We start from the raw sequence: 144,179 nt of genomic DNA, 5'->3' as shown, positions 1-144,179 counted from the left end.
GTCTCTGTAACTGTCTCTGTAACTCTCTGTGGCACTGTAGTGCTCTGTACGGGACTGTTAGGCTCTGTTCTGGTCTGTTCTTCTGGTGGAAGATTAAACTTCACTGTTCTAGCAGGAGGGTTATTTTCTTTTTGGACAGGTGGTTCCTTCTGCTTTGCACGAGTGATGGCAGCAACTTCCAATTCCACTAAATTGGAGGTAGGCTCTTGAGCCTTGGCCGGACTATCAGTAGCACTGTTTTTCACTGGGGCTGGGCTTGGACAGTCTTTTGCAGTGTGGCCTTCTCCTTTGCATCGACTGCGTAAGGGCTTGTAATCCACTGACCTTCTAGGATTTGGACAATTTGGTGAAATGTGTCCCTTTTCTCCGCATCTGTAACACTCCACTTCTAATCTCTGACCACCGCCAGACTGTCTACCTCTGTAACTTTGAGAGGGAAATCTTCTGGGTCCGAAATTAGGACCAAACTCTCTAGGCTTGGATCCAATATCCTGTGTTGTCATTTTGGATTCCAGCAGGTTGAATCTTGCGTCTTCTTCCTTCCTTCTCCTATCATGCATCTCCTTTAGAGAGCAAATGTCCTCTGTATGGTTCTTCCGCAAACAGTAGGAATAGAAGGCTCTAGGGATGGTTGGTTTTCGTGTACATTCAGTGGCTAAATGGCCTGCTTGATGACACTTACCACACCAAGTATTTGACCGCATCACATCTCTTCCTGCTCCTGCAACGTTGGATATGCTCGCTGTGTTCACTTTCAACGTCTGTAGCTGCTCTGTAATCACATCCATCAACTCCTTTTTGATGTTTGCAACTGAATTGGATAAATAATCCTTCAAGCTTTCTCCTCCGGACGTACTGGCAGGAGGGTTTTGAGAAGTCTCTATAATCACTGCATAAACTGGTTGGGCTGGTACAAAGGGGTCTCTGTTCTGGTTCTGATTCAGAGCTCTTGTTTGAACTGTTGGCTGTTGACTCCAGTTGGTAGGATTCCACTGTTGCTGCTGATTTGGCATTGAGGAAATTGGTTGGGACCATTGTTGTTGTGGTTGAGCCATCATTTGAGGCATGGATTGTGGCCACTGTGGATTTGGTGCACTGTACTGTGATACCAGGGACATCTGTTGGTAGGGATAGGGAACAGTCCCTGGAATTGCATTTGGTGGGTACATCATTCCTGGCATCAGAGGAGGTAGGACTCCTCTTCCTGAATTCATCGCTAATCGAGCTTCCACTTCATCGTATAGTCTTGCACCTTCTGTTGCAGCTTGCAGTGTGGCTGGTCTTTGCAGCTCCACAAACTTACGGACTTCTGGTTGTAATCCTCTGAGAAACACTCTCTTCTGAATGCCATCATCTAGATTATGATTAGTCCATCTCTTCAGGATGGATTCCATTCGTGAGACATAGGCTTCTACTCTTTCTCCAGAGGATTGACTTAGGTTCATAAATTCCTCTCTCATCCGCTCTTCAAAACCTTCACGCCTGAATTTAGTGAGGAAGGCCAACTTCAGGTCGTCCCATGCGCCAAAAGTTCCTGCTACTTGTCTCTCATACCACTGAAACGCCCGCCCTTGAAAGTGGTGGGGAATATCGCTAACCAATGCTCAGGGGTTCTTGCATTGTTAGCCACACACGCTACCATAAACTCTGCTACATGAAGATCGGGGTCTTCATTGTACTCTCCCTTAAAAACTGGCAATGGGACTACATTCGCTGGCCTGTCATCAATATTTCCAGGACGGATCTGACTTGGAAGTGGACCTCCAGCAGGAGGAGGAAGGACTTGATGTGCCATTGGGACTTCTGTAAAGAGTTCCACAAGGGCGTCAAAGGCGGCTTCTGCTGCGAGCTCGCTCTCGGCTCTAATTTTTGCTTTCTCTCTTCTCACGTACCTCTGGACTCGTTCTAACACTTGCCTCTTTATTGCGTCATTCATCAGGGGGTTGGCTCCACTATGTTGTTAGTGCTCCACAGAGGGTTAACAGAAGGCTTCAGTCTCTGGAGGACTCTCTTGCCAAAATTTCTTCTACTTATTTCTTTTCAACGTCCCTGAATTCTGCTTTCATGCCACTGCACAGGGGAAGGTATTCGGTTCGGAAGGTGTCAAAATGCATGCGTCTGAGCATTGTGGTAGTGCCATCATCATAGTAATGCCAGCTTCTGATGGTTTCAACAGTGTATGTTGTAAAGAACACTCTGTCTACCAACTTCCAATGGGTTGCTAATTGAATAAACAGAAGATTATCAGTACACCAAGCATCCCATGTATCTTGCTGTTGAGCGTCCACGAACAAATTCCAACTCTTTTCCTTCTTGTCCCTGTGAACCTCTACAGACCAAGAATCCTGAAGCTTCTTCACAATCTCCCACTTGATGTTGTCTGGAAACTTCTCAATGAATGCCAAATCTTCCATGGATGGTCATTCTCTCTGTTTCTTCTCTTCAGTTTGTTCCCAAACAGTTTGCCACCAAGATGCAAGTTTCTGCTGCTTCAACAGGAAGAGGAAACTCTCCACCACATAAAGCATGCATCATGATGGTGATGTGTTTTCGCCATTGTGGGATGAACTTCTTGTGGAAATAGGCTTTGATTATGAGAAATTCCAACTCCTCAGTGGAAGAAGGAACTTTACAAACATCCATTGAATTCTTCTCTTCTTGGCAATGCCAATTCCTTCATTTTCAGCCTCTTCTGGTGCTTGTTGATGGCAAGTTTCCCCGGCTGCGCACCAAAAACATGGAGCCCCAAGAGGAACACCAAGGAAAAGGGAATTCTCTTGCAAGAAAATCTATCTTGTAACATCAACAAGCTTGTTTATCATGTTTTATATGATCACAATGAAGAAAAGAACACTAGGCACAACAAATCTTCATACAGCATCATGTAGATCTCCCACGGTTTTTAATAGAATCAACCATATTCTTCAATATCTTCACAAAGTCCATCAATAGAACAAAGAAAGCAAAGAAGTACACCATCTTTGAATGGAAAATACATCACATAGTATTCATCTTCAATATCTTCATAGTCTTCTCTCTCAATCTCTCATATACAATCACTCTGTTTGAGTAGAATTGGCTATCTCTGACTCTCTCTCTCTCTCTCCATCAATAATACATCATATCCTCACTACAATCTCTCAAAATCACTCTCAATAATCCTTCTTAGGTCGTGGATACCCCTCCCAAGAGGTATGTCTGATATGAAGAGTCACCAGAGCCACTAGAGTGTCCTTTCATAGCTCACTACTGTCACTTCACTCCAGTCTTCTCTTGAGTCTTCAGCAGCTACTTCTTCCACTTCTTTCAGCTCTTTTACACTTGTATTCACCTCTTTCCAAGGCTAGAAAACTTTCCCAAAGTCACACATACATTCCACAGAACACTTACAGAAGCATACAGAACAGTCTACAGAACAGTACCAGAACAGCTACAGTACAGAACAGAACAGAGACAAAACAGAAACAAAAGCTCTACAGAAGACCCACAGAAGGTTACAGAAGGTCATCAAAACCACATAACTCACTCTCAAACCATTCCAAACTCTCACAAACCATTCAATAAACTTTCACAATATCTCAATCTTCATCAATCAATACTCCATCCCTCCTTACAGAAGACAATCAGAACAAAACATAGCAAAACAGAAGGTATACAGAACCTATCAGAACCTATCAGAACATCACAGAACCACCAACAAACATCATGATCTTCCAAAACACAATCATTATCATCCAAAACACTCTCAAACCACTTCCAAATCAATCAATCATCTCATAAAATCAACCATTCAGCTCTCAAAAACAACAAAAATCAGCCAAAAAACAAATCATTTCAACACTCAACAGTACTTGCATCTTGAATATGCACAATCATAGAGTCTGAAATGCTGAGAGATAGCCAGTACATAACTTTCCTCGCTCTCTCATGCCATGCTTTAAATGCCTGCATTTGTTGTTGATAGGGAACATCAGGAAGAACTGGTTCTTCTTCATTTCTTGCAACGAATTCCTAATATCCTTTTCCCATAAGGAAATTCGTCATTCTAAACTTCCATGCCTAGAAGTTGTTCTTGTCAAGCTTTTCAGTGACAATCTGTGAGAGAGAATCAGACACCATTACAGAACACTGCAAAAAATTATGTCACTACAAAGAACACAGCTTCAGCCTCACAAAGGCAAATCTGCAAAACTGAGGAAAGTGGTATTTGACCACATAGTCAATTCCTAGTGACGATTTTGCATCAACAGGCAACAGGGATGATTCTGTAACTCCCAATGTCTCTGCGCACAAGCATACGATGCAATTTCTACAGTAACTTTTCACCGACCTGTAGAACAGTGGCTGCACAACATAAAACTGGGCCTTTTTCTGAGTGCGTGCAGAAAACTTCCGCCTCCAAAACAGGCCCCGAAATGGCCTCAAATCAAAAAAACAAGGTCGCCAAGGGCTAAAGCCCTTCTCCCGCAGCATATACTGCCCTCTTGCTTCACCGCGAAGGGCGTCTCAACCTGAGACAATGCACTCCTGCACTTTCCGGTTGTGCTACCTGCAGAGATCTGCTCCCAAAACAGAAAATGAAAGCAACACTGCTCCTCTTACCAGAACACCGCGAGCTTGGCTTGCTTTCTTGAGCTCCTTACCACGAACAAGGCTCTAATACCATGTCAAGATTGTGGGAGAGAAGGAAGGAGTCTCACTTGAAGCTTTCTTGCTTGCACAATGGGGGAATACACACAAGGGTGGAGGCTAAAAATAGTTTTCCTCTTCTTAGTTGTGTAAGCCAAAAGAACTCAAGTACAAAGAAACAGAAGAACCCTATATATGGGTCTCAAACCAAACTCAACTAACTAAGGTGGCATACTAACTGAGCCACGAACTAGAGTAGATAAGGATAGCTATCATGTAGCTATTATTCATGGGCGGTGTACCAACCGCGTCTGCAACTGACAAGTCGGTGACATAAATACACAACGGTCACCCTGGCGTATCACGAGTGGAGCTCAATATCTCAACAAGGACATGCCAAGCACAAGTGCTGCTATAGAAGAGGCAGGTGGTGGGGGCAAAGGCAAGGGAAAGGCTCCTCTGTATGCAATTCCCCCAATCATGGCCCTGGCACCCACTTCAATGCAAGGAACCACCAAGGAGACAGGTAATGAAAGAAATCACATGGCTTGGATACAGTACCTTGTGAGAAAACTACAAGAACTTGCACCTGCACCACAAGCAAAGGAGCCCCACTTACAGGACCTAAAAGGCCAGCAATAGTAGGCTGATGCTAAATCACGCCACGGGCCAAAGGTACCCTGCTTGAAAGTATCAACCACTTCAATGCCCTCAGCATGCGCAACATAGAAGAGTATGACAAGTTGGTAAAAGAACTACAGAGCCAACTTGACAAGATGTCTAAAGAGAAAGAGGCTGCACTCGCCAAGCTAGAAGAAGAAAAGAATGCCTTTGCAACTTACTGCCTACAAAAAACAAGGCAAATGACCATATTAACTAGGTATTGTTGAAAGATAGGCATGTGAACCCTATGTATACAAGGGTGGATAAGGATACCTAGGTGTAAATGAACTAGATAATAGGGGTACCAGGGGAAAAACCTAACCCTAACCTCTCTAGAGGCTATATAAACTGCCTAAAGGTAACTCTCACAGTTGAGGAGAGTGTCATAGTTGTATTTGTGAATAACTCACTATGCAAGATCTTCTTCTTGTAGTTCAGCTCTCTCTCTCCCTCTTGTGCACACTCTCATACTTCCACTTTAATATTTCAACATGGTATCAATGCCAATTCTGATTAAACAAGCTTCCTTTAGCCATATCCTAACCTAAATGCACAAGAAGATATTTTGCCTTCTCTTCTCCAACCATAGCTAGCTTGAACCCCTAACCTTGGAAGAGCTGGTGTGTGCAAATGAGGCAGTATTAGCTCATGATTCCTTCTAGAGACTTCATCCTCAGCTCAGGCACTCTAGCATGGTGCATCACACGCTAACATTGGGCAACAAGGAGGGCAACATTGCATTTTCTCCTAAAACTAGCATAGAATTTTAGGTGACACATCTCGGGATACTATACTTGTTGATGAAGAAGCAATTTTGGCATCTACTATAGAGCTTAGTTAGCCCCCCTAGTGGGCCATCTCCCTCTAAGAGGGTTTGAACTAATTCCTCTCCTATTGTCTACTGTGACCAAAACCCTAATTGTGGGTTTTCTAGTAGCCATAGCCAAGAATCTTCAAGCTTCCTATTTTCACTTTTTTCAATCTGGGAATCATTAACAATGATTCTAATCACTCTAAAGTGTAGTCTTGATTTTTGAGTAGCTCCAACACTCGGGGGACATCATAAGCTCACCGAGAAGCCGACTCTCAACAGAGGTCCTTAGTCAAGTATTTCACTAAGCTTGACAAGGTAAATACCTAAACATCTCAGGCGGTGTTAATCTTCAGATGAGTGCTTCTTAGCAGTGAAAAGGCATTTAATGACATTAGTTGCTACTGCTTATGATGAAACATGAACATGAATGCAATTGAAATCTCCTCGGACGCTTCAGCAAGTGTTGAAGTTATTAATCGACCTTACACAACCAAATATTCATCCACTAAACCACAAGGTGGGGGAGGAGCTAGAGATCCACATCTCATTGAATCCTAGGAAGACAATAAAACCTAAATCAAGGGTTGTTCGAAGGAAAGGACTGCCAAAATCCTACCTTGAGGTACTACGTATGTATGATTTCCAACCTTTTTCATCCTTATAGTTTTAAAGTTTACTCAGTTGTAAGGATATCATTTATGTCAGTTGGTTCGTACTTGGTCATTTATAAAGGACTAGACACTTCCTTTGCCTAGGGTAATCTGTAAGACCTTTCTATTATGGCCATGGCTTATGCAGATGTTAGGCCTCAAATTTGCAAGTTTAATGGAAAATATTTCCATCCTTGGCAAGTCTTTGTGAAATATAAAATGATGGAAAGAGACTACTGGCCCTTCATAAAAGGGACCAAGGTTATTCATCCATCAAATCCACTTGATGTAGAAGATGATGAACAAGCTCAAGCCATCATCATGCTTCTTTTGGATGAGTCCCTAATTCATCATATTGACCAACTCTCCACTTCCAAGGAGATCTGGGATGAGCCATAATAGTCCATCTCATGATGAGAGACACCCTCTTGCCAGCATTTTGTATGAGTCTATAGCAGGATATAAGTGATAGTAGGTTCACTGGGTGCAACCACCCATTTTCTTCATCTACGTCCCTAGAGCCCCAAGAGAAACACCAATAAAAAGGGAATTCTCTTGCAAGAAAATCTATCTTGTAACATCAACAAGCTTTTATTTCATTATTTTGATAACCAAAACAAAGAAAACAGTAATTCTTCATGCAACATCATAGTAGATATCTCCCACAGATTTGATAGAATCAACCATAATCTTCAACATATTCATAGAATCCATCAATAGAAAAATGAATAGAAAGGAATACACCATCTTTGAATGGAAATCAATCACATATTATTCATCTTCAATGTCTTTATAGTTCTCTCTCTCAATCTCTTATATACAATTACACTGTTTTGATAGAATTGACTATCTCTGACTCTCTCTCTCTCTATCAATAGTACATCATATCCTCACTACAATACTCTCATAATAACTCTCAATAATCCTTCTTAGATTGTGGATGCACCTCCCAAGAGGTATGTCTGATATGAAGAGTCACCAGAGCCACTACAGTGTCTTTTCATAGCTCACTACTATCACTGTCACTCAATCTTCTCTTTAGTCTTCAGCAACTGTTTTTTCCACTTGTTTTAGCTCTTTTGAACTTAGATTCATCCTTCACAAAAGTTAAAAAAATTTTCCAAAGTCACACATACATTCTACAGAACACTTACAGAAGGTCTACTGAACAGTTACAGTACAATACCAAAGCAACTACAATACAGTTACAGTACAGAGACAGAGCAGAGATAGAGGCTCTACACAAGGTCTACAGAGGGTTACAGAAGGTCATCAAAACCTCATAACTCATACTCAAACCATTCCATACTATCAAAAACTATTCAATAGACTTCCAAAAGATCTCAATCTTCATCAAGCATCAATCCATGCTTCATATAGAAGAAAATCAGAACAAAACAGAAGCTATACAGAACCAATCAGACCCTATCAGAACATCATAGAGCTTCATATCTCCACTGAGAATCATCATGAACTTCCAAAACATAATCAATATTATCCAAAACACTCTCAAATACTTCCTTTAACAACCATACATCACTCTGAATCCATCAAAAATTAACCATTCAATCCTCAAAAATAACAAAAATCAGTCAAAAATTCAATCTTTTTCCACTCTCAACATATCCCCACACTTAGAAAGGAAGCATCCTCGTGACCTAAGGAAAAGAAGAATATAAGTTCATTAAAGAGCTCAATTTTAATCTTCCGTAGGATCTTCAATAATCTCACCAAACCACGACCCCAACTTATTACCTATATCTGTTAGAAAAAACTACTAAAGGAAAACTTCGTTATTCACTAACTCAGTTGATTAATCATTTAAAAAGTCATAACCAATTTGTAAAGGATATAAGAGGTTCTCTTCAGCTTTCCACCATAGGCTTCCATCCACCATCAATAGTTTGAAAAGAGCTCTCGAACAAATTATTCTCAAGCAGCACGAACTCATCACATACAATTATTACAACACATACACAAACACTAACACAACCATCTGAATGACACCTCCAAAAAGAGATATATATATCATTAAGAATCATCCAAAATACATTGCAAAGGCATCAATGAAGGTGATTCCTTTTGAAGGCTTGGTGGTTTCAAAAACAATCCATGGAGGAGAAGGATTCATCTACAAATGTCTTTGGAGGATTTTGAAAGAACTGCAAGCAGCACATCCTTTCTAGCAAAACAAGGTATTTGCTAGGTAGACATAGGGCATGAAAATATAGGACATCCAACTGGTGGGAGTCAATGTTCACATTGACATTCATACAAATCTTTGGAATGGCCTTTTAATCATTATGGGAATGCCTATGCATGTATGCTAGATACCAAGCAAAATGAGCTGTCAATCTCACTAAAGGATCTAGAGATTGTGAATATTGGTGAGCGAAATGAAGGTAGTTTTGGTATGCTGAAAAAAGATATGCCTGAAGTATTTATCACTTTCTTGACATCTAGAATTTCCTTGGTCTGCTTCTGTAACAACTTGAAAATCTCATTGTTAGAGAATAATTGTCTAACTGTAACAAAGGGCTCTCCTTTGTAGGGAAGAGACAAAGCCTTCCCTAATCCTTGGGGTGTCAATATCATGGAAGCACCATGAACCAGGCCCGACATCTTGCTGTATGATGCAAGGATTTCATCACACAAAGATGGATCATTTGAAATTAATCAGAATGAAGCAGCCACGAAAGTTGCAAGTCTTGCTTTCACTATAGGCTTAAAAGCCAGTAGGGAAGAATCCCTACTGACCAACAGAACATACTAGATAGGAGGAGGAGCGTGAGGCGCCATTCAGATGGAAAACACACACACTAGAACAGAGACAATCACAAAGAATGCCTGCAAAATAACCAAAGGGCTATCAAAAAGAAATTAATCAAAAGAAGGACACATACACAGACGTAATTAACCCATTTACCACCCCAAACAACCCACATCCTAGAAAAAATTTGGCATGACCTCTACACATATGTGACCGAAAACTTCATGCGATGCAACAAACAAGCTCCCAAAACCCTGTATCAGGCAAGAAAGAAAGAAAAACTACAAATTATACCCGTAATCGTAGCACATAAACAAACCATAGTACCATAAAAATGTACATCATGACCTAACCATAACCTTGACCATCAATTTTAACTAAGAGGACTTTACACGCCCATCCCACGAAGCGTGATTATTAAAAGAGGGAACAAGTGTAATGAGGGAGAAATTATTTTAATGAAGGATTCATTTTAAGAAATTATTAACAATGGGTGACATTTTATTAGGTTATAAACCTTAATAAGAAAACAGCGGTTCCTTCTTTAAATTTAAATTACAATTTATTAGGGCGAAACTGTGCTTTATCAAAACTTGGCCTACGATTCCCAGAATGGGTTTCTAAATGAAAATTCATTAATTAAAAATTAATGGTGATGTGAAGCGTATTTTTGCTAGCGCGTGTTTTTTTGCGGCTGGTTCGTTTTTATTAAAAATTAAGGTGCCTCTTAAGCACACGTAGCGTGTGCAAAGTGAACAACTGGTTGATTTTTAAATTAAAAATTGTGTGTTTAGTGCAAATGCGCGTGAAAAAGTAGGTAAATATAGTCCATTTTAACAATTAATTGTGGTTAAGGGATAATGAAAATAAACAAAGCTCACAAAATAAATACCTGGTAGGGATGTGTATGCAATAAACTGAAGGCACACGGAGTAGTCTCCCTAAATGCAAGGAATCTAGTCAAACAAAAACAAACATCACTGACTGAAAAAAATACAGCACCTTAGTGTTTTTGTTTTATTTAGATTTTATTTTTATTTTTATTTTTTTAAAAAATTATTGTTTATAGTTTTTTTACTTTTTATTTTAGGTATGTTTGTCTTGTATATTATTTGGTTTGGTTTATTTGATTTGTTATTTTTATTTGTTTGTTGTTGTTTTTTTCCTAAGAATTAATAAATTAGGATATATGACACACGAATATGTTATGAAGTGTAAGAGTAAAACTTCAGCAATCTAGCAAGTGTCTACAATGTGTGTTAATTCATCCATGACTTTCCAAGTGACTTTTAGGATTGAAAATGAATTTTTATAAAGTGAAGTATTAAAAATTAGGATTTTTGGCTTCAAATAACATTTTTTTCCTTTTATGGATGTATTTTTAATTGACAAATTAGTGCCAAAAGGGGCAAGGGGTTTGTGAAATTTTTTGGAATTTTTTTTGAATTTATTTTTGAATTTTAACTAGTTTTTAATGAATTTTACTCATTTTTCATGTAATTTTGAAGGAAATTTCAGATTTTAAATTTTTTACATTTTTAAAACATTTCCAATTTAAAGATATTTCAAATAATTTCAACAATATTGGTTTTTTTTTGGGAATTTTTAATGAATTTTTGGATTTTTTATGGATTTTATGTTTATTTTTATGTATTTTTATATATTTGCAGGTTGGAAAATAAGAGGCGGTACCCGAGCTGCGTGTGAATGGCTGATTGCAATACTCCACCACATGGACAAGTCGAAAGCGTGTCCTCGCGCGTGAACGCCTGCTAGCACACCCATTCTCAGTGGAAAAATAACGGAAGAGAAAAGGCAGGAACAGGGGCTAATTAAGTAAATTAAGTGAATTAAGTTAGCTTAGTCTGAGAAAGTTGATTAAGTTAATTTAGTTGAGTAAATCAATTAAGTTAGGTAGGTTAGTCTGGTTAGTCAGATTAAGTATGTTAAATTAGGTTAGTAGGGTTAGTGAGGTTAACTCTGGTAAATTAGGTTAGTAGGGTTAGTCAGGTTAACTAGGTTAGTCTAGTTGGGGAGGTTAAGTATGGTTAGGTCTGGTTAGGTTCAATAAGTCTAACTAGGGTTAAGAGTCTAACTAAAGGTTGGTTAATGTAACTAGGGTTAGAGAGGCTAATTGTGGTTATGTTAGTTGTAACTAGTGTTAACTGTAGGTGAGTTAAGTTAACTACAGTAAGGTTAATTTACTGGAAGTAAGTTAAGTTAACTGGGGGTGAGGGTAGGCTAACTCTAGGTGAGTTAATCTAACTAGGGGTTACTTTAGACTAACTAAGTGTTAGTTAGACTAATTAGGGTTAGGGGTCAATTAACTAGGGTTAGTTAGCTAGGGTTAGTGGTAACTAACTAGGGTTAGTTAGCTACTAACTAGTGTTAGGTTAGTTACTTTAACTAGGGTTAGAAACTAACCAAAGGGGGTAGGGTGGTTGGAGGAGGAGGAGGAGGAGGAGGAGGAAGTTGGTGGTGGTGGTGGTGGTAGAGGAGGAGGTGGAGGTGGTGGAGGTTGGTGTTGAGGCGGCGTTCCAAGGTGTGGGCGGCGTTGACTGGAGGTGACGGGGCCGGCACAGGTGCTAGGGCAGCGACGACTGGAGGTGGAGGTGGAGGAGGTTGGTGTCGAGGCGGCATTCTAGGGTGTGGGCAGCGTCGACTGGAGGTGACGGGGGCGGCACATGCGCTGGGGCAGCGACGACTGGAGGTGACGGGGGCGGCACAGGTGCTGAGCAACGACAACTGGAGGTGACGACAGCAGGGCGGCCAAGGGGGGGAGAGAAGAAGGAGGAGAAGGAGAAGAAGAAGAAGGGGAAGGAGAGGAGAAGAAGGGAAAGAAAGAAGAAGGGGAGGAGGAAGAGGTAGGCGAAAGGGAGGAGGAAGGAGGAAGGAACGGGGGGACGTGGGCACAATGGGACAATAGGTATGTGTTTTTTTTTTCTTTTCTTTCCTTTTTTCTTTTTGTCTTTCGTTTTTTTTCTTTGTTTTTTAAAATGTTGTTTGCTTTCTCTTTTTTTTCTCTCTTTCTTTTTTTTTTTTCTTTCTTTGTTTTGTGTTCTTTGTTGTCTCTTTTTTTTTCACGTTTGGTATTGCTTTGTGGGTTCTTTTTTAATTAATAATAATAATAATATTATTATTATTATTATTATGTATTCAGTTTTTTTTCCTTCGTTTTGTGTCCTTGTTGTTAGTTTTTTCTTTCTCGTATCATTTTTTTTCTCTTGGTGTTTTTTATTTTTTTGTTTTTTAATGGAAAAAGAAAAATTAAATTAAAAAATAGAAAATGGAGGGGCAAGAAACACACCCCCATCCTGTGCGCATACATGGGCAGGGGTTAAAAAAAGTTTTGCAATGACGGGGTCAAATGGGGCAAGGACGACGGCGTGCAAGCCACGGACACCACAGGGGCGTCCCGAGGCGCGTAAAACCAAAAACATGCACGTTCACGCGTGTCACACAAGAAACGTGGTCACACGGGAAAAATGAAGAAAATTTAATAAAATCCAAACCGTTCATCCGATCGAAAAACCATAAGAAGGAAAATGTGCCGGGAGATGAGGAGAAAATGATGGAAACATGCCACATCGAGTCTAGGGCAAAATCAGGGTGTTCACATGGGAAAAACGCAAAAAAAAAACCCGAAGACACATATGGGTATTAATATCAAAAAATCCACATATCAAAATGAAGTGCAGAAAGAAAGAAAATTGTGCAGAACAATGTGTCCTACAACTCTATCAAAACAAAATACAGTTTCGATCAAGATAGGATGCGTTCACATGGGAAAACCCCCAAAAATGGGTCTGAAAATGGACTCGAAAATTAATACAAGAAGAACCGTGCGCCGAAATAGAGGACAGTAAAAAGGAAAAATGTTCGAAAGAAAGGGATTCACTGGACTGGTGCATCAAAACTCAGTTTGGGGGAATTTAGGAGGGGTTCATGTGGGAAAAACACAAAAAATACCAAAAAACACTTGGAAAAATTAATAACTAAAAATCCGGCAGTCGGAAGAGGTTGGAGAAAAAAGAAAAAAGTGGAAAAAAGGTTGGCAAGACATGGATGTCAAATTAAATTGGAATTCCAGTGAAAATAGGGTAGGTTCACATGGAAAAATGTAAAAAATAGGCATGAAAAGGTCTAAATCTCGAAAAATTTAATAACGGATGAACCGTGTATCGGAATGGCAGGAACTAAAAAGGAAAAATGTCAGGAGGAATGGGTAGGATAGGGCTAGCACATCAAATCAAGGTTCTAAAGCAATAGAGACGCATTCACATGGAAAACCGTCCATTTTACAGGAATTGCTTCAAAAATTAATAACTTTAGAACCGTCTGTCGAAACAGGGCTTGGTAAAAAGAAAAAATAGGTAGTTCATTTGCATGGATAAATCACAAAACAAATGATAAAGAAAAACGGTCAAGAAACAACCCCGGGGACAGGGTGAAATAGAACGAAAGGGTGGGGAAGGGACCCCATCAGGGTAAAATGAATTCACGGCATGGATGCATGATCAGATAGGGTATATACATGGAGATATGCATCATAGACGCATAAGGACGCGACACTTAAAACCTTAGCAGGAAGGGTAAACCAAACATCAAGGACCTGGTACCTCACATTAGACCAACCACGACGTCCCCACGCTTAAGACATAACCATCACTAAGAAGCAAAAGGTGTAGGGTTAGAAAAACTTGGCCCATATTGCCTAGGAGGAATGTCGACTATCGAGGTTGCGTCTTGTATCATTGTCGGCTGCAGGAGGTAACAAGGTGTCATCACAGCACATGTCCTTCGTCCTTCGTGGTAGGGACCACGCGACAACACCCAGGGAGGTAGCTAGTTGAAGGAATCACAGGAAATTCGTTGATGACGAGGGATATTGCACTCAACTCACGATCACTCAAATGAATTGAAAGAGCAGTCACTCACCCCATGACTAACATCACTTGAGGAAATAATGATGAAAACCCAGAGCTCACACCCAGTTTAGAAATCGATAAGGGGTTAGTGTAGAAAGAGTATGTTAGGGTGCACAATTGATGGTGCATCAGTACGTCCAACCCCGTCTGGCATAGGTGCAAGGAGAAATGCCAAGGAGCCTTGTAGTGCAGTGTACAGAACAGAGTGACGTGTCCTGTGCTGATGGCAGAGACCCAACCCATGGGTGCATAGGGGAATGAGGGAACGTACCGAACTCCAAGGGTCGTAACGTCCCTCAATCCTCACCTCTTGATAATCGATTGAAGAAACACCAGTCACACTCAGTCCATCCTCTGTCTCACGCTCTGTTGATAGATACAAAGGGCAGCCCATTCCTGAAACCCGTTGATGTAATCTTCACGGTCACTTGTGCAGAGGCTATATACCTTGTGCGCAATTGATAATGCAACTGTGCATCCCACCCTGTGCCAACATACAGTGCAAGAAGGAAGGCCAGGGAGCCTTATGGTGTAGTGCACAAGAACAGATCATGCTTTGTGCATTGAGAGGCCCATCCCGTGCGTACAACACTCCATTTACACATCTCACCTCTCATTTGATTTGAAGGGAAAAACTGGTCACTCAGCCCACCCTCTGTCTCACGCTTTGATAGATACAAAGGGAAGCCCATACTCACGTCCCCATCCTGTTAGGATGAAAGCTCACATCACTCAAGGGGATGGTAATGAAGATAATGTCGAATGTTGTTGTCATCAGGATCTTGAAGATGAGGTGTACCTAGGGAGGCAAGCAACAAGTCTCATACTTCAATGACTTGTAGGAAAGATCATCTGTTAAGAAGGGTAGACACACTGATATTACAGAGACAGCGCACCAAGGGAGGTGGCTTCAAATTACTTGCTGGAAAGGTTCCACTGATGATGAGTCAGCTATCCTGAACTATGGGGTGTTACCACCTTTTTCACAGTCAGCTTCTCGCCCAAGGGTGTTTCCACCTTTTCTTGGAACAAGGCCTGTTATGACAGGGAATTTCTTCATTTTCTCCCATAACAGTTTCGTTTGTTTTTTTTTTCTCACTCTTTTTTTTTCTTTTTTTTTCATTAAGAAAGAGAATGATAGAAATACCATGTATCAGGACCAACCTCGCCACCGTTGTTGGATCACACGAGAAGAAAACAAGGTCGGGTTGAGATGTTTCTGCGAGGGGTTAGCAGAACGAGACTGCCTCATGAGAAGAATCATAAGGGCTATCAGAAGCATGATGAGAAGGACAATGCGTCGCCCAAAAGGGAAAGGGTAGGTTGACTGTGATTGTCATGATCCCCAGGGAGGGAAGTACATCTTCAGGCGATAGCCATTGATTAGGAAAAGATCATTAGAGGCATCAATGGTCTGCACCTGAACAAAACCATTAGGATTGACCGCAAGTACCTTATACGGGCCCATCCACCATTGTTGAAGCTTGCTAGGAAACTTGCCAAATCTCGAATCATAGGCGAGGACAAGGTCACCTTCTTTGAACTCCTTGTGCTTGATGAAACTGTCATGATACGCCTTGCATCACGCTTGAGTGGTTTCCATGCATTGTAGGGCCATCTGCCGTATCTCATCCAAGCATTCCAAGTGCAGGAAGCGGCGTTGAAGTGACTCATCATCTCCCAAGTGTTCTTTAACTGCCACTCGCAAAGAGGGAAATTCCAGCTCAATAGGGAAGACGGCTTCTGTACCATACACTAGCTAGGAAGGGGTCTGTCCTGTAACTGCCTTATGAGAGGTTCTGTATGCCCAGAGAGCCTTTGTAAGTCGATCGTCTCAGTCCCAACGATGTGCGGAAATCGTTCTTGTCAAGATCAAGCAGAGGATGCAATTGGTGACTTCAACTTGGCCGTTGGATCTGGGGTAATAGGAAGTAGACTTATGATGGCGGATCTTATACAGCTCAGTCAGCTCCTCCATGATTTTGTTAAGGAAATGAGTACCTCTATCACTTACCAACTTAAGGGGACTGCTAAAATGGGTGATAATATTCTCATACATAAACAGGGCTATGCTGTTACCATCATCTCGCTTTAAGGCTTTAGCTTCACACCACTTTGTGGCATAATCCGTACACACTAAGATGTATCTGTTCTGCTTCCGTCTGGTGGGTGGATCAATGGGACCCACAAAATCAATCCCCCACTTCTCAAACGGCTTTAGGGGAAGAATGGGTTGCAATGGCATGGCACTTGTTTTGATGGGCTTCCCCATTCGTTGACAAGCATCACATCTCTTACAATAATCATATGCATCCTTGTGGAGGGTCGGCCACTAGTATCCTGCTAACAAAGCCTTCCCAGCTGTCTCTTCTCCTGCGAAGTGTGTACCACAGGGTTCATCATGGCTTGCTTTCAATACTATGCCGATTTCATCCCTTGCAATACATCTTTGTAATACTTCATATTTGCCTTTCTTGTACAGTGCACCGCCTAACAAAGTGTAGGGGGATGATTGTAATAAAAGCTTCTTTTTCTCATGGCTTGAGATGCTAGGAGGATACTGTTGAGTTGCCAGGAGGTTGGCTATATCTGCATACTAGGGAGTAACTGTTTCAACTAGAAATAAGGAAGCATTAGGAAGGTCTAGATCATCATGTTCCTCTTCTTCTGGTTGAGGGATCCATGATAGATGATCAGCTAGGACATGGGAACGACCAGGCTTAGTGACCACTTCAAAATCATTCTTGGAAGATGAGTAACCATCTCATCAGTCATCCTTTAACATCTGCTTTGTTCATCAGGAAGAGCAAGGCTTTATGATCCACATAGAACTTGAAATGCGTTGACAGTAGATAGTGTCGAAACTTTTCCAGTGCAAACACCATTGCCAAGCATTCAAGCTCTGTCACTATGTAGTTCCATTCCCTATCAGTGACCTTTTGGCTTGCATAATATATTGGTTGATCTAATTTAGAGGGGTCCTTTTAACATAGGACAGCACCTAGCCCTTCAACCGATGCATCTGTGTGCACATGGAACTCCTTTGTCCAATCAGGAGGTTGTAAGATAGGTGCTTGGATAAGGCACTATTTTAGGGTATGAAAGGCTTCTTCACAATCATCAGTCCAAAGGAAATCCACATATTTCCTTAGGAGCTTGTGCAGAGGGGCTGCCTTGGTTGCAAAATGTGCAATAAATCTTCTGTAGTAGCCCACATGGCCAAGAAATCCTCTCAATTGCTTGAGGTTTGTTGGTGCTGTTAAAGCGGCAATCTTCTTGATCTTCACCAGGTCTGTTGCAATCCCTTGTGCAAAGACAATATGGCCCAAAAGAACTCCTGATGAGACACCAAAGACACATTTGTCGGGGTTGAGAGAAATCCTATACTCTCGGCATCTGTCAAAGCATTGCTCTAGGTGTCCCCAATGCTCACAAATTAAGCTATAGACACAGAAGTCATCAAGACACACCTCAATGAAATCATGAAAATGATTCTGGAAGGCAGCCATCATTACTCATTGGAAGGTGGCAGGAGCATTATAGAGCCCAAATAGCATCACTCTATAGGCATAGGTCCCCCATTCTGTGGTGAAGGTTGTTTTGGATTGGTCCTCCTTCGCGATTTGGACTTGGTTATATCTGTTGAATCCATCCAAGAGGGAATATAGCTCATGGCCTGCCACTGTGTCCAATAGTTGGTCTGTAAAAGGGATAGGGAAATGATCCTTCTTTGTCTTCGAATTCAGCTTTTAGAAGTCCATACATATGCAAAGTTTCCCCTTCTTCTTGGGTACTACCACAATGGGCGAAACCCATTCACTATTAGCCATGAGATAAATTCAATAATTCGGCCTTCACCAGAGTAGAGTAATTAGGATTCATACGTCTTTGTCTTTGCCTTACAGGTTTGGCATCAAGCTCTAGGTCAATGTGATGATGGCATACTGTGGGATCAATCCCCTTTAGGTCTTTGTATGACCAAGCAAGCACATCTAAGTTCTCCTTTAATAAGTCTCGCAGGACCACTAGTTCTTCTTCTGGAAGATTAAGGCCCACTTTCAGGTGATGTTCGATACCGTTAGTATCCAAGAATGTTACTTGTCTTTCACATTCCACTTTGCGGATGAATGTCCCATGGATTGCTTTTGGATAGAGGTCTGACTCTTTCAAGAGAGTAGTATCCTTGTTTGATGTTCCACTAGAACCAGTGTCCTCCTTCTGAACAGATGACTCATTCATCTGCTGAGGTTGTCCGAAGGGTATCAGGTGTTTGCTTCTGTGTGAGTGGTAATTTCTTTTGGACTTAGGGATTCATCTTCCGAAGATGCGTCCAGGAATGTCACATAGCACGGACCTTCTAGAGGCCGAGGCTTTGAGGGCTTTAGCTTTTGTTGACAAGAAGAATCATCATCATCTTTTCTCTGGACTGAATGGTTAGGGCGACATGAGCCATTGGTGAACTTAATTTTTATGCTTCTATTCCATTGCTTATACAGATTCTACATACTTTGTGGTCCATTGATCAACCCAAATGGAACCATAGTCATTCCATCCAGCACCCTGAGATCTTTGGCCTCTGAGGTCTCTATAGGGACATCGACAATATCATCCGCTATTAGAGTAAATTCTTCATCTGAACTTTCATAACTTGCTTCACTTTCTTCCTCATCATTTTCATCCTCTTCCTCTAGGGGCTCTGTCTTTGCTTCTGTAGAGACTCTGTAATAGAAGAACATATCTTCTGCCTCTACATTTACTTCTACTTCTATCACATCTTTTGACTCTGCTTCTGCCTCTGGCTTTGGCTCTGGCTCTATATCTGTTACTGTCTCTATGACTATCTCTGTATCCGCTCTGTCTCTATTCTGCATCCGCTCTGTAACTGTACTGTATCTGTATTATATCCGCTATGTCTCTGCTCTGTAACTGTTCTACCTATGTACTGTCTCTGCGACTGTCATGTAATAGGGAGAATAGTACATCCATGCTTTTATTTCACTGACAGAGGTGATTTTAGAAGTTAATTCTAGTTGAGGCATGAGGTATTCACCCATGGACAAGGATTTTGCTTCCCTTGGTAGTTGGCTTACAGTGCCCACTGTTAGGGACTGTGCCTCTGTTTTCTTAGGAAAGATCTGCTTAACAGCCTCTTCACCTCCTGATACACCATCTGTTACCTCGTTGGAGGAGTTAGTTATGACTTCGATGGATGTGGATTGCCTTTTTGCGATCCATACAGCCTTAACACCACTTTGTTGGGTCCTCTGCCTAGGGTTCCTTTGAACCAGTCCGTCCTAGCTCTTGCTTCAAAAAGCCAAGGTCTTCCCAATAGCAGAGGATATGAGGTCCCATAAGAATTTGGTTTGACCATCAGATATGTCAGTCAATAGTCTTTTCTTGCTAGGGTTGTTTTTACATATGGGAGGATGCCCAACGGTTTAATTTTGCTTTGGTCTGCCAATCTAATAAGCCACTGTGTAGGTTGAATTCCTTGCAACCCTAAGTCCTTCATTGTCACATCTGTCATTATGTTTACTGATGATCCTCCATCAATCAATGCATCTGAAATAAAGCATCCTTCTATCCATACACTAATCTCTGGGGTTCTAGGATCTAGGAAGGCATTAGCCACATCTACTTCCTTTACAGGCTCTGGGGCTTTATTGGTCTTGGTCGCTGTTGAAGGAGCGATCCTTAGTCCACGTCTTCTTGTCAAGATGCTTTTGAATTTCTTTTGGCAGCTGGGAGATAGCATCGAAATTTATCGAAATGTTAGGTTTGATTTAAAAGTATCTAAGTCTTTAACCAAGTCATAATCTTTGATAGGATCCACAGGTTTCTCCAGCCTGTTGGGGAATGGGGCTACACCCATTTTCATATTTCCCTTTTCTTCTAGTAATTGCAACATCGGCACTTCTTCTGTTTCTGGAGGTACTTCTGTATCATCCATCTCCTGGGCCTCTCGTCCTGTCTCTAGGACTGTCTTTGTAACTCTCTATGGCACTACAATGCTATGTACTGCACTATTCTGTTCTATACTACTCTGTCCCTCTGTGGGTAGGTTGAACTTCACAGTCTTGGTAGGAGAATTATTTTCGTTCTGAACAACTGGTTCCTTCTTCTTGATGCGCGTAACATCAGCAACTTCCAACTCTACTAAATTGGAGGCAGACTCTTGTACCTTTTGTTGGCTATCAGTGCCATTGTCCTTTACAAGGGCTAGACTTGGACAGTCCTTTGCAGTGTGGCCTTCACCTTTGCATCGGCTGCATAAGGTCTTATAATCCACAGATCGTCTAGGGTTTGGAAATTTTGGGAAGATATGTCCCTTTTCTCCACACCTATAACATTCCACCTCTGATCTCTGACCACCGCCAAGCTGTCGTCCTCTGAAACTTTGAGAGGGAAACCTCCTTGGACCAAAATTAGGACCAAATTCTCTAAGCTTTGGTCCAATATCCTGTGTTGTCATTTTGGATTCTAGCAAGTTGAATCTTGCATTTTCATCCTTCTATCTTTGTTCATGCATCTCTTTTAGAGAGCAAATATCCTCTGTATGGTTCTTCCACAAACAGTAATAATAGAAAGCCCCAGGAATGGTTGGTTTTCGGGTACATTTAATGGCTAAATGTCCCGCTTGATGACACTTTCTGCACCATGTATTAGAGCACATCACATCTCTTCGAGCTCCCATAGGAGTGGATATATTGGGGGTATTCACCTTCAGCGTCTGTAGCTGCTCTGTAATCACATCCAGAAGCTCTTTCTTGATACTTGCAACTGAGTTGGATAAGTAGTCCTTCAGATTTTCACCTCCTGAAGTGCTTGTAGTGGGATTTTGGGAAGCTTCGGTAATTACTGCATAAACTTGTTGGGTTGATCCTGAAGGTCCTTTGTTCTGGCTCAGATTCAGAGCTCTTGCTAAGACTTGGAATTGTTGATTCCACTTGGTAGAATTCCACTGTTGTTGAGTCACCATTGGAGGAACTGTTTGAGGCCACTATTGTTGTGGTTGGACCATCATTTGAGGCATTATCGTCTGCGGCGACCATAGTGGATTAGGTGCATTATACTGCGGCACTGTTTGAATCTAGGGATAGGGGTAGGGAACTGCCCTTGGGACTGCATTTGGTGGATATACCATTCCTGGCATGGGAAGAGGTAAAACTCCTCTTCCTGGAGTCATTGATAGCCTTGCTTCAACTTCATCATACAATCTTGCACCTTCCATTGCAGCGTGCATATTAACTAGTCTTCTCAATTTCACAAACTTGCGAACTTCTGGTTGTAGGTCTCTGGGAAACACTCATTTCTGAATGCCTTCGTCTAGATGATGGTTAGTCCATCTCTTCAGGATGGATTCCATTCGCAAGACATAAGCTTCTACTCTCTCTCCAGAGGTCTGACTTAGGTTCATGAACTCCTCTTGCATCCGCTCTTTAAAACCTTCACGCCTGAATTTAGTGAGAAAGGCCAACTTCAAGTCGTCCCATGTGCCAAAAGTTCTTGATGCTTGTCTCTCATACCACTGAAACGCCGTGCCCTTGAAAGTGGCAGGGAATATTGCTAACCAATGCTCCGGGGTTCTGGCATTGTTAGCCATACATGCTATCATAAATTCTGCTACATGAAGATCAGGGTATTCATTGTACTCTCCCTTAAAAACTAGCAATGTGTCTACATTTGCTGGCCTGTCATCAATATTTCTAGGACGAATTTGACTAGGAAGGGGACCTTGAGTCACCATGGGGACTTCTGTAAAGAGTGCTTTTAGGGCGTCAAAGGAGGCTTCTGCTACTACAAGCTCGTTCTCAGCTTTGATTTTTTCCTTCTCTCTTTTCTCGTTCTAACACTTGCCTCTTTATTGCATCATTCATCAAGGGGTTGGCTCCAACCAGTTCGTCTGTACTCAATAGGATAGTATCAGAGAGGGCTTTAGTCTCTGAGGGATTCTCTGGCCAACATCTCCTCTACTTCCTTCTTTTCAACATCTCTGAATTTAGCTTTCAAACCACTACAGAGGGGAATATATTCTATTCTAAAAGTATAAAAACTCATTCTTCTTAGGATCGTTGTTGTGTCATTATAATAATGCCAGCTTCTGAGGGTTTCAACAGTGTATGTTGTGAAAAACACTCTGTCTACCAACTTCCAGTGGGTTGCTAATTGGACAAATAGAAGATTGTCAATACACCAAGCATCCCACGTATCTTGCTGTTGAGCATCCACGAACAAATTCCAACTCTTTTCCTTCTTGTTTTCGTGAACCTCCACAGACCACAACTCCTGAAGCTTCTTCACAATCTCCCACTTGATGATGTCTGGCACTGAATGCCAAATCTTCCATGGATGGTCATTCTCTCTGTTTCTGCTCTTCAGTTTGTTCCCAAACAGTTTTCCACCAAGATGCAAGTTTCTGCTGCTTCAACAAGAAGAGGAAACATTCCACCACATAGAGCATGCATCATGATGGTGATATGTTTTTGCCATTGTGGGATGAACTTCTTGTGGAAAGTGGCTTTGATAATAATAATTTCCAACTCTTTAGTGGAAGAATGAAATTTGCAAACTTTCATTGAATTCTCCTCTTCTTGGCAATGCCATTTCCTTCATTTTCAACCTCTTTTGATGCTTGTTGATGGCAAGTTTCCCCGACTGTGCACCAAAAACATGGAGCCCCAAGAGGAACACCAAGGAAAAGGGAATTCTCTTACAAGAAAATATATATTGTAACATCAATAAGCTTTTATTTCATTCTTTTGATAACCAAAACAAAGAAAACAACAATTCTTCACGCAGCATCATAGTAGATATCTCCCATGGATTTGATAGAATCAACCATAATCTTCAACATCTTCATAGAATCCATCAATAGAACAATGAACACAAAGGAATACAGCATCTTTGAATGAAAATCAATCACATATTATTCATCTTCAATGTCTTCATAGTTCTCTCTCTCAATCTCTCATATACAATTACACTGTTTTGATAGAATTAACTATCTTTGGCTCTCTCTCTCTCTCTCTCTCTCTCTCTCTCTCTCTCTCTCAATGGTATATCATATCCTCACTACAATACTCTCATAATAACTCTCAATAATCCTTCTTAGGTCGTGGATGCACCTCCTAAGAGGTATGTATGATATGAAGAGTCACTAGAGCCACTACAGTGTCTTTTCACAGCTCACTATTGTCATGTCACTCAATCTTCTCTTTAGTCTTCAGCAGCTATTTTTTTCACTTGTTTGAGATCTTTTGAACTTAGATTCATCCTTCCTAAAAGTTAGAAAACTTTCCCGAAGTCACACATACATTCTACAGAACACTTACAGAAGGTCTACGGAACAGTTACAATGCAGTACCAGAGCAGCTATAGTACAGAGACAAAGCAGAGACAGAGGCTCTACACAAGGTCTACAAAGGGTTATAGAAGGTCATCAGAACCTCATAACTCATAATCAAACCATTCCATACTATCAAAAACTATTCAATAGGCTTCCAAAAGATCTCAATCTTCATCAAGCATCAATCCATACTTCATACAGAAGAAAATCATAACAAAATAAAAGCTATATAGAAGGTATCCAGAACCAATCAGACCCTATCAGAACATCATAGAGCTTCATATCTCCACTGAGAATCATCATGAACTTCCAAAAAATAATCAATATCATCCAAAACACTCACAAATACTTCCTTTAACAACCATACATCACTCTAAATCCATCAAAAATCAATCATTCAGTCCTCAAAAATAACAAAAATCAATAAAAAATTCAATCTTTTTCCACTCTCAACAGTCCCTCAATGTAAGAGTTAACTTGAAGGGCTATATGCAAAGTAGAGCCTTCCTAAGAAAATCCCTTAAGTCTCGCCGCTGCAACCTAGCCCCCCTGCCTGAATGCGATGCCACTTAATGTGCTCCCTTGTAATTTAAAAAAAAAAAGAGGAAAAAAAAGAGAAAGAAAAAAGAGAAGAGAAAGAATGGAAAAGAAAAGGAAACAAAAATAAAATCCATCCATTTGTACTTTATGAGCATCACAATCACTACACCTAAGGACCACCCTAGCCCTCTGCCACTTCACAACTTAGAATACATCAAGTGCATAACATTTGATAGACCTATCTTTCTAAGTCACTCACAACACCTTCCTTTACACAAACTAAGCCCTCAAGTGTGGGACAACACCTTAGGCCTGACCCATCTTCCAATTCCACCATCACTTGCATAATGCACTGCATGGTAAGGTAGACCCCCCCCTAAGAAGTATACTCTTCTTATTTTTAGGTACATTGTGTAGTGGCATGGCAAGCCAATAACTATGGAGGCCTTCTTCAATCAACCATCTAATTTTAAGATTGGCAACCTTCAAAACCTGCTTCATAGAGCATCCCCAATATGACCTACCTCTCTAAAGGCCCTAAGAACCATTCCACATCGACCCTCAACTTTTTGAGCCCATAACATCAAGTGCCATGGCACTACACTGAGCTAGGACGGGTAATGTTAACCCTCAGAAGACCAAGACAAAAAGATCTGAAAAATTGTAAGTGGAAAATTGCTGCCCCAAGGCAAGAGAAAGACAAAGGAAAAAGATGCACTTGAGAAAAATATGAAGACACAAAACACATGAAAATTTCTAAATGTAATAGGAAGTAAACAAGAATAAGCACACCTTAATATTTTAGCAAGAAGAGCACCGTGTGAATTGTAACTTATTTTGTAAAAGAGCATCAATCGTACAAGTTGTAACAAATGAGAGGCACAGGCTAAGGCTAATGGTAATGAAAAGGAGGAAAAAGAATGGAGGAATGGACAAAGAACGGATCAAAAAGGGAACGGCCACCCAAGGAGGAGATATGACATGTATAAAAGTCAAAAAGTGAATGGAGAAGCTCATTCTTAGTGTGCCAAACTTGCACTCTTCTTACTTCTTGCTCTTGCTTCATTCTTTTGTATAAGAGAGGGAGAGAGGGAGTGTGAAAGAGGGAGAGTGTGTATGTCAGAGAGTGAGAGCAGATTTTAAAGACCTGCAAAGTGCCAAAACGGAGTGGATTAGTGCAATTTTCAGGTAGAAATTTAAAGCCGATGGAAGCGAAACATGAACAACAATTTTAGAGACCAAGGAAGATGGAAATGTAAAACTTTGGCCATTGCGATGGGTGCGGTTTTTTAGTACTTTTTTTGATAGCTAGATTGAAGAGAGACAACTTCCCAACCATTCGTGATGTCGAGTCGATCGTCAAGCAGGATTTTTCGGATCAGAAATCGAGTGTTGTGGATGGACGAGAGACGAGAGGCCAGACAGTTCCAAAGTTAAAATGGCCAAGATTTTAAAAAATTTGGGCATGGTCCTTTGGGGGGAGCCAATGCCCCCAAAAAATTTGTGATTTTTGGGGGGGGGGGGGGGGGGGGGGCACCATTTTGAAATGGCGCCATTCAAAACGTGCCGCCCCCCCTCTAGGCGACATTTTTGGTGGAGATGGCCATGGAAGCCTACAAGCAACCCCTGTAACATATATTGGTAAGCACTTCCTCCAAATTTTCACTCTCCACTGCTGATTTCAGATCAAGGAATGGCTACTCAGTGATGAATCTAGAAATCTAGTCTTTCTCACTCCTCCCTCCTCTCTCCTCTTGATGGTTGTTCACATGCATGAATCTATGGAAGAAAGGGAATGAGTTGGATGCGAGATGCTAATGAAATAATTATATCAGAGCAGAGTAGATCATAGATCAAAGTTGGAGAGAGGGTTAGTGGCCATAAATGAGCATCAACGGTCTCCCAACCATTAAATATGCGCCTCCAAATCCATGTTTCTATGCATAAGCACTCATTTTATTCGTTTTATGAAAGATGTTTGATGAAATTGTTTATAAATGGATTCGTTTGATTGATAATGCTAAAATTTATCAAAAATATTGAAGAAAACTAGAAAATTTAGTTGTTTAATAATTTATATCAAAACATGCAAAACTTACAATTATGTGATTTTTATGAAAATGATAAATTTTGGAGATTTTGGGATTCATATGGAGTGGAAGTGAATATAAAATCAATGTTTAGAAATTGTGATCATTCCTAATCCATAAATCAAAAATATCAAAATTTTTATCTAGATAACTGAAGAAAAATAGTGAAAAAAATGAAAATTTTAGTTTTTTGCGCTAGAAAATCAAGAAATAATATGTTTATGTCCATGAATATACAGCATGCCTGTAGCATGAGGGATAAGCCTCAATTCAGTCATGTCTCTATATTAAAGTCCATTTTTACCACTTTTTACAAGAAAAACACATGAAAAAATCACTATTTACACCTATCAATGATGCACAACCTAAACAGTAGGGGGAAGAGGGGTTTTGATGCTGATTAATTGATGAGAACATTTGAAATTATGATCTATTTGTTTGTGCATACCATATAGGATGTTTATAAATTAACTTAAAAGGGGTCAAGCAGTACGAGGATGCTCGGGGCTAACCCTTAGTAAATGAAGCATGACGTGTAGGCTGAAATCATTAAAAGAAATGTTTGTTCTAGTTCACAACGTTGATTTATAAGTTATAAATTGTTGGAGCACAATGGCATTTATAATTGTATTGCGCATATCACATGGTAACTCTTGGATGCATTGCAATTGGTTTCCTATACTTATGACCCACGTTGAGATACCTAAGCTATAGGTTTAGGCATTCGGGTTCCTTGGGAAACTGTTAAGTAATGAAATATCTTATCTCTTGGATTGTTCTAAACTAAGAGTGGAGTTTGTGATGTTTGTGTTATTTGTGTTAGTGGTACATTGAGGGCCCAATCCCCCCGGTATAGGAGAGCTCCAATGGGGCCACAACATTCAGCTTGAGGGGTGCCTCCTTCTGTTTGTGATTATGATGTATTTTATACCGATCTATGTGTAGGGACTCCTTCTGAGGAGTGTGGGGCTTAATCGTTGGACTACAATTTAAAATAAACAGAAGATTTATGATAGCAGTCAGGGTAATGTGTCCCTATATGCTCCTGGCCATGAGGCCGAGGGGTTGGGTTCTTTAAGTATAGAGAGGCCCAACTAATGCTTATAGCCAGTGTCGAGCTCATTTTAGGTTACGAGAGGTGGTGCGTTTTTTGAGAGAGCTGCTAATAAGTGAAAATTTTGAATCTCGATCAATTGGGACTAATTCATTAGTGTATTCAAAAAATTAGTGAGATATGCTCACAAGACCATCAAGCCGAGCTTCAAAAGCAAGAAAGAGCTAAATGGGCTAGACGGCAAGCCGAAATAAATAGAAGATATTCTCCACAAAGGAGTGGTCCAATATTTGTACAAGGGTGGGATCTTAATAACCCTAGCTCGATGCATAGTCCATTAGGGGGAGAAAGCTCTAGTACTTTCCCCCTTTCCATTAGTCCGTCCACTTTAAGTGAAGTGATAGTTCCGATTGTTTGATCTCCTTTAACAAATCTAGTCATTACCATGGTGGCACATCCCGTTGCAATTCCTGCTGGGATGTAGGAAAGGAAAGGCGCAGTTTGAAAAGAAATGATTCAAGTATCTTTTGAATTTTGACGTTTGTGTCTATTTTCACGTGTATGTATGCGTCTAAGTTTACGTAAATGTGCGTATAGACGTGAAGTTAGACACACAAATAGACGCGGATTTAGACGCGTAGGTAAATGCATATATAGACGCACATTTAGCTTTTATCATGAATTTTTATTTTTAAGATAAGTTTTGATAGTAAGTTCTTATCATAAGTTTTTATGTATTTATGATAAGTTTTGTGTATTTAAAATTGAGATCTTAGAATAATTAATATGCTAGCTTGAAGTTTTTATGTAAACATATGAATAACAAATTTGATGTTGTCATGAATTAGGTTTAATCATGTCGTTGTCATAACCTAGTGCGGTGCATGCTGATGAGTCAACGAGTACATCCTCAAGTGAGGATGAAACATTGCGTCTTCATAATCCAGATGCATGACCAATGTTACATAAATCCACATGCATGGCATGTAAGGGAGGATTTACGTAACATTGGTCACATGAGACAAGCCTGGCCACACATTGGACCCAGAGGAAAGATTGAGCTACCCTATGCACCTTGGATGTTGTCAAAGAATGATGAAAAAATAGTGAAGGAACAAATATGTAGCTTTTAAACACCCACAAGATGTATGAAATGTCTCAAGGGAGCCGTCATAAAGAAAAAGAAAAGAGGTGTGGAGCAACTATCTGGTTTGAAGTTCCACAATTGGCACAAAATGATTCAAGTAAGGGTATCTCTAACCATGAATATAGTAATTAGTGGAGTAACTATGTGTAAACTTTGGGGTATGATGACTTTTTCCTCAACTAATCATTTGATCTATGAATATTTTTTACATTCAGTTCGTACTTCCTACTAGCATATCCCATTGTGTATCCAAAGATGTACGTGATATCATTTACAAGATGGGAGAGCTTGTGAGGTGTGTATACATTGTATTTTTTCATTATATATCTTTGAATTTCTACACAAAAATAAACAATTGTCAAATACATCCTGATAGATACGTGAGCTCGAAGGAAATTGATCCAAACACATTGCAAGATGTTCAAGTATTATTTGTTGAGGTGGTTTGTTTGGTGGAGAAAATTTTTCCTCAATCCATTTTGACTACTCAATTACATTTACTCGTACATTTGATTGATGAGATCGCACTTTGTCGGGCAATTCATGCAAGGTGGATGTTTTTTCTTGAGCGCTTCACGAAAACCTTGAAAGATTTTGTGAGGCAAAAAGCATGGCATGAGGGAAGCATGGCTGAGGGTTGGTTAATGCAATCATCCCTTGTTTATATCTCTGAATATCTTGCTGAAATGGACCCCTCTCAACCATGACTATGGAACGATGATGAAGACTTGAGGATGACCTCTATAATACCTCAAGGAAAAGAAATGAGTAAAGTGTTAACAAAAGAAGAACTTCGTAAGTTAAATAGTTTTTGTGTGCTCAATAGTGATATAATGAGCAAATGGGTGACACTATATAATGAAGCAAGGGGAAGAAGAAAAAGCGAAAGACAAGCATTTCGCACTAGATATGGACATAATGTCTCATTTCCAGATCATCTAAATGCGCTCCCATGTCATATTGATATCGATTGGTTACATGAGGAAATTGAGAGAATGGAAAAAGAGGAGGAAATTAATATATCTCAAGAAGAGTGGGAATACACACGAGGTTGCTTATCAAAGGTGAGACATACTATCAATTAATTTGTTTCTATAAGTTATATTTTATATTTAAAAAATTGACATGTTTGATCTTAATCTTTTACTACTAGTGCACATTATTCAATGCTATTTGGTGTGAGGGTAAACATCTTCGAACTCAACGTATAGATGAAAAGAAAAATACCCAAGATTGTGGTGTCCTTGCTCACTTCGAGGATGCCAATGGTACCATGGAAGATTATTGTGGCTTGGTCCAAGATATTCTAAAGCTTCGATTCTTTATATATGTACTGGATGTGAAGTGGTTTAAAGAAGTGGTAACAAATGGTGAGCATTGCACAATCAGGCGTCATCCAAGTGGTTTTGTAATCATTGACTCTACAAAATTTCACCAAAACAAGAATGACACATTAGTACTACCTCAACAATGCAAGCAGGTATATATACAAAATCTAATTTTTGTATATGTATACATGTGATACATATACACAATATAATAAGTATTTAAGTTTCTTGCTTTTTTTTTTCAAATACAGGTTGTGTATCATCCAATGGTAAACAATAACCGATGGTGGTATCTCATCCATATATCTAATCGTTCAAAACCAATATATGGTAATATTACCGACATAGAGATAGCAGATGACAATCCAACAATTAATGATGATGTACATGATGACACCATAATGGATGATATGCGTGATATAGTACAAGATGAACCTCACGAGGATGTTCAAGGAAACGCAGAAGAGAACAATAATGTGATTGATGATATTGATGAAGTTATTGAGCAATATAGCAACACATCTGATAGTGGGATAGACTTATTTGTTTCGTTGCCTCTTGGTAACATAGATCTAGAAGTAGATAGTTTAGCAAGGGCTCATCTCATTGAAGATGAGATGGATCATTCACTATAACATACTTAATTTGCTTAATGATTCAATGTGTATTCTTAATTCTATGGAAAATATCATGCACACACGTGCATACTCAAGAATCAATAGTCAAGTTTAAAGCTAAATTGAATTTTTCATAATAAAAAGGAACTATTTTTTATCATCTTCAAGTAGAGAAATTACGAGATACATGCAATGCTTGCTACTAATTGTATAATACGGTTTCTGTCGCTTGCCGCTAATTACTTATATCAGGCTTGTCAATTGGAGGATCTGCCATTCATTAGAGAGCAATGCAAAAATAATTTTTAACTCTAATTTTTTTATTATATTAAGTCCAATTTCAGGTGGTTAAATAATTACGCGTCTAAAGATGCGTCTATATTCGCGTCTATTTATGCGGATATATAGATGCAAAATTCGCATCTATTTACACACTCTTTTACACGCACATATAGACGCAATGATAGACGCGCCCGACTTTGTGCGTCTATGCCTCATTTCTATTGTGGTGCTTTGTGAATTAGATGGAGGCCGAGAGCTTTGTTGTAAGTTCATGAGGATATTTAAGCTTTTTAAGCTAAAAGCTTAAAGTTAATAAACTTCATGTATTAAAGAGTTTGGTTCACATGCCATTAAGAAGACATTCATAGTTTTTGAAGAGGAAGAGACTGTTATAGAAGAGGAAGCGATGTTCTGATGCTATTGGAATTTGAAGAGAGTCCGAAATTGCAGGATAGGAAATTGTGTTTGATGGAATTGTAATCATCTTGGGTTTTGCCCTATCACTATTCATTGTATTTGATGTAGTTGATTTTGAAATAAAATTATGGGTCCTTGGTCGATATTCATCTTGATTCTCATCTTCTTTCATCTTCCGCCCTCTCGTCTCACGATCTTAGAAAGGACCTCTACGGTCATGGCATTCACGAACCCTCAAATCCTATCACAACCATATTTATAAACCTTCGATAATACCCTATTGATGATGACAGAAAGCTATGCACCTCCTTTGGAGTATGTAGCGAACTCATGGTTACTATGACCTTGATCTTTTTAGGGTTAGTCGCAATTTCTACTGAACTAACCACATGACCTAACAATAGCCCATAAGGCACTCCAAAGATGCACTTCCATGGGTTAACAATAGCCCATAAGACACTCCGAAGATGCACTTCCATGGGTTAACAGCTATGCAAATTTCTTTGCAATGCTCAATTTTACACTTCCACAGAATAATCAACTACCTTTCTCTTATGGGGTGGCTACCCCTAGATCATTAATGAATACTTTCAACTCCTTTTGGGAGATGCCACCAAAGGTCTTGTCGGCTATTCTTTGCCATGAACTAGGTGCATTACTTAAACCAAATGCCATCACATGGTACGAAAGGTACCGAAGATAGTAGTAGATGTCATTTTCAGCTTGTCTTACTCAACAATCGCCATTTGGTTATACCCTGAAAAGCAATCCATGAATGAATATATTTCCCTACCCACTAGTTGATCCAAAATTTGGTCAATACATGGCAATGGGTAGTATTCTTTAACAGTCTGCTTATTCAGCTCTCTAAAGTCTACATAAAGCAGAATTTGATTATTCTTCATCTTTCTTATCACAATTGGTGACCACCATTTAGTATGCTGAATAGGGAAGATCGAACTCGCTTTCCGCAACTTCTGTAGATCCTCAAACAATTGGTCCCTTAGTTCAAAAGGCGTGTGCCTTACTTTTTTACATATAGGTCGACTTCGTTCCTTTAGAGGAATGGTATGCACAGCAAGGCTGGGAGGAATGCCCCTAAGTTCATCATAGCTACAAGAAAAGATGTCGTGAGACTCTTGAATTAAGGACACATAGTCCTCTCTCTCTTCTGAACTAAGCATGGGACCTAATTTGATTGGCCACGAATCATTTGGTGTACCAAGTTCTAGCTCAATTACATCTATGTCTCTTATTCTATCTTGAGGCTCTATCGGCTCATTCAATGTTATTTGATAAATGTCCTTTGTAGTGGACCCTTCTTTAGATCCATCGCTTGATGATGTCTCACTAACAAATACATCTTCTAATGTCTCTAACACTGTAGAGGATAGAGGAGCTCTCTTGCTTTGAGGAGACTCAGGATAAGCATCCACTATTACATGATTGTCACCTCTACCTAGAATCACTCAACCAACGGGTGTATCTGTTAGATTTCATGGAAGCAGGAAGGAGAGCAACACGGAGTGAAGCAAACATGCTTACACTCTCTATTCTTCTTCTTATTCATTTTGCACACTCATAGTGCATATACAACCTAAGGTCATAAAGACCATTCACACTAGAAGTAACACCGACTTATTTAATACACCTAACTGATCTAGCCAGACTAGCTATGTCCATCTCATGTCGGTCAAACACACATGTACGAGCTTGATATTCTAACACTCCCCCTCAACCTCAAGACAACATATGTACTCCAAGCAGCTGTCTAAAACCACAAAACTTATCTTTACCCAAGGACTTGGTAAAGATATCCGCTACCTGTTCATCAGTCTTCACATGCATAAGATCAACTTGTCTTGCAAGAACCATCTCTCTGATGAAATGGTAGTGATCCTCTATGTTGTCACTTTCTAGATCTTTGTGTTCTCTTAGGGTCCTACTGAGGGGGCTCTCGGGCACCCAACCATGTTTTGGGATCTTCTCCTAATAGTGGATTCCTTGATGTTATCATATCTCCTGATGAGTTCCTTGTTATTGAAAGCTGTTGTCAATCTTATTCACAAGTGCTTCGTGCTTTCGCTCAGTGCGAAAACATGCTTTTTTCAACCTTCACCAGAGTAGAATAATTGGGATTCATACACCTCTGTCTTTGCCTCACAGGTTTAGCATCAGGCTCTAAGTCGATGTGGTGTTGGGATACTGTGGGATCAATCCCCTTTAGATCTTTATACGACCATGCAAACGCGTCTAAGTTCTCCTTTAGTAGATCTCGCAAGACCACTAATTCTTCTTCTAGAAGATTTAGACCCACTTTCAAGTGACGTTCAGTACCATTAGCATCCAGAAATATTAATTGTGTTTCACCTTTCACTTCACGGATAAATGTCCCACGGATTGCTTCTGGATACGAATCTGACTCCTTCAACGGAGTAGTGTCATCTTCAGATGATGTAATTGAATTACTATTGTCTTTTAATGGAGGCTTAGCTTGCTCTTTGGGAGGTTGAAAGGGTATCATTGAGGTTTCGAGTTTGGGTTGGGGATGAGTTACTTCTTGGCTTGAGAATTCATCTTCTGAAGATACATCCAAGATCGTTACATAATAGGAACTTCATGCGTTCTATTTGAGCTGCAATGCTGAGGGTTGTTGGCAAGGTACATTGTCATCATGTTCTTTAAGGAAGGCTAACTTTGGACAACAAGAGCCATTGCCGAAGAAAGGATTATTCTTCTTAATCCATTTCTTATAAAGGCTTTGTGTATGACATGATTCATGGGTCGATCCAAAGGGTACCACAATCATTTTGTCAAACAAAAAGGAAACTTTTGCTTCTGAGGCTTCACGAACATTAGGAACGTCTTCCTTATCTCTGTCTTCTATGAGTAGGATAAATCCTTCTAGCTTGGTTTCATAATCTTTGTCTGCATTATCGCTTTCATCCTCTTCACTTTCTATTTCTACATTTGTGGGTGTTCTATAAGAGAAGAACAAGCTCTATGTTATGTCCTCTACTCCTGGTTTTGGTTTTGGTTCTATCTTTGTCTCTGCTTCTGTCGCTGCTTCTGTCTCTGCCTCTGCTTTTGTCATTGCTTCTATCTCTGCCTCTGACTCTGTCTCTGACTTTGCAATTGCCTATGTCCATGCTTCTATTTTTCTATTAGAGGTGATTTCAAAAGTCAATTCGACTTTAGACAGGAGATATTCTCCCATGGACAAAGACTCTGCTTCCTTCGGTAGTTGGCATACAGTGCCCACTGTTACGGACTGTGACTCTATTTTATTGGAAAATATCTGTTTGACAGCCTCTTTGTCTCCTAATGTACCATCTATTACTTCATTGGAGGAGTTTGTTATGACTTCGATGGATGTAGATCCATTGCCTTTTTGCAATCCATATAACTTCAACACCACTTTATTAGGTCATCTGCCAAGGGTTAGGGTTCCTTTGAACCAGTCCATCCTTGCTCTTGCTTTGAAAAGCCAAGGTCTTCCCAACAATACAGGGTATGAGGTCCTCTAAGAATTTGTTTTGACCATCAAATATGTCAGCCAATAGTCTCTTCTTGCAAGGGTTGTTTTTACGTATGGGAGGATGCCCAATGGTTTGATTCTGCTTTGATATGCCAATCTGATAAGCCACTGTGTAGGTTGCATTTCTTGCAAGCCTAGATCCTTCATTGTCACATCCATCATTATGTTTATTGATGAGCCTCCATCAATCAATGCATTTGCAATAAAGCACCCTTCCATCCATACACCAATCTTTGGGGTTCCAGGATCCAAGAAGGCATTAGCCACATCTACTTCCTTCACGGGTTTTGAGGTTCTGTTGGACTTTTTTGTTGTTGGGGGAGCAATACTTAGGCCACGTCTTCTTGTCAAGATAATTTTGAATCTTTTTTGGCAACTGGGAGATAGCATCAGCAACTGTCGAAATGTTAGGTTTGGTTTAAAGGTGTCTAGGTCTTTGACCAAATCATACTCTTTGATAGGATCCATAATCTTTTCCAATCTACTAAGAAATGGGGCCACACCCATTTTTATCTTTCATTTTTTTTCTTCATAAGGAGGTACTTCTGCATCCTCTATTTCCTGGACCTTTGGTCTTGTCTCTACAACTATCTCTGTAGCTCTCTCTGGCTCTGTAGTACTTTGTACTTCCTTATTTTGGATTGCATTGTTTTGCTTTTCCCAAGGAAGGTTGAAATTCACAGTCTTGGTAGAAGAAAAATTCTCTTTTGGAACTACGGGTTCTCCTTTCTTTGCTTGCGTTATTGTGGCCACTTCCAATTCCACCAAATTAGAAGCAGGTTCTTGGGGCTTCTGTTGGGTATTAGAACAAGTAGATTTCACAGAGACTGGATTTGGATAATCTTTTGCAGTGTGGCCTTCTCCTTTGCATCGATGGCATAAGGGCTTGTAATCCACAAATCTTCTAGGTTTTAGATAATTCAGTGAGATATGACCCTTTTCTTTGCATTTGTAACATTCCACTTCTGATCTCTCGCCACTGCTAGATTATCGTCCTTTGTAACTCTGAGAGGGAAACCTCCTTGGACAAAAATTAGGACCAAACTCCCTAGGCTAATTTGGTCCAATGTCCTGCATTGTCATTTTGGATTCCAGCAAGTTGAATCTTGCATCTTCATCTTTCTTTCTTCGTTCTGCATCTCTTTCAGAGAGTAGATATCCTCTGTATGGTTGTTCCTCAAACAATATGAACGTAAGGCTCTAAGAATGGTTGGTTTTCGGGTACATTTAATAGCAAAATGTCCTGCTTGATGGCACTTTTTGCACCATGTATTAGAATGCATCACAACTCTCCCATCTCCCACAGGAGTGGATATATTGACAATATTCACCTTCAGCGTCTATAATGTGTAGCTGCTCTATAATCACATCCATAAGCTCTTTCTTGATACTTGCCATTGAATTAAACAGGTAGTCCTTCAAATTTTCACCTCCTAAAGTACTTGTAGTAGGGTTTTAAGAAGCTTCTGTAATTACTGCATACACAGGTTGGGTTGATCCAGAAGGTCCTTTATTCTAGTTCTAATTCAAAGCTCTTGTTGAGACTTGGGTTTGTTGATTCCAGTGAGTAGGATTCCATTGTTGTTGAGCCGCCATTGGAGGATTTGTTAGAGACCATTGTTGTTGTGGTTGAACCATCATTTGAGGCATTATCGTCTACCCCCACTGTGGATTAGGTGCATTGTACTGTGACACTATTTGCATCTGGGGGTAGGGGTAGGGAACTTTCCTAGGACTACACCTGGTGGACATGCCATTCCTGGCATGGGAGGAGGTAAGACTTCTCTTTCTGAGGTCATTGACAACCTTGCTTCAACTTCGTCATACTATCTTGCACCTTCCGCTGTAGCTTGAAGATTGACTGGTCTTCTCAATTCCATGAACTTGCAAACTTCTAGTTGTATGCCTATGAGGAACACTACTTTCTAGTTGATGAATTGTTCCATCTCTTCAAGATGGATTTCATTTGCAAGACATAAGCTTCTACTCTTTCTCTAGAGGATTGATTCAGGTTCATAAACTCCTCTCACATCCTCTCTTCAAAACCTTCACGCCTAAATTTAGTGAGAGGAATGCCAACTTTAGGTCATCCCATGTGACAAAAATTCTTGTTGCTTGTCTTTCATACCACTGAAACACCACACCCTTAAAAGTGGGGAGGAGTATTGCTAACCAATGCTCAGGGGTTCTGGCATTGTTAGCCACACATGGTACCATAAACTCTACTACATGAAGATCAGGGTCTTCATTGTACTCTCCCTTAAAAATTGGCAATGGGACTACATTTGCTGGCATATCATCAATATTTCTTGGAAAATTTTGACTAGGAAGGTGACCTTGAGTCGCCATGGGAACTCTTGTAAAGAGTGCTTTTAAGTCGTCAAAGGAGGCTTTTGCTACAAGCTTGTTCTCGGCCTTGATTTTTACATTTTCTCTTCTCACGTACCTCAAGACTCATTCTAGTGCTAGCCTCTTGATTGCATCATTCATCAAGGGTTGGCTCCATCAAGTTAGTTTGTACTCAACAAAATAGAATTAGAGGGGGCTTCAATCTCTAGAGGACTCTCTGGCCAACATCTTTTCTACTTCCTTCTTCTCTATGTCTTCGAATTCGGATTTCAAACCACTACCGAGAGGAAGATATTCCATTCTGAAGGTATCAAAACTCATTATTCTAAGGATCGTTGTTGTGCCATCATCATAATAATGCCAGCTTCTGATGGTTTCAATAGTGTATATTGTGAAGAATACTCTCTCTACCAACTTCCAGTGGGTTGCTAAATTGAACAAACAGGAAATTGTTAGTGCATCATGCATCCCATGTTGTTGTGCCGCTATGCGTACATCGTGTGAAAAACTCTAGAGTGCGACTTCCTTATAGATCTAGAGAGCTAATGCCACTTTAGACATTAGTGTTAGTATCCATGGTTCAAAAATATTAGATTTTTGGACAAGTTGCTAATTTTTGATATTTTAGATATTATCTCTTATAAAAATCCATAAAAGTGTAGAAAACTTCTAGATTAGGATAACATGTAAAAAAAAGCATGTAGCTTTCAACTATCTTGAGAGGATTTTATGTAAAAAGAAACATTAGCAAAATCGCACGATGCGCGATTGCTATTTTTAGGTAGTGAAGAGCACTCTGAAGTGGGAGATGAAGAGGGATTGATCTAGCAAAATTCTGGTAAGGTGTGCTGGCATTTTACCCTCCTTTTGGAGCCAATGGAGGCATCAAATTGGCGATCCGAGCAACATAGAGGAAGAACATGTAGTTGGAATCTCTATTAGCATCTTCAAGAACTTGGCTTGAAACCTTCAACCCTTCTCTTATCTCTACCATCTCCGAAGTCTAAGCTCTTGAATCCCCATACATTCTTTTCTCTCAAACCGCTGTGATTGACCATGAAGTACCTCTTGAACCTTTAAACATTTTCTGTAATCTACTTATCTCTGGAAGGCACATCTCTATCTATCTTATCCAGTTTTCTTGCCAAACCCCTATGGTGACCTTCAACCCTACGTGTGTGATATTGGTGAACCCAACGTGAAGGTCGGTGTAAGAGAACTCCAAGATGGGGCATTCTTCAGGAGATACTCTACAACAATTGGTGCACATACTACAGCAAACTCAACAACAACAAATCCAAATGTTACAACAACAACAACAAAGGCAAGACGAAGAGAAGATTGATTCCATAGCTATCAAGACCTTAGAGAAAGTTGGGCAGGAATTAAAACAATTTCATAGTCAAAATGTCTCTATTTTCATTCACTTGTATGTTGAGAAAATGCTCTTCTTTGGTGTACCACAACATGCATGGAGTCACTTTTTTTTCCAGACTATGGTTTTCAAGAGAGAACTCATGGTATTTTTCAGTGAGATGTGGATTGGGCTATGCATTCAAAAAAGTCCTACATGAAGAATTCTTCTTAGAAGACTCTAGCCTAATGACGAATAAAAGTTTCACTGATTGGGTTGAGAAACCCAACAAAGGTTTAGCTACAATAGCTTTATACCATGAGTTTGAAAGTAAATTTGGGCAACTTGATGCTGAAGACCAACAAAGTATGGAAGGTCAAAAGATTGAATTATTCCTTAAGGCTGTAGATCCCATTCTGCAAGAGAAGCTTGTTGATCATCTATAAGATGCTACCTTCAAATTAGGAGTCAAGACTGCATGGACAAATGTTACTAATGCAGTTAACATGATTGCTTGGAGAGAGCGGATGCAACCAAGATTGGGCTCTACTTCAACTTCAACAACTCCATTGATGGAGCTTGTTCCACCTTCAAAATCCCCTATTCCTTTGACTAATCAACCAACTCTTTCTTCTTCTATTCCTTCTAAAAATGAATGAACTCATTAAAAGCATGTGTGACCTTCATCTGAATCTTATAGAAATTAGTTCCAAGGTGGAAAAGTTGGATGTCAAAGTTGTTGAACAAGGACGATCATCAACTCAAAGACCCATGAGAGAAGGCTATAAGAGGCGATGTATTTGGTATGAGAGCCAACAACATGACAAGAGGGAGTGTTCTACCTTCCGTGAGGCTGAAGCAGAAAAGCTCGTCTTTTTGAAAGATAGAAAATATCATGCAACTAAAACTGGTCTTCCACTAGTGGAGCCAAATTTAGGCAATGGTGGAATGAAGAAAAGATTAGAAGATTTAGTTGTAAAGAATGCCTATGCAGCAATTGATGCAGCTACCTATGGGCTACAAATTGAGTCAACTAAATCAAATTTGAAAGCATGTAAAGCTAATGTGCAATCTAAAGTATGGATGCATGCATTAGATCAAATGGAACACGGCAAAGTAGCCAAATATGATTTGACTAATGCCAGTCAGTGCATTTGAGGAATAATTGGTTGGAACAAATCGGTAGATTCATTTTTTTCCTTTACACATTTGGCTGACATCAATCATAAAGAAATCTTGATTGAATAAAAGAGAAGAATATAAGATGAACCAGGGCCTTCCTCTTCTGGCCCTCCAACACGGGTAACTAGAAGAATGGCTGAACAACCAAAGCTTGTTGAAAATATAACCCCAAATCAAGAAATGGAAGATGCTCCACAAACAAAGAAGACCAAAGAAAAGAAGAAAGGCAAGCAGCCAGGATGCTACAAATTATAGTCTGACATAGAATGAACAACAACTGATCTCAAACGAGTTCTAAAAGAACAAATTCTGGGAAGTAAAATTGAGTTAACCTTAGGTGAAATTCTTGGAATTTTCAAACATGAATTTCATGATGTAATTATTAATGTAATCAAAAGAAAAAGGCAATGATGCTGAAGAAACAATACTACTTTTTTGCAAGATCTTTGAGTCTTTGTGTAAGATGAAGAGAAGCTGACTGCATGAGGAATTTAACTTGAAGCAGTTAAAGAGTTAATTGCAACAATTGAAAATAAATATAAAGAAAGCATGGATGCAAAAATTAAAGAAGTGAAGGCTAAAAATGTAATGGTTGGCTGGTCCAAACCAATTGGGTAGCCCACCTCTCAAAAAGAAGGTCATCTACAGCACATGCATGGCCCGTACACATTGGGCAAGAGCAACAACAGAGAAAGTTGTCAAAATTGGAGAAAAAGAAACATCATGTATTGCACTCTTAGGCTATGATTCTAAGATAAACATCATGGCAAGGAGTATCTATGAAAGCGGCGGATGGACCATAGATGTTGATCTAGGTTGGTGAATGAGAGCTGCAAACAACTCTTCTAGAGAGTTATATGTTGCATGTCCTTATGTGCAAGTAACTATTGGAGATATAAAAGATAGCTTTTACTTTTTTGTTCAAGACTCCTGTAGTTACCCTATCATTCTTTGCCAACCATGCATTTTTTAAGCCCGCTTGGAAACAAAAGCTCTTGATGATGGTTCTTCCTATGCTCGAATCTAAAGCAAGGATAATGAACAAGTTGTCCAATTTCTTACTGTGTGTGTTAACCATCATCGAAATAGAGATCGACTGTGTGATTATCTTGTGCCTCCTAATGCCCAAGAATTCAAGGGTTTTCGGGTTGCACTGTTGTAAAAGGAGGTTGTGACAGTGCGTCATATAAAAAGATTAAACCTCCTTATACTACATAAATTGTGTCTCTAGCAAATTTGTATGTATGCTCAGCCAATAGTATGGATTGTTATAAGTCTCTTCCAGTCATGATTAAAGCTGAAAGAAAATATTTATGTCATGTAAAAAGGGTGCTCAAAACTTATGACCTAATGGCTGAAAATGAAGATATTTCAGGTTTTTTGGACTGATTACTACTGATACATTGGCTAAAATATATGCAGCTGCTCATACAAAAAATCACGCTAAAAATCTGTCCATAGAAGTATGTACATTAGATTTTTATCAAATAATTCAAGAATTTGTTGAGCAGGAAGGCATTGGTTTACTCAACAAGACTGAAGCACAAGTGGAGAAAAAATACAAGATGGTGGATAAGAAAGTCAAGCACGTGGCAATCTCACTGCCTCTTGTGGAGGGCTGGCTAATAGGGTAGCAAATCAGCAAAGTCTTCGTGATCCTCCCAACATTGGTCACGAGTTCACATGTGAAAGTATAAAAGAGCTCAAAATAGGTGAAAATTATTTCCTTTTGTTTATGGTACCCAATAAAAGTATAAATCAATGGTTTACGGTACCCAATAAAAATTGATCCTTACAATTCATGCAAGATCTACAGTAGTGTGTTAATCGTTTCACAATCTGAAATGTTGGTTCGGGTCCAATTGTTGACGAGGTTGATGAAGCTTTTGTAGGTAGAGAAATTTATTATATGGGCGACCTATATTCAAGATATAATCAATTTTAGCTTTCATTAGAAAGCCAAGACATTACCACAATGAAGACACCTCTTGGATTGGTCTGCATGTGCACTCTACCACAAGGTGCAACAAACTCCGTAGCCCATATGATGAATGCCATACATAAAGTCTTAAGGGACTTTATTCCACAACTTACTCTTCCATTTCTTTCTCGTATGGATACCACATTTTGCTCATGTAGCCGAAAATATCTATCAATTATTAAGAAAATGCCAAAGATTCTCTCGGGGGAAAGAGTATGCTCTCACTATACACAAACTAAAGAAGTTGTTAATTTCAGCCCCCACTCTCAAAAGGGCTGATTATTCAAATGGTCAACCCATCATCCTTACTGTGGATACAAGTCCCATTGGGATAGGATGGGCTGTTGGCCAAGAAGACCTTGAAGGTAACATGTATGCAATTTGTTTTGGAGCAAAGGTTCTCAATGAATGTCAAAGAAGGTATGCACAAGTAAAAAGGGAATTGTGAGGAGTTGTAATAGCATTAAAGTGTGATTGTGAATACTTTATAGGTGCTTCTATAGTGGTAGAAACTAATTGTCTTCCACTCTTGGGCATGATTGCCAACTTCTCTACACCCGACATTGCTATGTTAAGATGGATGGCATATATTAAATCTCTCAACCCTGAATTAAAGCATGTTGCAAGAAAGGTGAATCCAGTTGTTGACATGCTGTCACATGCAAGATATGACAATGAAGAAGAGCTAATGGAAGAAGATGAAGCTGAAGAATCTATACTTGCTGGATTTCATTCAATGGCTAAAAATAACTTTTCAGTTTGTTGCATATACAAACCCAAAGATGAATCTTGTAGGTGAAGATGATCTTTTTAATGGTATAGCATTAAGTACATCAAGAACAAGAAAATGTACTGCTGTAAATCAGCATACAACAACAAACATCAAAGATTTATCTATGGAAGAAGGGTGGTCAACTAGAAGCTAGCATGCTCATTGCATTGCTCAAGTTCTACTTCATTTCCATGAAGAAGATTATGAAGAAGATTCGACCAATATTTAAGCACAATGAAGAAGAAAGAGATTTGGACTGATGAAGAGTTCAAGCATATTAAGAGGAAAGCTTATGGCTTCTTTCTTAAAAATGGGCATCTATGGAAGCACGCAAAGAAGAAGAAAGGAGCGCCTGTCCGAGTTTCAGGTAATAAAAGGTTGCAACTATAGGTAATGAAGGAATCTCATGAAAGCTTGTGGGCTGGTCATAGAGGTATATGGGAAACCTTTATTAAAGTCAAAGAAAAATACTGGTGGTAGAACATGTATCGAGATACATAGCATTTTGTTGAAACCTGCTATGTGTATCAGATGTATTCTATGGTCCAGCATCAAGATGGGTTACAATCGACTTATCCCTTGTCTATACATTATAGATGCACTATAAGGATTGTAACGTATAACGATGGCGGGTAGCGATGCAGGTAGTGGTGTCACTATTTATGTTGCATTTATGATGCAAATAGCGACGCCCCACAGGGGAAAAAAACAGGCTGAAACCCAAGTGTGGGTTCATTTCGCGCATTTTCGTTGAACGTTTCGAGAGGGAGAGCGAGAGAGAGAGAGAGAGAGCGACCATCTTGCATAGGGTGAGAGAGGGAGAGGAAGAAGGCTTGCCGCCGCTGCCGCCGCCGCCATTCGCGAAGGAGAGGAGGATCCTTCATCGCAAAGAGGAGCCGCCAAACCCTTGCCATATGTCATCGGGGAGTCCATTCTCTCCTTCTTTTGCTTGTTTAGGGTTTAATTCTCTCCTTGTTTTACTTGTTTAGGAGAGAAAATGAGAGAGAAAGAGAGGGAAAGAGAAAGAGAAAGAGAAAGAGAAAGAGAAAGAGAAAGAGAGGCAGAGGGAAAGGGAGGGGGAGGAAATGAGAGAGGGAGAGAAAGAGAAAGAGAGGCAGAGGGAGAGGGAGAGGGATGGGGAGGAAATGAGAGAGGGAGAGGGAGAGAGAGTGCATTCTCTCTCTCTCTTTTACTTTTCCTTATATAATTTGTGTATATATATTGAGAGAGGGAGAGGAAATGAGAGAGAAAGAGAGGGAGAGGGAGGGGGAGGGGAAGGGAGGGAGAGGGAGAGGGAGGAAATGGAAGAGGGAGGGGGATGAAATGAGAGAACAAGAGGGAGGGAGAGTGTATTCTCTCTCTTTTTTATTTATTTTTTGTATAGTTTGTATATAATGAGAGAGGGAGAAGAAATGAGGGAGAGGGAGAAAGAGAAAGAGAGTGAAATTAAAGAGAGGGAGAGGGAGGAAATGGGAGAGGGAGAGGGAGAGGGAGGAAGCGAGAGAGGGAATGAGAGAGGGAGAGAGAAAGAGAGAGAAAGAGAGGGAGAGGGATGGGGGAGGAAATGAGAGAGGGAGAGAGAGAAAGAGAGGGAGAGGGAGAGGGAGAGGGAGAGGGAGGGAGAGTGCATTCTCTCTCTCTTTTACTTTTGCTTATATGATTTGTGTATATATATTGAGAGAGGGAGAGGAAATGAGAGAGAAAGAGAGGGAGAGGGAGATTGAGGAAATGGGAGAGGGAGAGGGAGGGATGGAGAGAGAGAGAAAGAGAGGGAGAGGGAGAGGGAGAGGGAGAGGGAGAGGGAGAGGGAGAGGGAGAGGGAGGAAATGGAAGGGGGAGGGGGATGAAATGAGAGAACAAGAGAAAGGGAGAGTGTATTCTCTCTCTTTTTTATTTATTTTTTGTATAATTTGTATATAATGAGAGAGGGAGAAAGAGAGGGAAATTAAAGAGAGGGAGAGGAAATGAGAGAGGGAGGGGGAGGAAGAGAGAGAGGGACAGGGACAGGGAGAGCGGGGAGAGACAAAAACATAATAGGGAAATGAGAGAGGGAGAGGGAGAGGGAGGGAGAAGTAATGAGAGAAGGAGAGGAAGAGAGCAAAAGGAAATGAGAGAGGGAGAGGAGAGAGAGAAAAAAGAGAGAATGAGAGGAGAGAGAAAAAGAGATAAGATGTTAAATATAATAGGCAAATAGAGAAAGAGAGGGTGTGGGTGAGGGTGAGGGTGAGGGAGGGAGAGGAAATGAGAGAGGGAGAGGAAGAGAGAAAACGAAATGAGAGAGGGATAGGAGAGAGAAAAAGAAATGAGAGAGAGAGAAGAGAGAAAAAGAGAGAAAGATCATTAAACCTAATGGAAAAAATAGAGAAAGAGAGAGTCAGGGTGAGGGAGGGAGAGGAAATGAGAGAGGGAGAGAAAGAAAAAAGGGGAAATGAGATACGGAGAGGAGAGAGAAAAAATGAGAGAGAGAGAGAGATAGGAAAGAGAAAAAGAGAAAAAATTATTAAATATAATAGAGAAAGAGAAAAAGAGAGGGTCAGGGTGAGGAAGGGACAGGAAATGAGAGAGGGAGAGAAAGAGAGAAAGGTAAATGAGAGAGGAAGAGGAGAGAGAAAAAAATGAGAGAGAGAGAGAGGAGAGAGAAAAAGAGAGAGAAATCATTAAACCTAATAGGGAAAGAGAGAAACAGAGGGTGAGGGTGAGGGAGGGAGAGGAAATGAGAGAGGGAGAGAAAGAGAGAAAATGAAATGAGAGAGGGATAGGAGAGAGAAAAAAATAAGAGACAGAGAGAGAAGAGATAAAAAGAGAGAAAAACCATTAAACCTAATAGGGAAAGAGAGAAAGAGAGGGTGAGGGCGAGGGAGAGAGAGGAAATGAGAGAGGGAGAGGAGAGAGAAAAAAGAGAGAATGAGAGGAGAGAGAAAAAGAGATAAGATGTTAAACATAATAGGCAAATAGAGAAAGAGAGGGTGTGGGTGAGGGTGAGGGCAAGGGAGGGAGAGGAAATGAGAGAGGAAGAGGAAGAGAGAAAAGGAAATGAGAGAGGGAGAGGAGAGAGAAAGAGAAAAGAGAGAGAGAGGAGAGAGAAAAAGAGATAAAGATCATTAAATCTAATGGAAAAATAGAGAAAGAGAGAGTCAAGGTGAGGGAGAGAGAGGAAATGAGAGAGGGAGAGAAAGAAAGAAAGGAAAATGAGACAGGGAGAGGAGAGAGAAAAAAATGAGAGAGGGAAAGGAGAGAGAAAAAGAGAAAATTTTATTAAATCTAATAGAGAAAGAGAAAAAGAGAGGGTCAGGGTGAGGAAGGGACACGAAATGAGAGAGGGAGAGAAAGAGAGAAAGGTAAATGAGAGAGGGAGAGGAGAGAGAAAAAAATGAAAGAGAGAGAGAGAGAAAAAGAGAGGTATCTTAATCAATGTGTCCCATGTCCTTGCTCTCAATGCAAGCTAGCAATTAGACGAAAACGCCGATTGTCTAGAACACGTACGACGATTTGGCGAGTTTCAATCTGAGATCATTGATCAGGCGATTGTGGATTTTCAGCAAACAGTAATTTGAAGTTAATATCAATCATGCATTGTACTCACAAGCTAATTGAATACCATATACAATAAGATTGGGTCTCGATGGCAAATTTTCTATCTAGGGAGGTGATGTCTCATCCCAAGGGGAAGTGCACCCTTTGCGGCCAATTAGAAGAGTATGTGGGCATGTGATGGATGGAGTGCAGGAGCCAATCCACCACTCGCAAGGCCAATCTATACCGTTAATGCCAAAGGAGACAGGCAACCTTCTAGACCTACCTACAATCTTGGAACCTGAGATGGAGGCAATGATTGATGCATTGATTCCCATGGATGTCGATACTTCTGATCCGCTTAGAGAGGAAGCATCCATACCATTATATGATGGGTGCCAAGTATCTCGGCTAAAGACACTGCTTGCACTCTTAAGTGTGCAAGCCAAATACAGGTGGAGCGATACGAGTGTGATCGAGTTTTTCAGGTACCTTGTACATACGCTTCATTGAAAAAAAAAAATTGGCACTATTATTACAAACATTTGTGCTTTTTCAAGGTGTTTTATGATTTTTTTCAGGTTATTGAAATATCATATATTACCACCTGCAAATACCATGCCTGAGTCTCGTGATGATGCATGACGTGTTTTACGGAAGCTTGGCATGGACTACAATAACATCCATGCATGTATCAACGATTGCATATTGTTTTGAGGAGAATATGAGACTATGGAAACATGTCCAAAGTGTGGTGCTCACAGGTATCGACAGGACTTGCAAGGGAAAACCATCCCTCAAAAAGTTCTCAGACACTTTCCGCTTATTCCCCGCATAAACCACATGGTTCATACGTCTAGCATGGCGAGCTTGACAACGTGGCATGCGCAAAATAGGTCCACAGATGGATTTCAATGAATGTCAGCGGATTCACACGCATGGAGCCACATTGACTCTACCTTCCCAGGCTTTGTATACAGACGGTTCATAGCTCATTTCGCAACAAAGGCAACCTCCTTGCATAAGCTTCTGAGGAAAGACGCAGAGTTTACTTGGACGGAAGAATGTGACAAAGCCTTCCACACTCTGAAGCAGTGTCTGATTGAGGCACCCATTCTGCAACCTCCTGATTGGACGAAAGAGTTCCATGTACACACTGATGCATCAATTGAAGGCTTAGGTGCTGTCCTTTGCCAGAAGGGCTCCTCAAAGCTGGATCAACCAATCTATTATGCAAGCCAAAAAGTCACTGATAGGGAACGGAACTATACAATGACAGAGCTGGAGTGCTTGGCAATGGTGTTTGCCTTGGAAAAGTTTCGCCATTACCTTCTATCCACCCACTTTAAATTTTATGTGGATCATGAGGCCCTGTCCTTCTTGATGAACAAAGCAGATGTGAAAGGACGAATGACGAGATGGCTCCTTTTATTCCAGGAGTTCGACTTTGAGGTGATTACTAAGCCTGGTCGTTCCCATGTTTTGGCTGATCATCTGTCGCGTATCCCACAAACTGCAGATGAGGAGCAGGATGACCCAGACCTCCCTGATGCTTCCCTATTCTTGGTAGAAACTGTAACTCCCTGGTATGCAGACATTGCCAATCTGCTGGCAACCCAACAGTATCCTCCTAGTATTTCTAGTCGGGAAAGGAAGAAGCTCATGCTAGAATCAGCCCCCTACACCCTGCTAGGCGGTGCACTGTACAAGAAAGGCAAAGATGAAGTGCTCAGAAGATGTGTTGCAGGAGAAGAGATTGGGATTGTTCTGAAGGCTTGCCATGACGAGCCATGTGGAGGTCACTTTGCAGGAGAAGCTACAGCCAGGAAGGCTCTGCTAGCAGGTTATTGGTGGCCTACCATTCATAAGGATGCCTATGATTACTGTAAAAGATGTGATGCTTGTCAAAGAATGGAAAAACCCACGAAGACAAGTGCCATGCCATTGCAACCTATCCTTCCTTTGAAGCCATTTGAGAAGTGGGGCATTGACTTCGTAGGACTGATCGATCCTCCTACCAGAAGGAAACAGAACCGATACATCCTCGTATGTACGGATTATGTCACAAAGTGGTGTGAAGCTAAAGCCCTAAAGCGGGACGATGGTAACAGCCTGGCCCTGTTCATGTACGAGAATATCATCACCCGTTTTGGTAGTCCCTTAGAGCTGGTAAGTGATAGAGGCACTCATTTCCTTAACAAAGTCATGGAAGAGTTGATAGAGTTGTATAAGATCCGCCATTGCAAGTCCACTCCTTATTACCCCAAAGCCAACGGCCAAGTCGAAGTCACCAATCGCATCCTCTGCTCGATCCTGACAAGAACGATTGCCGCACATCGTCGTGATTGGGATGATCGACTTACAGAGGCCCTCTGGGCATACAGAACCTCCCATAAAGCAGCAACAGGACAGACACCCTTCCAGCTGGTGTATGGCACAAAAGCTGTTTTTCCTATTGAACTGGAACTACCCTCTTTGAGAGTGGCTATCAAAGAGCGTCTGGGGGACGATGATTCACTACAACGCCGTCTCTTGCACCTGGAATGTTTGGACGAAATTCGTAGGATGGCTCTACAGTGCATGGAAGCCACGCAAGCTCGATGTAAGGCTTACCATGACAGCTTCATCAAGCACAAGGAGTTCAAAGAAGGTGATTTGGTCCTGGCCTATGATTCACGATTTGGCAAGTTTCCTGGCAAGCTCCAACAACGGTGGATGGGCCCCTATAAGGTACTTGCCGTCAACCCTAATGGCTCTGTCCAAGTGCAGACCGTTGATGCCTCTGATGATCCCTTTCTGATCAATGGATATCGCCTGAAGAAGTACTTCCCTCCTTGGGGATCTTGACAATTACGGTCACTTGATCCTTTCCCTTATTGGCACGGCACTGTACTTCTTATGATGCTACTCCTGATAGCCGTTCTTCAGTCAGTCCTGATGAAATGGACGCAACCCTTTGTCCCCTCAAACCCCCCTTCCAGCCTTGATCTCTTATCCTCTATTTTCCACCAGCATCAGTGGCGAGGTTGGTTCTGACAAATGGTAGTTCTACCATTCCCTTGCCCAATTTGAAGAAAAAAAAAAGAAAAAAAAAACAAAACATATTGGTCATGGGAGAAAAGGACTTAGGTCCCTGTCATGCCGACCTATTCTTCGAGAAAAGGTGGAAACACCCTTGGGAATAGGGGAAAACAAGAAAAAGAAGAAGAAAAAAAAAACACCAAAAAAAAAAAAACAAATCTGTTATGAGAGAAAAGGAAGCAATTCCCTGTCATAGCAGGCCTCGTTCCAGGAAAAGGTGGTAAACACCCTTGGGCGGGAAGCTGGCTGTGGAAAAGGTGGCAACACCCAGCAGTCCAGAAAGGGATTCATTAATTGATATTCCCAGGATCCAATTCCGAAGCTGCCTCCCTTGGTACGCTGTGTCCTGGGTCTCTTTGCAAAGTGACTACCTGTCCTCTAGCAGATGACATGTCCTATTCAACACAATGTTCAATTTGATGGCTACCTCCCTGGGTACGCCTCTTCAACAATTGATGACACGATCTTCATCGACAAACAATCGAGTGATGTGAGCTTTCATCCTAACCGGATGGGGAAGTGAGTAAGGTTGCCCTCTTGTATCTATCACCAGAGAGTGAGACAGAGGGTGGGGGGAGAGACCAGTCTTTTCCCTTCAAATCAAATGAGAGGTGAGAAGTGTGAATGGAGTGTTGCACGCACGGGATGGGCCTCTCAATGCACAAAGCACAATTTGTTTCTGTGCACAGCACCATAAGGCTCCCTGGCCTTCCTTCTTGCACCGTATGCCGGCACAGGCGGGATGCACAGTTGCACCATCAAATGCGCACAAGGCATACAATCTTTGCACAAGTGACTGTGAGGATTACATCAATGGGTTTCAGGAAAAGGCTGCCCTTCTGTAACTATCAACAGAGAGTGAGACAGAGGGTGGGATGAGTGTGACTGGAGTTTCTTCAATCAATTACCGAGAGGTGAGATTGAGGGACGTTACGACACTTGGAGTCAGGTATGTTCCCGTTTCCCTATGCACCCACGGGATGGGTCTTTGCTGTCATCACAAGACACATCACCCTGTTCTGTACATTGCACCATAAGGCTCCCTTGCCTTCCTCCTTGCACCTATGCCAGACGGGTTGGACTCACTACTGCACCATCAACTGTATACCCTGGCAGACTCCTTCTGCACCATTCCCCCCTTGTCGATTCCTCAACCAGGTATGAGATATGGGTTTCAATCCTTTTTCCTCAAGTGATATTAGTCATGGGGCGAGTGACTGTTCTTTCATTCCAATTGAGTGATTGCGAGTTGAGTATAGTATCCCTCATCATCGACAACGCATTTCCTGCGATTCCTTCAACCAGCTACCTCCCTGGGTATTGCCGCGTGGTCCCTTCCATGACGGACGTGTGCCGAGAAGATGCCTTGGTCCCTCCAACACCGACAACCATACTGGACGTGCCATCGACACTCAACCTTGATTCTTGACGAAACGGGCCAAGTTTTTCTAACCCTCCTACTTTGGTTTCTCAGTGACGGTCATGTTTTAAGTGTGGGGACGTTAGTGGATGGTCTATGGCGTGGTCCTAGGTCCCTGTTGCTCGGTTAACCCTATCCGTTAAGGTCTTAAGTGTGGGGACGCGTCCCTGCGCGTCTACATTGCATATCCTTTTGCATATGCCTTACCCTATTCATGCATGTTTGCCATGCCTTGCTTTTACCCTAATGGGATTCCTTCCCACCCACCCGGTTATGTTCCACCCACCCTTGGGGCTGTTCCCTTATAGTTTTCCTTCATTCCCTGATTTTGAGGTCCTACTATGTGAATGCACCCTACGTTCACCGAAGTCCACATCCAACCTCATAGCCCTGTTCCTCCCTTTTCCCTAACCATTTTTTCTTTTTACCTACCCCTATTCTGGTGCACGGTTTTTGAGTTATTAGTTTTTGAAGCATTTTGTGCAATTTAGCCGGTTTCCCATGTGAACGCGCTTTTCTCGCTTCGGAACCATGCTCTGACATCATAGCCCTGCCAACCACTTTTCCCCTGACATTTTTCCTTTTTACTCCGAGTCATTTTGCTACACGGTTTGTCCACTATTAATTTTCCGGTTTTTTAAGACTTTTTCGTGCATCTTTTTAACATTTTTCCATGTGAACCTGCCCTGTTTGCATCGGAATTCCAATTTGATCTGCCAACCGTGTCCCTTGTGTCTTCCCCCACCTTTTTCCTTTTTCCTCCCCCCTCTTTCGACTTCCGGATTTTTATTTATTAATTTTTAAATGAGTTTTCAGGCGTATTTTTGGAGTTTTTCGCATGTGAACCCCTCCTCCTTCCACCGGACCTGCGGTTTAACGTGATAACCCTGTGTCACTCCTTCTTGCGGACATTTTTCCTTCTTCTTGCGTGTCATTCCGATGCACGGTTCGTCCGATATTAATTTCCGATCCCATTTTTGGGTCTGTTTTTTGGGTTTTTCCCACGTGAACGCGTCTTATCTCAGTCAGAACTCTATTTTGATGTGCTAGGATTTTCGAGCACGTCTTTCTGCACAATTTTCCTTTTTCTTGCGCCTCGTTCCGATGCACGGATCTTTCGATATTCATTTTTAATTGCGTTTTTTGTTCATTTTTTGGATTTTTTGCATGTGACCGCCCTTTACCCTTCCTGGAACCTCCGTCGCATATTTTCCTTGTTTTCCCCTTGTCGTCCTGCCCATTTTTTGTTTTTATGCTATTTCGTTTTGACGTTTGGATTGGGCGTTATTAAATTTTCTTTCTTTTTTATGTGTTTTCGTGCGCTCCGTCCCGCGTGTGAACGCGCCTTTTTCAATTTTACGCGTCTTAACGCACCTCGATCGCCTCCACGTTTCCTGTTGCGACGTTCTGGCGCCCATTCAATCCCGTCACGGCAAATTTTTTTACCCTCGCCCCGCGCACGCGCGCGGGACGAGGGGGTACGCCCCTTGCATGGGCCCCTGCCCATTAACCCCTACCCCTACCCCTCCCCCCGCCCCTCCTTGGGTGCCCCACCCTTCGGGCACCCTCATCCTATTGGCCCCTGCCCATTCCCCTATGACACCCCCCTCCCATGGCCCTCCCACCCTACCCTTCTCTCTCCTCGACCCCTTCCCATCCTAACTGCCCCCCTCTCTCTCTCTTCCCATTTTCTGCGTGCCCCCCTCTCCCTACCTCCTTACCTCCTTCTCCCCGCCATTTCCTCTTCCCCCCCTCCTCCTCTTCTTCTCCTTCTCTCCTCCTTCTCTCCTCCCCTCTCCTTCCCCTCGTCCGCCTCCTGGTAGCCCTGCAGCACCCGCCCCAGACCCCCAGCCCCGCTGGCCTCGCTGCAAGGACGCCACCCCCAAGCTCACCCCTTCTTCCTCCTTCCCGTTCGCCGAGCTCAACCTTTCCTCCGCCCGCCGCCAGGACACGGCCCACAAAGCCCATCAAATCCAGGGCGCCCGCCGACCGGCCCGTCCTCAGCTCTAGCAGTCTGACGCCGAACGCCACTTTTGAGTGGGCTTCGCCTCCGGCACAGCCTCCGGCGCCCGATACGTGGCACTCGATGCCGCTCGCGCGGCCCACCCACTCCATGTCGTGGCGACGGCGCCTATTGAGGTCTTCCCGCCGAGTGGCTCCGTCGTCACCGCCGCCGACGATGACGCCGGCCGTGCCCTGGCTACGCTTCCTCCTCCAACTCTGCTAGCCAGGCGCACCCGCCTGAAATTCGCCACGCGCGCCTCCATCTGCCTGACGCAGCGCCCTCCCGGACATCACCAGCCTCCAGGCCCGTTGCAGCGCCCCGTCCCGCTTTTGGCCGTTGCCCCCGCGGCCTTCTTCGTGCGGCGCTGCCTCACTCGCCACGTCCGCCTCCCGCCTTCCCACCTTTTCAAACCCCCCTTCCCACCCAATAAACCACCCCCCCACTAACCTCCCTTCCCACCCACTAAACCACCTCCCCACTAACCCCTCTTCCCACCCATATTCAAACACACCCCCACCCTCCCTAAGCCCCCCTTCCCACCCATCATAACCCCACCCCCATTCCTACAACCCACCCTCCCTAAGCCCCCCCTTCCCCCCACTGTCCCATTCATCACCCAACCCCCATTAACCCCCCCACTCAACCCCTTTCCCACCTCACCCCCCTTCTTTCCTTCCCATACACACACCCCCAAACCCTCCTTCACACACCACTAACCCCCCACCCTCACTACCCCTCCTTCCTCCTATAAATTTCCCTCAACCCCCGTAACCAGACTCCACCCCCCAATCCCCGTTGGCTTCACCTCACCCTCCCCCGCCTGTCGGTCGTGTGCGCGGTGAGGTATGTGCGTTGTTCGCGCGGGAGTATCTTTTAGCCGCTGTTCATGTGTAGGACGCGCGTTTGCATTTGACGATTGAGGTGGTGCGTGCTGGTTCATGCACGCGCAGCTGTCACGTGTGTCCGGGTATTCCTTTTTGACATCCCGAATATCAATTTTTAAAATCCACACCTTCATTAAACACACTGACAATTCAAGAATAATAATAAACAAATTTGACATAAATTTTGGAATTTTATCAAAAATTACTGACACCTTTTTCCACCATTATATATATATATATTTATTTATAACCTAAAATTTCCTATTAAACAATTCAAAAAAAAAACTCCATATTGTCCTATTTATTCAAAATTCCCTTAAAAAAAAAACAAAAAACAAAACACGCGTTTAAATAAAAAACAAACAAAACCATCATTTTAACTTCATAAAAAAATACCCACAAACAACATAAAACTCTAACAAATTCTCCAAAAATTCCCCTCACCCCCTTGACCTTTTTCTATTCATTTTTCACTTTACAATATTTTTCTATATGGAACCCATATTTACAAACAATTGATTAATTAACAAACATACACACAAACCAAACACACAAAAACATTGACAAATGCAACAACATATCATTAACAGACACTTCCAATTTTGAAAAAAAAATTACACACGATTCTCGGAAATTTTCCTCTTATTTCTGCACCCCATGGCCCTATTTTTCTAAACTTGATAATTTCAAAAACAACTATTTTTGCCCATTTTAAAATTCCAAACTCTTTCCAAATACCCAAAAATATGATAAATATTCATTAAAAATACTCAAAAATTCCCAATTAATTTCTAAACAATTCCTCATCCTTTCTTTCCCATTTTTATTTATTTTTGGCATATTTTTCTTAGCTGTTATAATATTTTCTTTCACACCTAAATTCTTTCACACTAAATCACACAAATCCATAACATAAACAAATAAATTAAAAAAAACCATTAAAAAAAACCCCTTTTTCATCCAACACCCCAACTAACTGTCTCGCGAAAAAAATCCAGATATTTTTGGATTGAGGAGTGCGCATTTCTGCATTACATACACACCCCTTCCAGGTATTTATTTTATGTGATTTATTTATTTTCATTTTCCCCTTAATCACAAATTAATTGTTAAAATGAACTCTTTTATTCACTCACAGTTTCCACGCGCATTCGCGCTCAACACACACATACTTTTTAATTAAAATAAACCAGCCGTTCACTTCGCACACGTTACGTGCGCTACAGAGGCACTTTAATTTTTAATTAAAATAAACCAGCCGTCACATGAGCACACGCTGGCAAAAAAGCGCTCCACATCACGTTAATTTGTAATCAATGAATTTGCATTTAGAGACCCAGTCGGGTATCGAAGTCGGGAAACGAATAACTGCACCGTTTTCACCTAATAATTGGTAATTTAATTTATAATCAGGAACTGCCGTTTTCTTGCTAAGGTTTATCACCTAATAAAAATTCACCCATTTTTAATAATTGATTAAAATCAACCCTTCATTAAATTAATCCCCCCTCACTGCACTTACTTCCCCTTTTTAATGAACCGTTTCGTGGGATGGGTATGCGCAGTCATTAGCGTTATTTTTCATGGTCCAGTCTTGGTTTATCACCGATGTAGTCTTGATGTGTGTCGGATGTGGTATTGTTTTGGTTTCCTATCTTTGTTACGGTTCAGGGTACGGTATGCAGTTTTTTTCTTTTTTTGCCTGATACGGGGTTCTGGGTGTTTGTCTGATGCATCGCATGAAGCTTTCGGTCGCATTTGTCTCAAGGTCATGTCAAATTTTTTCTAGGATGTGGTTTGCTTGGGGTTAGTTGGTCGAGTCACGTTTTCTTGTTTGGTTGTTCTCTTATCCTTGGTTTTTTGTCTGTTGCTTTGTAGGCATTCTCCTTGATTGTCTGTGTTTGTGGTGTGTTGTAACCATCTGAATGTCGCCTTCTCATGCTCCTCCCCCTATCCAGTACGTCCCATTAGTTAGTAGGGATTACTCTTCCCTACTTACTTTTGAGCCTCTCACAAAGGCGGGCCTTCCTGCTTTTGTGGCCACTCCTTTTCCATTGCTTCCAGAGGATCCGTCGTTATGTGATGAGTTCCTGGCCTCTTACAGCAAGAAGACAGCCGTAGTCCAGGGCATGTCTATGACTTTGACATCTCGAGGCTTAGGGAAGGCTTTGTCTCTACCCTTTAAAGGTGAACCTTTTGTGACCACTCGTCAGCTTTTCTCTAATGACGAGATTCTAAAGCTGTTGTAAAAGCAAACAAGGGAAATCCTCGATGTTAAGAAGGTGATAAACTCTTCCGGAGTTTCCTTTTCTATGATCACTGATCCCGTATGGAAGACGATCTGTCAGTTCCTTCAGGACAGGTTTATGCCTGCCAAAACGCCATCCCACTATTTGTCTAAAGAGCTTTTCACAGCTTCCAGGATGGTGTTGAAAGGAGTTGCTATTGATTGGAGCACTTACCTCCTCACTAAAATGGATCAGCATTTCGTTAAAGTCACCAGGGGTAATGTTACCAATGTTACATACGGATCATATTTGTCTGCCTTCTTGGCCTATTCAGGTTTACAGAAGACTATGCCTCCACCTCCTCCATCAGATCCAGTACCTCCTCCTCCACCTTCAGAAGAGTCAGAACCCATTGACATAGAGGATGATGATTCTCCGCCTCCCCTGGTCATACAACGCAAACGCTTGAAGAGGGTAGCGGATAAAGCTCCTTTTGTACTTCCTTCAGTGCCCATCCCTGCTACTTTTGGCAGTGAACTCCCTGGGTATCTCACTTGCAATAACCTATTCAAAGCACATCGAGAAGGATCCTTGGACATATCAGTTCCCTCCCTGAACAGTCTCGTCTCAGGAGATGCCATTCCTTTCCTCTGCAAGGATATTCAAAGTTCCATTGAGTTGTCAGTGACAGCCTGTGTTCAACAGTTGTACGAGTCTTTTTATGAAGAGCTCATGCAGTCTAAGGACCAGTTGCATAAGGCAACATCTGAGTTAGCTTCTCCTAAGGATACCCTAGCAGATTTATTTAAGCAAATGGAACAGCAAACCCAACTGGTTGCCACCCAAAGCGATGAGATTTCTTCATTGAAGACCCAGTTACTCGAGGCTCAATCCCAGGTTACTAGCCTTTCAGAGGAGAAGGAGAGGATGTCCCGAGAAGCGAAGGAATTCCAAGCTATCTTAGATGACAAACTTTCAGCTTTATAGACTGCTAATGACACAGTGGCCAACCAAGCCTCCCAAATCCAGCAGTTGCAAGATCAGCTTGCAAAGTCCCGCTCTGTTTCTCCAAGCCCTAATGTTCCATTGATTCCTTCTCTTTCACAGCAGGACTTGGCTACTCTTCAGAGACAGGCTACTTTGTGCCCTCTATTCCAAGATAAAGTGGAAAGATTGCAATCTAGAATGGACTTGTTATGGTCTACCTTTGAGCAGTTTCAGGAATATGTCTCACCAGACCATTCTTTCTTTGTCCACTACCACTTACAGAAGTTGGTTTTCTATATGAAGCTTTCCACGATGGATTTACCTTTTCCAGAGGATGGCTTGAGTGGGGCTTGGTCTGCTGAGTTGTTGACAGAGGTAGTCAGAATGGTCTTTGAGGATTCTGTCACGTCAGACACCATGTTGATGTCATAATGTATCTACGAGGAGATTTGTTAATTCCAGATGAGGTAGATATGGCATGGTATGTAGGGGATGTGGTCTTATAGGCTATTTTGTATGTCAATCATTTGGAGTTTCGCATAGCTGACATGTTCCAGAGTTATTCCTCCAAAGTAGCTGATTGTCATGATAATTGGTGGCATCCCATGATTGATTCGGTGGTCCTAAATCAAAGACAAAATACAGCTCCTACCTTTGCCCAGAGTACTAATCAACTGAGGATGGATCTCTTAACCTATCTTTCAAAACATAATCCATTTGATGCTACCTTCTTTGATGCCTATCATAAACGATCTCTCTTAGGACCTTCTGTTCCTACCCTCCTCTATTACCGACAAATGGCACACCGCTATGCTATATATCTTTCCCTTTGTCAATCTAATTCCACCATTATTTTACCCCTTTTTCAACCTTCATCTTTCCCTCAAATTCCTATTTTTACTTATTGTTCCTTTATTGAGGATAGGGTATTTTCCCCTTCTCCACCTTGTCCTTCTCCATCCATTCATGTACCCTCTACATTTCCTATTTATCAGTTAACACCCTTCCTTAGTGATTCCTTACAAATTTCTGCCACTCCTTCTTTAACCTTTTCTTCCTTTTATGATTTTTCCTATCCTTCCCTTCATCCACTTTCCCTTATTCCATTACCCTCTCCTAACACTTCTATATCTCAACCACCTTAGTTGGTTAATGACTGTGACGGGTTTGATAATCAGATTTCTAGAAGAAGGGGATGGAGTTCGGATGATTGCCTTACAGGACCGCAGATTAATTGGCCAGTAATTCCAGGAGAATGGACAGCTTCCAGTCAAGCTTATCAGAACTATGTTCATTTTGCCCAGCAGTATTCACAGTTTGCAGATCCCTCAGTGAGATTAACTGCTCACTTTGCTTGGTACCTGGCGTATATGCATAGGCACTCTCATAATGATTCCAAGCCTATTCCAAAGTTGTGCATGAATGTCAATGTTAGCATTGATTCCCAACAGTTGGACATATTGTATTTTCATGCCCTCTGTTTGCCTACCAGATACCTGGTCCTGTTGGAAAGGATGTGCTGTCTCCAATTTTTTCAAAATCCTCCTAAAAACTTTGTAGATGAATCCTTATCTATGGATCGATTCCGACAACATCAATCTTTTAAGAGGGATCATCTTCATTGATATCTTTCCAAAGTATGGTGGAAGCTTTTCATTAAAAAAAAACTCTCTTTTTAAAGAAGTCATTCAGATGGTTGTGTTGTGTGTAGTGTTTGTGTTGTGACTTCATTTATGTCAAACGAACGTGGTGGTTTCCTATTGGATTTCGTGTACGAGCTACATTTTGGAGATTTGTGGTGTTGGGGTCGTGGATGGAGAATTGAAGCAGATGCAGATGAAGAAGAAGCAACCTCTTATATCCTTTACAAATTTGTTGTGATTTTTAGTTTGATAAGAGGTATTAATGTATAAAGGGTTTTCCTTTCTTTGTATTTTTATATTAGAAACAGTTTATAAGTTGGGGTCGTGGTGGATGGATTATTTTTGTGAAAAGATATTGACGATCAAAGTTGAGCTTTTCAATGCCCTTGTATTCCCTTTTTCCTGGGTCGCGAGGACGCTTCCTTATTAAGTGTGGGGATATGTTGAGTGTTGAAATGATTTGTTTTTTGGCTGATTTTTGTTGTTTTTGAGAGCTGAATGGTTGATTTTATGAGATGATTGATTGATTTAGAAGTGGTTTGAGAGTGTTTTGGATGATAATGATTGTGTTTTGGAAGATCATGATGTTTGTTGGTGGTTCTGTGATGTTCTGATAGGTTTTGATAGGTTCTGTATACCTTATGTTTTGCTCTGTTTTGGTCTGTTTTGTTCTGATTGTCTTCTGTAAGGAGGGATGGAGTATTGATTGATGAAGATTGAGATATTGTGAAAGTTTATTGAATGGTTTGTGAGAGTTTGGAATGGTTTGAGAGTGAGTTATGTGGTTTTGATGACCTTCTGTAACCTTCTGTGGGTCTTCTGTAGAGCTTTTGTTTCAGTTCTGTCTCTGTTCTGTTCTGTACTGTAGCTGTTCTGATACTGTTCTGTAGACTGTTCTGTATGCTTCTGTAAGTGTTCTGTGGAATGTATGTGTGACTTTGGGAAAGTTTTCTAGCCTTAGAAAGAGGTGAATACAAGTGCAAAAGAGCTGAAAGAAGTGGAAGAAGTAGCTGCTGAAGACTCAAGAGAAGACTGGAGTGAAGTGACAGTAGTGAGCTATGAAAGGACACTGTAGTGGCTCTGGTGACTCTTCATATCAAACATACCTCTTGGGAGGGGTATCCACGACCTAAGAAGGATTATTGAGAGTGATTTTGAGAGATTGTAGTGAGGATATGATGTATTATTGATGGAGAGAGAGAGAGAGAGAGTTAGAGATAGCCAATTCTACTCAAACAGAGTGATTGTATATGAGAGATTGAGAGAGAAGACTATGAAGGTATTGAAGATGAATACTATGTGATGTATTTTCCATTCAAAGATGGTGTACTTCTTTGCTTTCTTTGTTCTATTGATGGATTTTGTGAAGATATTGAAGAATATGGTTGATTCTATTAAAAACCGTGGGAGATCTACATGATGCTGTATGAAGATTTGTTGTGCCTGGTGTTCTTTTCTTCATTGTGATCATATAAAACATGATAAACAAGCTTGTTGATGTTACAAGATAGATTTTCTTGCAAGAGAATTCCCTTTTCCTTGGTGTTCCTCTTGGGGCTCCAAGTACGCCAAAGGAGGCATGTGATACTTTGTCAAAAATGTATAGCACAAATACGCAAGCCAGGAAAATGCAGCTCAAGTAAGAGTTGCATAATGTGCAAAGAGAAAATATGAGCATCAATGACTACCACATGAAGGTGAAGAAGATTGCAGATGCACTTGCTTCCATTGGGTCGCCAGTGGAAGATGATGATTTAGTTTCTGTGACCTTGAATGGTCTAGGAAAGGATTATGCACAGTTTCGAACATCCATTTCCGTTCGTGAAAGATTTCCTGATTTTGAGGAGTTGATTGCTCTTCTAATTTCTAAGGAGCAGAGAAATGGTGGTGCATCTTCTTCAGGAGGAACTTCAAAAGAAGCTGTCTTCTACTCAAATGCTGGAAGAGGTAGAGGCAGAGGTAGAGGAGGCCGATATGGAGGCCGTGGTAGAAATCAGAATATGCAGCAAACTGAAGAAAACCAGTCCTATGGAGGAGGACATGGTAACTCTAGAGGCAGGGGGAGCCAAAGAGGTCGTGGTGGATGGCAAAGAGGCCAAAATGAAAACAATAATGTTGAATGCTACTACTGTGGTAAAATGGGTCATATGGCTAAAGACTGCTATAAAAAGCAGAATGACATCATGAATGGAAAACTGCAACAAGGGAATTATGCATCTTCTAGTAGACAGGGTGATGACAAAAATGAGCACTTGTTTATGGTACAGCACATGAACAATTCTGTGACAAGTGCAGAAGAAAGCAATGATGTATGGTATGTTGACTTAGGTGCATCAAACCACATGACAAGTCATGCAGAATGGATGGAGGATGCAAGAAAAATGGAAAAACTGGGATTTGTGGAGACTGATGAAACTGCACATCCTATTGTGCAGATTGGAAAAATTCATTTGTCTATGCAGGATGGGAAAAAGAAATACATATCCGATGTATTTCATGTCCCGAATATCACCAAGAATCTGGTTTCTGTTGGTCAAATGGTTGAGCAGGGCTTGCAGGTCAGATTTAATCCTCATGGATGCTTTGTTGAGGATATGAAAAATAAAGGTCGCTTGATAGCAAAAGGAAAGAAGAAGTGCAGAATGTTTACATTGGATGTAGACATGTCTAAATTGAGTGCAGCAATGTTTGCACATGGGACCGGTGTAGTTGCAGATATTGATATCTGGCACAAACGCATTGGTCATGTTAATGTATAGCGACTTAAATCAATGCAGGCCCAAAATATTGTTGCAGGTTTGCCAAAATTCAAGGTTGCAGAAATGCATAAGGTATGTGAACCCTGTCAGTTTGGAAAATAGGCAAGGAAACCATTTCCTAGACATGTTCAAGAGAGTAAGAAGCCATTGGAATTAATCCACTCTGATGTGTGGACAACTAAAGCTGCATCTCTTGGAGGCTGTCATTATTTTGTCAGTTTTATTGATGACTATAGCAGAAAATTTTGGGTGTATTTTATGAAAAAGAAAAGTGAAGTTTTTGGGCATTTCAAAACTCTTAAAGTGATGGTTGAAAAAGAAACAGGCTTGCAGATAAAATGCCTAAGGTCAGATGGAGGGGGAGAGTACCTCTCAAATGAGTTTGCAAGGTTCCTGCAAGAGCATGGCATAAAGCAGCAATATTCATGTAGTCATACCCCACAACAAAATGGAATTGCAAAAAGGAAAAACAGGCATATTGGAGAGGTATCTCATGCCATGCTCAATGAAAAAGACTTGCCAGATTTTTATTGGGCTGAAGCAGTTGCTACAGTAGTCTACATAATGAACAGGACTCCCACTGCAGCAATACATGGAATGACTCCAGAGGAGAGGTATATTGGTAGGAAACCAGATATTTCTCATTTGAAAATTTTTGGTTGCATTGCCTATGTACATGTGCCAGATGAGTTGAGATCCAAGTTGGATCCAAAAGCTGAGAAGTGCATCTTTATTGGTTACTCTCTGCAGCAAAAAGGGTATAGATGCTATAACCTTCTACTCGTAAGTTTACAGTGAGCAGAGATGTTGTTTTTGATGAGATGAGTAGCTGGTATAAACCAATAAATGTGATTGATGATGTAGATGCACAAAATGGTAATGCTGCACATAATTCACAGCACCAGTCACAAAATATTAGTGGACCTGGAGCGTCCTCTAGCAGTGGTTCACATTCTTCGCCATGGACAGGCAGATTAAGATTAGGAGAATCTTCTCAAAGCAATGCAGATAGTGGTATGCAGGTATCACGAAAAGGAAAAGAGAAGGTTGATCAGCCCATGTTTGATGTGAATGTTGGTCACTCTTATGTGGATGGTGAATCTAGTGGCTCAAAACAGAGCATTGATGATGAGTTGGGTATTCCTTCTATTGTTACACCTGGAGTAAGGAAGACCAGGGATATTTTGAGAGCACTTGGGAGTGAACCTACTTTGCACAGGTCTACGAGAGCTAGGTATCCTGTGGATAGGCTGAAATATGATGGATTTACAACCATTCACTATGCATATATGGTCAAAGTGATACAGGAACCAGAACCCACTTCTTTTGAGCAAGCCATGGGAAAAGAAAAATGGGAGAAAGCCATGGATGAAGAAATGGATGCCTTGGAAGCAAATGCTACATGGGAATTGGTACCTTTGCCTAAAGGTAAAAATGCAATTGGCTGTAAGTGGGTTTATAAGGTGAAGCACAATGTAGATGGTTCTGTGAACAGATACAAAGCAATATTAGTAGTCAAGGGGTATGTACAAACATATGGCATTGACTATGAAGAAACATTCAGTCCGGTTGCAAGGATGGAAACCGTAAGAGCAGTCATTGCTATGGCTGTATCAAAGGGATGGTCTTTACATCAGATGGATGTAAAGAATGCCTTCTTGCATGGTGATTTGCAAGAAGAGGTCTATATGGAGTAGCCACCAGGTTATGTGCATGCTGTTTATCCTGAGTTTGTTTGCAGGTTGAAGAAAGCCTTGTATGGCTTGAAGCAAGCACCTAGAGCATGGTCTGACAAGATAGGACAGTATCTTGTCACTATTGGCTTTCAGATTTCCAAGGCAGATTTCTCACTTTATGTGAGAAAAACAGAGAAAGGTATTATGCTACTTGTCATTTATGTTGATGATTTGATTATGACAGGTGACAGTGATGAAGATATCCTTCATGTGAAAATGCTATTGAAGCAGAAGTTTGAGATGAAGGATTTGGGAGAGCTACATTATTTCTTGGGCATTGAGGTGATTAGATCACCAAGTGGGATACAGCTCTTGCAGAGGCAGTATGGATTGGACATGCTGTCCAAATATGGGATGACAGGCTGTAAGCCTATTTCAGTTCCTTTAGAGCAGAATGTGAAGCTGAGTGCAGATGCAGGTGAGCTTCTGGAAGACCCTACTATGTACAGACGCATAGTAGGAAGTTTGATTTATATGACTATTACCAGGCCAGATTTGAGCTATGCTGTTGGATTGGTAAGTCAGTTTATGCAGGCTCCAAGGAAATTGCATTTGGATGCGGCTAGACGCATACTCAGGTACATTGCAGTATGGACTATTTTATGAGACTGGGGTTCAGATACAACTGCATGGATACACTGATGCTGATTGGCATGGTAGTATTTCTGATAGACGATCTACCAGTGGATATGTGTTCTCTTTTGGGAGTGCTGTAGTCACTTGGAGTAGCAAGAAACAGCCTACAGTTGCCTTGTCGAGCACAGAGGCTGAGTACAGGGGTGCAGCAATGGCTGCATGTGAGGTAGCTTGGTTGCATAAGCTACTTTATGATATGCATCAGTCTACAGATGGGCCAGTTGTCATTTATTGTGACAACATGAGTAGTATACACTTGGAAAATAACCAAGTCTATCATGCTAGAACAAAGAACATTGAGGTGCATTATCACTATGTGCGAGAGAGGGCTTTACTAGGTCTTATTGATCTAGTTTATGTCAGCACAGAGGATCAGGTAGCTGACATATTCACGAAGGCATTGGGCGCAGAGAAGCTGCGCAAGTTCAGAGACCTGCTTGGTGTGCAGGAATTGGGATTGAGCTCAAGGGGGAGTGTTGAGATATCGAGCTCCACTCGTGATACGCCAGGGTGACCGTTGTGTATTTATGTCACCGACTTGTCAGTTTTGCAGACGCGGTTGGTACACCGCCCATGAATAATAGCTACATGATAGCTATCCTTATCTACTCTAGTTCGTGGCTCAGTTAGTATGCCACCTTAGTTAGTTGAGTTTGGTTTGAGACCCATATATAGGGTTCTTCTATTTCTTTGTACTTGAGTTCTTTTGGCTTACACAACTAAGAAGAGGAAAACTGTTTTCAGCCTCCACCCTTGTGTGTACTCCCCCATTGTGCAAGCAAGAAAGCTTCAAGTGAGACTCCTTCCTTCTCTCCCACAATCTTGACAGTCCTCTTGTGTGGGACTCATCATAGCTAGCTCTTAAGATCGCGAGGGTTGCTCTATTGATCTTCTAATGGCCAATGCTATCTACTCATCCTCCATTTGTCTCATCTTTCTTCCTCTTCCTCTTGTTTCTTCTTGCACTCCTTTGCAAGTCTCCTAGATTCCTATTTTACCCTCTGTAGTTCTTTATTTTCTTCTATGGTGGACTAGATTCTTGTGATAGGGATTTTTAGCATCATCCTTCTTCTTCATCCTTGGCTTGATGGCTCTAAGTCCTGATATTTTTTTATTGTCCTTCCACTTGAGGCTTCTTGCTGCTGAGTGGCATGGCCAACTTTTTTCTCCTTAGTAGCTTGTTCTACCTTCTCCTACTGATCTTTGTTGAATTCTTTCTCCCCTTTCTCTTTTGCTGAGAATAAAGTGGAAGGGATCACTAGAGTGGGGGAGTGATGCTCCTCTTGGATTGATGATGGTTTAGGGGTTTCCTCTACTACTCTTTCCAACTCCCCCAAGGCTTCCTAGATTATAGATATCAACACTCCTTTGAACCCTATTGTTGATGCCTTGGATACTAATATTTTCCTTTTTGACTCTAATGTTGTAGTTGGAGACTCTCCCCCTGCTGCCCTCACCAGTTCCCCTAGTGTTAACCCCAGTGAAAGGCAAAGAAAAATGAAGCAAAAGAAAAATTTTAAAAAAATAAAAAATGTGAAAAAAGGTAGCCTGAAGAAAGAAATAAGAGGAGAAAAGACCAAAAGCACAAGGGCAACCCTTAAAGTTCAATGCCAATGCAAAAAGGAAAAGCCACGTTTTAAAATGCAAAGGCGCCCCTAGATTTTTGTAAAAGAGTTCCAGGCTACCTCATGTGCAATTTGTAATGTCTAGATGGGCATAGGTGAATGGATAGTGTATATAGAAGGGAATAGGAAAGGAGGACCTAGCAAGATGACCGGTCATGCAAAAAAGGGGATGGGTGCCCAAAAGGAATTATGGCATGCATAAAAGCCAAAAGGTGAATAGAGAAGCTCATTCTTGGTATATGGCAAAAGTGGCTCTCCTCTTCTTCTTCTCTTCTTTTCTTCTTCTCTTCTTCTCTTCTTCTTGACATTCTTGCTTGTGATTGAGAGAGTGAGTGAGGAAGTGAGAGAGAGTGAGGGAGTGAGTGTGTGAGAGTGAGGGACCATGGTGGAGAAGCTCTCCATTTTCTCCTCTCTTCTTTTTCTTTCCTTCTTCTGCTTATTGCTTGTCTCATGTGGCTATGGAGCATGGAGCTTGAAGGTGGATATTTAAGGTTTCTTAAGCTCGCATCTCAGATTGTTGAGCTATCGAAAGGTTCAAGAGAGAAGGGTACTTGATTGGTCATGGAGGTAAGCTTGCTACACTCGTACAATAGAGGGTATGCATAGCTATGTGAGAGGGAGCCATTAGCATTTGAGTCGAAATGCTTGAGCGATAAGTGGTCCATGGGTCTTAGTGGTTGAGTGAAAGCTCCCACATTTTGGTTCTATTGTTGTTTCCAGGACCAACGAATTTAACTCATTTCGCTTCTTCATTCGAATTTGATGATAACATGATCAAAGATCTATTTTGGTGAAGACCTTTGCATCTTTACACTCATCCACAATTTAGGGAATAGGATACCTATTCTTGATTGTTGACTTGTTCAAATCCCAATAATCAATACACATGAGAAATGATCCATCCTTCTTCTTGACTAAGAGCATGAGACAGGCAAACAATGATTGACTTTGCTAAATTAAACCCATTTGTAGCAATTCTTTGACTTGTCGCTCCACTTCTTCCCTTTCAAACTTGGACAAGCGATAGGGAGGTTTGTTGATGGGCTTTGTGTTAGTAGGCAAAAAATCAATAGGATGGCCAACCTCTTGCTTTGGAGGTAAACATAATGGCGGTTGAAATAAATCCTTGTATTCCTTCAATAGCTCTTCCAATCTTGGATCCCTTTTCTTTGAAGAAGAAGATGGTTGATTTGATGATTGCCCTTCATCTACTTTCGCAAGCAAAAGAGTGAAGATGCATGACTTAATATTAATTTCTTTTCGCAATTTCTTCATGGAGATGAGTTCTATTTGTTTGTGGTCTATGCCTTTCAATTCTATGTGTTGTCCCAGCCAATTAAATCCCATTTTCATTTGCTCCAAGTCTAAAGTGAAATTTTCAAGTATCTTTAGCCAATCACATCCAATAATAATGTCAATAGGTCCCATATCCAAAGTGATCAAGTCTATTTATACTGTGCAAGAGGGTGATAGTTCAATTGAAGTACATGGACACACTTCTTTACTAGACTCATCTGCATCATTGGCAACTTGTATCCACAAGAAGGAAGAATCCATATCAATGGGTAGCAACTTCAGCCCGCGTTCAAATATTTGGTGTTGATGAAACTATGAGTGTTGCCCGTATCCACTAAAATATGTGTAACCTTGCCATTAATGAAACCTTTGAGTCCAAGTGTATTTTTTCCTTTGTAACCGGTCCATGCATCATGTGAGATGGTACACAAAGAAGTATGATATTGATAAGTGCCACTTGGATCAAATGGAAATCCACCATGGGATCATAGAATTCTTCGTTGGTGGCTTGCTCTTCTTCATGAATCTCTTCAACCATTGGGTATGCATCAACATGCAGTAAATTTTCCTCTTGATCTTCTTCTTCTTCAACTTCCACATCTTGAGTGATCACCATGTTGATTTTTGAGCTCTTAGCTTTACACTTCATCTTATGATCTTGTGACCACTTCTCCCTACATTTGAAGCATAATCCTTTTGCATGCATTTCTCTAAGCTTATTGTGAGGAAGGAAGTTGTTGTTGGAATTGTTTTGGGATAGTTTAGGAGCATTTTTCGCTCTTGAAAAAGTGCATCTTGTCTCAGCCACATTTTTGAAAGATTGTCCTGTTTCTTGCATAATTTCCACCCTGTTTAGAGGCATAAACAGTGAAAAATGTTGACACTTTGCTGTTATAACTGTTTTGACTATTATAACCCCTATTTTTTTGCTTAAAAGAGTCTCTTAATTGGCTGAAAACTTGCCCATATTTTGTAGGTTGATTGGAAATATTAGTGCCCATATGCCTTTGCTAGAAATCTCATGCTTCTCTCTTGTACTTCAAGGAGTATCTTTCAGCCAATTGTATGGCCTCATATAATATTTTTGGTTATTGAGCTCCCACCTCCAATGATAGGACAGGGTCAAGACCAAAAATATATTTATTGAGCTTAGAAAATCTAAAATGCCTTCAACATACATGGAAAGATTCAAGTGGGTACTGGAATAGTCTCTAACAGGCATTCCTCTTTGAGCACATGCATACCATCTTCTTTGGAGCCTTTCTTTTTCCAAAGGAGAAACAAAGACATCAATCATTGCTTGCTTGAACTCCTCCCAAGTGTCAAAGTTTTGTCTAATCTTGTGCATATAATGCTACCAAGTATGGGTGTAACCTTCAAGATGAAGAGCCACGAAATAAATCTTGGCTTCTTCACTTCTAGGATAAAGGGTGAAGTACAATTCAAGATCCACACTACTTCCATTCTGAAGGTGAAGTGTTATCTCCTTTGAAATTAGTGATATTGATCTTTTCCTTATATTCTTTTTCATTGTAAGATAGCTGCCCATAAGAATTTTGTCTCCATGAATCTTTGTTCCATGAGTTTTGCTTAAAAGTAGGTGGTCCAAAACCATGAGATGAAGGTTGACCATTTGAAACATACTCTGAGTTTGGGATGTCATGGGCTGATCTTCACTCATCATACCTTCCACCTTCATGAACTTGATTGTTGACTCCATTTCCTTTTTGTACATTTGAGGGTTGATGATAAAAAAACTTGTAAAAGGGGTCACGTCCATGATAATCATTATCCCATCAAGTGTTTTCTTGTTCCCCTTCATGTCTATGATTATCTTTTGGGCTGCTAAAGTGAGGCCTTGGGGTATGAATGCCATGGATTTGTGAAGGATGATAGTTGCCCCTCACTCTAGATGGTTCTCCCTTTTCAAAAGTGTGCATACTTGGCTGAGAAATCTCATTTTTTGGATGGGAAGGATTACCAACAAAGGGAATTGCATGGGGGTTTTTAATAGTTTGAGGTTCCCTTTGTGGCTTGCTCCCAATTTCCTTGATGGATGAGATGAGTTCTTGGAATAAAGATTTGTTATTTTGTTGCAAATTAAAGTTTCCCTTATTTACTTATTCTATCCCTTGCAACAAAATTGATTGATATGTGTTAAGCATTCATTAAAAGTCTTCAAATCCTTAGAAAGGCCTTCATTGACATGTCCCAACTCTTTTGATAGTAAAAGATAATCATTCCCTGCATGCACTTCATGTATGTCATGTTGTCCTTGATGTGTGTTGTAAGAAATCCCAATGCTTAAATCTTCATCTATTTGTTTAACATTATGGGCTTCATTTGTGTAATTTTGATCCTCTTGAAAGTCCTTGACACCATCATTCAATGCTTTAGTAATGCCATCTTTCTTTTTATTCCTGGCCATTAGGAGACAATGATGTTGTAGTAGATAGTTTGTCAATTAATCCCCTATTTCTCTCAAAATATAATACCAATCCCAATTCTTGATAGTTCTATGGGAATCTTATTATATAGGGATATACCATATTTCAAAAGATATGGACTTGGGTTGGATACTTTGGGTGGAATAATGTCAAACACTGTTCCCGGGTATGTTGTCTAGGTGCCGTCTCAGTATACCTAGTGTCAGAAAATCAGTAATAACTTGAGCTTTTGGCATCAGATCACCAAATTTTTTTATTCAAATCAAATCTTAAGATCCCCTCTTCAAATGAAGCTATCAAGTTCTCAAATCAGACCGTGACAAAATTTTTTGCAATTGAATCTTTAGGTCTAAACAAGAATTTCCTACACCCTATCCACCACCTGTAAGTATCTTGTTTGACCTTGTAGGAATACCCTAAATGGAAGAAACACTTGTAAACCATTGTAGCAACCGAAAGAGGGTTATGGGGCACCTTAAGTTTCAAGGATAACCTATAGATTTGTATAAACCTATTGTTTGACTTGTAAAAACTATGTCCAACACCTATAGATATCCTGAAAATAGGAGATGCCCTACACCTCTTCCAATCTTGTTCCAATGGAACCTTCAACCACCTATGGTACCCTGAATAGGGTTGATCACTACTGTACTACTGCCAAAATTTGATAATGGAAAATGTACATGCACCTAAATTTGAAAATTGCATGGACTCTGAGACAAGAGGTGTGTGCAAAGTTCCACCTCAAGCCAGTGTCATGCTGCTATGCACACACTGTAAAAAAATCTAGAGTGTGGCTTCCTTTTAGATTTAGAGAGCCAATACCATTTTAGACATTAGTGTTAGTGTCCATGGTTCAAAACTATTAGATTTTAGTCAGTTTTTGATATTGTAGATATTACCTCTTGTAAAAATCCATAAAACTATAGATAACTTCTAGATTAGGAGGACATGTAAAAGAAAGCATGTAGCTTTCAGCCATTTTGAGAGGATTTTATGTAAAAAAAGAGATTAATGAAATCATGCGACGCGCGATCGCTGTGAACAGCACTCTGAAAGTGGGAGATTAAGAAGGAGTGATCTAGCAGGATTTTGGTCAGGTGTCCTGGTATTTAACCCCCCTGTCGGAGCCATTGGAAGCATCAGATTGGCAATCTGAGCAGCATAGAGGAAGGTATTAATTTGTACACGTTTTCGTCTATTAGAGTTATATTTTCTCACAATGCTGAAAGAAACTGATAGCTTCATCTTTATTAGTATTCTTCTATATTTTCTAATTCTTTTTGGGAGTATTCTTCTACATCTGCAATCTCTTCGAACCCCTTCTCTTCCGTCTACTCCTCTCCTCGAATTTACCTATGCCCTGCTGTCTCTTATATTCAAGGACTTGGCTTGAAACCTTCAACCCTTTTGCTTATCTCTACCATCTTCGAAGTCTAAGCTCTTGAAACCCCATACATTCTTCTCTTGCCAAACCCCAGTGGTGACCTTCAACCCTACGCGCTGTGACAACGGGTTGTGCACCCCATTCAGGGTCTTAATTGGGAAGGGAGGGTCACCTCTCTTTTGTCTTCCCAACTTGCCTGGAATCCACTTTTTCCTTGTAAGAACCAACATGGCAAGTACATTCTAATGGATAATCAAACAAGGATGCTATGCATTGACTGAAAAAGCCTTTAAATTCTTCAATGAAATGCAAGTGGGTATTGGGAAATGAATGAATTGAAAGGGCTATGGATAGGGCATTACCCTTTTGTAGTGACTCATTGCTTTTACAATATTCCCACTTACCATTTTCATCATTATTTCAGTCTTATAGCATCAATGTTCAATCATCTAACAAAAATCCAAGTTAAGTAGGCAGTGCATAGCAATTATGCAATCAATTCAGCATCAACATTTGAATGGGCAATGAGAGTTACTTTTTGGCCCGAAAAAAGTGCTAGAAAATTGCCAAAAAACCTGAAGTTCAAGAGAAAATTGAACCTCGTCGAAGGTGGCAGTTGTAATCCATTCGATTTTAAGCTGCAAGTCAGAGACGGGTGCCAAACGTGCTTTAAAGACCCATCGAGTGATGGTTGGGTAATTTCCATAATTTCTCAAGATGTTAGATGAGACTTCAAGAGATGCCTGTTAGTGGGGACTTTGAGACGGATGTGCCGGATTTTTCAAATTGCAATTTCGATGCCGGACGTGAGAATGGGGGTGCTCGGAGCCAAAGACCAAAAGGGCACCAAGTCTAAAAAGACTTAGGGGGCAAAAGGGTGTGACCCTTGGGGTCTCCCACCCCCCCAAAAATTTGATGATTGGGGGGAAACCTTTTTTTTTGGATGCCGTGGAGGACAAATGACGACATCTGCAGGTGATGAGTTTTGGAAGGGGGGAGGGGGGACTATGCCACCTAAATATATCCATACCATCTGATCGTACCAGCCTGATGCTTGATGTCTTCACCTTCCATCACCACTTTCCACTCCTCCAATGGCTGTCGGGATTGAAAGAACGAGATTTAGTATTTCTCTCTCCTCTCTCTCTCTCTCTCTCCTGTCTATGGGTTGTTCATGTGCACTACCTTGAAGGAGGAATCGGGAAGAAGATTGAAGAAAATGATGATGGAGATTAATGGAGATGCTAAAGATTGATGTGCAACGCAAAATCAAGAGCGATGGAGGCTCCACCCACTGGTCATGCAGTCATTCAATGCATCTTGGGTTTCGTAGAAACACGGTATGTCTGTTTTTTATGAAGGAAATGAAGGTTTTTTGACATTTTATGATACAAATGATGTTCTTATTTGATGAAAATTTGTTTGAGTGCTAGTTGCACCATGTTTAATTGTTGTTTATCACAAAATTTTGATTTTTTCATGATTTACATGTGCTATTTAAATCCCACAAAACTTGAAATGCTGTTTTTAAGGGTAAAATGATAGTTTTATCATTTCGGGTGGGTGAAATGAGTTCCTATGGGAAAAAATGGAAAATAAATTGAATTTAAGTATGTTAAAATTATTGATATTAAAAAAATAAAAAAGTTTGATTATTGATAAATAAATTCCAAAAAATAAGAAAAAATAAGAAAAAAAATAGAAATACGATTCAAAAAAATAAGAAAAAATATGAGTGTTTGTGAATGTACGGCAGTGGTGAAGCATGAGGTTTAGCTTTAGTTTGCCCTATCTCTTTGTCACAATTTGTGATTGATCACTTTTCATACATAAAAATATGACAAAATGAACCCCTACACCTATGCAATGGAAGCAATACCTAAAAGTAGGTGGTGGAATATTTGACTGATGCGATTTGGGTGCTGTTTATTGTTGATTTTTCTTATGCATATCGTGATATAGGGTTTGTTGTATTTTAATTAAGAGGATAGTAGCATGAGCGTTGTCTCGGTGCTATCCTTATATTGCCGCAACGAGTTAGTAAATGAACATTGGAAAGCCTGATTGTGCACGATACATTTTTGATTGAAAATTAGATTCAAGCACTTTAGGATCATCTACTTTTGCATGTGCATATCAACCATGGTATCAAAATACAATGAATTGGATGCATAGCACCTGTTTTCCATTATGATGACCTATGCTTGAGTGTGTGAGACGACCTAAGCTATAGGTTAGTCAATCATTTTCTTGGGGAATTATTTGGTAAGGACACACGATATCTCCTAGAATACGTTCAAAATGAAAGAGTGGAGCTTGTATCATGTGTACTTTATGTTAGAGTGACACATCTTGGGGCTAATCCCCGAGGTGTAGGAGAGTCACAATGGGGCCATGGCAATCAGCTGATGGGGTGCCTCCTATGTATGTTCTTCATGGTATTTATTGCCGATATGTATGGGATACTCCATTTGTTGGAGTTTGGGGAAAGGGCCATTGGACCATATATAAGCTACAAATGCATTATTAAGTCTATCTAGTGTACATCAGTGTATTATGGATGCTCTTGGCCCGTGAGGCCGTGTGGTGGGGTTGTTTGTTGTGTGCATGAGGTCCCGATAGTGTCGTAGCCAAAGCTGGCAGCCCATTTTAGGTCCCTTCAATCGTGCATTTTGCGGGAGCCGCCAATAAGTGGTGGTTCCAAATCTAGGGTCTCCAGGGACCAAATAGTTTGTTTATGTCCTCTGGTAAGAACCATCAAGCCGGAATATAAAAAGAAGAACGTGCTGAGAGGGCTAGACGGAAAGCTGAGATTATAAGGCGTTATTCTCCTCAAAGGAGCAGCCTGATACGCATAAGCGGTAGTGGTTTGAATAACCCAAGTGTCACAAGCAACCCTTTGAGTGCAGGAGGAAGTCCTAATACTTCCCCTCTTCTAGTCAATCAACCCACTTCAAGGGGAGGTGTAGTTTTACCTATACAAACTTCTGTTGTCAATTTGGTTGTAGCCATGGCACAACCCATTGCTATTCCAGTCCAGGACACTAGATTTATCGGCATTAGGAGCACCTTTGCCCATCTTCCATGGGTTAGTAGAAGAAGATGGAGAACTCTATATTATTGAGTTTCAAACACTCATGTTCAACTATCGAATTCAAGACAAAGGAAACTTAATGATGTTCTTCAACACGACATTAAAAGGAAGGGCAACAGTACGATATCATAGTCTAGAGACCAGAACCATAACTAGCATTGACCAATTCTTCATGGCCTTTCGTAGAGAGTTTGCCCTTGAGAGGGGTGGATAGTATTGATTGCGTGTCTTGAATGTAACACACCAAGAGCCAAATGAGAATGTCTAGGCCTATGCTAAGAAATTAAAGCAAATTCTTCACAAACTTAATACTTATATCCCCATTCCATTGGGGCTGCACAGTTGCAATATTTCCTACATGGATTAGATTTTAACATCCAAGTGCAGATGAGTAATGTCGCTTTGGCTTTGGTCGACATTGACACTGCTATTACCCTAGCAGAAGGAGTAGAGTTGCACTTGCAATGGCTTATGCAACAAGGATAAATTGGAATGGTAATAATTTGGTATTGACCAATGGGAGTCAAGGGGACCCCATGTCAAATGCGAATGGAAGAGGGAGTATCATGCCAAATTCACCTATGTTACCAGCTCCTCCCAATATGACTATGCCTATGCTAGTCAAATGGGTCCACTGAATGGTGGAGACCAAACAACGAACCCTAATGTTATCCTGGTAGGTCAGCGGCCAATTCCTAATCAAGTGATTAGGCCGATGGGATGACACATTGATGATCATGGCTATGAGTCCAGTGTCGCAAATGTCCTTGGTGAAGTTAAGGATATGATGAAGCACTACACTAACATGATTAGCAAATAGGATAGATAAATAGCTGTGGATGTCAATTTCCTTAAGAAGCATCAGAATTTGATAGGGAGTCAACGGCCTAAAGAGGGTGCCCCCTCGAGATTCAGCTGTAAGTGGTGTGGTGGCCAACATTTCCCTAGGAATTGTCCAAATATCAAATGAGATATTTGTAGAAAGTCTGGTCGCTTAGCTGCTACCTATTGGAGTAAGATCAGTTCTCTCCAACAAGAAAGTAAACAAGCATGTCCAATTAATCATCGTGCACAAGGGAATAATATTCAGCAAGATGAGGGACCAAGACAATTACTACAACAAGGTAAGGCTACTGTAGAGGAGTTGCCTCATGGAAGTGGAGTCAGCCTTATTGAGGCCATGCATGTCAATGATGCCAAGACTTCTAATCTACAAGCCATAGCAAGAGGTCAAAAGACTAGAGAGGGTGACAACGGAGTTGTAAAATCTATCGAGGAAAACCCTAAGCAAGATGCTAGTGGAAAGCAAGTCCTAAATCTTGATATGGAAGGTGGACCTCTAAGGCATGTTGATAGTAAAGTTGATCCCAAGAAGGATAAAGGATTGCCAAGAAAGAATGTAAAAGTAAAAAAAGAGGCACCAAAGCTAGTCCAAAGACCAAAGGAGAGAATGGTTTGGCAAGAGAAGAGAACTTTTGATAACTATCACGACTTTGACCTAGCATGTTCTCTTTGTAAAGTTAAACAAAATGTGAATCTCCTGCAATTGATTAAATTGTCTCTAGGAGTACGCAAGGTATTCAAGAAAATCCAACGTATTGGGTATAATCTAGAACCTTTGGGCATAGCATAAGTGGAAGAAGATTTGTTCACTCATGTTGAAAAGCATTGTCCTAGGGTTCAACATACGTGGATGGAATATTAGTGGAGCATGCTATTGTGGACACTAGATCCTCCATCAATATTATGAGTTCAGACTTGATGGAGAGGCTAGGTCTAGAAATTCAAAAAGACGGATCCACACTTCTTAGGATGGCTGATGATAGTCTAAGGCAACCATAAGGTTGCATCACTAAATTCCACATTACCATTGCAAGTCTAGAATGCTATCTGGACTTTAGGGTGATAAGGTTTGCAAGACATCTTAGCTATTGAGTTTTGCTAAGCAGGCCATGGATTTTATGAACAGATTGTCAAGTCGATACACCCACTGGTCGAGTGATTCTAGGTAGAGATGCCACTCGTGTAATAGTGGATGCTTACCCTGAGTCTCCTCAGAGTGAGAGAGCCCCTTTGTCCTCTACTAAACTAGAAACAATAGATGACCCATCTGGTAGTGAGATGCCATCGAGTGATGGATCTAAAGAAGGGTCCACTACAGAAGACATTTATCAGATAACTTTGAATGAGCTGATAGAGCCTCAAAATAGGATAAGAGATGCAGACGTAATACCTTGGTATGCCAAACGATTCGTGGCCAATCAAATTAGGTTCCATGCTCAATTCAAAAGAAAGATAGGACTATGTGTCCTTAATTCAAGAGTTCCACGTCATCTTTTCTTGGAGCTATGACAAACTTAGAGTTATTCCTCCTAGCCTAGCTGTGCATACCATTCCACCAAAGGAAGAAAGTCGGCCCGCACATCAGAAAGTAAGGCGTATGCCTTTTGAACCAAGGAAGGGGTTGTTTGAGGAGCTATAGAAGTTGCGGAAAGCGAGCTTGATCTTCCTTGTTCAACATAATGAATGGTGTTCACCATTTGTGATAAGAAAGAAGAAGAACAATCAAATCTGGCTTTGTGTAGACTTTAGAGAGCTGAATAATCAGATTGTTAAGGACTACTACCCATTGCCGTTTATTGACATAATTTTGGATCAATTAGCGAGTAGGAAAATATATTCGTTCATGGATTGCTTTTGGGAGGTATAATCAAATGGCGATTGTTGAACAAGACAAGCTTAAAACGACATTTATTACTATCATCGGTACCTTTGCATACCATGTGATGGCATTTGGTTTATGTAATGCACCTGGTTCATGGCAAAGAATAGTCCACAACACATTTGGTGACATCTCCCAGAGGATTTGAAAGCATTCATTGATGATGTAGGGGCAGCCACCATAAGAGAAAGGCAGTTGATTATTTTGAGGAAGTGTTTTGAGTGTTGCAAGCAAATTTTCATAGCTCTTAACCCAAGGAAGTGCGTATTTAGAGTGCCTTATGGGCTATTGTTAGGTCATGTGGTTAGTTCAGTAGGGATCGCACTGACCCTGAAAAGATCAAGGCCATAGTCGCCATGAGTCCACTGCGTACTCCAAGGAGGTACATAGCTTTCTGTCATCAGTAGGTATTATCGAAGGCTTATCAATGCCTTGGTAGAAATAACATTGCTACTATCGAACCTATTGTCCTTTAAATGTTAGTTTGTATGGAGTAATGCTTGAAAAGTATCTTTTGATGATGTGAAGTAGGAGCTTGCCAAAACACCTGTTTTAAAAGCACCTAAAAGGAACAAAATGTTTTATATATTTTCAACAACCACCATGTATAGTATTAGCTATTTTTTGGTCCAAATTTGGGAGGAAAAGTGGTATCATCTGATAGCCTTTGCTAGTCAAAAGTTGGGCATATCGGAAATTAACTACACCTATATGGAGAAGTTATGCCTTGTGATGGTGTTTGCCACCAAAAAGTTCAGGCATTACATTCTCTATGAGAAGGTGGTTTTTTATATGAAGGCAGAAGGGCTTTGATTGTTGCTAAACAAGTTACAGTTACCTGATCGTTTTGCAAAGTGGTTAATCACTTTGCAGGAGTTTGATAATGAGATTAAGAGTAAGCCACTAAAGCTACAGGGCATTGTAGAGTGTCTTGTGGATTTCAAAGAACCAAAAGAGGTCTTGGCTGAAGGAAGTGACATGGAAACATTGTTTAAGATTGATACGGCATCTATTCCCTCCTGATATGCTGCTATAACACATTATCTATCTACAGGAGAGACTGGAGCTACTCTATCCAAATCCGAGAAGAGGAAAATTAAACAATAGGCCTTGAAATTTTCCTTGATTGTAGGGACATTATATTGGCAGGGGGTTGATGATATCTATTGCCGATATGTGATGCCTGACGAGGTTCCATTTATTTTGGAAGAGTGCCATGACTTTTCTTGTGGGGGGCACTTTGCTGGAGAGTTGGATATTGGTGGCCATCCATATTACAAGATGCATTAAAGTATGCTTAGAGATGCGATACATATCAAAGACATGACAGTAGGGAGAATAGGAAGTGACCACTTACGCCTATTATGGCTATCCTTCCATTTGAGAAGTGGGGCATCAACTTTATGGGTCCTTTTTCCCCATCGTCTATTACTCAAAAGAGATATATTATAGTAGCAACTGATTACTTTACAAAGTGGTCAAAAGAAGAGATGATGAGGTAGAACAATGCAAAAGAGACTTCAAGTTTCCTACTTGAGCAGATCATTTGTCGTTTCGGTCCGCCAAAGGAAATAGTATCAGACCGTGGAAATCATTTTTTAAATAAAGTGATTAAAAGTTTTACTGAAGCATGGAAAATTAATCACAACAAGATGACTCCTTATAACGTGTAGGCAAATGGACAAGTTGAATGTATGATGCCAGGAGGCATATTCCACGGTGGATTCCGTGAGGTTTTACGGTGGATTCCATAAACTTAGATGACCGGGGCTCATACGCAAAGAGGATTCTTTATGCGAGAAGTTGATGGGGACGCCTGTCCTTTTCGGGCGTTTCATTAATTTAGTGTGTACATGGGTGATTCCATAGCGGGTGATTCCGCAAAATGCATATTAAATTAATAAACGTTTATGAGTTTAGAGTGCGCACTCGTAATAAATTAAGGTTAGGATTTGTTTCTAACCAGTTGATTTATTTATGTAGCTGAAGACTGCTAGGTATTCACTTTTGTCGGTTTAATTGTGTTATTTTACTAACGATTGTGAATGCTTCAGTTGATGTGTAGAGATAGCAGCAGTGGCGGAGGAAAGCATTGGAGTCTAGCGGGTTTCCGATTTTTCGACTATATTTTGATAGGCGCCACGCCTATATTTTGATTATGTCTATAGAGACATCGATTATTTATTATTATTTTGTATGCGCTTATGCGCCTGGATATGTTATTTTTATTTGGACATTGAGATTGGGCGTGCCAGACTCTTTGGGCACCGTCCATTAGCTTTATTTTCCTATTTTTGGTAGAAAGCAAACTCAAAAGCTAAAAGCTTGTATATTTTTGTAATTGGGCTATTTTTGAGCAAAAAGATTGGAAATATATATTAAATACATGCTTTGTGAAGCGCACACACAAGGCATGGGGGAGATTCAACCCAATTTGTCTCTTGTCTCATGTCGTGCTTGTTTTTACATTGGTTTTTGTGCTAAAAAGTAGAGTGCTTTGTTCTTGGGGACCTTTGGGAATTCACTACGTGAGCTACCTGCGTCCGATCTGCGCACCAGTGGTATCAGAGCGGAGCAGAGATCAAGGGCTTCCAATCGCTACCAATCTCGGGCGAAGGCGGAGCTCCAGGAACAAACGACCTCTACAGTCAATCTCGTCGCGAACCATCGATACAGGCAGACTTCTGGCGATCAAGAACCCCTATTTCCACTATCAGATCGCGAAGGACCACTCTCTGTCGGCGGAGGACCACTCATCCATTCTCTTCATGAAGTCGTGGAGTTACAGATAAGCTTGCCTAATTTTCTCATTCTTTCATTAAAAAAAAGGCTTAAGACAAAGCTTAAGAAGCTTTAAAAGCTTCTAATCTTCAAATCGACCTACAAGAGGAGGCGCCCGAAATTTTCGGCGAAAAAAACGGACCCCCCCCCCCTCACGATCAGAAAACGGCGGCCTATTTCCTCCTTCTTAAGCTTATTAGCTTAAGCTTAATCTATTAAGCTTAAGTCATTAAGCTACTCTCAAGTCAGACAAGGCAGAGAAGTCACCAAACTCCGGGTCACGCACTCCAGAAGACAAGTTTCGCAAGTCGACACTAATCAAGTCCTGCAAGTTCTGCAAGTCAGCTAAGTTCAGCAAGTTCACAACCCTGCAAGTCTGTTAAGTCTGCAACTCTGCAAGTCAGATTAAATCAGAACTGACTAACGCTTGAAACTCCTAGAAGACTTGTTCGTTTGCAAAAACTCAGAACTGGAAAGTTGTTCGCAGCAAGCTGTTTTACCTATCTGCAACTTCGTTGAAGTACTTTCAGCAAACAACGACAGAAATATTTCAGAATTTCTGAAAATTGAAGAAGAAAATACCCAAAATACATAGCCTTGTAACCCCAAATTTGAGCTACGCTCATCCCGCTAACTGATTTTGAGTGAGAAAGGTTTGTTGAGTTTTACAGGATGACTTCCCCACATATGGATGATCCTATGGCTGAAGACGACCTACCCGAGCCTACCATGGAACAAAAGCTGGATCTTATCATGTTACAATTGGACGAAGAGCGAAGAGCTAGGCAAGCATTGCAAGCGCAATTGACAAAGCTACAAGGAGCGTCCACTGACAAAGAAGAACCTCAAGCTGAAGATTTGATACGCCGTACCATCGACGCCACTCTTGAAGCACAAACCATTCGCAAGGAATCCAAGATAAGTAAACGAAGTTTCAAGTTTCGCACTTTCAATGGCATAAGAGAGGGAAAGACTGTTTTATCATTCATTAGCCAGTTTGATGACTATTTCCATGAGGAAACTTATCCTGAGAAAGATAAAATCAAGTGTGTTACTAATCATCTGATAGATAGAGCATCACTTTGGTGGACTGTCGTCCGCAAGAGCATAGAATGTCCTGCTACATGGGAAGATTTTAAGAAGAAGTTCATGCAAAATTTCCTTCCACCGCAATTTCATGAGAAGGCTATCAAGCAATGGGATTTACTGCAACAACGCGACCGTGAGCCTATACCACAGTATACAGAGCGTTTTTGGAATGCACTCCTACAGCTACGCATGCTTGAAGACGTACCAGAGACGACCCATAAGCGGAAGTACATGTCTGGACTTCTTGGACATTACTACGCTGAGGTGAATATGTTCAAGCCTGCTACTCTTGAAGATGCCATCTCCTTAGCTCACGACACTGAAGATAAGTTACGTGGAAGAGATCGACGACCACAGCCATTCCAAGCAAACGGTAATTATGGATCTAAACAATTCAATTCAAATTTCAGAAGGTTTAATCCAGCTCGTTTTTCATCACCATCTTTTCGCAAGAATTGGCCTAAACCACCCGCATTACCATCCACTGTCAATCCAAATCCTAAGCCTATTCAACAAGCAAATCCAAATATACCCAGACTCCCAGCCATTGCAAATAATGTGACCAAAGCCAAGCCTATCGTATGTTACAAGTGTCACCAGCCAGGCCATCTCGCAGCAAATTGTCATTCAAAGAAGCCATCAGCACATATCAACTACCTTGGAGCTATGGACGAGGACGAACATGAGGATATGCCGGATTACACTGAAGAAGAAGATGATCCTACTACTACTTCCGACACTTTACCAGGTATGCCTACTTTACATTCATTGTTGACTATGAAATGTATGGTGCATGGAAAAGAAAGAACTGTATTGCATGATGACGGTAGTACGCATGACTTTATTTCAGCAAAATTGGTAAAGGAATTGAAATTGCATACTGTACCTACGCACTATCGCATAAAAGCTGCATTTTTAGGTACTAGGTACAATGGCACACAAGAAGTTCAAAATTTAGAAATTCAAATTGGTCCATATATTGAAAGAAGAAATTTCTTAGTTGTCCCATTACAGTCTAGCGACATTATTCTAGGAATGCCATGGAGACACCAACATAATCCCAATATAGATTATTCTACACACACAATGAATATAAATTTTCAAGGAAAATCTATTACATTATTTGGTATGCATGCATCTCATATGTTTCCACTGCTTTCGCATACTCAAGCAAAACGTGCACTACGCAAGAATACTAAATCATATCTCATTTGGGTGAATGAATTACACGCAAAAGAAACTCATATGCACCCTAGACATAAGGAATTTCTTGCATATTTTAAGGATTGTTTTGCAGAAGACCTACCACCAGGTTTACCTCCATCACGTCCAGAAGACCATAAGATTGACCTAATACCTGGCACACAACCACCTTGCAAAGCCCCATATAGGCACAATCAAATAGAGCAAAAAGAAATCCAGAGTCAAGTAGAAGAATTACTAAATAGAGGTTTAATTCGACCTAGCAGTTCTCCATTCGGTGCACCTGTGCTCCTAGTCAAGAAAAAGAATAATACTTATCGGATGTGTATTGACTACCGAGCATTAAACAAGATCACTGTAAAGAATAGGTATCCTATACCTAGAGTTGACGACCTTATGGACAAACTGCAAGGATCTTCTATTTTTAGTAAAATTGACCTTAAATCTGGATATCATCAGGTGAGGTTAGATAGATCCGACATATTTAAGACTGCATTCAGGACACAGTTTGGCCATTACGAATTCTTAGTTATGCCATTCGGATTAACTAATGCACCTGCTACTTTCAGTAGAATGATGAATCGTATTTTTCTAAAATATCAATATTGTGTGATTGTTTTCTTTGATGATATTTTAGTGTTCAGTCAAAGTGAAAAAGAGCATTATGAGTATTTATCATTAGTTTTTCAATTACTGAAAGAAAATCAATTGTTTGCAAACCCTGACAAGAGTGAATTCTTTAAGACAGAAATAGAATATCTAGGTCATATTGTATCAGAAGAAGGAATAAAAGTTGATCCTAAGAAAATTGACGCAATATTGCATTGGCCTATTCCTAAAAATGTACATGAATTACGTTCATTCCTTGGTCTTGCTAGTTTCTATAGGAAGTTTGTACGTAATTTTTCATTACTTGCTTTACCACTGACCAAACTTCTTAAGAAAGGTATTGTTTATCAATGGACTGAAAACCAGCAGAAATCCTTTGATTTACTTAAACGTGCATTGACCAATGCCCCTGTCCTACAATTGCCTGACTTTAATAGACCATTCTTTTTAGTTGTGACTGATGCTAGCGGATCAGGAATAGGAGCCGTGTTAATGCAAGATAACCATCCAATAGCATATTCTAGTTCTAAGCTGAAACCCTCTGAGCTCAAATATTCCACCTATGACAAGGAACTCTTAGCAGTTGTACAAGCATTGAAACAATGGAAGCATTATTTAATGGGTTCAGAATTCATGATAAAAACTGACCAGCAAAGCATTAGACATCTACTTAGCCAACCTCAAATTTCTGACCGTCATATCAAATGGGCTTCATTCATTCAAAGTTTCCATCCTATCATTCAATACCAACCTGGAAAAGAAAATGTAGTTGCCGATGCATTAAGTAGAAGACCTGCAATTCATAACATTTCTATCATATCTTTTGATTCTTTGATTGCTATGAAAGACACATATCACCAGGATATTACTTTTCATTCTGATTGGCAAAAATTAGTTCAAAATAATTTCATTCTTGTTGATTCATTGTCATATAATGATGGATTCATGTTCTTTGAAAAGAGACTGTGTGTTACTATTCCATTCCGATCTTTTATCTTGAATGAAATTCATTGTCCCCCATATCAAGGTCATAGAGGTATCATTTCTACATTACGCATGTTAACTGAAGATTTTTATTGGCCGCATATGGATGCAGATGTGTCTAATTTTGTTTCTGAATGTCTGATTTGTCAAAGAATAAAGAGACATCATGGTAAACAGTATGGGTTATTAATGCCTTTATCTATTCCATCTAAACCTTGGGAACATATATCTATGGATTTCATTACTGGCTTACCAAATACTAAATCTAATCATGACATGATTTGGACAATTGTAGATAGATTTAGTAAGCAAGCATATTTCATTGCATGTAAGAAAACTTTAACAGCATCACAAGCAGCACAATTATTTTTGAAAACTATTTTTACTAACCATGGATTGCCGAAAGTGATTATTTCAGATAGAGATTCTAGATTTTGTAATAATTTCTGGATTACACTGTTTGCAAATCTAGGCACAAAGATTGATTTTTCATCTGCATTTCATCCAGAAACAAATGGACAAACAGAAGCCACAAATAGCACTATTTTAGATCTTTTACGTGCATACACTATCTCTAAACCTCAAACATGGGATACTCATTTGCATTTATTACAGTTTGCTTATAATAATACACCGCACACATCTACAAAGAAAGCACCTTTTGAAGTTATTTATGGACATAGATTATCTACACCTGTTGCATCTTTGTCTAATAGAATACAAAGTGCCGATGATATTGCTGTTATGCATAACACTATTTTTGATGAGGTAAAGGATATGATTGCTAAAGCCCAACAATCATATACCAAACAAGCCAACAAGAAAAGACAAGCCAAGAATTTCAAAGTTGATGATTATGTTTGGCTTAGAATAGAAAAGTGTAGACTGCAAAGTGTAGATAGACATCCAGTTGTTAAATTAGCCCCTAGATTCTACGGACCATTTAGAATCATTCACAAGATTAATGACAATGCATTCAAGTTAGAACTGCCATCACATTGGAAAATTCATAATACCTTTCATATTAGTTTATTGAGACCATTTAGAGGACAATTACCTATCCACCCTGTCTATGAAAACCCACCTTTACTACAAGAAGAGACTGAAATCCTTGAACCAGAAGCCATCATAGACACTGACTACATGACCACTAGAACTGGCCGAAGGTATTCTAGATATCTAGTAAAATTTAAGAACCATCCTGTAGAGGAAGCACAATGGATACACGCTAGAGACTTAAATGCTTTCCCCACTCTGTTAGCTCCACATTGAGCTAATAGCAATTGAGGTCAATTGCTATCCCACCCCGGGGGTATGATGCCAGGAGGCATATTCCACGGTGGATTCCGTGAGGTTTTACGGTGGATTCCGTAAACTTAGATGACCGGGGCTCATACGCAAAGAGGATTCTTTATGCGAGAAGTTGATGGGGACGCCTGTCCTTTTCGGGCGTTTCATTAATTTAGTGTGTACATGGGTGATTCCATAGCGGGTGATTCCGCAAAATGCATATTAAATTAATAAACGTTTATGAGTTTAGAGTGCGCACTCGTAATAAATTAAGGTTAGGATTTGTTTCTAACCAGTTGATTTATTTATGTAGCTGAAGACTGCTAGGTATTCACTTTTGTCGGTTTAATTGTGTTATTTTACTAACGATTGTGAATGCTTCAGTTGATGTGTAGAGATAGCAGTAGTGGCGGAGGAAAGCATTGGAGTCTAGCGGGTTTCCGATTTTTCGACTATATTTTGATAGGCGCCACGCCTATATTTTGATTATGTCTATAGAGACATCGATTATTTATTATTATTTTGTATGCGCTTATGCGCCTGGATATGTTATTTTTATTTGGACATTGAGATTGGGCGTGCCAGACTCTTTGGGCACCGTCCATTAGCTTTATTTTCCTATTTTTGGTAGAAAGCAAACTCAAAAGCTAAAAGCTTGTATATTTTTGTAATTGGGCTATTTTTGAGCAAAAAGATTGGAAATATATATTAAATACATGCTTTGTGAAGCGCACACACAAGGCATGGGGGAGATTCAACCCAATTTGTCTCTTGTCTCATGTCGTGCTTGTTTTTACATTGGTTTTTGTGCTAAAAAGTAGAGTGCTTTGTTCTTGGGGACCTTTGGGAATTCACTATGTGAGCTACCTGCGTCCGATCTGCGCACCAATGTACCAATAAGTAGCTTGTGGGTATCCTGTCACAAATAGTGTCTGAAAAGAAATGGGATTGGGTATGAAATTATATGTGGCGGTGTAGGCATACAATACAACGTTTAAACGAGCCACTAGCCACACCCCATTCAAATTAGTTTATGGGGAGGAGTGTGTCTTGCTCTTAGAGATTGAGTTGCCAACCATAAGATTTGCAATCAAACATTCTTTGGGTGATGAAGATGTCCTATTCGAGCATTTTATGACCATAGCCCACTTGGATTGCAGAGTTTGTTGCACCAAGAGGTAGCTAAATGTTGGATGAAGTAGCTGCATGATCTAAAAGCGAAGAAATATACCTTTAAGAAGGGGCAGTTAGTTCTATATTATGATGTGCATAGGGAGATATTTCTAGTGAAGCTAGAACCTAGATGGGATGGCCCTTACAAGAAGGTAGCTAGGATAGGTAGCTATGATGCGCATAGGGAGATATTTCTAGGGAAGCTAGAACCTAGATGGGATGGCCCTTACAAGAAGGTAGCTAGGATAGGTAAAAGTAAGTCCACGGCTTTACTGGTTAATCTACAGGGCGTGGAATTTAAAAATAAGGTTAATCTTAATAAGATTAAACATTATTATTTTTGAGTATGCTAGCACACTAAATGCATTGCAGGTCCATGCTGGGGTTGATCTGAGAGCTGCAGGAGAGCTTAAATTGGTTGATGGGGTGGTTAATTTCTTATTTGGAGCACCCATATCTAGAGCAAAGATATCATTAGGGGAATCTTATTTGGTGGAGCAAAGGATATAAAGTGATTGAGAAAGTGTGAGAGATCAAAGTTTTTTGCCATCACTATTTACAAATTCTAACAAGCATTTCTGTTGAGTTTAATGAAGAAGGTGGGAGGGAGCTGTCAGTTAATCCTCTAACTATGTTGAATTTTAACTATCATAATTACGAATAGGGGAGTTCTTGATGGCTAGTTGTGTAAACCCATTGTGGACGTACACATTATACTTTGATGGAGTGTCTAGGGGCCCTAATAAAAAAGGGAGTGTTGGAGTAGTTATCCGAGATCCCCAACGTAGCTAGAATGAAATTAGTTGTTTATCTTGGGGGTAGGATTCACTAACAACATGGCGAAGTATAAAGCCTTGATTATGGGTCTGAATATTGCCAAGAAAGGTGGTATTCGGCGATTGTTAGTAAAAGGGGATTTCCAAATGATCTTAAATAAACTAAATGGGACATACATAGTTCGAAATCCTATCCTTTGCATGTATCATCAAACTTTTCTAACCCTAGATGAAATTGAGAGCGTATCTCTTCAACTGGTTCCATGTTCTTGGAATCAGTTTGCGGATTCCTTAGCCAACTTTGCTTATGAAGAGGACCTCTTCTTCAACTGTGGTCCTAGTCCAGATGTTGTTATTGATAATAAGATAGGACGTGGTTTTTTGTGGGGCATTTTATCAGATCACACGTTATATGGCAATCGATGGTTGGTATGGGTAATGCAAAGAGTGGCCAAGACCCATCTACCACTATTATGTTGGGCCCATAGGTTTATTAGATGACATGTTATGTGTACGTCTCTTGCTATATATGTAGGAGGTATGGGTCACAATTTGATGTATTTAGTTTAGGGCAAGAGCCCTATTTCCTCCTTAGGCTAGCGCATCTGGTTGGCTATTTATAAAATTTTTCGAGGAGGACTATATATGAGCTTGTTTGCTTGATTTCTTTAGGCCAAGAGTTTTAATGTTTGATTTCATTAAGCCAAGAGGGCCAGTCAGTTTTGCAGTGACCTTATCTATTTTATTAGGACAAGAGGGCTACTAATTAGTAAAATGTGCTATTTCTTTAGGCCAAGAGGACCATATGTTTGTTTGGTGCACGTACGTTTAATAGTTTTTTGTTTTAGTAATTGCATCATACAGGTTGATAGAGTCACTAGAGGGAGCCTTTGCTGTAGAGGAGCTTCTTGTGGCCATTCGAGGTGGTTTCGTCCCCTTTTCCAAGTCTTTTCCCTTTTCCCTTAAGCAATTAATGATACATGTGTATGTAAGGGGTACTTTCTTTTTGTTTGTTGGGAACTATCAATTAAGGCATGAAGTCCTAAGTATAGGTTAGTATGTATGTGGAAGGTCTGAGTAGTCATTGCCTCGTACAAAGGCATTGTCAAGCATTGAAAGACCTGTTTTAGATAGGAGTTCTTGTGACCCTATTCTACTGACCTGCTAGGTGGCCGTTTTAAGAGTTCTTGTTAGTGTGAGGTAGTTAGAAAAGCCTGCCAAAGACAAATTGATGATACAAAGGGAAAAACCCTAAATATCTAAAAGAAAATGTATGAATATGCAGAGGTGTGTAAAAAGGGGTTCTAATCCCTATAAAAATAGAAAATGAAAGAAAGAAAATCCTTAAGCAGTTGTTCATTGCCTTGCAAAGGCCTGGCAGGTTCTTGGGGACGAGACAAGACTCGGGGCTAATGCCTTGTCTTCCTAGGGGTGACATCTAGCTAAAAATAGCAATAAGAGAAGGTTGGAGTGAAAATAAAAGTGAGCATTAGAAAAGGATTTAAGTGTCACCTTGTGAGGGTTTGGTAGGTTCTTGGGTATCGAGAAAAGACCTGAGGCCAATGCCCTATTCTCCTTGTGTCACTACGCTCAGCCCCCTCCTTTTTACATGCCCGAGTATGGAAAATAAAGGCCTAAGAGGAAAAATGTGCTAAAAGAAAATATTTCTTGATTAGGATTTAGGAGTCCTCGCCTAGGAGGAGCTCGTGGTTGAGTTGTCCTCAATTAGGAAGGTAGTTCAGACCACCACTGAGAATGACCTCTTTGATAGTCCTTTTTAGCTTTGCTATGTTGGAACAATTGGTGAGTGACTAGCTTTGGGCTTTCTATCTAGCTTGTGCTAGGCTTACTCCTCGAGGATTTCATGCCTTGGTTTTGATAGGGGGTAGGGTGAGAGTTGTGATGTATTTTGTTGAGTATTTTCTGTATCAGCTTGATGCTCTTTGTGGTTGTGTTGATGTGTAGATTTGTTCGTGGGGTTCAACAGGCTGAGTCACCGTATCAGGTGGTTGCCAATGAGAGCTATTTTTTGGCCCCAGAAAAGTGCTAGAAAATTTCCAAAAAACCTAAAGTTCAAGAGAAAATTGAACCCCATTGAAGGCAGCAGCTGCAATCGGTTCAATTTTAAGCGGCAAGTCAGAGACGGGTGCCAAACGTGCTTTAAAGACTCACCAAGCCACACTTGGGTAATTTCCATAATTTATAAGGATGTTAGATGAGACTTCAGAAGATGCCCGGTAGTGGGGGACTTCGAGATGGACATGTCGGATTTTTCAAATAACAATTCTGATGCCGGACACGAGAATGGGGGTGCCTGGAGCCAAAGACCAAAAGGGGGCCGAGTCTAAAAAGACTTAAATGGCAAAATGGTGTGACCCTTGGGTTCTCCCACCCCCCAAAGATTTGACAAATGGGGGGGGGGGGGGGGGTTGGATGCTGTGGAGGAAAAATGGCGACGTTTGCAGGCAACGAGTTTTGGAAGGGGGAGGGGAGCTATACCACCTCAATATACGCATACCATCTGATCTTACCAGCTTGATGCTTGATGTCTTCAGCCTCCATCGCCACTCTTCGCTCCTCCAATGGCTTCCCGGATTGAAAGGACCAGATTTAGTATTTCTCTCTTCTCTCTCTCTCTCTCTCTCTCTCTCTCTCCTCTCTCTATGGGCTGTTCATGCGCACTACCGTGAAGGAGGAATCGGGAAGGTGATTAATGGAGATGCTGAAGATTGATGTGCAGCACGGAATTGGGAGTGATGGAGGCTCCACCCACTAGTCACGCAGTCATTCAATGCCTCTCGAGCTTTGTAGAAACACTATATGTCTATTTTTTATGAAGGAAATGAAGGTTTTTTGATATTTTATGATACAAATGTTGTTCTTATTCGATGAAAATTTGTTTGAGTGCTAGTTATATCATATTGAATTGCTATTTATCAAAAAATTTTGATTTCATAATGATTTACATGCGCTATTTAAATCTTGCAAAACCCAAAATAAGGTTTTAAAGGGTAAAATAATAGTTTTGTCGTTTTGGGTGGGCAAAATGTGTTCCTATGGGGAAAAATGAAAAAAAAAAACAGTATGTTGAAATGATTGGTATGAAAAAAATCGAAAAAATAATAGTGATTATTGACAAATAAATGCTAAAAAATAAGAAAAAATAAGGGGAGGGGAAAAAAATACGCTTCATAAAAATAAGGAAAAATATAATGAGTGTTTGTGAATGTATGACAGTGGCGAAGCATGAGGTTTAGCCTCAATTTTCCCTATCTCTTTATCAAAGTTCGTGATTTATCACTTTTCATACATCAAAACATGATAAAATGAACCCCTACACCTATGCAACAGAAGCAATACCTAAAAGTAGGTGATGGGATGTTTGAATGATGCGATTTGGGTGCTGTTTATTGCTGATTTTTCTGATGCATATCATGATATAGGGTTCGTTGTATTTTAATTAAGAGGATAGTAACATGAGCATTCTCTTGGTGCTATCATTACATTGTCGCAACGAGTTAGTAAATGAGCATTATTGGAAAGCCTGATTGTGCACAACATGTTTCTGATTGAAAATTATGTTTGAGCACTTTAGGATCATCTACTTTTACATGTGTATATCAACCATGGTATCACAATAGAAAGAACTAGATGCATAGCACCTATTTTCCGTTATGATGACCTACGCTTGAGTGTGTGAGACGACCTAAGCTGTAGGTTAGTTGATCATTTTCTTGGGGAATTATTTGGTAAGGACACACGGTATATCCTGGAATATGTTCTAAATGAATTGTGTACTTTATATTAGAGTGATGCATCTTGGGGCCAATCCCTGAGATGAGGGAGAGTCGTAGTGGAGCCATGGCAATCAACCGATGGGTTTCCTCCTATGTATGTTCTTCATGGTATTTATTGCCGATATGTATGGGATACTCCATTTTTTGGAGTTTGGGGAAAGGGCCATTGGACTATATATTAGCTATAAATGCATAATTAAGTCTATCTAGTGTACATCAGTGTATTATAGATGCTCCTAGCCTGCGAGGCTGTGTGGTGGGGTTGTCTATTGTGTGCATGAGGTCCGGCTAGTGCCATAGCTAGTGCTGGCCCATTTTAGGTCTCATCAGGCAAGAAAGAAATTCATCAAGTAATCACAATCACTTCTAGGCTAAATTCTATATGCCCTTCAATGCGAATTAAGAGGTTCTATTACACTCAATCTCTCTTATGAACAATGGGACTGGTTCAACAATTGGATGAAAAGAGAGATTAAGCTCTTTGATGTTGATGATGAGTAATGGATGAATCCAACCAATCAACATTCAACATAAACAACCATGAATGGACCAAGATTGAATATCATAAGAGCAACTTCAAGAAAGCTTTGTGTCTGATATTATTGCTCCCATGTAATCTTTAGCTCCCGATCAATAAGATTGCTCCAATGCAATCAAGAGAAGCCAATGATTTGATAGAAGTCTACAATAGCTTGTTAAAGAAGATCCTTTGAGCTTTGAAGAGTGTAAATTCTTGTTAGAATCAAGGATTCCATGAATTTTCAGATATTTCCATGTTCAAGAGGCTGAAAACTCCTTCAATCTTGAAGAGATTCTTCAATGTAAGCCCAATCTTTAAGAAATACCTTCAATTAAACCTTCTCGAGGTTGTAGACAACAAAAGCCCCATGAATTAAAGCCTCAATGAAGCAAAATTTGATTAATATTGATGGTTGCCATATTTTTTTCCAATGTGAGATGAGGAAAATGCTTCAATCTTGCTTGGAAGCTCCAATGTTTGCCCAATGTCACTTGTAGATGCTTGCTTTCCACTTCTTAAAGCTAAAAGAGACTAAGATTGACTCAAAACTTCAAGAAAATATTGAGATCTTCATGCTATCCGCTTTCATTCATAGCTAGGGTTGTGAGGAAGCTTCAAGGGTGAAGGAAGGTGAAATATCAAGTAAGAGATGGCTAATACTTCAAGTAAGGTTTGCATTTGATCATGAAAGAGAGGGCATAGCTTTAGGATGAGGGAGTGAGCTGATCAAGAGGACCAACATCATGCTTAAAACTAGCGCAAATGATCCAGGAGTTTCTCTTGCATCACATGATCAGTATCTTGTTGATGCTTGGCCAAATAGGTAGTCCACAAGTTGCTTGAGACATCAGAAATCATTCTTTGAAGGTCTCATGAAGAGATATGGCCATGGCAAAGAGAAATAAGAAGAAATCTCCATGGAAATGTTTAGCAAGAAACTTGGAAAGGGGAAAGAGAAGCTTGCTCCAAAAAGTAACCATGGTTTAACCTCTCTAAACCCTATTTAGGCTTCATTTAAGTCCATGATCCTTCAAAATGGCCCATAATTAACTACGAACCACCAAAATGACCATGAATCTACCATTATTTCTTCAGAAATTCTTCAAGACTATCAAATTTAGTCATGCCTTATTGTAGAGACCTTAACTAGTCACGATTTTAACTGAATCAAATCCTGTTACTAATTCTTGTCCTCTAGTTACTCTGTGCATAAATTGTAACCAAATTTCACGATGAAAGTGACCTTCCCATTGGATCAAAGATGTGCTCTGATACTAATGTAAAGAAGCTAATTCCCATAGGAAGTCATTAAACTAAAAATACAAGAAATAGACATAAATGCCAAGAAACCATAGCCAAGGTGGCTAGGCATGAAATGATATTATCAACGTTCAAATGATGAGTGGCTGTAGCATGGTATGCACCCCGAGCTATGGTGGCCAAGAGTATTCACCCTCTTAGATGGTGGGAGGTTGAGACCTTGAACATGTAATGTTGTAAAATGGCAAAAAGATACTTCATATGTTACATCTCCACCTTTTATACTTAAATGTAGCCTACCCTAGATTAAGGCATTTATGCTTTATTACAGTGTTTCAATCAAACACTGCTTTAGGGTGTTGAATGCCTCCTCACAATCATTGGTCCATGTAAATTCAACATATTTTCTAAGGAGTTTATGCAAAGGGGCTGCCTTTGTCGCAAAGTGCACAATGAATCTTCTGTAATGGCCCACATGGCCAAGAAAGCCCCTCAATTGTTTAAGGTTGATTGGGGCTGTTAAGACAACAATCTTGTCAAATGGCAAGATCTGTTGCTATCCCTTGTGCAAAGACAATGTGACCTAGAAGAACTCCTAACAAAACACCAAAGATACATTTTTTGGGGTTGAGAGAAGTCCCATACTCTCAAAAGTACTACTCTAGGTGTCCCCAATGCTCACAAATTAGGCTATAGACACATAAGTCATCGAGATACACCTCAATGAAGTCATGTAGATGGTTCTCAAATGTAGCCATCATCACTCATTGGAAAGTAGCATGAGCATTATAGAGCCCAAATTGCATCACTTTGTAAGCATAAATTTCCCATTCTATGGTGAAGGTCATTTTAGATTAATCCTCTTCTGCCATTTGGACTTGATTGTATCCACCGAATCCATCCAAGAGGGAATAGAGCTCATGACGTGCCACCACTGAAAGGTGAGAAGGATCGAAGCTTGCACTCAAGAGCTATGGTGGGAGAGCAAGAGCAAGAAAGAGAGAGATAAGAAATGGGAACCCCAACAGTCACAATGTGTGACCGGGCCTTCCTTTATTCAAACTGTCACTAAAAGAATAAAGAATAAAGTGACGGTGATGGGCGCCCGCCACCTATTGCGTGCAGTGGTGATGACTGTCAGTGTAGTAATACATGAGCAGCTAGGCGGAGGCACCTTTACCCCCAACAATCTCCCACTTAAAGGTGAATCTTCCCTAGTGAGGAGTGAAAAGAGAGAAAAAAAAGATAGTACAACATGTATACAGGTACAATAGGATGAGGAAAGACATCATCTCATCCCACACCCATCAACCTCTTGAGGAAGGCAAAGCGCTTTGTAGAGAGGATTTTCGTGAGCAGATCTACAGGATTCTGGTCAGTCGAGATCTTGACAAGGTCAACAGACTTGTCCTCAATGACCCCACGTATGAAGTGATACCTCACCTCAATGTGTTTCATCTTCTCATGGAAGATTGGATTCTTGGCTACCTGAATAGCACTCATAGAATCCAAATGCAGTATAGGGAGAGCATCAATACCAAGGTCAGCAAACCAAATGACCCAACCAAATGGCCTCCTTGCAAGCCTTAGTGGCTGCAACATACTCAGCCTCTGTAGTAGAAAGGGCCGTGCATTTCTCCACCCTGGACATCCAAGAAACAGCACCTCCAACATAGGTGAATACATAGTCGGAAGTGGACTTCCTACTATCTACATGTCTTGCATAATCAGAGTCAGTGTACCCCACGACTCCTGTATCCTGGCTGCCATAGCATATGCACATATCTGCAGTGCCCTTCAGGTACCTCATGATACCCTTCACGGCATCCCAATGCTTCTTGCCAAGTGCAGCCATATACCGTGCCACAACACCAATTGCAAAGGTAATATCTGGACGAGTGGCTATCATGGCATACATAAGATTTCCCACTACAGATGCATAGGAAATCTTGGCCATCTCGGCCATCTGATCATCTGTTTTTGGACAATCATCTTGGGAGACATTCACATAAGAAGGCGATGGATAATCAATAGGCTTTACGTTCTGCATGCGGACGCGCTCAAGGAATTTATGAATGTACTCCCTCTATGACAAGTAGAGGAGTCCCTGATGCCTGTCGCGTCTAATGCGCATACCAAGTATGTGAGAGGCATGTCCCAGATCTTTCATCTCAAAGCTATTCTTGAGTTGAGCCTTAAGAGCATCTAGCTCATCATGAGCTTTCCTTGCTATCAACATATCATCCACATAGAGTAGCAAAATCAATAAAGAACCATCACGTGCTTTCTTCGTGTAAAGACATGGATCCATAGCACTCCTACTGTAGCCTTGTGATTGCATAAAGGCATCAAACTTATGATACCACTCCCTAGGTGCCTGCTTCAAGCCATAAAGACTTTTCTTCAATTTGCACACTAGGTGCTCCCTGTGATGTTCTGCAAAGCCCTTAGGCTGCTCCATATTTATCTCATCATGCAAGTCCCCATGTAAGAAATCCATCTTGACATCCATCTAGTATAAATCCAAGTCAAGCTGAGCAACCAAAGCCAAGAATAAGTGCAGGGTGGCCATCTTAACCACAAGAGAAAAGACCTCATCAAAGTCCACACTATGATCTTGCTTAAAACCCTTTGCTACCAATCTAGCCTTGTATGCTGGTGTCCAGGGGTACTTTTCAGCTTGTATACCCACTTGCATGGCAAAGCCTTCTTTCCCTTAGGCAAGGAAACCAAATCCCAAGTCTCATTCTTATGCAAGGAGTCTATCTCAGACTGCATAGCCCTCTCCCAGGAGTGACTGTCACCCCTGCGCATAGCCTCATCATAAGTGAAAGGCTCTCTTGCATTTGTAATCAAGACATAATGCATTGAGGACTAAAATCTATCAGGTGGATGTCTGTCTTGTCTCGCGGCAGGCTTTGCTGCATGCCTAGCTACCTGTCCAACACCCTGACCATGAGCATTGCTGCAGCTGTAGGCTATCCAATTGGCTATGTGGGAGCTCTTAGCTCCTCCTGAAATATGACCCTACGGATCTCAAAAACTCTCTCAGGATGCCTATGCATTTTGTCTTCATGGAAGACTACATCATGACTGCGGATGACTTTCCGCGCCTGCAGATCCTAGAGACCTTAACGCATCTCGCATGCATCCCCATAACCAAGTAAAATGCATTTGACACTCTTAGGATCCAGCTTACTTCTCTTGTCCCTGGGCACATGACAAACAACCAAGTGTAAGTGCACCCTTACAATAGGCACAAGATCGCCTTTTCCACTAAGTGGGGAGTCTTTGCCTACATAGTCATGCCCTTGGAGTTGACTAAAGCGTCAGCTACCCTCTAGAGGCTCATGCGTCCTATATTCAAGGATATGCTTAGGAAGAAGTTAGAGGTTTTTGTGAACAATCTGTGTGTTCACTCCACTTGGAAGGAGCACGTAGATACACTCTGAGCTGTCTTTGAATGGTGTCGATTATATAATCTCTCATTGAACCCCATAAAGTGCCAGTCTTGGGTGAAGCATAGATGCATCCTAAGGCACATGGTGTCAAAGAATAGCATTGCCATTGACTTCTCAAAAGTTAGGGTTATCGTCGATCTCCCACCACCAACTGATTACGAGGGAGTTCAGTGCTTCGTAATCCATACAAGGTATTATCAGCGGTTTGTGTTGAACTATGCATTGATTGATAGACCTCTATACAAGCTGCTAATCATATTCGAATGGACCAAGGAATGCCAACACGCAAATGAGCAATTGAAAAAGGTTCTAACCACTATACCAATTTTATGAGCTTGAGATTGGACAATCACTTTTCATGTTCACATTGACACTTCTAAATTCATTGTAGGAGGGATGTTGTGCCATCTTGGTGAATACAACTTAGACTATCTTGTGAGCTTTGCTAGTAGACAACTCACAGATACGAAAATGAATTATTCGACAATAGAGAGAGAGGGGTTATCCATGGTATTTGCTGTAAAGAAGTTTTGACATTATATTTTGGCTATGCCCTTTACCTTCTTTGTTGACCATCAATCCTTGCTCTACCTTGTTAATAATAAACCGTGTGCCATAGAACACATAGCTTGATGGTTACTTCTACTTTTAGAATTCGACTTCTCATTAGGGGAGTTTTGAGGTCTTAAAAATGCATTGTAAGTGATCCTAGAGAGAGAAAATATTTTAGAAAATAAAATCATTTTTTAATTTTTAAAAACTTTTATATTTTGATAAACAAATATATTAAAAATGGTTAATAAGTCATTGTCATGATATTCTCGTGGTTAAATCAAACCTAGAAATCTAGGCCGCCATAAAGGTGACAAAGATTGTCATAATAAAGATCCTACTCATCCTCATTAAAGTGAAAACTAATATTCAATTTTAAAAATTTTCAACATTTGATTACTTTCCTCCATTCTCACTCTCTTCTTTCTTTCCCATCCTTACTAGTTTCTTCTTTATTTTCCTTCTTATTTCTAATTCTCATACTTTTTCAATCCAATCTTCTAATCACATCCTTAGCTATGGATCAATCATCCAATGATCTCTGTAGCTCTAGTAAGAGGCATCTCTATCATCTTCATATTGAGTTGGATAGTGAGTATGAACCAATAAGGAAGAGAACAAAACCCATTACTATTACAGAGTCTACGAAACATATACTTAGGTTTGAAGGAAAGAAGAATCTTGATCTTTAGTTAGATGGTAGGCTATATCCCAAATATCTTAGCAAAAATAGCACTCCGCCTTTCTATAATAGCTCTTCATTGTTGAGGTTCATTGGTGATGGTTATAATGGGTTTATAGGCTATACACTTAACTTGGTTGCAGAAAAGGATGTCCTCAAATTGGAGAACCATCTTTTATCAAAACATAACAACGAGTTGCTACAAAAGCTAGAAGGCGATCAACATAGGATTCATTTGTTGGAGAAACGCATCAAATCTTAACAATGAAAGCAAACTATTTTAGGACTTTGAAATCGACAAAAGGCTCTTAGAAATATTGAGAGTCTCAGGCGAGGAGGAGGTGGTTGTAGTAAAAGAATCCAAGTAGCAAGGTACATTTTTTTTCACTTTAAAATATATGAAATATGACTTTGTTTATAATTAATTATATTGATTTGTGATGTTGATTTCATTTAGGTCTCTTCTTCAATCGAATGCAAGTGAAATAGATTCTTTGAAAGCATCTCAATTTTATGATATTCTGAAAGAGATTCTTTGAAAGCATCTCAATTTTATGATATTCTTATTTCTTTAGTAGTTTCAAAAGATATTTTGGAGAAGAAGAGATTTAAAAAGGCAAAGAAACAATGAATGGAGTCATTTATAAAGGATCTCTCTTCGGATATTGAGTTAGTGCAGAAGACACTATATAATATTGGTATCAATTGAGATGCCTATATGCAACTTTTCTAGCTTTTACAGTCAAATATGAAGCAAGGACATGTACGTAATTGCATACTTCTAAGACCATCTGTGATTAGAACTATTAGACAAAGAGTAAGTAACAAGGTAATGGAGATTATGGCTAAGCCTTTCCATATCAAGGCTAGCTTAAAGGGCAAGAAAAATGAAGCTTTATTCAATGAATTTAACAATATTTTCCTTGACTTGCCCACCCTACAATGCTTAATGATTCGATTATATAACTTGTCACTAGAAGAGGCACAAGGAGTGGCTAGATTTGTGGTTAAACTTAATGAAAGTGAGATTCCAAAATGTACAAAACTAGAGAGGGTCTCCATTACCTTGATGAATAGAGAAATTTCATCAGATCATTACAATTACTCAATGTCATTTAGTGTTCAATCGGAACACAACATCTGGTGGTTAGGAGCATTCGAAGTAGACACAAAGGATTTTGATATATTGTATTGGGTTTTTCATCAAACACTAATACCTGATGTTATTAAGAGGCAACAAGCAGGAGAACAGCTATTTGTTGATGGATTTGGGAACTACAAGAGTGAGTGACATATAGCTAGTGCTTAAAGACACTTAAATGTATGTACAATCTATCAAAGGAAGCCAACTCTAAATCTCCTTGCCTATATTGCATGTCCTGAGCACCAGCCATAGAGTTGAACTCAAGCAATTGGAATAGAGTTCTCTCTAGGCACAATAAGGATCCACAATTTAAGCCAATCCTAGATATTCCTTTAGTGAATGTCCGTATCTCTACACTTCATGCGCTTTGTAGGATGATTGAAAAGCTTATTTATCTTTATATAGGATTTGCATGGAAGCTGCATTATTAGCTAGAACAGATGCTATAATAAAGATTAAAAAAATCTTATCTGCAATTGGTTTGCATGGTGGCAATGTTGTTATTGAACCAGATCTAGAAAAGTCTAAGGATGGCAATTGTGTCCCCAAAAAGCCATCTATTGGTGGAGTGAAGGCTAGAAGGTTCCTAGACTTTCATGGGAGACTTGGTAAGATAAACTCTAGAAATGGTGGCTCAACTATTAGATACAATCAATGGAAGTGCCTACACAATGCAGTTAAGGATCATGCTGATAATGGACAAGCTTGGAATAGAAAAGCCAATGTTTGGGAAACACTAGACAAATTATTCTTTTATTGTGATAAAATAGAGTGGAATGATGATGATCTTAAAGACTTCAAAAACCAATTGAACCTTTTTAAAAAGGCAATGACAAAAGCTTGGGATAATCAACACTTTACTCACTATGTGGTAAGAAGTTTGCATATGTATGTCTCTTTATTGTTTGACTCATATAGGGTTTTCTAATTGAATTTCTTTATTTGTTAATTGTGTAGCACATTTTATACAATCGTGCTCCATATTTTATCAAGAAATATGGATCTCTATCTATTTGGTCAATCCAAGATATGGAAAAATCACATTATCAAGCAAGAACAAAATACTTTAGACATACAAGACATGGAGGTGGAAGATACAAATCAAATATTTTATTAGAAGACTTTCAATGGTTCTACATACAAATTTGGCACAAATTCAAGCTCAAAGACACAATCACATCATGTAATACATCATCTTTGGTAAGGACTATATCCACTATTACCCAAAGAAGAAAAGAGGGATATTTAAACTCTTGTGCAAAGTAAAGATATTCTGAATGGTTACGAACTAGACAAAGAGATGGAAAAAGATGGGTATCAAGAAACCCTTAACATCTTTTAGTCTGACTCTGTTGTAGAAGAGTCTTTACTTTCAAGAAATTCACTAGGTCCTCTAGGGGAATCTTTTGTTTTATCCCACTCGATGAGACCTACAAAGAATAATTACAAACTAGACAAAGAGATGAAAAAAGATGGGTATCAAGAAACCCTTAACATATTTTAGTTTGACTCTGTTGCGGAATATTCTTTACTTTCAAGAAATTCACTAGGTCCTCTGGGGAAATATTTTGCTTTATCCCACTCGATGAGACCTCTACATTTTAGGAACTCTTGTTTCATATAGCCTAGAATGAGCTTCAAATTCTTGGCATCTACTACATGGGAGAGTAAATAAGAGGCAAGAACTCCAAAGTATCCTACCCTAGATCCATTGTATCCATGCATGAAGCCAAAAAATCTTATAGCTTCTTCCTTCTCCACCAAAATTATCTTGTCTGAACCTCTATTGAAAGATTGGGATCCAATCACCTTGGAGATAACTTCTTCCTTCTCCACCAAAATTATCTTCTCTGAACCTGTATTGAAAGATTGGGATCCAATCGCCTTGGAGATAGCTTTCAAAGCCATTTTTGGTAAGCTTAGAGAGCTTGACAACATGCTATGATAAATTTCAATTGTTTGATTATTTAAGCTTCCAATATAATGACCAAGGCCTTAGCTTCAATGGCCTTAAGCCCTTGACTCTTCCAAGAAAGTTGTTTGCATCTTTAATTTCTATCTGCACAATAAACCACAATAGAATAAGATGTTAGTAGATAAATATCCAACATTATTTTTCTATAACGCATAACATACTCTAATATAAATCACAATGGATATCTTAGAATTATCTTTCATACCTTAGGGTTTTCATCTTCTTCAAGAAGACTATCATCATATAAATTTATTGAACTTTTTGGTTTCTCCTCTAATGGAGACTTCAATTTCTCTTCATACCCCATGTTATAAATACCAAGTCTCTGTTAAATTTGTAAGTACTCTTCCTCTATAAGTATCCCCCCCTTTTCATATTCTACAATTTGATTAATTCAAGAATGCAAGGCTACAAAATTGTCTTAAAAAATGTCTCCCTCAACATTAGGAGTTGCTAGAAATTCCTCTTCATAACCTATAAAATTCTTATCATTTTGACCCCATACAGCAAGGATTTGCAAGTAGTAATTGTCAAGAATCGTGTGGTGGGGGGACTTGCTTGAGCTGTTGCATCAAACACACAATGTATACACAAGAGGAAGCTCACTCAAGAACACAAGAAGAGAGATGGAGGCCAAAACGTTTTCTTGTTGGTTTCTTCTTCTTCTTTCACACACTATACAATGTAGGTTAAGTATAGATAAGATACAACATAAAGGAAAGTGGCCTACTAAGTCAAACAGTGCATAATAGACTACACTAATCGACTGACACTATATCTTTGCCAGTTGTAGGTAGATGTAACAAATTAAATATAATAAGTGATAAGTTAGTGGCCATATGAGTATCGTAATGTCCACCAACGTTCTAAGTGTAGACGTGCGGACCCATGTAGCCAGGCTGTCCATCATCAATGTCCGCACGTGTTGAGCTTGCGATCTCAACACTCCCCCTCAAGATCAAATCTATCTCTCCAACTCCAATTAAGCTTCAGAACTTGCGAAGCTTCTCTACACCCAGTGCCTTTGTGAAAATTCTAGCTATCTAATCCTGTGTGCCTGACATATACCAAGTCAATCTCTCCTGCAAGTATCTTCTCTCTCACAAAGTGGTAGTGCATCTCAATGTGTTTTGTCCTAGCATGGAACACTGGATTCCTAGCTAACTGTATACTGCTCATGTTCTCAAAATGAATGACAAATAGACCATCTCGCTACACATCTAAATCACCTAATAACTTTTATAGCCATACCACCTCACATGCTGCCATAGCAGCATCTCTATACTCAGCCTCTGTACTCAATAAAGCAACTATATGTTACTTTTTGCTGCTCCATGTAATTGTTGCACTACCAAGGGAAAACATGAATCCACTAGTAGATCTTCTATTTGGCATGCTACCAACCCAATCTGCATCTGTGTATCCAAAGACCTGTACATCCTTACATACCTCATAAAGAAGTCCATAATGTAAAGTGGACTTCACATATCTCAATATATGTCTAATTGCATCCAAATGATGCTTTCTAGGCATCTGCATAAATTGACTAACAAGGCCAATAGCATAGCTCAAGCCTGGTCTTGTGATAGTCATGTAAATCAAACTCCCTACTATCCTTCTGAAGATGCTAGGGTATTCCATGTCATCCCCAACGTCGACACTCAACTTCACATTTTGCTCCAATGGTACTGAAAGAGGCTTACATGATATCATGCCATACTTGGATAACATATCCAAGCCATATTGACTTTGGGATAGCCATATACCATCATCACATCTGATTACCTCAATACCAAGAAAGTATCTCAGCTCACCCAAATCCTTCATCTCAAACTTCTTCTTCAAGAAGTCCTTAACTTCAACAGTCCCATTGTCATTGTCACCCGTAATAATTAAGTCATCCACATAAATTACTATGATGACCAAACCTGCATCTCCCCTTCTTAGATAGAGTGATCAACATTGAAAATTCAAAATCCAATATTGACAAGACACTCTCCAATCTTGTCAGACCATGATTTAGGTGCTTACTTCAACCCATAGAGCACCTTCTTTTAACCTGCACACATATGTGGGATGCTCTAAATCCTCATAACCTGTTGGCTACTCCATATACACTTCTTCTTGCAATTTACCATGCAAGAAGGCATTCTTAACATCCATTTGCTGCAAACTCCAACCTTTGGCTACTGCCAAGGCAATCACACATCTAATAGTTGCCATCCTAGGAACTCAACTGAATGTCTCTTCATAATCTATACCATATGTTTGAGCATAGCCTTTTGCAACCATCCTAGCCTTATACCTGCTAACTGAACCATCTACATTATGCTTGACTTTTTAAATCCACTTACAGCTAATAGCTTTCTTATCCTTAGGCAAGGGTACCAAATCCCACGTCTTATTGGCTTCTAATGCAGCCATCTCCTCATCCATTGTTGCATCCCAATGAGCATGACCAATAGTATCCTCAAAACAAGTGGGCTCAACATCCTCAAATAGTTTCACCATATAAGTATAATGGTGAGCTGTATAACCTTCAAAGACAAATCTCTTAATAGGGTATCAGACCTTGCTAGACTTGCATACCACTGGATCACTCAATGGAGCCTTCACATTACTATAAGCTCTCTGTACACCTGGTGTTCTAACTGAAGGAATACCATGCTTATCATCCAAACTCTCTAAACCACTAGAATCTCCATCAAACCCCAAGTGACTAGTAGATGTATCATTAACATCCAACACTTTCTTTTTTCCTTTGTCTTTGCCTGCAACACTTATAGATACACCTTAAGATGTGGGGCTACTCCTTGGTCTCCCAAACCTAGGGCTCACTATAGGTGTAGTACCAAATGATGTTTCTAGTCCACTAAGACTCCGTGATTCTTGCTTTTCTTTCTGTACATAGCTATCATGATCATTATCACCATCTAATATATCACTTGCAGGTGCATACCAACTACTCATTTTGTCAAAAATAACATCCTTGCTCACTCTGAACTCACCTGTGACAATGATACCCCTTTTTCTCTAAAGAGTATCCAATAAAAATACATTTTTTAGGCTTTGGATCAAGCTTCTTTCATAGCTCATCTGGCACATGAACATATGCAACACAGCCAAATACCTTCAAGTGTGATACATCGGGCTTCTTGCTAGTAAAGAATTCTTTGGGAATCATCCCATGAACTGCAGCTGTGGGGGTTGTGTTCATAATATAGATAGAAATATGGATAGCTTCAAATCTTTTTTTTTTTGCATATTCTTTTCAGCTATTAATGCCCCTGCAACTTATGCAATATGCCTATTTTTTCTTTCTAAAAACCCATTTTGCTGTGGGATATACTTGCAAGTAAATTGCCTCTTTATCCCATGAGTCCTCAAGAAGCCACTAAACTCATTAGAGAGGTACTCTCCCCCTCCATCTGATCTCAAGCACTTCATTTTCAAGTCTTTTTCTGTTTCAATAGCTGCCTTGAAAGATTTGAAGTGCTCAAATACATCACGCTTTTCCTTCATTAAATATACCCCTATTGGTCTCTTGTTCATGTTGTGCATGCTTTCTACGTTGAGTTTTGTGCAAAAAGTAGAGTTCTTTTGTTCTTGGGGACCTTCCAAAGCTCACTACGTGTGCTTACGGCATCTGATCTGTGCACCAAAAATAAAGGGAATAAGGGGATAAATCGGGGGAAGGTGAGTAGAATAGAACAGTGTTTTCTATTGAAAACATTTCTTTACTCACTTATGGATACTGGGTTGCAAAATCACGAAGCATGGATCAAGTTCTTGGTGTTCCACGTCATGTTCATGACTGCAATGCACGCTTCGAATTATTGTCAGAGGCTTGGCATGATGGATATTCTGGACCGCATCTATAATCCTTCACCCCTATATGTGGAGTAGAGATGGACGGGAGACTCAAGAATATACTACATAGCAGCCCACTGACTCGTGTACCTTCAGATTAACTTAAAGAGAATCAAGTGGATGGAGGATTTAAAGATCGTGAAGCTGTTCATCTTTGTTGAAGCTCATGTAAACATAACTTTGCATGTTAGCGGTCGGCAAGTCAAGAAAAATAAGTATGTCTATGAAGAAGTGACCTGGGTAATCTCTGCTAATAGAATCAAAGTGTTAGGGCACTACGAGAAGAACGGGTATCAAAGGAAGGGATACCCCAAGCTTCCTATGACTTATCGTTTCCTGAAAATCCATGACCCCACTCCATATTATTATTCCATCCCTGTAGCCGATTGTAACACAATCCTATTCTCCCCAAATTGATGTATCAATCAGCCTGTCCTACTTATCCAAATAAATGTACTCAAAGGGATATACCCTCATGAATAAATAAGACTTTTTACACTTTTCTATCTTGATCATAAATGTTAACTGGGGTGTTAAGTGATTAAATCACTTGGCTAAAAAGTTGTGCTAGACATATTAACGTAATATGGGAACGTATGATAAGATGTTAACATAAAGAATCTTATTGTTCAGACGCAACCCCAAGTGCAGTTTCCAAATCCAACTCCTGCACTAAGTCTAGCTGTGGTTCAAGAGAAGAAATTCATTCTCAAACAAATTAAGCCACCTGAATTTGATGGCAAGGGAAGGACTGTTTAAGCCGACGCCGAGATCTAGATTGAGTCCATGGAGGACTATTTTGAGGCAGCAGGAATTGCACCTACTAACCAAGCCATGCTCGCCAAACTTAAGCTTACAGGTGAAGCAAGACTTTGGTGGAAATAGTGGTGTAGAGATCAAGCGATCTTGGAGGGGACAGTCACTTGGGATAAGCTTAAGGAAGCTGTGCGAGGGAGGTATCTGCCACTTGCCTAACATACACAAAATATGAATGAATTCTATAACTTGAAGCAACTAGGATTATCCCTTGAGCTATTCGAAGTTCCTTTCACTCCTAAAGTATGCACCCCCAATGGATATGACACAATAGGTGTCAAAATTCTGTGTTGGGTTGAATCCACCCATAAACACTCGATTGGAATGAATGCACCCAACGGACCTACAAGATGCACTCATTCGAGCTGCTTTAATAATACAGGAGGTGCGGACCAAACCAAGGTACAACAGGATTTGACCTTACAAAGATCAGAATAAGGGTATGTCTAAGGCTCAGACTAAGAGAGCGCAGGGTCAGAATCAGGGCCAAAGAAAGAAAGCTAGGGCTAATGCTGTCAACAACTTTGTTCCAACACAAAGCAATGATCGCAACCCACGTTGCCTCCATTGCAACGAGCCCGGACACTTTAGGAGGGAGTGTCCCAAGCTTAGCAGAGGACATTGCCAAGGGCAATCCCAAGGTCAAAATAGAGCCACTCATGGCCAATGAACCACCGTTATGGCTGGAGGGAGAACCTCCAGTGTTTCCAACAAGGAGCTGGATGATGTAGAAGATCCATCCACGGATGCTGACATTGAGTGGGCGACGGTTCACGCCACTTTTCACAAGAAGGGTCCGAATCGTCAATTCTCGGTGATTCAAACTCCATCAGAATATCGAGGTAAAAGCTTCAAAACCCTGAGTGACTGTGGCAGTACACATTCCTTCATCTCACCAATCTATACAAAAAGATTAGGGATAGCCATAATAGATGCATCTACTTTACTTGTGGAATTAGCAAATGGTCGTGAAGTCACTTGTACTAGGCAAACTGCTAAGGTGAAATTCATACTGGGTGGGAAGCCAACTTCTATGAGATTCAGGGTAATGAATCTAGGTGTCCACGAATTTTTACTCGAAATGGATTGGCTAATACCCAATGATGCCCACATCCATTGTGGAAAGAGCCAAGTCTCCTTCTGAAATTCTGATGGAGAGGGAACTAGTCATGAGTCAAGGTGAGGCCGATAAGCCAAAGATACAGTTGGCAAAAGCAACACGGATAATAAAAGGTGTTCAAAAGGGTCTACCTGTCTATTTGATTAAACTAAATAAGCTAGATCAGAGTCAGGAATCTGGAGAAGAACCTTTATGGCTAAAGGATTACGCATACGTATTTCTTGAAGATTTGACGGAACTTCCTCCCCAAAGGGAAGTCGACCATGAAATCAAACTTCTGCCAAGTGCTGCACCAGTCGCAAAGAGATCGTATAAGATGTCCATTTCGGAAGCTATCAAACTAAAAGAGAAACTCAAGCAACTGTTAGATCAAGGCTACATCCGTCCTAGCAGTTCACCATGGGGAGCTCCAGTTTTGTTCCAAAAGAAGAAAGATGGAACACTTTGCCTATGCATTGACTATAGAGGGTTGAATCAAGGAACCATAAAAAATCAATACCCCATTCCAAGAATAGATGAATTACTTGAACGTCTTCAAGGGGCGAAGATCTTCTCAAAGATAGATCTCAGATCTAGATATTATCAGATAAGGATCAAAGAAGAAGATATCCCGAAGACTACATTTAGCACAAGGTATGGACACTTCGGATTCCTAGTGATGTCATTGGGGCTGACGAATGCTCCTGCTACCTTCAACAGGTTAATGCAACATATCTTTAGGCCCTATCTTGATGACTTCGTACTCGTCTTTTTTGACTATACCCTAGTCTACTCAAAACAAGAAAAGGATCATGAACCCCAGCTTTGCATTGTTCTTGAAACAATGAGAGCACAAAATCTTTATGCTTAGAAGAAGAAGTGTACATTTTTCAAGCGACAGATTGAATATCTGGGATACATTGTATCAGCAAAAGAAATTTCAGTAGATCCAGCTAAGGTCAGAGACATTCTAGAATGGCCAACACCAACTTTTGTCAAAGAAATACGAAGTTTTCTTGGGTTGACAGGATGGTACAAAATTTTCATCAAAGATTATGCTTTAATTGTGGCACCTTTGATTGATCTACTAAAGAAGCAACTAGCAATTGTATGGTCACCTGCTAATAGACCAGCTTTGACAAACTAAAGCAAAGCTTAGTATCAACACCCATCTTGAAACTTCCTGATCTTAATAAAGAGTTTGAAGTTGTAACTGATGCTAGTGCGCTTGCTTTAGGATGTGTACTTATGCAAGAAGGTCATCCCATAGCATATTCTTCAAGAAAATTGAAGAGCCATGAAAGAAATTATGCTACCCATGACCTGGAGCTGTTGGTTGTCAAAAAAAATTATAAAGCTTCAGATATCGTAAGATTATTCATCAAGGAAATATTCAAACTTCATGGGTTACCCAAAAGAATCAAGTGATCGTGACTCTCTTTTCACATCACACTTCTAGAGGGCTATCTTTGAGGCTATTGGAACTCAACTCTATTTTAGTTCATCTTACCATCCCCAAATTGATGGTCAAACAGAACGAGTCAATCAAGTCATTGAAGATATGCTTAGGGCATACTGCTATCGCGAACCCAAAAAGTGAATTCAATACTTACCTCTGGTTGAGTTTTCTTACAATGCTTCTTACCAACAGTGTATTCAGATGACCCCTTTCCAAGCATTGTATGGGCATGATTGTCATACCCTTTTGAACTTCTCGGATTCCACTTTTAGGGTAGAATCTTCAAGGTAGATGTTGGAAGACACAGACGATCAAATCAAATCAATAAGACAAGACATTCAAGCTACCAAGGATAGACAGAAGGCTTATGCTGACTTGAAATGAAAGACAGATCCTTCGTCGAAGGTGATATGGTCTTCATCCGTGTATGCCCTAAAAAGAGTTCACTGTCCCTGGGAGAGTACAAGAAGCTAAGTCCGAGGTATTGTGGACCTTATAAGATTACCGTGCCTAGGGCCTAATGCTTACAGACTACAGCTACTTGCAACTCTAAAGATTCATAATGTATTCCACGTTAGTCTATTGAAAAAGTATCTACCTAATATGAATCATGTATTGTAATGCCTAGCCAAGGAGTTCTTGAGTTACGGCTTGATAGAATCTTAGATGTTAGGGAGAGGCCTTTGAGATCAAGGACCTTGAGAGAATACCTCATCTAGTGGAAAGATTATCTAGAAGAGGATGCCACTTGGATGGACGAAAATACTCTCAACTAACAATTACCCCTAGGTCTTCTCGAGGTGAGGACATCTCGATTCCTCTAAGGGGGAGAGGATGTAATATCCCACGTACCTTCCCCCCCCTTAAAATTTTTAAAATTTACACAATTTTTTTTACTCTCCCTCTCTCTCCCCTACCGACTGCATGGTAGGGAGAGAGAGAGAGAGAGAGAGTTAGTAAGAGGTAGAGAGGGGGGGCATGCAGCCCCTCTAGGTAGGAGCAGTGGCAGCCGTTAACGGCCATCTTCCCCCCCTTACCACCTCCCCCCACCATATAAGCAGGCAATGACCCCCCTGTGGTGATCGGCTACAGTGTCCCCCTTCTCCTTGGTGAGCACACTGCCCTCCCCTCCCTTGTGGCCTTCACCAAGCTCCCCTCTCCCCTCATCGACAACCATGACATCCCCCCCCTGTGATCTACAGTAGTAGCACCGCCCAGCTCCTCCCCTACTCCGCTAGGCCACTAGGATGCCCCCTATGATGAGAGAGAGAGAGAGAGAGAAGAGGAAGAAGAGGGAGAGAGAGAGAGGAGAAGAAGAGAAGAAGAAGAAGAGGGAGAGAGAGAAGGAGAAGAGAAGAAGAAGAAGAGGGAGAAAGAGAGAGGAGAAGAAGAGAAGAAGAGAAGAAAAATAAGAAGAATAAGAAGAAGAGGGAGAGAGAGAGAAGGAGAAGAAGAGAAGAAAAAGAAGAGGGAGAGAGAGAGGAAAAGAAGAAGAAGAAGAAGAAGAAGAAGAAGAAGAAGAAGAAGAAGAAGAAGAAGAGGGAGAGAGAGAAGGAGAAGAAGAGAAGAAGAGAAGAAGAGAAGAAGAAGAAGAGGGAGAGAGAGAGAGGAGGAGAAGAGAAGAAGAAGAAGAAGAGGGAGAGAGTGAAGGAGAAGAAGGGAAGAAGAAGAAGAGGGAGAGAGAGAGAGAGAGAAGGAGAAGAGGAGAAGAAGAAGAAGAGGGAGAGAGAGAGAGGAGAAGAAGAGAAGAAGAAGAAGAAGAAGAAGAAGAGGGAGAGAGAGAAGGAGAAGAGAAGAAGAAGAAGAGGGAGAGAGGGAGAGGAGAAGAAGAGAAGAAGAAGAAGAAGAAGAATAATAATAATAATAAGAGTGAGAGAGAGAAGAGAGAGAAGCTTCTGGAAGCTTCTTCACCCCCCTCCTTACAGAGAGGTCACACACCCCTCTCGACATCTCCAGAAATACGCCCCTCCCCATTCAATCTCCTCCTCCAATCAAGGAGAGGCAGCAAGAATCTTGCATAGGAGAGTGCGAGAACTCTAGCACTCGTACATGCGTCTTCAAGTATGTCCCTGAAGTGTAGTTCCACAAAGATGGCCGGAAACCCTGCAAGTGTGGATGGAGGTTCGAAGCAAGGTGGCACCGCAACCACGAATGGTTCATCAAGCATCAATACCACTGGAATTACGGCTTCACTCCAAACCTAGGTTGCTCTATCATTAAATCATAGGTTAAAAATATCATGGCGAAAAAAACATATTCACATGCATCACATTAATTGCGTGTTTCATAATTTCCTAGGCATGAACTTAGTTGTGATGTATGTAACAAGCAAGATAATTTTCGTCGTAAGATGTCATCATAATAGGTGGAAGTGATTAGAAACTGCATCGTAAATTACCAAAAATTCTTGCATAATGTGCATTGTTCCTTGCACAAGTTCTTGCTTAAAACGTATTTCAGAGGACATTGAAGGAAACAAAGTGCATGTCCATATCGCAAGATGGATTCTAAGGTACATGTAATAGTTGCAGAAAAGATTAAAGCGTAGCTAGACTCATGCAATAATTACATTAAGTTATAAAGATCAGATCATTCAAGAAGGTTATAGATTGTGTAAATAATTACATAGAGGGTAATGTTAAGATTGCATGCATAGAAAGTACCTTTGCATGTGTGGCATAAAATATCGTATGGATTGTATCAAGATTGTAAGCATTGAAATGAAGGCATGGCATTATGTTGCGTGCTTTAAAGTTGTTGGGAAAATTCAACATTGTTTGTAATTTACCAACTGGGACTGAGACCCATGAATCCCTTGTCAAAGTCCTTGGTGACTTCAAGAGGGATAGGTAAAAGCTTAAGCGCCTGTGAGTATTAGTAAGAGGGCTTAAGAAGATTATACTTAAGATGGAGTAGAAACTATTCTAAATAGAACTATCTTGATCGACCATGGTCAAGGGGATAGACAATCTTGATCAATTAAGATCAAAGATAAAGGTACATAGGTACTTCAAGGGGATCTAGGAGATAACCAACAAGTTGACCAACCAAGGACAACGGGGTTGTCCATTATCTATTTTACAAGAGACCTAAGGTAAGGATAATTAGGGATGGTAGGGTACAAACCCTAACCCAAAGGAAAAGGGAAAACATGCAACCTAGCTTGCCAAGCCCTTGGAATCTCGCCAAGTCACGAATGATCTAGGATCGAATACTAGGAGCATCCGAGAAAAAGGAATCACACCTTAGTAGTTGGTCATACAAACGGCCTTTGAAATGATCATGATTGTACACTTAGGTACATTGTTTGAATTTCCTTGCTCAAGGAACTAATTCAAGGCAAAACACTGAATGCTTGAGGTTAAAATCCTGGAGGGAGAGGTAGGTTCAGTTACCTCCGACTGTCTGCCTGGCCCTATCCAAAGGGTTATTAGCCGCGCCGGGTATGTGGACTGAACCTGCTGCGAGAGGTCTCTCCGTGGGTGCTGCTTGGAGCAAGAGGACGCTTGGGTGCCAAGGGAGGATTTGGCTTTAAATTCCTTGCCTCTGGATCCCACACAAGAGGATGGCGTGACTTGAGATGGGATCTTGAGGCCTGTGTACTAGCGTATGGGCAGAACTTGGAGCTGCGATCCTGTTGATTGCTGTGATAGCCTTCGGGTGTGATACTTGATGTATTCTGGGTCTATGATAAATAAAGATCAGATATTTGAAAAAGGAACTTGCTTGACTTTGTTTTTGTGTTAGTGCCTAAGTTACATGAAGGAACTTATGTTTAAATTGATTAATCAAGGAAGTTGCTTTTGCATGTCAAACATAATATGGTAGGTAATTAGATAATTAGGAAAACCAAGGAAAGTGCAGTGGACGTGACTAGGGTCCGTCCTATGGAAGGGTGGTCCCGGTTAGCTGGGAACTTTTCTCAAAAGATGTGATAACGAGACTATGAAGACCTAGCGTCAATAGAGTTAGAATCCCGATTTATGCTGTTTTAGGGGAACGGAATGGGACTATGCCTTATGGGCAGAGAAAATTGAGCTTTGCATCCCTCTCGCTTCCCATTCTGCATGAACCAAGTGCAGCATAAATCCGCTTTGAATCAGTTGTTCCTATGCAAAGTGGTTCATCTGGAGCTAGACGCTAGCTACTTCCTAGAGACTTTGCTGATAGGAAGGAAACCCTGATTTCAGGTCGGTCCTGAGTGGGAACCGCCAGACACTCCTGCTCAGGGTAGACTCGGGAAGACCTAGATCGCAAACCCTATGACATTCTTCTAGATAGGCTGCTAAGACATGTCCCACATGTGGACGAGCGAACACGTTACACTTTCAATAAAGTACCTTAGTGCTTAGCTTAGGTACTTTCTGTTTTGGTGCACAAGAGGAGGTGTTTGCATTGTTTGCATTGAACACATCCTCCCCTCCTCCATGAAAATTTTCAGTCAATGAGCTATTGGCTATGGCCACTCAAAGCTTCCACAAAGGTTACTCAATCTTTCAGCAAGTACTCAGTGACATTTCTCACTCTCTTGATCATTCTTGATCTCTCAAACCATGGCTATGGTAGATTTATGACAATAGTGAGTTTTCTTTCAAATTTCTTCAAAAGATCGAAGGGATTAGACTCTATCAAGATTCTTGGAGTTTCCTCATTTCTCAAGGGACTAATATTGATCCATTCTTGGACTTCAAGCTTCAAGAATAGTGGTTATAGAGTTAAAACAAGACACAAGCTTTAAGAATCCAATTGTTGGATTATTTTTTTCCATTTCACGGGGCTTTTGCTCCAAATCACTCCAAGGATCTTTCTTCTACTTCAAGCACTCAAGATTTTGAAGAATCTAATCAATGTATTCAGGTTTGAAGCCCAATCTTCTCTTGAATTGCAAGCATGACAGGTATTGAAGAATTTCACTAAAATCTTCATCAAATAGGCTTCTAATTTCAGGGATTATCATCTACACTATTCATTGGAGCTGAAGACTTGATCTATATTCCATTCTTGGATCAAAATTGGAGCTAATGTGTTAGATTATGGAGATCTTCTCTTGATCAATTGTTGGACTCAAGAACAAGGTCTATTAATCTTTATGACTGAGGATTGACTCAAGTAACATCTTCTTCTTTAATCATTGAAAGAGGTATTCTTACAACTCTTCTTTAATCTCTCCAACTCTTCATTCAATTGTTGTTGAATTTCCTACTGAAGGATAGGTTAAGTAGAGTACTCTTGCATTGAGATTCAATTCTAGCATTGATTGATTGAAATTAGCTTCAATTTTAATACCGATTGATTAATGCTCAAGTATTGTGGCAATGAATCATGATTACCAAGCATGAATTGATTGATAAATCAGCCATTGTGCTTAGCCCATTGAAATTGATTGAATCATTACTCCTCCTTGCATTGTTGATTGATCAGCCCATAGCATAAACCCATGCAATTTCCTTTCAATGATGCTAAAGAACTTCTTAACCTCTAACTTTGGGGTCTTTTGTGATTCAATATACTGAGAATACCCAAGAAATTTGTAAAAAGTGAGCATAGTAAATCAGTGAGTCATTGATTACTATAGGTAAACATTTCTCATCCTCATTTACATACATTCTACCTTCCAATTCTTTCATATCATTGAAATATAAAAATCTTAATCCATATATGTTCCGACCAAGGAAAAATGCCGAAGCCAAACGAGATAGCAAGACAATAGTGAGGTGACCCTCCCTTGCTGTTTATGACTCCGTAGGGGTGCACAACCTGGCCTGAAAGGAACTTTGCACACCTTCCAAAGTTTTAGAGCCCATTTAGATTCCCATACTACCGTTTTATCCCTACCATAGGTGGTGGACCATGGAAGACCACTTGGGAAAGAGTGGATGAAGATTTGAAGACTTATGGTACCAAACAAGGTAAAACAGGGTAGTTTGTGGCATCTTTGAATAGATATATAGGTCTACAGGTACCTAAAGGTTGATTCCAAGTGGATGATTGAGCCTCCAGGTTATACTTTAGTGTCCATAGGTGGTTCTTGATGATCTATGACCAAAAGGATTGAAACAAGGTCCAAACAATGAATCTACATATTATTACAGGTTGCTATCTCATCATGGACAGTCATAAAGAATCAATTACAAAAATGGGATATTTCACTCTAAAAATTTGATTCTTATACTCAATGCATAGAGGAAAAAGTTAGCTTTGACCCTAGCTATAGAACACTTCATTTGGACCAAGGGTTCAAAAGTTTTGGCCATTTTAGTGATAGGTGGTCACTGTAGACAACACTTGGACTGGTTGACAGGATACATTGTTTTGATCTGAAGCAATCATATACCTCTTTCAAACTTATTGCCTCAATAAATATATATATCTACATGTTATTATCTTTGTTTGGAGCTATCAATCACTTAGATTGGAGGAGTATAGCTTTGGTTATTGACCATTCTTTATCAAGCAGTCCTGAATTACTACAGTTTCCATGATGGGGCAAGGAACAAGACGAAGGAGCAAGTATTGGAGCACATTAATGAAGGTTTAGAAGATTAAAATGCTAAAGATAATCCTACCATTGGGATCACAAATGACGGACAAGAATTTATGGGCAATAGTACAACTATTGAAGAGATCCATTGGCCAAGGGTTCTTTATGACAATGAGCCTAGAACTGAAGTAAATGTTACCCATGATTCTAATGATTTCCAATAGCTATCAAAGTAAATTGGTAACATGAATGAAGGTCTAATCAAACTCACACATTCAATGGATGACAAATTTGGTAAGATGATTACACACATGGAATAGCAAAACCATAGGTTGGATGCCAAATTTAAACAGCTGGTCACAATCTTCAGCAACTTGGGTAACCAATTGCAAAGCAATCCACCTTCCCATGCTAAAGACTTACCTATTGTTCATGGCAATGTGAGGTTCACAATAGCCCATCAGAATATACGATCCACTTTTGAAAATGGAGGGCCTTCTAAGGTGAATGAAACAAATTAGCCTCATACCAATTCTCGGAATAGGAACAATCCTAACTTTACTAGTTCAATAGATAAAGGACAACAAGATTATTCCATGCATGATGACTGAAATGAGTTTGTACATGTATGTCATCCCTTCTACAAAGAGTTTGGTTCTCAACATAACCAATTTCATCATACAAGAGATGATCAAGGATAGTATGCATCTAATAAAGCAAGGAAAGGAGACAATTTCCAGCATGTTGAAGATCATGAAGATTGGTTGCCACATGGGATATCCACTCATAACTAACAATCACATGGAACTCGTTGTTTGGTCGTCAATCTTTTGGAAATAATGGAAATGGATAGCATTCATCTACCCCTAATCATGGACAGTAAGCAATGAGTGATCATTTTAATAAACAATAGTCTTTTGGATATACCAACCATAATAGGCAGCACTATCATTATGACAAGGAATACAAGGACAAGATCAATATATCCAGTTTCAAAGGAGATAACCCTTCACCGACCAAACTTAAAGAATGGCTAAACAAATTGGAAATGTATTTCACTCTCTACCCACTTAATGATCAAGCAAAGATTTGTTATGCAGCCCTACACCTAGAGGGATATGCGTATACATGGTGGAGATACATGAGCAAGATTGGAGAGAATTTTCAGTCTTGGGAGGACTTCAAATCAGCCATGACTCAAGTGTTTGTGTCACCAATGGAGAAGGAAAGGCTTGAAAGAAAATGGTATGATCTTAGGCAAAGGGGTTCTATCGTGAGGGAATACTCCTACCAATTTCTAAACCTTTTCATGTATGTGGGAGGCATTTCTGATTCAATCAAATTGAACAAATATATTTTTGGTCTTGATCCAAACCTTTCAATTGAAGTTGAAGTAGCCAAGCCTACAAATGTTCATGCAACCATTCAATATGCTGATAGGAAAACTAGAAATATAGAAGAGATTTGACTTCAATTCAACCCAAAACAAGAAGGAAATATCAATCAAATCAGCTTATGAGATTTGGACAGCAGTTCAGCCAACAAAGAGATGGATTTAGAGCTGAAAGCAGGTTTCAAAATAATTTTAGCATGGTTCCAACCTATCCTATAGCATATGCTTTAAAACACAGCACTAATTTCAGATATAATGCTGATCCAAAAGGAGAATTCAAAAGGGCTGGCAATATCCCAATAACAGTAGCAACAAGGCACTTCCTAATGACACATCCAAGGGTCTATTTTATAAATGTGGGGAGAAATGGTCTCTTGATCACAACCAGAAGTGCAAGGGATATATTGCAAAGTCTAATATGCTGAATATTGAAGACTTTGATAAAGAGGAGACACAAGGACATCTTTTGCAAGTAGAGGCAGTTCCTACTTGTGATGAGATGCATGAGCATGATGATCAGGACACATAGGAGGAATAGAGCCGGTTAGTAATTTTCCTTATGATCCAAGTGGTCCATTTGATCCTGGTGGATCTGAGATTGATGATCCTTCTATGGTTTCTTGTCAGCCCATGTTATGTTCTATATCTCAGGATGCATGGATGGATTGTAAAGGTGAAAGTACACTTCGGCTTAAGGGTACTATAAATTCAAAGGTTTCCCATATTATCATTGATACGAGCAGCACACATAGTTTTGTCAATGTCAAATCACTATATGAGCTGAAGTTACTACCTCAAGAAATAGAAGCCCCTCTAAAGGTGCAAGTGGCTAATGGTGCTCAAGAGTTGAGCAAAGAGATATACCGGCAAACTCCTATTGAATTATCAAAGTCTTGCACTATTAGGACAGACTTGATTGTTCTAGATATGGGTCCTATATTGACATAATCATTGGCTAGGCTTAAACAGCTTGGAAATTTTTCTTTGGATCTAAATCAGATGTTCATGGAGTTTACTTGGAATGGGCAACAAGTAAAACTTAATAGCATAGAAAGAAAGCAAGTGGAAATAATCAACAAGAAGAAGATATGATCAATTCATGGAAGAGATTTTCAGACTTCATGGATTACCTATGAAGATTGTTTCTGATAGGGATTCCAAGTTCATGGGGATTTTTTGGAAAAATATTTTTACTTCCATGGGTACAAAACTAACTCCAAGTACTGCCTATCGTCCACAAACAGATGGCCAAATTGAAAGGGTCAATAAATGGATAGAAATCTACCTTAGACACTTTTTCCATGATACACATAATACATGGGATCATTGGATTCATCTTGCACAGTTCTATTACAATAATACACATCACATGAGTATTGGAATGCCACCATTTGAGGCTTTATATGGATATAAAGTCCAAGTAACTTCAGCATTGTTTCATGATGAAGCGAATCCTCTTGCTCGAGAAGAGTTGGAAAAGATGGAAGCCTTAATGAAGTAGTGCAAAGAAAATATCAGCACGGCACAAGAGAAAATGAAATCATATGCGGATGATAAAATTAGTTCTTTGTGATTCCTTCAACATGAGTGATCAATTAGAGTATGGGAAATCAAATACAAGCATTTCTAACCATTTCAAGCAACAATTGATCATGAAACGATAAAATTTATCTTTTTCTTATAAAATTGCTCATTATGACACACATATTTCAAACTTGGAGGCCCACTGACACTCTCTCATGGTTGCTAATGATCCGTCCAATCTCAATTCACCCCCCTTTTCACTCCCACATCATTGCACGACCAAAAAATTCAATCTTAGTCCACCCCCTCTCTTTTACATTGATCCATGAGAACAAACCACAAGAGGAGAGAATTTTGAAGAAGGAGAATGGGTACTTTTGAAAGTACCTAAGTCTCGTTATGCTTCTCTCAAGGGTGGACATAATAAGCTTGCTCATCGCTATTATGGTCCATATCAAATCATAAAGAAAGTTGGGAATCTTGCTTACCAACTTGATTTACCTCCTACCACATGTATTTTCAATGTTTTTCATGTGTCTCAACTCAAGAAATACCTTGGGCCTAACATACAAGTTCTTGAAGAACTACCTCCTCTCAATGAAGATGGCTTAATCATCTATAATGGACCCAAAAGAATTGTTGGCAAGAGAGATAAGGTTTTAAGGAACCGTATTGTCATGGAATATCTTATCAAGTGGAAGGGATTTCCTATAGAAGAATCATCTTGGCAACATGCTTCATATTTAGATCAGTCTCCATGCCTTCTTCAAGAAGATAATTAGTTCATTGCAGAGTGGATAGCTTGTTGTATTAATTTTCTATCATGAAAGTAATTGACCTATCAGCATCAAAATTGGATTTTGATGATATGGATGGATATATTATGAAGTATACTTCATTTCTATATCTCATATGCGACAATCCTACATTTCTATCCAAAGTTATGGATCATTTACTATCACTACCTTCTCAAGGACATCATTCCATATATGTTAATTGTTTTGAGGTTATTTTGGAGAATCTTTCAATGGAAGATTATCTTCTTCAATGGACAACTTCAACAAGTATATTTAGCATTGGCTTCTCAATTTAGCATTGGATTCTCACTTCTTAATAGTTACTATTCATTCTTCAAAGTTTTGAGGACAAAACTTTTGGGCAAGGATGGATTGTAATAAAGAAATTTTCATGTTGCTTTAATTGGGAAATTAGCCTAGTTTGGACTAGAGTATATAATGCAAAAGAGCACCAATGTAAATAATCTTTTAATCATTTTTCACATCTCCACTTCTTGGATCTTGAAGGTATTTCCTTCCCTACCATTGTAAGGGGTGAGTTCCTTGCATTAGCCATAATCAATTTATTCTCAAGCTTCCATGGCTTCAAGATCTCTTGTAATTCTTGGTTGTAAGACATCTTGAATAAATAAATGGCAAGCTTTGGTTTCCAGCATTTCTTGTTAGTCTTGTGTAAATTTCCATTGAAGTGATAACGTTCATTTCAATCTTTGGCAAGGACAATGCTCTTATGATATGACATAATGAGGCATCAATTTCGTGCATGTTCTTTGGAGACCTTAGTGGCAATTAAATCCTTAGTTGCATCGAAAGCCTTAATGAATACAAATTATGATTCTTCCCAAGAACAAGGGAGTGTATGCACTTCCGTTGCTATAGGCTCATCCAAAAGACCTAAATCCAGCCTGCCATAACTTTTAGCACAAATATCATAAAGGTAGCATTCAAGCATGTAAGGAAAGCAACCAACTCATCCCCCGTGTTCTCGGAAAAGTCCACGGCCAATGTTAGAATTGATCTCTGCTCATAAGAGGGTCTAATGCCTGCATGTTGAGGGCTGAAATGATGAACGGGTTGCCTATTACCCATCCAACCTCCAATCCTTACTAAGAGAACTAAAGAGGGGCACCACCTAGCCAAAGGGAGGATGGGCTAGGACATCCATTTTCTCAAAGAGAATCAAGAGAACCAAGACACAAATTTACAAGAGAGAACATATGTACTAGACACCATATTGGAATATAAGAGAGAGAGATGAGAGGAGAGGGAGACAAGAGGAGAAGAGGTAGAAGAAGCTTGCCATTATGCTACATGGAATGAGAAGATGAGAAGAGAGGGAGATAATAGGAGAAGAGGTAGAGGAAGCTTGCCATTATGCTACATGGAATGTGAAGAACTCACTCATAGCTTACCTCAAAGAGATGAGGATATTCTAGAGTGCTCTCATTGACTTGTCATTCTCCTTCCTCCCTCTTTTCTCAAAGAGAATCAAGAGAACCAAGACACAAATTTACAAGAGAGAACATATGTACTAGACACCATATTGGAATATAAGAGAGAGAGATGAGAGGAGAGGGAGATAAGAGGAGAATGTCAAGATTTTGGGAGAGAAGGAAGGAGTCTCACTTGTAGCTTTTTTGCTTGCACAATGGGGGAATACACACAAAGATGGAGGCTGAAAATAGTTTTCCTCTTCTTAGTTGTGTAAGCCAAAAGAACTCAAGTACAAAGAAATAGAAGAACCCTATATATGGGTCTCAAACCAAACTCAACTAACTAAGGTGGCATACTAACTAAGCCACGAACTAGAGTAGATAAGGATAGCTATCATGTAGCTATTATTCATGGGCGATGTTCCAACCGCATCTGCAACTGACAAGTCGGTGACATAAATACACAACGGTCACCCTGGCGTATCACGAGTGGAGCTCGATATCTCAACACTCCCCCTCAAGCTCAATCCCAATTCCTGCACATCAAGCAGGTCTCTGAACTTGCGCAGCTTCTTTGCGCCCAATGCCTTTGTGAATATGTCAGCTACCTGATCCTCTGTGCTGACATAAACTAGATCAAAAAGACCTAGTAAAACCCTCTCTCGCACATAGTGATAATGCACCTCAATGTGCTTTGTTCTAGCATGATAGACTGGGTTATTTTCCAAGTGTATACTACTCATGTTGTCACAATAAATGACAATTGGCCCATCTGTAGACTGATGCATATCATAAAGTAGCTTATGCAACCAAGCTACCTCACATGCAGCCATTGCTGCACCCCTGTACTCAGCCTCTGTGCTTGACAAGGCAACTGTAGGCTGTTTCTTGCTGCTCCAAGTGACTGCAACACTCCCAAAAGAGAACACATATCCACTGGTAGATCGTCTATCGGAAATACTACCAGCCCAATCAGCATCAGTGTATCCATGCAACTGTATCTGAACCCTAGTCTCATAAAATAGTCCATACTGCAATGTGGACTTCACATACCTGAGTATGCGTCTAGCTGCATCCAAATGTGGTTTCCTTGGAGCATGCATAAACTGACTTACCAATCCAACATCATAGCTCAAATCTGGCTTGGTAATAGTCATATAAATCAAACTTCCTACTATGCATCTGTACATAGTAGGGTCTTCTAGAAGCCCACCTACATCTGTGCTCAACTTCACATTCTGCTCCAAAGGAACTGAAATAGGCTTATAGCCTGTCATCCCATATTTGGACAGCATGTCCAATTCATACTGCCTCTGCAAGAGCTGTATCCCACTTGGTGATCTAATCACCTCAATGCCCAAGAAATAACGCAGCTCTCCCAAATCCTTCATCTCAAACTTCTGCTTCAATAGCATTTTCACATGAAGGATATCTTCATCACTGTCACCTGTCATAATCAAATCATCAACATAAATGACAAGTAGCATAATACCTTTCTCTGTTTTTCTCACATAAAGTGAGAAATCTGCCTTGGAAATCTGAAACCCAATAGTGACAAGATACTATCCTATCTTGTCAGACCATGCTCTAGGTGCTTGCTTCAAGCCATACTAGGCTTTCTTCAACCAGCAAACAAACTCAGGATGAATAGCATGCACATAACCTGGTGGCTGCTCCATATAGACCTCTTCTTGCAAATCACCATGCAAGAAGGCATTCTTTACATCCATCTGATGTAAAGACCATCCCTTTGATGCAGCCATAGCAATGACTGCTCTTACGGTTGCCATCCTTGCAACCGGACTGAATGTTTCTTCATAGTCAGTGCCATATATTTGTGCATATCCCTTGACTACTAATCTTGCTTTGTATCTGTTCACAGAACCATATGCATTGTGCTTCACCTTATAAACCCACTTACAGCCAATTGCATTTTTACCTTTAGGCAAAGGTACCAATTCCCATGTAGCATTTGCTTCCAAGGCATCCATTTCTTCATCCATGGCTTTCTCCCATTTTTCTTTTCTCATGGCTTGCTCAAAAGAAGTGGGTTCTGGTTCTTGTATCACTTTGACCATATATGCATAGTGAATGGCTGTAAATCCATCATATTTCAACCTATCCACAGGATACCTAGCTCTCGTAGACCTGTGCAAAGTAGGTTCACTCCCAGGTGCTCTCAAAACATCCCTGGTCTTCCTTACTCCAGGTGTAACAATAGAAGGAATACCCAACTCATCATCAATGCTATGTTCTGAGCCACTGGATTCACCATCCACATAAGAGTGACCTGCATTCACATCAAACATGGGCTGATCAACCTTCTCTTTTCCTTTTCGTGATACTTGCATACCACTATCTGCATTGCTTTGAGAAGATTCTCCTGATCTCAATCTGCCTGTCCATGGCGAAGAATGTGAACCACTGCTAGAGGACGCTCCAAGTCCACTAATATTTTGTGACTGCTGCTATGAATTCTGTGCAGCATTACCATTTTGTGCATCTACATCATCAATCACATTTACTGGTTTATACCAGCTACTCATCTCATAAAAAACAATATCTCTGCTCACTGTAAACTTACGAGTAAAAGGGTTATAGCATATATATCCTTTTTGCTGTAGAGAGTAACCAATAAAGATGCACTTCTCAGCTTTTGGATCCAACTTGGATCTCAACTCATCTGGCACATGTATGTACATAGGCAATGCAACCAAAAATTTTCAAATGAGAAATATCTGGTTTCCTACCAGTATACCTCTCCTCTAAAGTCATTCCATGTATTGTTGCAGTGGGAGTCCTGTTCATTATGTAGACTGCTGTAGCAACTGCTTCAGCCCAATAAAAATCTGGCAAGTCTTTTTCATTGAGCATGGCACGAGATACCTCTCCAATATGTCCGTTTTTCCTTTCAGCAAATTCCATTTTGTTGTGGGATATGACTGCATGAATATTGCTGCTTTATGCCATGCTCCTGCAAGAACTTTGCAAACTCATTTGAGAGGTACTCTCCCCCTCCATCTGACCTTAGGCATTTTATCTGCAAGCCTGTTTTTTTTTCAACCATATCTTTAAGAGTTTTGAAATACCCAAACACTTCACTTTTCTTTTTCATAAAATACACCCAAACTTTTCTGCTATAGTCATCAATAAAAGTGACAAAATAATGACAGCCTCCAAGAGATGCAACTTTAGTAGTCCACACATCAGAGTGGATTAATTCCAATGGCTTCTCACTGTCTTGAACATGTCTAGGAAATGGTTTCCTTGCCTGTTTTCCAAACTGACAGGCTTCACATACCTTATGCATTTCTGCAACCTTGAATTTGGGAAATTCTGCAATAATATTTTGGGCTTGCATTGATTTAAGTCGCTGTACATTAACATGACCAATGCGTTTATGCCAGATATCAATATCTGCAACTACACCGGTCCCATGTGCAAACATTGTTGCACTCAATTCAGACATGTCTGCATCCAATGTAAACATTCTGCCCTTCTTCTTTCCTTTTGCTATCAAGCGACCTTTATTTTTCATATCCTCAACAAAGCATCCATGAGGATTAAATCTGACCTGCAAGCCCTGCTCAACCATTTGACCAACAGAAACCAGATTCTTGGTGATATTCGGGACATGAAATACATCGGACATGTATTTCTTTTTCCCATCCTGCATAGACAAATGAATTTTTCCAATCTGCACAATAAGATGCACAGTATCATCACCAGTCTCCACAAATCTTGGTTTTTCCATTTTCCTTGCATCCTCCATCCATTCTGCATGACCTGTCATGTGGTTTGATACACCTGAGTCAACATACCATACATCATTGCTTTCTTCTGCACTTGTCACAGAATTGTTCATGTGCTGCACCATAAACAAGTGCTCATTTCTGTCATCACCCTATCTACTAGAAGATGCGTAATTCCTTTGTTACAGTTTTTCATTCATGATGTCATTCTGCTTTTTATAGTAGTCTTTAGCCATATGACCTATTTTACCACAGTAGTAGCATTCAACATTACTGTTTTCATTTTGGCCTCTTTGCCATCCACCACGACCTCTTTGGCTCCCCCTGCCTCTAGAGTTACCACGTCCTCCTCCATAGGACTGGTTTTCTTGAGTTTGCTGCATATTCTGATTTCTACCACGGCCTCCATATCGGCCTCCTCTATCTTTGCCTCTACCTCTTCCAGCATTTGAGTAGAAGACAGCTTCTTTTGAAGTTCCTCCTGAAGAAGATGCACCACCATTTCTCTGCTCCTCAGAAATTAGAAGAGCAATCAACTCCTCAAAATCAGGAAATCTTTCACGAACGGAAATGGATGTTCGGAACTGTACATAATCCTTTCCTAGACCATTCAAGGTCACAGAAACTAAATCATCATCTTCCACTGGCAACCCAATGGAAGCAAGTGCATCTGCAATCTTCTTCACCTTCATGTGGTAGTCATTGATGCTCATATTTTCTCTTTGCACATTATGCAACTCTTGCTTGAGCTGCATTTTCCTGGCTTGCGTATTTGTGCTATACATTTTTGACAAAGTATCCCATGCCTCCTTTGGCGTACTTGCATCTTGAATATGCACAATCATAGAGTCTGAAATGCTGATAGACAGCCAGTACATAACTTTCCTGGCTCTCTCATGCCATGCTTTAAATGCCTGCATTTGCTGTTGATTGGGAACATCAGGAAGAACTGGTTCTTCTTCATTTCCTGCAACAAATTCCCAATATCCTTTTCCCATAAGGAAATTCGTCATTCTAAACTTCCATGCTTGGAAGTTGTTCTTGTCAAGCTTTTCAGTGACAATCTGTGAGAGAGAATCAGATGACATTACAGAACACTACAAAAAATTCTGTCACTGCAAAGAACACAGCTTCAGCCTCACAAAGGCAAATCTGCAAAACTGACGAAAGTGGTATTTGACCACACAGTCACTTCCTAGTGACGATTTTGCATCAACAGGAAACAAGGATGATTTAGTAACTCCCAATGTCTCTGCACACAAGCATACGATGCAATTTCTACAGTAACTTTTCTCCGACCTGTAGAACAGTGGTTGCACAGCATAAAACTGGGCCTTTTCTTGACTGTGTGCAGAAAACTTCCGCCTCTAAAACAGGCCTCGAAATGGCCTCAAATCAAAAAACCATGACCAGTCTCCCCATAATTATAGTAAACATACTCTCTTTCTTGCCTCCTTGGACCTCGATTGCCTTCATTTATGAGGGGAGGGGGTCGTACTCCTTGCACCAAATTTAATGAAAGGCTTTCAAGTTGATTAGAATGCATTGTAGGAGCTCTTACTGTGGTATCTCCGGTTCAGGTGGGGCCTTTGCTATTTCTCTAGGCCTTGGCATGGTTGGTAAAACCTGCATGGGCTCAACTCTCCCCTTCATCTGGGCTTGATACTTCAATTTTCTATCTTTCTCCCTCGCATAAGTGACTGATTCTTCATAGGATGTGGGAAACTTTCCTTTGACGTTCTCCCTTAGTAGAGGATGGAGTCCGGCTAGAAAAAAATCTTTCTTAAGGCAATCAGGTACTCTTTCTCCCTCGGCTAAGGAGGTTGTCCATTTATCCCATAATCTTATAAACATGCCTTCATATGCTTAGTACTCCCTTGGTAAGGTTTGGCGAAGATCTAAGAGTTGTCTCCAAATATCTTCAGGTGGCTCTATATCTTGGTACTTGTGCATGAATGTAGTCTTGAGATTCTCCCAATTACCCCTTGTAGCCTCTGGGAGAGCTTGATACCACACTTGAGCATCACCTTTTAGAACTAAAGAGAAGGCTCGTACTTTGGTAGCTTCATCATCCCGGCCTATGACTAGGAAGGCCATTTCTAAGTCATCCAAAAAGTCTAGAGCTTTCTCCCCTTTGTGCCCAAAAAATCTTGGAAATGCCATGTTGCCTTAGTAGAGTACGAAGATGAAAACGTCTAGACTTAAGTTGTATTTTATAAGGGGAAGGATGAATGGGTTCACAGATGCATTTATTTCAGCAAGACATCTAGGCCCTACTTCTAATAATGCCTTGGAATCTAAGCTTTGTGCTAGCTACAATATGCACAGTTTGCATAGCAAGTGGATGGATAGGTCCATACAACTCGTTCTGATTCATGAGAAACTATTACAATAGGAAAAAGACATGTACATTGAAGGATGCATTGTAGTCTAGCATTGGGAAGATTATAGGTTCTGGTGATACAAGAATCTCCCTTAATCTTTCAGCCCCAAAGTATATGACAAGACGCTGCTGGAAGAAAATCTTCCTACTGATGCATACATTAACTCGGATGTTTTGTACAGAGTGGAAGGTGTAGAAATTCGGGCCATTGTTATTATTCATGAGTGGAGACTACTTAAGGGAGTAGACGGAATGCACTTTCTTGATTTGATGATTTGGAGACGAGGACCTCTCGGAAAGGCCTTCACTTTGTTTGCAAAACACTCACCACAATGATGATAACCTAGCAATTGATGGCAACATAAATTTTCCGTTGTGAGATAATGGAATTTCTAAAGTGAACACCTTTTACCCGCATATGTGCCGTCATCTGATAGGCATACTTTCTTTCTTGAGCTTCTTTAGGAGACCATTCTGGGAGTCATGGACTTTGACCAACTTCAAAAATAGTTGGTGAAGGCGTTGAGGAAGAGCCACTTGGAAAACTTGTTGTAGAGGATGCACCACCATGTGTTGTATCATTCCACATAAGGATGTAGAGAATTGTGGTTGAGAATGTCCTCAGCAGGGGCACCAAAAATGAGGGCTGAAATGATGAACGGGTTGCCTCTTACCCATCCAACCTCCAATCCTCACTAAGAGAACTAAAGAGGGGCACCACCTAGCCAAAGGGAGGATGGGCTAGGACATCCATTTTCTCAAAGAGAATCAAGAGAACCAAGACACAAATTTACAAGAGAGAACATATGTACTAGACACCATATTGGAATATAAGAGAGAGAGATGAGAGGAGAGGGAGACAAGAGGAGAAGAGGTAGAAGAAGCTTGCCATTATGCTACATGGAATGAGAAGATGAGAAGAGAGGGAGATAATAGGAGAAGAGGTAGAGGAAGCTTGCCATTATTGCTACATGGAATGTGAAGAACTCACTCATAGCTTACCTCAAAGAGATGAGGATATTCTAGAGTGCTCTCATGGACTTGCCATTCTCCTTCCTCCCTCTTTTCTCAAAGAGAATCAAGAGAACCAAGACACACATTTACAAGAGAGAACATATGTACTAGACACCCTATTGGAATATAAGAGAGAGAGATGAGAGGAGAGGGAGATAAGAGGAGAAGAGGTAGAAGAAGCTTGCCATTATGCTACATGGAATGAGAAGATGAGAAGAGAGGGAGATAATAGGAGAAGAGGTAGATGAAGCTTGCCATTTTGCTACATAATAAAAGAACTCACTCATAGCTCACCTCAAAGAGATGAGGGTATTCTAGAGTGCTCTCATGGACTTTTCATTGTCCTCTCTCCCCCCTTTTCTCAAAGAGAATCAATAGAACCAAGACACAAATTTACAAGAGAGAATATATGTACTAGACACCATATTGGAATATAAGAGAGAGAGAGATGAGAGGAGAGGGAGATAAGAGGAGAAGAGGTAGAAGAAGCTTGCCATTATGCTACATGGAATGAGAAGATGAGAGGAGAGGGAGATAATAGGAGAAGAGGTAGAGGAAGCTTGCCATTATGCTACATAATAAAAGAACTCACTCATAGCTCACCTCAAAGAGATGAGGGTATTCTAGAGTGCTCTCATGGTCTTGACATTCTTCTTCCTCCCTTCTTCATTCTCCATGGGCTCTTTATATAGCCTCCATGAGGGATTAGATTAAGCTAATCTTCTTGATTAACATAATCCTAGATGATGTATGGCATCTTTGAAAATATGGAGCATAGTGAATGGGACAAGTCCCCACCTTGGTCATCATGCAAGAAGCCAAGGGTGGTGGTAGACAACATAGAGAAATGGAGCTAGATTACAAGAGGTGGGTGCCCAAAGCACATTATTATAATATATTTACAAGAAGGATAGAGTGGAAAGTTGGTGTGGTGAAAGAGAGAAGAAAATTGCATGTAGCCAGCAGTCTGCGCCTTCGTAACTTCAAATCCGTGAGGAATTTAAAAAAATTTTCTTCTGCAACTTTGTAGACCAGGTCGAAACTGATTGGGTTTCGCGAGAATTTTCTTGAAATTCGCTTTTTCTTGGGAGTTATTGAGATTATAAAAAAAGGCTTCTAAAAGTTGCTTTGACTTTAGTCCCCCATATGTATATAAATACATATAAGCATGTGACAAAAGGGGTCCATGCTTGTAAGCTTTTGTGCAAGATCCAAATGACACCACGATGTGGATATTGACTTGCATGCTAGGGTGAGGTGTCCTCTAATGATGGTGATAGATTTCAAATCTTAGTGATGCAGACTGAGCCCATGTGTAGTTGGAGGCTAGTCCTTTGAAAAATCTATGCATTCACTCAACTCCTAGGTGTAATCCATTTTCATCTTCACTAAGATAACCATCCCTTTTACCCTTTACATTGACACGCCTCCTAAGAACTTGTTCCCCCCATTTGCTAGAGTTATCATAATCGAGAAGTAATGTAGCATACCTAGTGCTTGAAGAGTAAACCCAAAGTGATATGGTAAGCTCTTAATAGGGGCTTTGGCCAAATTTTGTGGTAATAATCCGGGTTGTAAAAAACCCGGATCATTAGCCCTCCCCTTAGGCTAGAGGTATTCATGCCTCTAGCTTGCTAATGATGGTCCAATAGAGCAAAGAGGACTGCACCTCCTCATTGGTGGCTCTTCATTGAATGATTGCTTCAAAGTGTTCATATTTCTTTGAAAATAAGGCTTTACTCACCATCCATTTACCCTTGTCTTGTGAACCTTCCCATTCATGTCACCTAGCTTATAGCTGCCATTTGGATATCTCCTTATAACCATGAATGGCCCTTCTCACTTGAACACAAGTTTAGCATTCTTTCTGTTATCAAAGCGGTTATCATAACGTAGCACAAGTGATCCTTCCCTTATGTGTTTGCTAGCCAACTTCTTATTAAATGTCTTCCTTCTCTCTTCAGCTTGAATGGAATAGTGTTGGACTGCTGCTTCTCTGTCTAACTCCAGCCTCTCTAGATCCAAGTTCCTTTCCTCTAACTTCTTATCTTGATTCTTCTCTCGACTGGCTACTAAAACACGCAAACTGGTCAGTTCCACCTCTATAGGAAGCAAAGCTTCTTGGCCATAAATGAGGTGAAATGGAGTATAGCCAAGTGAGGTTCTGAATGAAGCCTTGTAGGCCCAAAGAGCTGCACTCTATTTTTTATCCCAATGCTTGGGGTGCATGTGTACCTGCTTGGTAATTATCTTACAAATCAGCCCATTCACTTTTTCGACCAAACCATTACACTGTGGATAGTAGGGAGTAGAATGCATGTGCTTGATTTTTAGCCATTCCATTAGCTCCCCTACTAGGTTCGCCCTAAAACCGGGACCCCGATTAGAGATAATTTCCAAAGGTGTACCAAACCTGCAACAAATATTTTCAAACACAAATTTTTCAACTTCTTGGGCTGTGATCCTACTAATTGCTGAAGCCTCTGCCCACCTCGTCATGTAGTCCACACCCATTATGATGTATTCCTTGCCAGATTGAGTTCGTGGGAGTGGCCCTATTGCATCATTCCCCCATTTCTCAAATGGACCATATGTAGTTATGGGATTTTTTTCCTCATGCACTAGCTTCCTTGGTCCGACCTTTTGGCAATCGTCACAAGTGCGGCACCAATGTTGCACATCTCGATGTAGACTAGGCCACACAAAATCGGCTTGGAGAATCTTCCTGCTGGTTATTTCTTGAGCAAAATGTCCACCACAAACCCCTTCATGGAAGCTCTTAATCACATCTATAATCTCCTTTGCTGTTGGCACCCTTCTAAGCACTGCATCCTTTCCTTTGTAATACAACACATCATTTATCAAGTGGTATTTGGTGGCCTTAGTAGCTAGCCACCTTTTCTCACTTTTACTCATATGTGTAGGTGTCTCACCTTTCTTGAGAAAATAAAACACATCTTGTAGTTGAAACTTACCCTGAAACAAGGGAAGCTTTACTGTAATAATGCCCACCATTACGTCTTTCAATTTTTCAGCTGCTAGAGCATCTGTGTTGCCATTTGTGCGCCTTCGCACAAAAAAGATTTGGGCTTTCTGTAGCTTTCTCATGAGAGTTTTAGCTTCCCTAATTTTCACTGCCAAGTTATCATTTTTACAAGCCCAGATTCCTTTCATTTGCTTAACAATTAGCATAGAATCCCCAAAAACATTAAGTCGAGTGACACCATGTGAAAGACACCACCTCAAACCTAAAAGCAAGGCTTGATATTCTGCCTCATTATTAGAATGGACATCCTCCAAGCTAATACATTCTCCATAAAGTTTGTCACCTTCGCGAGACTGAACACCACTATTCCTGGTGCCGCTCTGTCTTTAATACGCTTATAGGCCCCATCGAAGTAGAGGGCATGGGCATTCTCCACCCGTGGCGGCTCCTCAAGAGGAGGTGTCTCCTCTTTTACCTTTCCCTTCTCTTTTTCCTTCTTTTGATGGCATCTATGGGTCAACAAATCAGCTAGGCAAGCTCGAGTAGAATCCTCCACCTTGAAGGTGTAGTCAAACTCTTGGAGTTGTATCACCCACTTAGTGATTCTAGCTGAAACACCCATGCGTTGTAAGGCATAGGGAAAATGCTCTTCTGTCATGATCACTATGAATGGCCTAGGGAGAAGATAAGGACGAAACTTTCTTACAGCAAACATTAGAGACAAAACCATCAGCTCGACCATCTTGTACCCTCGTTCTGATGCTGTCATTACTCTACTAGAAAAGTAAACCGGTCTCATTAGGCCAGTTTTAGCATCCTTTTGTATTAGTGCTGCCCCTAGATCATCTTCCCCAAAACTCGGATTGACAAAAAACTCTTGATCCCAACACGGCTGTAAAATTATAGGAAGGGTGCTAAGAGCCTTCTTCACCTCGTGAAAGAACCTTTCGCTGTTGTCACTCCACCGGAGCTCCTTAGAGTGGGTTAACTGTTGCAGTGGAAATATTAATTGGGAGAGGAGATGAATGAACCCCCCCATATATCGCACCTTCTGAATGAAAGAGGTTAGTTGGTTCACAGAAGATGGTGATGGCACCGCCAATAGGGCCTTAACTTTGTTTGGATCTGCTTCAATGCCCCTCTCATTTACGACATGCCCTAACAAAGTTACACTGCTTTCGCCAATGTGACACTTCTCATGGTTTAATTGCCCCCCCATTTGTGCAAGTTGGTTGAAAGCTTCATCCACCTTTCCTAGATGTAAAGCCTTAGAACTATAAATACAAAAATCATCAATAAAGACCCTGATGGATTTCCCAAAATATGGTTAGAAGACATAATTCATGAATCGCTGGAAGGTAGCTTGGGCATTTGTTAATCCAAATGGCATTACTTTGTAAGCAAAACAACCCCAAGGTGTAATGAAGGTGGTCTTTTGTTGATCCTCCTCAACTATTCGGATCTGGAAATAACCTGAATACCCATCACAAACAGTGTATCTCTCATGCCCGGCCAGCTCGTTAAGTATTTCATCCTGAAAGGCAAGAGGAAAGTAATCTCTCTTTGTTGCAGCATTTAGCGGCTTGTAGTCCACACAAATCCTCCATTTTCCATTCTTCTTAGGTATCACCACCATAGGTGAAACCCACTCTAAGTCCCCTATTGGATAGATGAAGCCTGCCTTTAAAATTCGTTGCACCTCAGTGAGTAGAGTGTTTTGTTGAACTACTCCCAATCATCGTAGTCGCTGCACCACTGGCCGTGCTCCCTCTTTTAGATTAATGTGATGTTGTACTGCTGTCACACCTGTGATGTGTTCATAATCAGAAATAAAAAGTGCAGAGTGTTTTATCACCACTTCCATGTAGGTTGCCTTCTCCTCAACTGATAGATCCTTAGCCAACATTTTTTCTAACCCCTCCTTCTCGACCTTTGGAAGCTGCTCTGGAATTGCACTACTAGAAGGCCCTTTTAATGTAATCCCCATCACTTCTAGAGAGCTTTCTTCCTCCTCATTAGAAGACTCTCCCTCTGACATAGATGACCAACCCTCGCTGGAACTCCATTCATCAGTGGTGGTCTCTAACACAAGATCCTCCTGTCGGCCCTCCTTCATGTTGTAGATAGTGCTCTTCCATTTTTTATGTAGCCCCTTTTGTGGCCTTAGCTCTAAAGCCCCTGTCTCCCAATCTTGTCTGGCTTTCATTCCCATTAGCCATGGTCGCCCAAGAATGAGCGGATAGCTGTCCCCCTTCACTAGCATCACATACATGTCAAGCTCCAATTGCACTCCACACACCTTTACCCTGACTTTCTTTATAACTCCCAAACAATTTACTACTACATTGTTAGCCATTTTGGCCCCAAATTTAGTAGTTTCATTTACCTCTAATCCCAAATGATGCATCAACTTTTCTGTCATGACACCAATCTCTGCACCTCCATCCACATATGTCTTTGACACTCTCTATCCATTGCTTTCGGCTTCTACTAGAGGCACAATATCTTTCATCTTTCTAGCCTGGATTGCATTCACATGTGTATTCTTCATGGGTCTAATGCTTACCATCTTTGACCATTGTCGTCGCACTGTTGGAGATAGATGTAGTAATTGGGGCCATGAAATTTTTGGCCCTTGATTCCTCACATTAGCAAGCAAATCATAAGCTCTAGTACCTTTAACCAGGGAAAAATCATATGGCTCAATGTGTCGGCGTGAGCAAGCCCTCCTCTTTTTACTGTTGCGTGTCTTTGCAGCCATTGATGACTTTGCCTCCTCTTCCATATTTTCAACCTCCTTTGGTGGTGTAGGCTCCATTCTCTCAATTCTCTGGGCTTTCTTCACCGGCATTGCTTCAACCTCTACTACTTTGGCATTACCTTTGACATCACTCTCATCTAAACTAATTATCCTAACATCATGATTCTCTGGCGGCTGGACAGGCAAGGGCAGCACCTCTGCAAGTGGTCGAGGATGCTGGAGAACTTGAACCGGTGGTGGAGGCCTTGGATTTGGTGGAACAAACCTTTCCCTAGGTGGTGTCACTTGTTGTCCCCTCCTTCTTGGTTGGAACCCATTTCCTAGAAAACGCCTAGGATAAGGGCAAAAGTATATACCATGTCCAGTCTCCCCACAATTATAGCAAACATACTCTCTTTCTTGCCTCCTTGGACCTCGATTGCCTTCATTTATGAGGAGAGGGGGTCGTACTCCTTGCACCAAATTTAATGAAAGGCTTTCAAGTTGATTAGTGATGCGTTGTAGGAGCTCTTGCTGTGGTATCTCTGGTTCAGGTGGGACCTTTGCTATTTCTCTAGGCCTTGGCATGGTTGGTAAAACCTGCATGTGCTCAAATCTCCCCTTCAACTGGGCTTGATACTTCAATTTTCTATCTTTCTCCCTCGCATAAGTGACTGATTCTTCATAGGATGTGGGAAACTTTCCTTTGACGTTCTCCCTTAGTAGAGGATGGATTCCGGCTAGAAAACAATCTTTCTTAAGGCAATTAGGTACTCTTTCTCCCTCGGCTAAGGAGGTTGTCCATTTATCCCACAATCTTATAAACATGCCTTCATAGGCTTGGTACTCCCTTGGTAAGGTTTGGCGAAAGAGTTGTCTCCAAATATCTTCAGGTGGCTCTGTATCTTGGTACTTGTGCATGAATGCAGTCTTGAGATTCTCCCAATTACCCCTTGTAGCCTCCGGGAGAGCTTGATACCACACTCGAGCATCACCTTTTAGAACTAAAGAGAAGGCCCGTACTTTGGTTGCTTCATCATCCCGGCCTGTGACTAGGAAGGCCATTTCTAAGTCATCCAAAAAGTCTAGAGCTTTCTCCCCTTTGTGCCCAAAAAAAATTGGAAATGCCATGTTGCCTTAGTAGAGTACGAAGATGAAAACGTCTAGACTTAAGTTGTATTTTATAAGGGGAAGGATGAATGGGTTCACAGATGCATTGATTTCAGCAAGACGTCTAGGCCCTAGTATGCTTCTAATAATGCCTTGGAATCTAAGCTTTGTGCTAACTACAATATGCACAGTTTGCATAGCAAGTGGACGGATAGGTCCATACAACTCGTTCTGATTCATGAGAAACTATTACAATAGGAAAAAGACATGTACATTGAAGGATGCATTGTAGTCTAGCATTCGAAAGATTATAGGTTTCTGGTGATACAAGAATCTCCCTTAATCTTTTAGCCCCAAAGTACATGACAAGACGCTGCTGGAAGAAAATCTTCCTACTGATGCATACATTAACTCGGATGTTTTGTACAGAGTGGAAAGTGTAGAAATTCGGGCCATTGTTATTATTCATGAGTGGAGACTACTTAAGGGAGTAGACGGAATGCACTTTCTTGATTCATGAAGGATTTTTCCCAGAGTGTTTCTTTTTGGAACCCACCAACTTTGCTATATGGAGAATTTTCTCACCAGTGATTGTTCTTGCCTTGGTGTGTCCATCCTCGGCGACATAGATTTCATAAGGTGTGATGGCCACCTTTTCAACCACACCCAACCTTCAAGCTAACAACAGTTGAAGGTAGTCTCCATACTTTGCACTTCTACAAAACTCCACACCGTTCATGCATAATTGTCCTCCTTTGATATGGATTAGGCCAGAGAGAGAGAGGGATTTGATGATTTGGAGATGAGGACCTCTCGGAAAGGCCTTCACTTTGTTTGCAAAACACTCACCACAATTATGATAACCTAGCAATTGATGGCAACATAATTTTTCCGTTGTGAGATAATGGAATTTCTAAAGTGAACACCTTTTAAGTGTCATAGTATTCTTTGATGATATATTGGTATTCAGTAAAAATGAGAATGAGCATTATGAACATCTGTCTTTAGTTTTCAAGTTGTTAAAAGACAATCAATTGTATGCTAATCCAGAAAAGAGTGAATTATTCCAGACAGAAATTGAATATCTAGGACATATTGTTTTATCAGAAGGTATTAAAGTTAACCCTAAAAAGATAGAAGCAATTTTAAATTGGCCCATACCCAAAAATATGCATGAGTTACGTTCTTTTCTAGGTCTTGCTAGTTTTTACAGAAAGTTTGTAAGGGATTTTTCATTACTTGCATTACCTTTGACTAAAATTTTAAAGAAAGGTATTGTGTATCATTGGTCTGACAATCAACAAAAATCTTTTGATTTATCGAAACATGCTTTAACCCATGCTCCTGTATTACAACTACCTGACTTCAATAGACCATTCTTTTTAGTAGTTTTACTGATGCTAGTGGATTGGAATAGGAGCCGTCCTTATGCAAGATAATCATCCCATAGCCTACTCTAGCTATAAACTTAAACCATCTGAACTTAAATATTCTACCTATGATAAAGAATTGCTAGCTGTAGTACAAGCCTTACGTGATCAATGGAAACATTATTTAATGGGTTCTGAATTTATGATTAAAACTGACCAACAAAGCATTAGACATCTCCTTAGTCAACCCCAAATATGTGACCAATACATTAAATGGGCAGCTTTCATTCAAAGTTTTCATCCTCTTATACAATACCAACCAGGAAAAGAGAATGTTGTAGTCGACGATTTGAGTAGAAGACCAATAATCCATAATATTTTTGTGATATCATTTGATTCCCTTATCCCTATGAAAGATACTTATCATCAAGATCCTACTTTTCAAGCTGATTAGAATAAATTAGTTGCAAATAATTGGATTCCTATTGATTCACTATCTTACAATAATGGATTCATGTTTTATGAAAAAAGATTATGTGTGACAGTTCCATTTAGATCATTTGTTTTGCATGAGATTCATTGTCCTCCATATCAAGGTCATAGAGGTATTTTATCTACTTTGCGTACATTGACTGAAGATTTTTATTGGCTAGATATGGACACTAATGTATCTAACTTTATATCTGAATGTTTAGTTTGTCAACAAGTTAAAAGACACCATGGTAAACAATATGGTTCACTTATGCCATTATCTATTCCATCATGACCATGGGAAGAGATTTCAATGGATTTTATCACTGGTTTACCTAACACTAAAGCTAACCATGATATGATTTGGACTGTTGTAGACATGTTTAACAAACATTGAGCATATTTTATTCCATGCAAGAAAACTTTAACTACATCTCAAGCTGCTCAATTGTTTTTAAAAACTGTGTTTACTAATCATGGTTTACCAAAAGTTATTATTTCTGATTGTGATTCTAGATTCTGTAATAATTTTTGGATTACTTTCTTTGCTAACTTAGGAACAAAGATTAATTTTTCATTTGCATTTCATCGTGAAACAAATGGTCAAACATAAGCTACTAACAGTACTATTTTAGATCTTTTGCGTGCTTATACCATTTCAAAACCACACACATGGGATACACATCTACATTTACTTCAGTTTACATATAACAATACACCACATAAAGCTACAAAGAAATCACCATTTGAAGTTATTTATGGATATAGATTGTCTACACCTGTTGCATCATCATCAAACAAAATTCAGACTGCTGATAATATCGCTAACATGCATGTCACTATCTTTGACGAAGTTAAAGATATGATTGCCAAAGCCCAGCAATCATATACAAAACAAGGAAATAAGAAAAGACAGGCTATGAATTTTAAAGTTGATGATTATGTTTGGTTACACATGGAAAAACGTAGATTACAAAGTGTAGATAAACACCTAGTTGTGAAATTAGCACCTAGATTCTATGGACCATTCAAGATCATACATAAAATCAATGACAATGCATTTAAACTAGAACTACCACAACATTGGAAAATCCACAACATCTTCCATATCAGTTTATTACGATCCTTTAGAGGCCAATTACCTGTACACCATGTCTATGAAAACCCACCTTTGCAAGATGATGAGACTGAAACCCTTGAGCTTGAAACTATTATAGACACTGACTTTATGATGCCAGGAGGCATATTCCACGGTGGATTCCGTGAGGTTTTACGGTGGATTCCGTAAACTTAGATGACCGGGGCTCATACGCAAAGAGGATTCTTTGTGCGAGAAGTTGATGGGGACGCCTGTCCTTTTCGGGCGTTTCATTAATTTAGTGTGTACATGGGTGATTCCATAGCGGGTGATTCCGCAAAATGCATATTAAATTAATAAACGTTTATGAGTTTAGAGTGCGCACTCGTAATAAATTAAGGTTAGGATTTATTTCTAACCAGTTGATTTATTTATGTAGCTGAAGACTGCTAGGTATTCACTTTTGTCGGTTTAATTGTGTTATTTTACTAACGATTGTGAATGCTTCAGTTGATGTGTAGAGATAGCAGCAGTGGCAGAGGAAAGCATTGGAGTCTAGCGGGTTTCCGATCTTTGGACTATATTTTGATAGGCGCCACGCCTATATTTTGATTATGTCTATAGAGACATCGACTATTTATTATTATTTTGTATGCGCTTATGCGCCTGGATATGTTATTTCTATTTGGACATTGAGATTGGGCGTGCCAGACACTATGGGCACCGTCCATTAGCTTTATTTTCCTATTTTTGGTAGAAAGCAAACTCAAAAGCTAAAAGCTTGTCATATTTTTGTAATTGGGCTATTTTTGAGCAAAAAGATTGGAAATATATATTAAATACATGCTTTGTGAAGCGCTCACACAAGGCATGGGGGAGATTCAACCCAATTTGTCTCTTGTCTCATGTCGTGCTTGTTTTTACATTGGTTTTTGTGCTAAAAAGTAGAGTGCTTTGTTCTTGGGGACCTTTGGGAATTCACTACGTGAGCTACCTGCGTCCGATCAGCGCACCACTTTATGACCACTAGAACTGGCCATAGAGATTCTAGATATTTGGTCAAGTTTAAAAACCATCTTGTTGAAGAGACCCAATGGATGCACGCTAGAGACTTAAATGCTTTCCCCACTCTGTTAGCTCCACAATGAGCTAATAGCAATTGAGGACAATTGCTATCCCACCCCGGGGGTATGATGCCAGGAGGCATATTCCACGGTGGATTTTGTGCCACGGTGGATTCCATGAGGTTTTATGGTGGATTCCGTAAGATTTTATTCTCGGGGCTCATACACAAAGTGGATTCTTTGTGCGAGAAATAGATGGGGACGCCTATCCTTTTCAGGCGTTTTGTTAATTTTATGTGTACATGGGTGATTCCATAGCGGGTGATTTCACAAAATACATATTTAAATTAATAAACATTTATGAGTTTAAAGTGTGCACTCGTGATAAATTAAGGTTAGGATTGATTTCTAACCAATTTATTTATGTAGCCGAAGATTGCTAGGTATTCACTTTTGTCGGTTTAATTGTATTATTTTTCTAACAATTATGAATGCTTCAGTTGATGTGTAGAGCAAGCAACAGTGGGACTGGCAGTGGAAAGCATTGGAGGATTGCGTGTATTCGAGTTATTATCAATATTTTGATGGGCACATACCTTAGGCATGGCGCCTATATTTTGTCGCGCTTATTTATCAAATCGCTTGATATTTATTTATTATTTTTGTATGCGTATGGGCGCACGATTTAGATATTTGTACTAGACATTGTATTTGGGTACGCCTGACTTCTTGGGCACCCATTAGCTTTAATTCTTTATTGGCACAAAAGCAAACTCAAAAGCTAAAGCGTGCTATTTTGTAATTTGGGCTATTATTTGAGCTTGAAGATTATTAATATATGAAATACATGCTTTGTGGAGCGGTCACACAAGGCATGGGGGGAGATTGCACCCAATTGGTTTCTTGTTCATGTCGTGCAAGATTTCTACATTGATTTGTGTGCAAAAAGTAGAGTTCTTTTGTTCTTGGGGACCTTCTAATGCTCACTACGCACACATACGGCGACCGATCTGCGCACCATTTTCGAAAATTATTCGGATCTCCATTGAAACCCTACTATAAAAATTTGTACTAAAATGGACTATAAATTAAGTAAGAATAATAAAAGCTAGCCTAGTTTTTCCTATGGTAGTTGCAACCACATTGATATGAATCTGTAACCGTTTCCTTAAATTTCCATCTTCACTGAGCTTGGACATCAAAATTTCCCACTCTGTTCTCATGCCAATAGTAATTACAAGCATCTTACCTGACCCATTGATTACTGAAGTTATAAATCCTTTGCCAGATTCTACAAGCTCCCACGACATACAAATTCAAACATAAAAGATACACACAACGGAAAATAAACTCATAATGACGCTAACTTAAGAGTTCAAAATTTTGGTAGAAAATTTCTGCCCTCAAGTTTGCAGTGGTAGATGTGCAACGTCACGACACCATGGCAGAAAGAACATTGCCACTGACAAACATATTGTCCTTTAACTATTAGTATGTATGGATTGATGCTTGCAAAGTATCTTTTGATTATGTGAAGTAGGATCTTGCCAAAGCACCTAAAAGGGGCAAAATGTTTTATAAATTTTCAACAGCCACCATGTATAGTATTAGTTGTTGTTTGGCCCAAATTTGGGAGGAAAAGTGGTACCATCCGATAGCTTTTGCTAGTTGAAAGTTGGGCATATTGGAAATTAACTACACCTCTATGGAGAAGTTGTGGCTTGTTATGGTATTTGCAATAAAAAAGTTCATGCATTACATTCTCTATGAGAAGGTGGTTTTTTATATGAAGGCAAAAGGGCTTTGATTGTTGCTGAACAAGTTATAGCCACGTGTTTGTTTAGCAAAGTGGTTAATCACTTTGTAAGATTTTGATTATGAGATTAAGAGCAAGCCACTAAGGCTATAGGGTATTGTAGAATGTCTTGTGGATTTTGGAGAGCCAAAAGAGGTCTTAGCTGAAGGAAGTGATATGGAAGCATTGTTTAAGATTGATACAACATCTATTCCCTCAGGGTATGCTACTATAATGTACTATCTATCTACAAGAGAGACTGGAGCTATTCTATCCAAATCCGAGAAGAGAAAAATAAAATAGTAGGCATTGAAATTTTCCTTGATTGTAGGAAAACTATATCAACAGGGTGTTGATCATATCTATCACCGATGTGTGATGCTTGATGAGGTTCCACTTATCTTGGAGGAGTGCTATGACTCTGCTTGTGGAGGGCACTTTGCTAGGTGGTTGATGGCACAAAAAGCTTTAAGAATTGGATATTAGTGGCTATTCATTTTCCAGGATTCATTTGAGTATGTTAAGAGATGCAATACATGTCAAAGACATGACAATAGAGAGAATAGGAAGCACCCACTTACGCCTATTATGGCTATCCTTCCATTTGAGAAGTGGGGCATAGATTTTGTGGGTCCTATTACCCCATCGTATACTACTAAGAAGAGATACATTATCGTATCAACTGATTACTTTACAAAGTGGTCAGGAGCATGGGCGACAAGCCAATTTCCTACTTGAGCAGATCATTTGTCATTTCAGTCTGCCAAAGGAAATAGTATCGGGTTGTGGAACTCACTTTTAAAATAAGATGATTAAAAGTCTGTTGACTGAAGCATGGAAAATTAAGCATAAAAAGATGATCCCCTGTAATCCACAAGTAAATGGGCAAGTTGAAAGTACCAATAAGCAGCTTGTGGATATCCTGTCCAACATAGTCTCCAAAAAGAAATGGGACTAGGATACAAAATTATATGTGGTGGTATGGGCATATAACACGACGTTTAAATGAGCCACTAGCCACACCCCATTTAAATTAGTTTATGGGAAGGAGTGTGACTTGCCCTCAGAAATTGAGTTGCCGACCATAAGATTCGCAATCAATCATTCTTTGGGTGACGAAGATGCCCTCTTTGAGTGTTTTACAACCATAGCCTACCTAGATGAGCTCAAATTGCAAATTTTGTTGCACTAGGAGGTAGCTAAACGCCAGATGAAGCAACTGCATGATCTTAAAGTGAAAAAATATAACTTTGAAAAATGACAGTTAGTTCTATACTCCGATGCACATAGGGAGCTATTTCTAAGGAAGTTGGAATCTAGATGGGATGGCCCTTATAAGGTAGTTAGGATAGATAAAAATAAATCTACGGCTTTACTAGCTGATGTATAGGGAGTGAAATTTAAAAATAAGACTAATCTTAATAAGATTAAACCTTATTATTTTTTAGTATGCTAATGCGATAAGTGCATTGTAGGTCTATGTTGGAATTGATTTGAGACCTACAAGAGAGCTTAAACTGGTTGATGGGGCGGTTAATCCCTTATTTGGAGCACCCATATCTAGAGCAAAGATATCATCAGGGGAAGCTTATTTGGTGGAGCAAAGGATGCAAAGTGATTGAGTAAGAAGACGGTACCTTTGTGTGGAAAATCAAAGTTTTCTGCCATCACTGTTTACAAATTTTGATAAGCATCCCTGTTGAGTTTAATGAAGAAGGTGGGATGGAGCCTTTAGTACATCCTCTAAATGTGCTAAAGTTTGATTACCATAATCACGAATAGGGGAGTTCTTGATGGCTAGCTATGTAAACCCATTATGGGCGTACACATTATACTTTGATGGAGCGTCCAAGGGCTCTAATAAAAAAGGGAGTGTTGGAGTAGTTATTCGAGATCCCTGACGTAGAGTCACAATGAAATTAGATATTTATCTTGGGGTAGGATTCAATAACAACATGGCAAAATATAAAGCCTTGATTATGGGAGTGAACATTGCCAAGAAAGGTGGTATTCGATAGTTGTTAGTAAAAGGGGATTCCCAACTGATCTTAAATCAAACAAATGAGACATACACAGTCTGGAATCCTATCCTTTGCATGTATCATCGATCTACTATGACTCTACTTGGTGAATTTGAGGGAGTATCTCTTTAGTTGGTCCCACGTTCTTGGGATCAGCTTGCAAATTCATTAGCCAAATTCGCTTATGAAAAGGGCCTCTTCTTCCACTGTGGTCCTAGTCTGGATGTTTCTATTGATAATAAGATAGGACCTGGTCGTTTATGGGGCATTTTATCAGACCACATGTTATATGGAAGATAATAGTTGGTATGGGCAATGCAAAGAGTGGCTGAGACCCATCTACCACTATTAACTTGGAACCATAGGTTGGTTAGACGACATGTTATGTATATGCCTCTTGCTATTTATGCATGAGGTATGGGTTATAATTTGATGCATTTAGTTTAGGGCAGAAGCCTTATGTCCTCCTTGGGATGGAGCACCATGTGGTGTATTAATATGATTTTCCAAGGGGGGGTGTATATGAGCTGATTGTTTGATTCTTTTAGACCAAGAGGACCAAGTGTTTTAAGAGCTTGGGTGATTGATTTTTCTTTATCCAAGAGGGCCAATTAGTTTGTAGTAAAATGTGCTATTTCTTTAGGCCAATAGGGCCATATGTTTGTTTAATGCAGGTACATTTATTGGTAATGGCTGGGATTTTAGGTATGTTGGGATTTGGTTGGAAAGATGGCTTAGGATTTGAATTTGTGTTTGATAGTAAAACAGGGGGTCATGTCCAGGATTTACGGAAAGAATATGGAACAAAGCAATTTTGATTGAATGTTCAAAAGTTAGAATTGAATTTCTTTGTACCGAAGTTACCGTTAGTTGGAAATTGTTGTGGCCACTTCTCTCATCCACAAATTTTGTCTTCAGCATCATGGGCCAAAGACATTGCATCCTCGAGAGTCATTGGCTTAAACATGTTCACCTCCGCATAGAAGTGACCAAGTAGACCAGACATAAACTTGCGCTTGTGGATCACCTTAGGTACGACTTTAGGCATTCAAAGTTGCAATAAGGTGTTCCAAAAATGCTCAGTGTATTGCGAAATAGGCTCACGATCTCTTTGTTGCAAAAGATCCCACTATTTGATTGCTTTTTCATGGAATTGAGGTGGGAGAAAATTCTACAAAAATTTCTTTTGAAAAGCATCCCAAGTAGTAGGACAATCAATACTCTTGTAGACAATAGTCCACCATAATGATGCTCTATCCCCAATGAATGGTTAATGACACACTTGAGTTTGTCTTTTTCAGCATATTTTTCTTCATGGAAATAATCATCAAACTGACTGATAAAAGTGAGAATAGTTTTTCCGTCATGTAGCCCATTAAAAGTATGGAATTTGAAATTTATTTTACTTCTATTGGCTTCTTCCTTGATAGATTGTGCTTTGAGTGTCGCATCAATCGTACGTAGAACACACTGGTATTGACAGTTCGTCCACGAGATTGACTATAGAGCACGATCATTCTAGGAGCTTTTTCTTCGCGTGACATGGTAAGAAATTGGAAGCCCTTAATCTCAGCTTCGCTCTGATATCACTGGTGCTCGAATCGAATGCTGGATATGTACATAGCGAGCGTCGGAAGGCCCCCAAGAACAAAAGAACTTTACTTGAGCTCAAAAAGCAAGATAGATTTGCACAACATGAAGAAAAGAGACCAATTGGATATAATCTCCCTCCATGCCTTGTGTGAGCACTTCACAAGGCATGTATTTATAAATTGATTCATCTCAAAGCTCAAAAATAGCCCAATTTTACAATAAACATGCTTTGGTTTTTGTGTTTGCTTTTGTCCAAATAAAGAATAAAGTGGTTGGGCGACCCAAAAGTTGGACTATTCCCAAATACAATGTCTAATAATAAAATATTTAAACCATATGCCCATGCGCATACAAAATAATAAATGTTTGTTAAGTGCTTCAATAAATAAGGCATCTAAATAAATATTAGCACAATGCCTTTAATGATAAGACACGCACCCATCAAAAATGATAATTTCTTCTAGGTAATTTGAATACAAGCTATCACCCAGCAGTGCTTCCCAATGCCACCGTTGCCTACTCTAGACATCAACTGAAGCATTCACAATTGTTAGAAAATTATAAAATTAAATCGATAAAAGTGAATACCTAGCAGTCTTCAGCTACAAAATAAATAAATAGGTTTGAACTCTATTCTAACCTTAATTTAATATGAGTGCACTCTAAACTCATAAACTTTCATTAATTTAAATATGTATTTTGCAGAATCACCGGCTATGGAATTACCCACATGCACGTTAAATTAACATGACACCCAAAAAGGATAGGCGTCCCCGTCAACTTCTCGCACAAGGAATCCACCTTGTATACGAGCTAGGGAAAATAAATATAGTTTTACAGAATCACCTCACGAAATCCACCGTGGAATAAAAAACTCACAGAATCCAGCGTGGAATATGCCTCTTGGCATCGTGATTAGCCATATGGTGGATAGCTAGACTATAATGATCACAAGCTAAGGGATAAGATGGTGCTACCAAAATACGACATCCAATCATTGTCTCCTTCCATTCTTTAAAAGTGGACCTTTGAGCTTGAGTCTTATTATGACACTTTCCCTTAGAGAGTGAGGAACACAAGATACATTTTGTAACCCTATATTTGAAAGAATTTGTGCATACTTGTTAGTGACGTATAAAGAGACAAAATCAAATTTGAATAGTTGAGAAGAGTTTAAGATACTTAAGACATAATTTTTGTCTTCTTGATGAAAAAAGAGTGCCTTAGTTGAAGATGGTATGACATAAGCTCAAGGGAGGGGGATCACTCTCATAAATATATGTGTGTATCATGTGAGTTCAACATAAAGGACTTTTTAAATATTATTTATATATATATATTTACATACAAAAGGTTACCATATAAATGGGTTATTTATGGCTTGAATAAAAGAGAATGTGTTTTATTCATAAAAGACTCATAGATAAGGGCATTTATAAATAGACCTTAAACGCACATGATATAAATGGTATACATATAGTGAATCCCTTGAGCCATAAGGCAGTAAAACAATCACTTTCTCAACCTTACAATGTATGTGGAAAGAATTATGATGTTGAAATATTGCATAACTACATGTATTGGTTGGAATCAAGTTTTTTGTGTTGATGTAATGGATCAATCTTCTACAAGTTTATTCAAGGAAATTGAGCTAGTGGAGAGAAATGCAAGGGAATTGAGCTAGTGGAGAGATATGCTAGGAAATTGAGCTAGTGGAGAGATATCAATCTTCTATAGGTTTATTCAAGGAAATTGAGCTAGTGGAGAGATATGCTAGAAAATATTGAAGAGAAATTTAGCCATCTATAGAAAACGAAGGATATGTCATGGAAGATTGGCATAATGATGAGGATGACATACCCACTGACCATGTTGAGCATGTTGAGGAGGTGGATCATGAGCAGTTCTATGACCTAGAGGATGGGTTTCCTTTTGACCTAGGTGGCTATCCATCACAGATACTTGATCTGACATCCCAAAAGGAAAGATAATTTGGAGGAGATTTTGGAGAAAGTAATGTGCCAAACAATAGCGCTAAAGTACCAAGTTACCCACTTTTAATGCATCAAGGGAACAAGGAAATTCCACAAATGCATTCAATCCCAAAATACAGAATAAGAAAGCTAAAATTTGATTGAGGAATACTTCAACCTAAGGTGGTTAAATTTTATTTCTATGGATCTGTTTAAGGAACACAAAGCAAAGGGCCTTTGTTTAAAAAATGAAAAGAAGTATATAACTGATCATACAACTATATGTGTGTATAAGAAAGACAAAGTAAATGTCATCTTTATCATTGAAGAGCTAGGAGAAGAGGATGAATTTCTACTTGTGATGAATAATATTGAAAGTAAACATCATTTTTATCATTGAAGTGTTGAAATATCGAGCTCCACTCATGATATGTCAGGGTGACCGTTGTGCAGATGCGGTTGATACACCGCCCATGAATAATAGCTAGATGACAGCTATCCTTATCTACTCTAGTTCATGGCTCAATTAGTATGCCACCTTAGTTAGTTGAGTTTGGTTTTGAGACCCATATATAGGGTTCTTCTATTTCTCTGTACTAGTGTTCTTTTTGGCTTACACAACTAAGAAGAGGAAAATTGTTTTCAGCCTCCACCTGTGTGTGTATTCCCCCATTGTGCAAGTGAGAAAGCTACAAGTGAGACTCCTTCCTTCTCTCCCACAATCTTGACATGGTATTAGAGCCTGAT

The 144,179-nt window shown here is 40.1% G+C and overlaps 1 protein-coding gene across 1 annotated transcript; it reads right to left on the bottom strand.

Moving 5' to 3' along the window:
• Positions 1-34,276: 34,276 nt before the first annotated feature.
• On the bottom strand, positions 34,277-132,088 carry LOC148012685 (uncharacterized). Its single transcript, XM_087669194.1, has 3 exons — positions 131,951-132,088; positions 130,991-131,722; positions 34,277-34,414 (listed from the first exon to the last, which is right to left on the bottom strand). Exons 1-3 carry the CDS (start codon positions 132,086-132,088, stop codon positions 34,277-34,279), a joined length of 1,008 nt encoding a protein of 335 aa, XP_087525320.1.
• Positions 132,089-144,179: the final 12,091 nt, after the last annotated feature.

The sequence above is a fragment of the Lygodium microphyllum genome, chromosome 27 (assembly GCF_053477565.2).
Source record: "Lygodium microphyllum isolate KBCC chromosome 27, Lygodium_microphyllum_v1.1.10, whole genome shotgun sequence".
NCBI classification, from domain to species: domain Eukaryota; kingdom Viridiplantae; phylum Streptophyta; class Polypodiopsida; order Schizaeales; family Lygodiaceae; genus Lygodium; species Lygodium microphyllum.
The sequence above is the reverse complement of the archived record's forward strand: the minus strand, read 5'-3'. Positions and strand labels throughout refer to the sequence as shown.

Bases quoted from the DNA above. Each gene is read 5' to 3' on its own strand.
- LOC148012685 (XM_087669194.1), bottom strand. From the start codon at position 132,088: ATGGCATTTCCAATTTTTTTTGGGCACAAAGGGGAGAAAGCTCTAGAC. The intron at 131,723-131,950 runs GATGCTCGAGTG...AGAGTACCTAAT, and splicing joins TCTCTTTAGTTCTAAAAGGT to TGCCTTAAGAAAGATTGTTT. The intron at 34,415-130,990 runs GCAAAGTCATCA...GCATGGACATAG, and splicing joins TTGAAAATATGGAAGAGGAG to GCAATTGCAAAGTCAGAGAC.